Genomic DNA, 138,220 nt, shown 5'->3' on the forward strand with positions numbered 1-138,220 from the left:
AGCTCGGTAACTGAGTTCTATCCCGTGTGGATTCTCATGTGACTGTTTAAACTTTGTTTATAGCTAAATTTTTGTCCACAGTGTTCACAGGCAAAAGGTTTTTGACCTGTGTGGACTCTCATGTGAGTGTTTAAATGGGCCTTTTGACTAAATCTTTGTCCACAGAGCTGACAGGTAAAAGGTTTCTGTCCTGTGTGGACTCTCATGTGACTTTTCAAATTTGACTTGACATTAAACCTTTGTCCACAGAGCTCACAGGCAAAAGGTTTCTGTCCTGTGTGGACTCTCATGTGACTGTTTACTGTTGCCTTTTGGCTAAATCTTTGTCCACAGAGCTTACAAGCAAAAGGTTTCTGTCCTGTGTGGACTCTAATGTGTCGGTTTAAACTTGTCCTATGACTAAAGCTTTTTCCACAGAGCTCACAGACCAAAGGTTTCTGTCCTGTGTGCACTCTTGTGTGACTGTTTAAATGTGCCTTTTGACTAAATCTTTGTCCACATATTTCACAGGCAAAAGGTTTCTGTCCTGTGTGGACTCTCATGTGTCTGTTTAAATATGCCTTCTGCCTAAATCGTTGTCCACAGAACTGACACGTGAAAGGTTTTTCTCCCGTGTGGACTCTCACATGAATGTCTAAACTTGACTTACGGCTAAATTTTTGTCCACAGAGTTCACAGACAAAAGTTTTCTGTCCTGTGTGGACTCTCATGTGACTGTTTAAATTTTTCTTATGACTAAATATTTTTCCACAGTCATCACAACTAAATGACTTTGATTCTTTCTGAACTTTCCGGCATGAGTCCACATGTTGCTTCACTTTAACAAATTTCTTATCAACTAAACAGCCTGAAGACCTTCCTGCTAAATGACCTGTCACTTCTACATGTTTCTGCAGAGACGACTTGTGGAGAAACTCTTTACCACACTCAGGGCAGCTGAAGGATTTGTTGACAATCTTAACATCTGACTCATAAGACCTGCTCTCATTCCAGTCATTGTCTCCATCTCCAGTTTGAGGCCCAGAGTCTAGATTCACATCGTCATCAACTTCTTCATCATCTCCACCAACTTCAGTCACTGTAGAACTTAATGTCTGTTTGTGATGGTTCAGATCTGGGTTCCTGCTAGTTTCTGCTGTAATCTGGTTAGCTGAGCTGCTGGTTGGAATATCCCCGTCTTCCATTTGCCGCTGCTGACGAAGCGGTGAGGAAAAAGGGTTCTCTTCATCATCCTCACTCTTCGTAGAAATTGCTGTGAATGGAAACCTGGTGGGATCAATCTCATCTTTCAAATGAAGCTGTTCTCCTTCCAGACTGGTCCACATTTCCTCCTCTTCCTCCATTAGAAGGAGGTGTTCTGGATCCTTCTGGTCCACACCAGCACTATGGTCTTCGGGAGCTTCTTCTTTAACCAGCACCATCTGTTGAACATCTGTAGGGAAACCCAAAATCATATGATGTGAATTACTGACCACTAACTTTATATTCACACACATAATAATAAAATATTGTATTATTTCTTTAAGTTAGTGACATCAGAGCTGACCAAGAAAACAAATAAATTTTGAATTGAGTGACTTTTTCATGTGAGGTGAAAATGTGAGGTGGGCCCATGTATAGGGCTCCAGGTTGTCCCTGTGTTGTTTTGTGACCTGGTGTGTACCACACTCAACATGGACCAGAGAGAAAAGAGTTGTCTCAAGAGATGAGAAAGAAAATTATAAACAAGCATGTTGAAGGTAAAAGCTGTAACACAATTTCCAAGCAGCTAGATGTTCCAATTGAAAATTTTAAGATCCATGGGACTGTGGCACACCTCCCTCGACGTGGCTGCAAGAGGAAAATTGATGACAAATTAAAGAGACGGACAATCCGAATGGTAACAAATAGTGATGTGTCGGTCGCGAACGAACCGGCTCTAATAGCCGGCTCTTTGAAGTGAACGACGGGAGCCGGCTCGTCATTGGGAGCCGCCCCCTCCCCTCCCCCTCCCCTCTTGCTTTGGTGAAAGCTACAGGCGATTGGTCAACATCTGTAACTGCGTGTCCAGACTGTCCACACACAGAGCAGTAGGGGCGGGGAAGAGGGAGGATCAGACTCACAGCAGAGCACATGCGGGTGGAGGGAGACGAGACGGAATGAGGAGGAGGAAAAAGGCGCGCGCGAGAGAGAGAGAGAGAGAGACAGAGAGAGAGAGAGACAGAGAGACAGAGAGAGAGAGAGACAGAGAGACAGAGAGACAGAGAGAGAGAGAGAGAAAGAGAGAGAGAGAGAGAGAGAGCGACGAAGACGGTGAGAAAATGAGCGCCAGCAGTTGGAAAGTGGAGATTTCTTAAAGTGTTCAGTTATTAAATCCATATAAATGATAAATATTTGATATATTGCTTTTTTTTTTACATTAGTAAATCATTTAACATATAGTTTAGCATTATTTTGGTTATAAATGTACTCTACGCAACAGAAAATCTGAGGAGCCACTTGGGAGCCGAAAGAGCCGGCTCTTTTTGGTGAGCTGAGCCAAAAGAACAGGCTCTCTAAAAAGAGCCGGAATTCCCATCACTAGTAACAAAAGCGTCCAGAAAACCTTCTAAGGAGATTCAATATGAACTTCAAGCTCAAGAAACATCAGTGTCAGATCACACCACCCGTCGTTGTTTGTGCCAAAGTAGACTACGTGGGAGACAACCAAGGAGGACACCATTGTTGGAAACAAATCATAAAAAAAGCCAGATTGGAACTTGCCAAACTACGGTACATTTTGACAAGGCAGATAGCATGTCCTATGGACAAATTAGAAAAAAATGGTACTTTTTGCCAAGGTACATCAGCTCCATGTTCATAGATGAAAAAATGAAGCATATCAAGAAAAGAGCACGATCCCTACTGTGAAACATGGAGAAGGCTCTGTTATGGTATGGGACTGCTTTGCTACATGTGGCACAGGGTGTCTTGAATCTGTGCAGGGTACAATGAAATCTCAAGACTACCAAGGATTCTAGAGAGAAATGTGCTGGCCAGTTTCAAAAAGCAGGGTCTCAGTTGCAGGTCATGGGTCTTGCAACAGGACAGTGACCTAAAACACACAGCTGAAAGCAACCAAGAATGGCTAAGAAGAAAACATTGGACTATTCTATAGTGGCCTTCTATGAGCCCTGACCTCAATCTAATTGAGCATCTTTGGATAAAGCAGAAACATGCCATCTGGCATGCCAGAACGGTGGGGAAACGCGTTTCAACAACGGAACTGACCAGAATACTGACGTAACACGGGTGCACAAAAGTGTGGGTTTCAATCATCGACAGAAATACTGGACAATTCGTTTCCATAGGCTCCAATTATAAGTTTTTGTGCCAAAATGGGAGGTGGCCACCACCGCCATTTTGACAGTGTCACAGATTCTGTCAAACCCAGGCAATTCCAAAAAAGGGAAAAGAGGTGGGGCTGTAAGGCTGGGATCAACTGACAACACCCGTCGAACTGAAGCGATGTAGCTACAAGCTAACGCGGAGGTGGGAGATAAGCTAACGGAGGTAGCTACCTAGCTACAACCGGAGTTAACCGTGCACAACAGTCTGAGTCAGAGATACGCCGGGCTGACTGCTGGGTAAAACCGGGTGGAACACAGACGTCTCCCGAGAGCTCCACAAGCCAGCAGCCGCGCATCAGACAAGCGCCGTTGCAATCAGAGATGCGCCGAGCAGCCGCTGGGGAGAACCGGGTGGAAAACATGGGTTTCCATCCGAGAGCTCCACAAGCCGGCAGCCTGCGCAGCAGACAGGCGCCGGGGCGATCAGTGATGCGCCGAGCTGCCGCTGAGGGGAGGGGACCATACCGATAGTCGGAACCCAGCTCCACCAACATGTTATATTTCAACCCATTTTCTAAAGTGCAGCATTATGTTAAATGCACTGGGTTGTACCCTATTACATTTAAATGTCATGGTTAAACAGTACATGTTAAAATCTAAGCTCAGCTCGGCAGTGACCTAAAATACATAAATATAATTTTACTTACCGGAAAAAATGCAGTGGAGACTCCTTGGACGCTCTATTAGTGCAATTAATGCCACAGCAAGTCATTTTATTTGACAAACGTTACAACTAATGGTCTAAGTTGAGAGACTAAAAACCGCGGAACAGTTTTCAGGCTGAGGCCCTTCCCTGGAGCTAGCTCTGCGGTCACGTGGGTCTGGTGCTCATTAATTATTCAGAATTTTAGACTTTTAATACACTTAAACAGAAGAGTGACAAAAACATCACCCCCCTCAGAGTTGTCATGAGTGTAAACTAGATAATTTAAACAAAAAACATGTTTTGGTACCAGGCTGTAAACATGTTTATTTCTGTTTTGAAATTGGTATTTTTAACATGGGAGTCAATGAGGATTTGCTCGCTTCTGACACCAGCCCCTAGTGGATGAGGGTGGAACTGCAATTTATTTCATTTCCGTGTTGGCTTCATTTCCAGACCCGAATTATGGAGGCTTGGTTTCAATTAGCAACATAGAGAGGAGGGGAGAGGGAGAACACAGCGAGAGAAACACAGAGGGACCAGACCGATAGACATTTTTAGGCTGAACTTCAGCTTGTGTGGGTATTTAACCTCACTATTAAAAAAATCCCCCATAGGAGTGACGCCCATGTACGCAGGTGTGATTTCCCTATTATGTAATAAAACTGCATTTCTCAGAACAGAGAATTCCTCCTTCACCATTACAACATTGCTAATTTACATAGAAAGCAGCTCATCTCTGACTTTTTGGAATGCTGCATTTGACCAGACAAGCTGCTGCTATTCAACACCCAGGTGAACGTGGATCTACTGCCCCTTTAGTGTTTCACATGTTCGTGCATCACTGAAGTCTGTCTGCAGAGATCATCTGTGCAGTTAGATACTGGATTAGTAATGTGGAAGTTTGATGAGTTGATTTATTTAACACACACACACACACACACACACACACACACACACACACACACACACACACACACACACACACACACACACACACACACACACACACACACACACACACCTGTATCCATGCTGTCCAGATCCAGATGGTGACGTAAACACGATGAATCAGTCCCAGCTGATGGATGATCCTGAAGTGGGAGCAGGTTTTCTTTAGCCGTGTTTAGCTAACAGCTGCAATAGAAACAAAGCAGGAGAGCTGATTAAGATGCTGCTTCAGAACAACTCATGAGATTAAAGATCCAACGCTTTGGTTCTGATCAGCTGAGGACAGATCCAGTCTGGAAAAGAGGACCTTTGGTCACCAGAGTTCACGGAGTAGAGCTAACCGCTTTTTCCTCCAGAGTCACATTCAGATTCGGGGCTTTTCCGTCGGAGAGTGTGAGCAGGATGGATCAGAGAGCGAGCAGCGATCCTGCATCATGACCAACTCAGATGAGCGAGTCTGATAGAGGGAACCTCTTCAATCTGATGAAAGCAGCTAAACGAGCGCGTTTCTCAGAGAGGCCAAAGGAACAGCAGCAGACCCAGAGGACAGGAAGTCTAGAGAAAAGCTTTTCTGACCCATCACCTGCTTTTGGAGCTCCGATTGTCACGAAGACCGCAGAATATCTTCTCTGGTTCTGGAAAGAACTCGCACCAAGTTGTTGAGGAGAAGAAAGTTTCCACAGCCTGGTGAGAAGATTTCTGCAGCAGCAGTTAGTCGCTTTAGCTGATCAACTCTCCCAGAGACTGAAGTGAAGACATTTTTACTGCAGAGCCTCAAATATTCACCTCACACACCAGAACAACAACAAGCTAGCTCTGCTATCAGCTTCCGGTGTTTTTATTCCCCTGTTACTGGGTTTTAATAGCAACCAATGTAAACATATACTACCGCCACCCTCTGGACAGTGAGCAGCAACAAAGCGTTACGACCTGCGGTGGCGCCGCCATCTTGGATCGGTCGCGAGCCCCTTCTCTTTGACAGTCATTGAAGTGTCAGCATATTTAACCGACCTTGAATACTGAACCGGACACATGTTTTAGGGTTTTAATCAGTGGGTTTACTGTGGGTACATGTGTGACTCTTGTCCAGAGCTCAGTATTCAAAATTAAAGGGAAAAGGATCAATCACTAAAAATGACAGTCAAACAATGAGAATCAAAATAATTTTTAAAATGATCATACAACAGGTGTGTGATATTGATGGTGAGCATTTAAAAAACACAATAATATGCCTAACCCTGGCAGGATGGGCTGGGGTCTCCATGCTCTGGGTGGCAATTTGACAACAGAGGTGCCTATTGGGACCAGTGGGGGAGCTGGCTCCCTGGAGGGCTAGGCCAACCAGGCATTCCCCCCCCTCCTGCTCCCTCACATCACACAAACATGAACACAGGACCTTGGGGGTGGACAAGTCAGGGAGTGCGGGTATGGACCCCATTTCTGCATTCCTGTGGCAACCTGCCCCCCAATTTTATTTGCACCTTAAACATTTCCACCAACAACATTCCACGCAAACACACACTTAGGGCCTTGGGAGTGAGCACATTCAATGGCATTTGGCAGGGGGATTTCTCAGCCTCATCCCGAGTGCCGGTGCCCACTTCCAATTTTAAACTGCACTTAGACACTGAGAGCTGTGGGTGCAAGTGGGGTGGTGGCATCAGCTGGCATAGGCCAGACGATGCCCGCACTGCCCGCTCACCACAGCCATGGAATACACCTCATCAACACTCACTAACACCATTGGGCGGGCCGGGGGAGCCTGCTCATCAGCACCCCAGCAGAAAGGGTCGAACTCTGGGAACCGGTGATGGTTGTACCCCATGTGCAGCAGTACCGGGACCAGAGGGAATAGGGTTTGTATGGGGAGCATGAGTGGGTGTCCGGCGTGCATTTTTGTAAGTCTTTGGTTGTATGTGTATGTGTGAGCATGATGGAGGCAGTGTGTGACTGTGTTTGTGTATGACTGTATATGTCAGGTGGGGCCTTTGACTCCTCCCTTCTCTTGGGACTTCTTTTGGTGATATAGATCTTCGTCTCCCCTCCCCGTGCCACACCTGGTGTGGAGTGTGGTGCCTTGGTCTGCCTGAGTGTTCGTGGCTCCCGGGTCAGGGAGTTTAAGATTTTTAGCATCTGCCTGACCAATCCCGGTGGTTGCCTGGTGGGGTCTGGGTCCCTGGGCTCTGCTGGGTCCCCGGCGGGGGTGGTCGCCCCTGGGTCCTGGGCTCGGCCAGCTAGGGGGTGGGAGGCTGCGGGTGGGCCTGTGGGCTTGCCGCCGATATCTCCCGGGACTCTGCCGGCTGCTGGTTGTGACCCCCCCGGGGCGATCCTCTGCACCTCTCGAGGGGGGCGGGGGCTTTTCTGGTCGCAGTCTCCCTGGGGTTCCTGTGCTTTGGGGCAGCGCCTGGATCTCTGGGACTTGGAGCTCCCTCCATCTCCTGCACATCTTTAGAGGGCAGATCTGTGGTCCCTCACACTCTCTACTGGACGCTCCTATAGAGAAACCTTACATATACAAGCGCATGTACACACACAGGTGCTCACATGGTGCTCTCATAAGTATGGACTTGGGCATGTTCAACACAGGTCTTAAGACTATGATGGGCACTTAATGCAGCTTGATCTTGTTGTATTGTTGTTGTGTCCCTTTTTTTTCTTCTCTTTCTGCAGGTCTAGAAGCAGACTCTTGTTCGTTATTGTTTATTTTTGTGGGACTTTGTTTCTTCCTTTCTCTTTCACCTCTGTCTCCGTGTTGGGTCAGAATTACAAAGCATTCAACAACAATAACATTAAAGTTTTAAGTATCAGGCGTGACATTAAAAGCAGACGCTTTGATGCTCCACCTGAGAGTAAACCTGTAAGGCTTGTCACCAGCATTCAGACATCAATTCTGTTTGCTTCACAGCCAGACAGGACACGGTAAAACAAAAAAACACGATAATATATTAAAGAGAAGCAGAAAGTACTACTCAGTCATTTTATCAAAACTAAGAATACAATTTAATTCTTATAGAGAGTGATTGAAATAAATGATTGTTTGTGTAATTTATATTAATATAGTGTCAATAAAATAAAAAATAATAAACCATTCATCAGAACTGATTGCTTAGTGATTTTTTATTGGTTTGATTTATTTTTGTGTTTCCCCATTTTTTCTCTCTCTCTCTCTCTTTCTGCAGATCCAGAAGCACACATTGTGTTCACTTTTTGTGAACACCCCGCCCACCCATCTCTTCCTTTTCTCTCCCCTTTTCTTTTTCATTTACATCGTCGTTTGGATTAAAAACAACCAAAAGCTTCTCTAGTAAGTTTTTGAAATCAGGTGGGGCGTTATTGCCGAATCTAACAATCCACCTGTGAGAATAAATCTGTGAGGCTTGTCTTCAGTACTCAGACATCAGTTCTCATTGACTGGAGCTCCCCTTCTGCAGTTAGAGAGGTGACTTTGGCCATATTGTGCTGCCTGCTCTTCAGAACCACTGACTTAACCAGTAACATCACATCTGACGACCGTGGCATCCATCATGAGAGCTACACGCCAGTGTTTAGTCTGGTCTTCATCTTGTTCAGGCCAGGTTCATCATCCACCAATCACCAATCACAGCCTCCTGTAAAAGGATAGAAACATATTTAACATATCAGTAATTTCCAAATGTTCTATTGAACAAAATTAATACAAAATTAATTCAATAATTGATTCAGCTGTGGTTATGCTAGAGGACACATTGTGATGCCATCGTGATCCAGAGTGTGTAACATGCTTCAGCGTGACACTAAAGTCAAGCATGTGACTAAAAACATGAAATAATTATTCATGTTCGTAACCACATTTTGCTTTACTGATGATATCGGTAGCGGGTACGTTACAAACATCAAAGCATATTGATTAGAAAAAAAAACTTTTGACCACATCAACTCATAGTTGGAATGCCAAAGGCAAGAACTAAAGCTTGGTGTATGCTTGACGCATTTACTTTCCACATAGTGATGCGGCTCGCGGATGGAACGCGCTTCACAACTTGCAGCGTTTATGGTTCATGCGGCTTGTCTCTGCGGTGAGCCAATATTCTCCCAAACTGTAGGGGGCAGCATGGAGCTCTACAGCATGCATCCAACACTACACCATAGTAGAAGTAAAAGTTACTGTTGTTTACAACATGGCATTCCAGCATTTTTAACAGCGTCCTCGTCTTTTCCGACAGTGCGAGCTATTTCTCTCCAAGAATTATTAACAACATGTTGATCACGGTGATCTCTGAGAGCTGAATCATACAAATGTCTGTATTTACAAACTTCTGCCATACTAGTTCTTGCCATTCCGCCATGTTTATCGACGTCCGACCGTCAGCGTGGTTAGAAAATTTCCTAGGTGCGCGGTGCGGAAAGTTTGGACCGTGCACAGGCACGGTGGAGGGGCGTGGTTGTTAAAATGACGCAATTGTGCCGCACAGAGCCATGCGAACCTCGTAGGTGCGTCAAGCATAAACCTTCTGTTGTTCTTTACTCCACAGAACAATTTTACAGCATCGAAATTTTCAGTAAAATCCTTGACAAGTGGTTTGTCAAGACAACACACATGAATGTTCAAATCACCAGAAATGAAAACATGGTCATAATTAGGCAGGAAAACTGCCAAAACGTCAGCTAAGTCAGATTAAACTTAGCATTACACTTTGGAGGATGGTAAATGAGAATTCGTAGGATTCTAGAGGCCACACCAAAGTCAAATAGGCAAAACTGGAAGCTGTTGAAGAAAGCCAGAGGGCTGAGTTCTCTGAAATGAAGACAGCTCTAGATGACCAGCCCACCACCCTCACCTGAACGTCTTGGGACATTAACCCTCCCACTGTCTTTATGGGTGGCCCCACGAGGAAAGTTGACCATTGAGCAGGATTGATGGTTTATCCCTTGAGGTCCATGTGGCAGAGGTGAGGTGGTGCTCACTCCTCACCCCTGCCATGTGGACTGCCACCCAATGGATAAACCATCAGTCCTGCTCAATGGTCAACTTTCCTTGTGGGGCCACCCATAAAAACAGTGGGAGGGTTAAAGGGATAGTTTGCCACTTCTTCACGTTTTAAATCATTTTCTTGAGCCAGTATGTGCTAAAATGACCATTCACAGGGTTGATGAAAGGCCACACAGACCCTATCGCCTCCTGTGGCCAGAATGTTCAACTTACAACTTCAGAATGGGGAGCCGCTCTGTTGGGAGAGTCTGTTTCCAGCACCTTTCCTACATGTTTTAGATCACTAACACAGTTGTTTTGTTTATTTAGTGACAAATCTCTCCTAAGGAAGGCTGGGGAGACAGGTCAGCTGTTAGATTATGGTGTTAAAAAGACGAACGCACCACGGCTGAAAGCAAGCCATAACTGCCTAGAGTTCCCCTTAAAACAAATAGTCATTCAGTAATAATTCCAAAAGCACTCCTGTGGGCTTCCAGAGAACCCAACTTTCCACAAATAAAATTAAATTAAATTAAAATCAAGAAAAATGTTTTGTCCAAAATCTTTACAAGAAGCTTTTTCTGCTCCTAAACAAATATGCCGATATGGCCATAAGAGAAAATGAGATTTGGTCAATCAGATCTAATGGAAAATCCTAAAATGAAAACGTATTTTTGACTTGCTCTTTCAGGCTTTTAAAGCAACCGCTTCCAATTATTAAAATATTATAGGGAACATAACTGGTGTTAAGTTACTGTCTGGGGAAGTATATCACCAGGTTTATTTGGCAAACGCTGAACAGGTTGTTGCTGGTCATCTCGACTCTTGTCCAGCAGGTGGCGATAGTGCAACTTTATGTTTGTTTACAACCATTAAAATTTGAAGAAAAGGAAACCGGAAGCCGTTAGCAGAGTTAGCTTGTTGTTGTTTTGGTGTGTGATGTGAATATATGAGGCTCTGCAGTAAAAATATTTTCACTCTGAGAGACATGATCAGCTAAAGCCACTAACCGATATCTTCTCACCAGGCTGTGGAAACTTTCTTCTCCTCAACAACTTGGTGCGAGTTCTTTCCAGAAGCAGAGAAGATATTCTGTGGTCTTCGTGACAATCGGAGCTCCAAAAGCAGGTGATGGGTCAGAAAAGCTTTTCTCTAGACTTCCTGCCGTCTGGGTCTGCTGCTGTTCCTTTGGCCTCTCTGAGAAACGCGCTCGTTTAGCTGCTTTCATCAGATTGAAGAGGTTCCCTCTATCAGACTCGCTCATCTGAGTTGGTCATGATGCAGGATCGCTGCTCGCTCTCTGATCCATCCTGCTCACACTCTCCGACGGAAAAGCCCCGAATCTGAATGTGACTCTGGAGGAAAAAGCGGTTAGCTCTACTCCGTGAACTCTGGTGACCAAAGGTCCTCTTTTCCAGACTGGATCTGTCCTCAGCTGATCAGAACCAAAGCGTTGGATCTTTAATCTCATGAGTTGTTCTGAAGCAGCATCTTCATCAGCTCTCCTGCTTTGTTTCTATTGCAGCTGTTAGCTAAACACGGCTAAAGAAAACCTGCTCCCACTTCAGGATCATCCATCAGCTGGGACTGATTCATCGTGTTTACTTCACCATCTGGATCTGGACAGCATGGATACAGGTGTGTGTGTGTGTGTGTGTGTGTGTGTGTGTGTGTGTGTGTGTGTGTGTGTGTGTGTGTTTGTTGCACAAACACATGAAAACATCAACAACAGCTTCTCCTGAAACCATAAATCAACTCTATCTCTTCTTTAAGTCACAATTCACCAGTAAACACGTTCCTTCACTCCGCTTTTAATGCATTTATAGTCACCTATTGGAACAAATCCAGTGGGCATGGACATCCGTTTTTGTAAACAAGCATGGCTCATCGTCGTCGTCGTCTTCCTCCGCTTATTCGGGTCCGGGTCGCGGGGGCAGCATCCCAACTAGGGAGCTCCAGACCGTCCTCTCCCCGGCCACCTCCATCATTTCCTCCGGCAGGACCCCAAGGCGTTCCCGGACCAGATTGGAGATGTAACCTCTCCAACGTGTCCTGGGACGGATATCCTATCATACCAGCATGGCTGATAGGGGTCTTTTTTAAGAGTTTGAAAACACTAGTTTAGTCCTGTCAGCATTGAAGATGCTCCCCTGTCCTGCATGTTTTCTATGTCTCTGCTTCAAGCCCACCTGATTTATATATTTGCGTTGCCTTCTCAGGATGACATCAAGTGCTGCAGAAACCTGTTAATCGCTCATTCATTTAGACCAGGTGTGTGACAGCATGGAAACACCTAAAACTTGTAGGACGAGGGAGCCGAGGTCCAGGGTAAAGAAACACTGTGAAGGCAAAACCAGAGCAGGGCTGCAGCTGCTACTGAGAGAAGGCCTGAAGCCTCGTTCACACCAGATGCAGAATGAATGCGATCCAGTTTCACATGGATCAGAAATCACTGAATCCAGTGAGAGTGGTGCAGATTCAAATACAGAGCTCCAGAAAGTTTCCACATGGAGTATATTTTTTCTGGACCCGAGGATTGTTTAAGGTAAAGAATTCACATGAGAAGTTAGGTGTGGTTCAGTGTTAAAAGATATTTAATGAAATTATTTTCAGTTACTAATCAGTTGGACACTTTTAGGGATACGTCAATACTTGACTAAGGGGGGTACTTGTGGTACGAGAAAACGTCTCTGGGGGTCCAGCGCTCTAGTTTAAGTTTGGTTTTTACTGGGCTGTGTTTGTTTTGTCAGAGAAAACACAGAACCCCGTTAAGGGGGACAGCATAAAAAAAACTAACTTTTTCAACTGTCCTCACACATCCTCCATGTTGCCCCAGGTCCCCTAGGCACCTGGATTGCAACAGGCATTCTGTGTGAAATAAATGCTTTATATCAGTGTTAGGGATGCAACGATACCACATTTTCCAAACCGATACGATACCGATACTTGGATCTGAATACTCGCCGATACCGATACTTCTACCGCACAAAAACATGCAATGATATGGAATACAGATTTTATTTTCTTCTCTGCTTTCAACAGGAAAAGACTGTGAGGTAGATAAAAAGTAAATTATATGAATAGAAATCATCACAAAACTAAAATATTAGGTGAACAGAAATGGCAAGTTACAGTGAAGCCATTTTCAAGCAACTGCATTGATATCGGTTACTGGTATCGGTTAACTTTTACCGATACCAGTATCGTATCGGTATCTGCACCGATACCGAAACCCGTATCGGTATCCGTGCATCCCTAATCAGTGTGGGAATGTATGAGTGACAGGTGTGTTGTGATGCACCTTGCAGGGTCGTGGAACTGGATAAGGTCCTATATAAACAGAGATCTTAAACCAATGTTTGAGGTTATCAATAATACTACTGTTAATTATTATACGTGTGAATATGAAGTTACAGCGGTTGGTTATTTACATTGTGTTCTTGTGTTTCCTAAAGATGTTCAACAGATGGTGTTGGTTAAAGAAGAAGCTCATGAAGAACAGAGTGCTGGTGTGGACCAGAAGGACTCAGAACACCTCCATCTAATGAGAAAACAGGAGGGTCTCTGGACCAGTTTGGAGGAAGAACAGCTTTGTTTGAAAGAGGAGACTGATCCTGTCAGTTTTCCATTCACAGTAGTTTTTATAAAGGGTGAGGATGATGAAGAGAATCCTCTTCTCTCAGAGCTTCATCATCAGGAGCAAATGGAAAACGAAGATGTTCAAACCACCAGCTCAGCTGACCATATGACATCAGAAACTAGTGCAGGAGCACAAACTAACAGGAACCCAGATCTGAAACCTCATGAACAGACATCCAGTTCTTCAGAGGCTGAAGTTAATGGAGAGGAGGAAGTGAATTTAGACTCTGAGCTATCAGACTCTGGGCCTGAAATTGGAGATGGAGACAGTGACTGGAATGAGAACAGATCTTCTGAGTCAGGTGTTAAGATTATCAACAAATCTTTTAGCTGCCCTGAGTGTGGTAAACAGTTTTTCCACAAGTCGTCTCTCCAGAAACATATGAGGGTGACCGGTCATTCAGCAATAAGGTCTTCAGGATGTTTGGTCAGTAAGAAATGTGTAAGGGTAAAGAAACACGTGGACTCGAGCACAAAGGCCCACAAAGAACCAAAATCATTTAGTTGTGATGACTGTGGAAAGATGTTTAGCCATAAGACGGGATTAAACACTCACATGAGCGTCCACACAGGACAGAAACCTTTTACATGTCAGCACTGTGGTCAACAATTTAGGCAAAAGGCATATTTAAATAGTCACATGAGAGTCCACACAAAACAGAAACCTTTTACCTGTGAGTTCTGTGGACGAAGATTTAGTCATAAGGCAAGTTTAAACAGTCACATTAGGGTCCACACAGGACAGAAACCTTTTGCGTGTGAACTCTGTGGACAAAAATTTAGCCAAAATGCACATTTAAACTGTCACAAGAGAGTCCATACAGGACAGAAACCTTTGGTCTGTGAGCTCTGTGGAAAAAGTTTTAGTCATAGGACAAGTTTAAACAGACACATTAGAGTCCACACGGGGCAGAAGCCTTTTGCTTGTGAGCTCTGTGAACAAAGATTTAGCCAAAAAACGACGTTAAACGGTCACATGAGAGTCCATACAGGACAGAAGCCCTTTGCCTGTGAGCTCTGTGGACAAAGATTTAGTCATAAGTCAACATTAAACAGTCACATGAGACTCCACACAGGACAGAAGCCTTTTACCTGTCAGCTCTGTGGACAAAGGTTTAGCCAAAAGGCACATTTAACCAGTCACACAAGAATCCACACTGGGCAGAAACCTTTTGCCTGTGAACTCTGTGGTCGAAGATTTAGCCAAAAGTCGACATTAAACAGTCACATAAAAATCCACACAGGACACAAAGAACAAATTTAAAGAGCAAGTCACCCCCAAATCACAATTTCTTTTGGGTGATCTGTATACATGAGCATCTGTGCTGTGCTGTAAACATATGGTGTCATTATTTGGATTTCTAGTGCATCTTATTTAAAATATAAATATCCAGCCTAGAATTGCTAGTACAAGTCATTCTTCAGGTTAAATTTATTCACTACACTGAATTTAAACTGGCTATTGTTATTGGCAAATGGGTATCGTGTGACATTTCCAGTACCATAACATGTCATCAGCTCTTCCACTGTGTGGTGTAAAAGCAGAGGAGTCTTAGCTACTCTTCCATAGTGATTTCAGCATTGTTTATACTTCAACAGTGGAGGTGTGGCAACATGCAACATGTAACACCATTATCCATGGTCACAGGTGTTCTCTAACAGGTTCGTAAAGATGCGGTGGAGCCTAATTTTCTTCAACAGCACTGCCATCCCCCGTCAAAAGATAAAATAGCCCAATATATCTACCTGCGGACACAGAGCAGAATGAAGAATGTCTCACTGAAAATGTCTGACAAGTTTGGCATCAGTTCCTAGATATTAGTCTGTTCATAACCCTAGATCAGGTCAATATCTGGCCCACGAACAGCCCCTGTGAGCTAAGCTGTAAATGTCTGTGGTCAAAGCAGTGAGGGCTCTCGCTAGCTGTTTTTACAGGACCAGAGCGTTTGCAAAACGGGATTTGCCGCGGCTCCCTGGGGAGGATAAAGGTCGTTTATAAGATCAGGCGTGGCGGTAATGTGGTGCAATCATGGCAATTTTATAAAAGATTAGATGATGGCAGCATAAAGGCAGTATGGGGGCGGTCTCTGCTCTGCCGCAGACTTCCGCTTATCTTGGACATAACTTGCTTTTTATTGCGATTGAAGCCATGATCGTTACTTTTTTATAACAAGCAGCTCCTAAAGGTGTCTGTCCCCATCAGTCGCTGTGCCGTCTCTGGTGATCTGAGCTTCAGCTCTAACAGAGAGGCTCATGGAGCGCTGCAGCGCTTCAGTTTGCCATCTCAGCTGATTTTGTTCAAAAAGCAGACCTTATTGCCTGCGTTTACTTTCATTTTCAATAAATTTGCCAGCCGGAGCTCAGCAATAACTCCCCCACGTCATCATGACGTCTGCCTCTGTTGCGCCAGGGTGCATACCGACCATTACAGCAATATTACTACCAAGCGAGGCGGAATGAATGCCGCAAAATTCGCGCAACGCCATGCCGGCATGGCACGTTTATAGACATACCGTTGCGGTAATATTACGCCGATTTGCCGGCATGGTGTGTCTTGTAAAAGAGCTGGAGGCAGACTTAAATGCAGTGTGAACAAAAACCACAAAAAAGGAACCAACAGAGCATAGGAGTGTGATTATTATTTTTTAATTTTTTAATTTATGTATTTATTTCAGGCAATGGCACATTTAAGTAAACAAGGTAAATATAATCATGTTATACAAAGGAATAAACGTACATGGCCATATTATTCTGCCCGAAAGGGAGTGGGAAGAAGAGAACTTGTATAATCCCACCCCCAAATCCCCATACAGTCCCAAAACAAATGAGTTTTGCTATTACTTTAACTATTTCTTTTTACATTTTTATAGCATGATGGTGTTACCACAGGCAACAGGTAATTTACATTTTTACATTTTTACATTATACAATTTTACCGTTGACCACAATTCATATCAACAATGGTAAAAGACAAATACCAACAATTTTAACAGACAGTATAGAAACAATTGTAAGGAACCGAAAGCATGTGTTTATGCTTTGAGACAGAGTAAAATGACAGATTAATTTAAAGACCCTCATCTCTATATTTTGACCAGACCTGATGTTTATGTAACAATTTAAATTGATGGACAGTTTGACTTTGCTTTTTTTGTAAGTCCCGTTTGGTCCAGAGTTTCGCTCCACATACAGACACACAAAAACATTTCCGAGTGGTTTGGGCTCTCGGCAATGAAAAATATCCAAATCCTCTCAGGGTATAAACACGCTCTGGAGTTGTAAAAAAATCTTTGTAGGTTAGATGGTAGTAATTTATTGAATGCTTTATATAGAACTATTAATGTATTATATTTTACGAGATCAACAAATTTTAGCAGCTTTGACTGTGTAAATAAATTATGGGTATGTTCCAAAATACCAACCTTGTGGAGGATCCACACTGCTCTTTTCTGTACTATGATCAGGGGATGTAATGTGTATTACCCCACACTTCAACACAGTACGTAAGGTTTAAGTCAATTGTTTTCATTGGTCCAGTTATTTGATAACCTTTACTTCATTTGATATATTTTTCTGGTATTTGTGTTAGATTTTTCTCTAGTAAACAGAAATAATATCAAATAAAAAATGTCAGGAATATTCTGTTGTTGTTAATGTTGATGTTGTTCCTGAGAGATGAAACAGTCTCACTTTTTTTTTCCAGATAAAAATCTGAATAAATCCTTCTACAAATGGTGTTATCAGATTGCACTGTATCTCCAATCTACACCCTACACTGTAAAATCAGATAAGTTCAATTCACTTGAAAAAGCATGCAAACCATTGTACTTACAATTTTAATATGGCACCAGGCATACCAGGCCCTGTGATACAAGCTCTTATGCCTCTGAATGACTGGTGTCAGAGCTTGGTCCAAATTGCAGACGTTGTACCGGTCTGTTGTGGTGAAGAGAGCTGAGCAGGAATAGCCTGGCAAGCCAGACTAAATAAATGTACGCTCCATTGACGGCTCTCGGTTGTGGGGCGGGTTCTACCGTTGTCTTTCAAATGATCTCCGCATTCCACTGGACAATGAATGTGACATACGATCGTTTCACTCTGTTGCATCATCCCACCCACCAGGCACATAGAGTGCCCTGATTGGCCCACAAAGCGGATAAAGCTCTGTAATTTGTTCACTAAGCAGATAGAGCACTATGATTGGCCCACCATTATGGACCAATCACAGCTCTTTATGTTTGAAACCCCTCTAGAGAGCTGTGATTGGCTAGCCAGAGTCCTGATAGGAGATGTGGAGGTTCCAATGGAGCGTGCCTAGACCAAACTTTGCAAAGCAAGAATTTGGTCTAGTACACTAGGCTAGAGCAGGAAGACACAGCTATCGATTTACCGGTCATCTACATTCCAAACGCTATGGCCACGAGCTTGGGGTAGTGACTGAAAAAACAAGATCACGGATCCAAGCAGCCAAATTTAGTTTTCTCCACAGGGTGTCTGGGCTCTCCTGTAGAGATATGGTGAGAAGCTTGGTTATCCAGGTGGAGCTCGAAGTACATTCACTGCTCTTGGAAGAGCAGCGGACCTGGCTAATGGTACTTAGTTAGGATGCCTCTCTGGTGAGGTTTTCTGGGCCCATCTAACCGGGAGGAGACCTAACGAAAGACACAGGACACAGTGGAGGGACTATGTTTCTTGACAGGCCAGGGAACGCCTTGGGATTCCCCCAGAGGAGCTGGCCCAAGTGCTTAGGCTTAGCCAGAGCCAACCCAACAGAACCAGCTCTGAATGGTAAGCAGCCGTTAGCCATAGCATTAGATTAGCTACAGGGTTTGGCTCCACGGCCTTACAGAGCTGTTATCAATCATGTGTTAGAGGTTTATCTGCTTCAGCACACGTTATTTTAATCAGCAACAAATAGCTGAGCTGCTGAACAGCTAATCTAACATGTTAAAGCAGGAAAACCACTGAAACGCGTCGATAGCAGCTCTCCAGGACACGGCCACCTACCCTGGGCTAAAGTTACTATCTGCAGCAGAGATAGTTATAAAAGTACCCCACGGGAAAATTCTGTAATGTGTCCATTTATGTTACACAATCACAAACATCTACCTAAAATTGCCCTGATTTCATTATTTACTGATACCAGCTGCTCTCTTGGTCGTAGGTGATCCTCTGGTGTCTGCAGCTGGTCTCCTCTGCTGGTGTCGTCAGGATCAGGAGCTTCCAGAAGAATGTGCCTTTGAATGATTCCTTCCTCCACTAAACAAGTTATTTGTTATATTATTTAAATAAATCTCAATTTCTATATTTCCTGTTTTTGTTCATGTCCATAAATATTTAAACACACTTGAGTTTAAAACAAGCTTTAACATTGAGGTGTTAGTTTAATTCATCACAATAGAGCTAGTTAAACATGCAACAATGTGATAATTTAATTAATGTAATTTATAAATATCCATTAAAATATCAAAACTGGAATCAAAATGAGACATTTGGCAGCACCAAAAACTTGTCAAACACAATATTTATTATAATAATTGTAGGCAGACAGGAGACAGAACTGATGGAGGTTCTCAGTCATCGAAGGATGGCTGAAGGCTTTCCAGGAACAGGAGATGTGGTGTTGTCTCTTCTCTATTCTGCCAGATGAGCTGATAGGTTACAGGTGTGTGAGGACATCCTCATGCTGTCATAACCAGATGACAGGAGTTATCAGGTGATCAGCCAGGCTAATGATGAGATGCAGAAAGAAAACAAATCCAGGACAGTGTACAGTAATAACAATAATATGTGGTGTTGCTCACCTTATGTGCTCTTATAGAGTATTAACGTGTGCCTGCCTCATGGTGTAGAGTCCATATTTTGCTGAGTGTCCTGCTATAATGCAGGTTATTAGTTAAGTTACTTGTGATAGCAAAGAACAAAATATTTAATGTAAAAGTTATTTACCAGGTGAATCAGCTCACACGTCACCGCCAAGTGTCAGAGGACCAGAATCAGTCGCCTCCTTCATGATGTCATGATGTAATCTAGCTCCAAGCTCACAGCAGCAACACACGTGTAGCAATAAGCTATGAAATGAAAACATAGTTAATGTTAAAACTCAAAGGCTGTAATGAAGATTACATGATGATTAAAAACAACTCACCTTTACTACACCTGCAAGGCTTCATGTTAGTCTGGACCATTTGTAGCTGCAACAATCAGTCTGACAGCAGATTACTTGGGTTCATTTAGCCTGAAAAAATTAATATAACATCACAGTGTTGTGGGAGGTCGCTTCCAGAGATGATGACAAACATGTGGAAAGCAGAGCAAGGATGGAGCTACAGGTTTTTCTGTTAGATCAGGAGGCCCTCAGGTAAACCGGGATGTTAGGGTGAGTCTGCGAAGCTACTCCTCTCCAGTGGTGACCAGCCAGGCTGAGATGTAAGGAAAAAAACAGAATACAGAGTACAATTTTATTATTTATAATATTGTTTACCTAGAACAGTTCATATAGCTTGTCCTGTCATCCAGATGGAAGCTGCTCAGAAGCTCTCCACCACACCTGGGTCTGTTCAGGAGTGTAGAAGCTGCTCTGGGTGGAATTCCCATCACGGTCCCAGTGTCAGACACACTGCTGCTGGGAGGCTATGTGAAATATAAAGAAACAGCAAATATATTTGTAGTTGTTTTTAAGAGCAGCAACACACGTGTAACAATAAGCTAAAATAATTACATGTTAAAACTAGAAGGTAAAGAGAGACACATGGTTAAAAATAACTCACCTACAAGACTTCTAGCCTGTACCGGTGCAGGCGGAGGGCTGGTGGAGGACTACATCAGTCTGACAGCAGATTTATTGGGCAGATTTAGCCTAAAAATAATAATAACATCACCTTGTTGTGGGAGTTTAGTAACTTAGATTGTGTACAAAACAGTCTAATATATGTGCTTTATAACATGGCTGGTGAGTGATCGGACTGCTCTCAGAGCTAACTCAGGGTCCAGAATCAGACATGTTCTAATGAGAACCGGACTCAGCACCAGTTCAGAACCGGGTCAGCTTTTTAGCAGAAGGAGGAGCTACTCGTCAGTGTCCCTCCTGCTCTGCATCAGCGCTGATATTACTGGAACCAGTCTGTGACATTATAACATAACACTCGCTTCGAGCCTGTGGCAGTGTGGGCTGATTGTCTAAATTACGTGAACCACGTCTCTCTTACTTTGCATTTATAAATATAGCTGCAAAATTACAGGTAGGGAAAGATCTTTAGAAGCTATGAAAAGTAATTATTTAGCTTACTCACCTCAAATTGGGCCCAAAATCTCCGTTATGAGGAAGAAGTAGTTGACGGGATCCACTGGTGTCAAGCCAGCCTCCAGTTTATTGTCGCTTCCCCGTCTATTCAAGGTATTACGGGAAGGGATGTGGATACCGGATTTCAAAATAAAATTCAACTTCGAGTGAATTATCAGATATTTTAAGAACATAATAACAAATAATTTAGGCTTGTTCACTATTAGCTCCCTGTCAACATCAAGGCCATCTTATTTTAAATTTCAAAGTAAAAGCCCTTTGAAGTTTCATTTTTCAACTTCTCTTTCAATGACTTAAGAATGCTCGTAAAAGCAAAAGTCATATTTCCATAGAGTAGTTTCATTTTGTATCAACACTATCCAACCACAACAATTTGAAATTTCCCATATTTGACCGACTCTTTTAACAATTTCAAAAAGCTTTAAAATGGAAAATTGCTGTTTCCACAGGGCAATTCCACTTTAGATCAACAGTATACAACCCCACAGTGATACCATATCAATATCAAGTTATTCTGATGTTGCCTTCCAAAATAAAGGCCTTTTAAAATTGCCCATATACAACCAAACTTTCAGTGAATTCAAAATGCTCTAAAATGGAAAATTGCTGTTTCCACAGGGTAATTTCACTTTTGATCAACAGTATACAACCCCACAGTGATACCTTATCAATATCAAGTTGTTATGATGTTGCGTTTCAAAATAAAGGCCTTTTTAAATTGTCCATAATTGACCTACCTTTAATGATTTCAAAATGCTCTAAAATGGAAAGTTGCTGTTTCCACAGGGTAATGCCACTTTAGATCAACAGTATACAACCCCACAGTGATACCATATCAATATCAAGTTATTCTGATGTTGCCTTCCAAAATAAAGGCCTTTTAAAACTGCCCAAATACGACCAAACTTTCAGTGAATTCAAAATGCTCTAAAATGGAAAATTGCTGTTTCCACAGGGTAATTTCACTTTTGATCAACAGTATACAACCCCACAGTGATACCATATGAATATCAAGTCATTCTGATGTTGCGTTTCAAAATAAAGGCCTTTTAAAATTGCCCATAATTGACCTACCTTTAACGATTTCAAAATGCTCTAAAATGGAAAATTGCTGTTTCCACAGGGTAATGCCACTTTAGATCAACAGTATACAACCCCACAGTGATACCATATCAATATCAAGTTATTCCGATGTTGCCTTCCAAAATAAAGGCCTTTTAAAACTGCCCATATACGACCAAACTTTCAGTGAATTCAAAATGCTCTAAAATGGAAAATTGCTGTTTCCACAGGGTAATTTCACTTTTGATCAACAGTATACAACCCCACAGTGATACCATATGAATATCAAGTCATTCTGATGTTGCGTTTCAAAATAAAGGCCTTTTTAAATTGTCCATAATTGACCTACCTTTAATGATTTCAAAATGCTCTAAAATGGAAAGTTGCTGTTTCCACAGGGTAATGCTACTTTCGATCAACAGTATACAACCCCACAGTGATACCATATCAATATCAAGTTATTCTGATGTTGCCTTCCAAAATAAAGGCCTTTTAAAACTGCCCATATACGACCAAACTTTCAGTGAATTCAAAATGCTCTAAAATGGAAAATTGCTGTTTCCACAGGGTAATTTCACTTTTGATCAACAGTATACAACCCCACAGTGATACCATATGAATATCAAGTCATTCTGATGTTGCGTGTGTAGCAAAATTTCAACTTTGTCCGACACATCGGGCGGGCGGCACCGCCGCAGCCGTGGCGAGGACTCCCCCGCTGCCGCCGGCAACGCGTCGGTGTTTCCTTGTTTAATAAATCAAAACCTCAGAGTGCCTTAGATCACCGGATCTTCTTCATATTCTACAATTTATTTGATGCTGAAGAGCACCTGAGAGTGAGACATGTTTTTTTTTTTTCAAATATTCCCCATGGATGCACTCACTTCCACCTGTTTTTGATCATTTTATTCATGTTTTCATAGAACAGATTAAAAACAGATCAATAAAATAAAAAGTCCAGTAACATTAAAAATAATGAAAAGCATCACTGCACATGGCTGAGGAATATTGAATGTGAAAGTGGTGCTGTTCTTAATTCATGCATCAGAGGGTTAAGTTGCTTTGTGTGTGTGTGTGTGTGTGTGTGTGTGTGTGTGTGTGTGTGTGTGTGTGTGTGTGTGTGTGTTTATTTTCTCACAGAAGAAGAACCCAACACCAGCAGACTCAGTGCTCCAATCCAGCAGCCTGAAGAGACACCATCATCAGCTTCAACAGATGTCTGTGAACATGTAGGAGCTGCTGGCCCCATGGATCCTGCTGACTGGCCACAGCAGTTGAACAAAATGGAAAGTAGAACTTTCTTTACGATGACACTTTGATATTTGAGTTTTGCTTTTGATTGCACAGTTTAATGTTGCTTTTGATTTTGCATCCCCCCCCCCCCCCCAATGACATTTGCACAACATTTTGAGTTGTTGGTTATTGTAATATTCTCAGGTTACTTATCTTTCAAGCTCATATTTATTCTTCAGGCTGTTGACTTTAAAGAGTTGCTGTGTGAATATTTAAAATAAAAAATTGTAACTAAGGAATAACTGTGGAGTTGCTTTTTCCAATGTGCGGTGGGTGGGTGGACTTGGGTTTGGGTGAGAGGCGTGCGGGCACGGGGGGGGGGGGGGGCAAATGGGCACTCTCGCCTTGGGCACCAGATTACCTAGAGCCGGACCTGGGCAGCACACTTTTAAAATTATTGCTCACTATAGTGAATAGATGAATGTTCTGTTTTTCAGGGATTTTGAAATCAAGAATAAATTGAAAACTATTCTACTGCTTTTATTAAGTAATGAAATTTTTTGTGTGAAGAATCGTGATGCATTTCAGACTCAAATCGAATCGTTAGGCAGATAATCGGAATCGTATCGAATCGTGAGGTAGGTAGAGATGCACACCACTAACACACACACACACACACACACACATATATATATACAAAAAAAAAATATATATATATATATAGTCTGATCATCACAATAGGCAATTTACAAAAACAAAAATAAAAATGCACTGAATAAATTTTTTTTTTCTATTTGAAGGTCTTGCATCATTTCATTAGCCTCAAGTAAGAATCACCTGACACGTAACACATTTAAATCCTAGAAAATATTTTATTGGATTATAATCTTGGAGTTTTCTGCTGTAACATATTTTCACCTCCGTCTTTCATGTTTAGGCTAAATTTGATTTCCCATGTCTATAATCATCCCTCTCAACCCGTGTGCAATTCATGTCTCTAACGGACGTTTGAACGTCCCTCCCTGTCATTACATGTTGTATAAATGCCAGTTTCTTACTGAGGAAGCTCTGACTCAGCCTCACTGGTTGCTCCCTGGAAATGCGACTCCCATCCTGCCAACCACACGCAGCCTCCCACCCGTCTGTGTAATATAGACCCCCTATTTATAGAGCTGGCTAGGCTTGTAACCCTGTGGTCGTCACAAACTTTCCTTCAACAGCCACCAGCTGAAATCCACTGAGTGCACAGACACACACGCACACACAGGAGGAACAGGATGACCTTGCTCAAGTTGGGAAAAATTAAAAACTAAATTTGAGAGGCAAAGGAAACAAGAAGTCGCCAGACGAAAGGCTGTAGTGAGTTTGATGGTCTGCTAAGGGACTGCAGGACTTGATTGGCAGTGGGAGAACTTGTTCACCTGTCGGCACTGAGAGCTATTGTTGGAAGACTAATGACTGGACTCAGTGTTTGAAGGAAAACAATTTGGATTAGACCTTATTCAATGAGCTTTTGAAACACTGGACAACAAGGGTAAGAGCAAGCAAAGAAAAATCAAGACTTTTAAGGACATACACTAGATTAATTTAGAAAAACTCTCAAATTTGTTAACGGTCTCATGTGTCTGTTGAATAATTAATTTCACGGAAAAAATGAGGCTTCTTAAAACTAAATTATCTTCATGCATTTCTTTCATTTTGTTATGCTGCTTCAAAACTGTATAATTTTAAACCGATCTTTGGCACGCTCTAATTACAAAGCAAGCTTTGAAATTACAGGCACTTGTAACTTTGTACCATCTTCAACAGAGAGCCAAGAAAAGGGTGAGGTCCATGTGAAAGAAGAGAGTAGGCCACAAGAGCACCAGCACAAAGAATATCACAGAGGGGAGTATCAGCATCTGGGAAGCATCACCAACAATGGATTCCCATGGAGGACACTACCTCAACAAAGACGCCGTGCTATCACCTTTAGGTGTAGCAAGGATGTGCCAGCTAGTGCTAGGCTGCACTATAATTGCCTTGGTGGCCCACAGTGCAGATTACAGTGCAAATTATGGAACCTTCTGCATGTTTGTGTGGTGCTTCTGCTTTGCAGTCACACTGGTTGTGTTCACCTTGGACATCACACGGCTCCACTCTTGTATGCCTATTTCTTGGGATAACTTCACCGTGGCTTTTGCCATGCTGGCTACGCTCATGTACATCACTGCCTCTGTGGTCTACCCTGTTTACTTCCTCCAAACTGATGAGGAGGACTATGAAGTTCAAATTTATCGTATTGTTGTCACGGTCTTTTCCAGCATCTGTGTTTTCCCATATGGAGTGGAGGTATTCCTAACAAGAGCAAAACCAGGAACTGTGGTGGGCTACATGGCTACCGTATCTGGTCTACTCAAGGTGGTCCAGAGTTTTGTGGCCTGCATCATTTTTGGGGCTCTAGATAATGACAGTGAATATACCCAGCATGTTGCCTTGCAGTACTGCATTGTGGTGTACAGCTTGTGTTTCTCCATCACTGTGATTGTTGTTGTACTAACCGTGTCCGGTAGAACCTCTGCACTGAGGTTCCCATTCGACCGGTTTGTGGTTGTCTACACCTTCTTTGCTGTGATCCTGTACCTAAGTACAGCGCTGGTCTGGCCCATCTTCAGCTTTGACAAGAAATATGGCACCACCACTCGACCTGAGGATTGTCCCCGCGGACAATGTCCTTGGGACAGTAAACTGGTTGTGGCAGTCTTCACAAACGTCAACCTGGTGTTGTATTTTATTGATGTTGTTTACTCCCAGAGGATTCGCTTTGTTTCAAACTCTGCTGTTTGAAAAGTTTTACTGCAGTTTGTTTTAGAGAAAATGTATCATTTGAAGGACTTATTACTTTTGATTTGTAATGTAATATTGTAATATGTAATATGATTTTTTTTATTTGTATGTTCAAAGAGTAGCTAGAATCTAAACCGTTTTCCTTGATGTTGTCGAATAAAGACAGCTTGGGTGGCCAAACATAGCAAACAAAAAAGTCTAAGCCTTGTGTGACCTACTTTTTAAGTAAATTAGAAAGTTGAAAAAGAGCAAGACAAACACTCCTGGGATGTTTCTCAGTGCCAAGGAATCTTGCCTTGATGTCTTGGCCCCGCCCCGGTTGCCTAGGAGATACGTCATCAGGAACTGCCAAGACGTGTTCCAATGTTCATGTTCTACCGAGGCGTGTGTTCTCCGTTTGTTAGCCGTTTAGCTAGCTGAGCGAGGATACACGGGAGGTGTCTTATAGCCTAGCCTTGGTCAAAAATTACCCAAAAGGACGGCGGATCAGAAGCCGGCAGCTACTTCGGGGGCAATTTTCAAGTTTAAAAGTAAGTCAGCTAATTTAAAATGTTTTTTTTTTAGATCTAAAGAAGTTATCTATGGTTGGTTAGTTGCTTGGTGTTTAGCGGGTAGTAACTCACTTACATATATAATTTAACAAACATATATTTAAAAAATAAAATGTCCGTTATATATTTATATTGAAACTAATACGTATAAAATATAATGTTATCTCCCGTGTCACGTGACGTTACGTGACCGCCGTGGAAGCTGCGGTCACGTGATGCAAGTCTGTTCCTTCCGTTTAGAGGTCCCCAAGATGGCGGCGCTGTGAACGGTCTTTACAGAACTCGCTCCGTCTTAAAATTCCTTTATAAGCAGCAAAACGAACCCTAAGGTGCAAACTTCTAGCTGAATGTGATGGAAAAAAACCTGAGCTCAAATAAGAGAACTCTTATTACTCCTACTTCCTCCCCGTCAAAACCTGGTAAGAAAAGAGTGATGGAAACTGACACGGCGGAAAGCATTATTAAGACGCTCAAGATGGCTATCGAAGAGCAAGGAGCTAACATCAAGAAGAGTATTAGCGACCTGAAGGTTACTGTTAACTTTATCTCAGAAGATCTCAGAGAGCTAAAAGGAAAAGTGTCTCATACTGAAGTAAAAGTGGATAAAGCAGAAGAGAAAATTCAAACACTGGAAAACAAAGTGCTGGAGTTGTCTCGGTATAAACGAAGATGGAACCTGCGACTTCACGGTCTACCTGAAGAAGAAGGAGAAGATGTACGCAGTAAGGTTATTGAAATCTGCCAAAACATGGATCCTGGCCACCGAGATAAGTTCCCGGAGGTACTCGATTCAGTCCACAGAATCGGCCGACGACGTGAGTCCTCTTCTGCACCACTGCATCGCGCCATAATCCTGCAATTTACTATGAGACACTTTCGAGACATCATCTGGAAGGCGGCGAAGCGATCTGACTACCTGAAGACAAGGAAGCTCCATTTCAAAGAAGATCTCTCTCCCGAGGACCGAGAGAGGCGCAACCAACTATGGCCACAGGTGGAGAAAGCACGTAAGGAAGGGAAAATTGCCTACTTCGTGGGAGCCCGTGCTTTCGTGAACAGAAAATAAATTCACTGAAATCTCTTCCAGCCCAGTTGTGGATATACCTCAAGGTCTCGTTCCCCTATTGTTCTGAAGACTTATAGGATGCTGTTGCTGCTAAATTGTTTTGTGAAGCACTTTTTTAGACAGATTAGTTCTGCTCTCTCTGAAGCTTACACACTCTTCTCAGGGTAAAATCTTTATTTACTTTTCAAAATTTCATCTTTATCTTTTATTTCTTTTAATGCTCGAGGACTAAGAGACAATACCAAAAGGAAAGCTCTGTTTTTATATGCTAAAAGTTTGAATACTGACTTTTGTTTCTTACAAGAATCTCATTCTGAACCTAAGGACGCTAACTTCTGGAAATCTCAATGGGGTGAAGATTTATGGATGTCTCATGGCACAAATCATTCAGCGGGAACTCTGATCTTAAAACATAAATTTAATGGAAAAATTATATCGTCAGAAACTGATCCAAACGGACATTTTATTTTGCTGGTTGTTTTTTTAATGATCAGACCCTCTTATTGGGTAACATTTACGGCTATAATAACAAACAGGAGAATATTGACCTAATACTTGTTATAAATGAAAAAATTGAGTCTTTAATAAGTAAATTTGCTAATCTAAAGATTGTATTAGGAGGAGACTGGAATCATTCACTCAATGACATGATAGACAGATGGCCAAGTAAAAGTCAGGAGAGTAGTCATTACATGTTGGATTTTATAAATGAAAGAGACCAAATTGATATCTGGAGAATCAAAAATCCAACAATTAAGGAATTTTCATGGAAAAATAGATCTGGCTCCTTACAGTCTCGTATTGATTATTGGCTAATTTCTGATCCTTTAATCCGAATATGTTTCTACATCAAAAATGTTGCCAACACCCTTGACGGATCATAAAACAATTTTTCTGGAGATATGTTTGTGTGCTAGAAAACCATCTAAAAGAGTGAATTCATATTGGAAATTAAATAATTCTCTTCTACTGAATGATTCTTTGGTAAAGGAAATTAAAACAAAAATAGATGAGTTTTGGAACAAGGCATGTGTTGAAAATACTTTTTGTAAAAATTGGGAGCTTATGAAATTTGAATTGAGGTCCCTTTTAATGAAAAGGGGAGCTGAAACAGTTAAAAATAAAAAAAAAGAAGTGTCAGAAATAATTTCTGAAATTATTACCTTGTCTAGATCACCTGATAATTTATCGGAAGATAACCGGAACAGACTTCAAATTCTTCAATTAAAATTAGATAATATATATATTTACAAGGCAAAAGGTGCCTTTGTGCGGTCAAGAAGGAAATGGCTTGAAGAGGGAGAACAAAACTCTAGCTATTTTTTCAAATTAGAAAAACACCATAATGCTCTTGCCAGCATGACTAAACTTCGTACAGACGGGATCATCACACAAGACCCTCAAGTGATTTCCAAGACTTGTGAACTTTTCTATAAACATTTATATAAATCTAATCTTTCTACAGAAGCCATGGAAATTTTTTTTAACTCCTTAAGTAATATTAAGACTATTAGTGACAATAATAAAGCCATTTGTGATTCCCCCATCACAATACTAGACATTGAAGAGGCTATTAATAAAATGAAGCGTAATAAGAGTCCAGGGAATGACGGTTTGACTTCGGAATTTTACAAATTATTTTCAAAGGATCTGTCGTGCTTTTTACATAAAGTATATATTGAAAGCATTGATAATAACAAGCTGCCTCCTTCTTTGACTCAGGGGCTAATTACTTTGATTCCAAAACCTCAAAAAGACATCCTTTCGATAGAAAATTGGAGACCTATTTCACTGCTGAATAACGATTATAAAATAATTGCTATGTGTTTGGCTAAAAAGTTAAAATGTGCACTGAATGATATCATTGATGAAACACAGTCTGGTTTCATGACTGGTAAACACATAACTAACAATATAAGACTGGTAATTGATATTTTAGATTATTCAGATTTAATCACGGATAATAGTTTCATTCTTTTTTTGGATTTCTATAAAGCTTTCGACTCCATTGAACATGAATTCATGTTCAGAGCACTTGACATTTTCGGTTTTGGAAATATCTTTAAGGAATCAATTCAAACTCTATATGCAGATGCAAATAGCTCAATCAAACTCCCATTTGGTACAACGAAAAGATTTGATATCAACCGTGGGATCTGGCAAGGCTGTCCACTTTCCGCATTTCTCTTCCTTCTTCCTATGCAGTTACTTTCTATTCACTTTAAAAATAGCAGTGTGGTGGGTCTCTCTATTGCTGGCAGAGTACTATCTATTACTCAACTAGCGGATGACACAACACTTTTTTAAAAAGATAAATATCAAGTTGATGAAGCTCTCAAAGTTGTCAATAATTTCTCAATAGCCTCTGGTCTTAAACTCAACATTCCAAAATGTGAACTTCTCCCTGTTAAATTCTGCACGGATACTATTATATCAGGTGTCCCTGTTAAAAATAAGGTTAGATATCTTGGTATTATCATTCAAAAAGACCAAGATGCCAGATTATCTGAAAATGTTGACCCTCTTATAACTGCAATACAACATAAATTTAATCTTTGGCTTCAGAGAGATTTATCCATTACCGGAAGATCCTTGGTAGCCAAAGTTGAAGGCCTCTCCCGACTTATTTATGCAGCTATGGCACTTGATGTTTCGAAAGAACTATGCACAGAAATTGATAAAATATTATTTAACTTCATTTGGAAAAAGAGAATACATTATATTAAAAAAAATGTAATGATAAACAAATTGTGTTTTGGCGGTCTAAACTCTTTAGATTTCACCTCCTTAAACGTGTCTTTTAAAATCAAATGGATCAAACTCTTTTTAAAAAATCCCAGTTCAATTTGGAACGTTGTTACCAACCACATCTTTAACTCATTTGGAGGACTGCACTTTCTGCTAAGATGCGATTACAATATCTCTAAATTACCGATTAAACTCTCCAACTTTCATAGTCAACTCTTATCATCTTGGTTAATGATATACTCTCACAACTTTTCTCCCCATAAATATTTCATTTGGAACAATCAGGATATTAAATTTAAGAATAAATCATTATATATTCAAAAATGGGTTAATAGAAATATTTTACTTGTAAGTCAATTACTGAACGATGATGGTCAATTATTTTCCTATAAGGAATTTTTGTTTGTTTATGATTTTCCTGTCACTCCAAGAGAATACGCTGTAGTTTTTGATGCAATACCAGATGGAGTGAGAAGGTTATTGGTGTCTGCTCCTAAGGGTAGAAATTGTATTATTCCAGAACTAAATCCCGGTAGCATATTCATCGGGTAACATATGTCCTTTATTGAGTGATAAAGCCACAAATCAATGTATTAGACAAATCATTCAAAGAGATATTGTTTCCAAACCTGCAGCTGTATTTTACTGGAACAATATTTACAATGATAGACTGGAAAAACACTTGGATTCTACCAAGAAAATTTATTATAACTAATAAGATAAGAGAGGTTTCTTTTAAGTTGATCCACAGATGTTATCCGGTAAAGACATATCTGGTTAAACATAAGAAAAATATTGATACTCTTTGTACTTTTTGCGGCAATGCAGAGGAAACAATATGTCATTTATTTTGGGATTGCACTTATACACATGTATTTTGGATTGATCTAAATAATTTTATAAACACCAAAATTGATCCCTCTTGTAAACTGAAGTTTCACCATATTCTATTTGGCCTCTCACATACTGATAAAATTATTTCAGGAAAAATATATATTATTAATCTTCTGATCATTTTTGCCAAATTTCACATACATTGTACAAAATTCTCTCAACAGCGTCCAAACATATTTGCTTTTACAGCCCTGTTTTCCAATTATCTGAAGAATCTTAATAACAGAATGTATAATTTCACTTGATTCACTTGTTTATTTGTACCTTGAGCATTTTATTTTGTTTATTTATTTATTTTCAATTTTTTTCCCAGTTATTTTGTTAATCTGTTTTCTCCTAAAATATACCTTTTTGTTTAAGTATACTTGTAGTTGTATACATAACTTGTTCAACTTGTTATTACAAGATGTGGAATGTTTTTACCCTTTCTATATTCTACAATACCATGTATGTTTGTTATTCAAATGTCTAAAAAAAAAAAAAAGTCTGTTCCGTTTAACCTTTTTCTTTGACCAAGGAACGACAGCGTCCTCGTAAGCAAGGTGCCTGGCCTCGCAAGACATCGCCTGGCAAGGCCAGGCACCTTGACATTGAGAAACACCCAGTCTCCAAGGGCGTCAGTTTGTTTTCAGAATTGCTGGGGACGATAACCATACACTTGAGTGGGGTTTAAAAATTGCTGGGGACAATAAAGTAGGCTAGCACAGGGGTCGGCGGCTCTGTAGCCGCATGCGGCTCTTCCATCCATCTGATGCGGCTCTCTGTGCTTATAAAATAATGAATATTTAAATAAAAAGCTTAATATTTTACTGCATTAATTTTACATCTGTATGCTAATTCCAAATGTAAAGATTGTCTGCGTAAACCTGAACAGGTCAACCTGGTCTTACTGTGAGACCGGGTTGACGCGTCACGCTTGTGCGTAATCATATGCGCTTCCTGAGCTGGAGGATGTCAGATTCTGGGATTCTCCTCAGACGGCTCCTGGATGCGTCGCCACATTGGAGACAGGAACAAGCGTTATTCAGCCAAAGTTTCATAATCAGGGAACATTTTCTAAGTGACAAATCTCTCTGAGAGACCGGGTTTGGAAAACTCTCGCTTCAGTGGGAGGAACCTTCCCGCATGCGCTCTGGTTCTGAGAGCCTGGATTTGTATTCTGAACAGTCTAAACATGTTTTTAAAAGAAACGTATGACAAAAGTGGCACCTGCTCAGTAAAACCACCAACAGGGTGAAAAATATCTAAATATTGTATAGGCAGAGACGGGCTACAACTTCTGGATCATCTTTATATAAATCGTTTTATGATTATCTTCTTATGAAAGATAACTTTGACGTACACGAGCGACCAGGCGCGTTGCAAGATTTTCAAAAGTGTGGGGGATGTTGTCTGTGCCTAAAATAATTTGATGTTATTCATCTTGTTAGTTTAATTTCCATAATAGCGGAGCAGGTGCGAATTTTAGACGCGTCACGCACGTCTCCGTTTTAAACATGTTTAAACTGTTCAGAATACAAATCCAGGCTCTGTCTCGTTAGACTGGTGTAACTAAAGTTTGTACTGAATGAAACTTTATATTAAACCATGCTGAAAAGAAAAGGATCCGATTAAATCGTTTCCCCTCATTTACAGTCGGTACAGGGCAGTGCGCGTGGCTCTGGGGTTCATCAAGTTTAGTTGTTTCTCTTTGCAACAATCTTCACAAGAAGGCAAAACAGTTAAATGGCAGGTTACAGATATTTCCATTTGACTGTATTTTGATGGATAAACTCAAGGATGCTGGCTGTTTTGAAAGAATTACCCCGACGCACACTGATGCGCATGATGAGCTTGGAAAAATGTTCTTTTTATGAAATTATTAAACTTTGGCTGAACAGCGCTTGTTCCCGTCTCTAATATGGAGACGCATGACGCATCCAGTCTGAGGCAGAACAGCCTCTTCAGCTCAGAGAGCACCTGTAGAGACATTTGATCACGCACAAAGTTTATGTGGATCAAAAGCGGTCGGGCCACGGCAGGTGAAACGTTCCTAGCCTACATGAAGTGAGTCTGTTTAATTGTAACATTAATATGTTACTGGACACGCTGGTCTGGTTGGTTAGACCAGTGTTTGAAGTGGAAAACACACACACACACACACACACACACACACCAATTAAAATAATGCTGATGGACTAGAAGACAGGTGATGGTTTTATTTAAATGATGATCAGGCTGTTGTAAAATGTCATCTCCATCCACATCCAGACACAATTATCCTCTATTCTATTTGCTCTGCTCTTCTCTGGGCTGATGTAGCTGACGGTGCGCGCGCGCCTAACGGCTGTGGTGCACATTTTACGCATTTGGAGAGATGGGCTGGATGCTTTGCGTTTACTGGAAGATGGTCCACTTAACGCACGGGTGTAGACTACATATTAATGACAAATGAATGAAAATTAAATTGGGAGTTTTTACTTCATATTTTAGAAATAAAAATGACGGGGGAACACATTTATGACGTCTTTTTAAACGAAATTTTCTAGCACGTCCTGCCTGCTTCACTAAGTCACTGCTTATTAAGGTCCGTCCAGAATTACCGTGGCCCACCCAAAAATGAAAACCTGGCGCCGCGCCTGTTATAAACCTCTGCAAATTGTTGTTCTTCACGTTATCAAACTCAGACTTTGTACAGCTAATGTCAAGATGTAAAATTATGAATTCAGTCGAGCTCTTCCGTCCCTCCCTCTCCTGCTCTCCTGGAAACCCGACATTGGCTGTCAGAAGCGGAGGTGAAGAGGGAGATGAGGCAAACAGAGTGAGTGCGACATAAAGAAACCAGACTGGCGTGGAGGTGAGCAAAACAGCTGGAAAGGTGTGGGTGTTGAATCCCCCACGGGTGCGACGCCCATGCGAGCGACCGGTACCTGTTGCTGTCACCTGGTTGTGAGCAGCTCTCTGCTGTCTGAGGGTAGGCCCCGCCCACAACGCCGCGGCTGCTGCGGTGTTTTCTTTACTGTGGGAAACGGGTAATAATGGCTCTTTGATGGGAACAGGTTGCCGACCCCTGGTATAAGATCTGAGCTGGTAAAACAAAAATCCTCATCAGCAGGCTTTTTTAAAGTGGGGGGGACACAGCTGCCAATCACAATTTTTGCCGGGGACATGTCCCCGGCGTCCCCGGTTAAAATGACGCCTATGCCAGTCTCTCCAGCGTTTCCTGGGCCTTCCTTTAGGTCTTCTCCCGGTTAAACAAAGCTAATGCAGCAGATAGGTGCAGGAGACTATTTCTGATTATAATCAGGTACTCTGAGTTTTTCATGCAGGCAAACGTGAAAATAATCATTAAAAAATGTTTTTTTCAGTGAACCACACCTTTAAAGGAGACATCTGATCTCAGGCTGTGCAATCTGTTTTCTACTTCTGTGAATTGGACGAAAAGTCCAGAATAAAGATTTTTTGCCACACTAAACCTGTTTTACATAAATGACGTCTAAAATTTCAGATTGTATTCAAGAGGCCATTTCCACACTTTACATTCCATCCATAGACTTGTGGCAAAGAACAAGTTAGACCGCAAATCAGGAGTAGAGCTACAATAGTCATCAGCTAACCTAGCATACATAAGTGCTCTTACAGCAAACCAGGGTATCTAGTGGTGATGGTGGTCAGACTGCCCCAGGGCAGCTGTGGCTACATGGTAGTTTACCATCACCGACTGTGTGAATGTGAGTGCGTGAACAATGAAAAGTGCTGGATGAATAGAATCTTTTATTAAAGAGAGAACTTGGGCTCCAGCTGCTTTTAAACACGACCTTGATGCATCGGGCAGAAACAAATACAAAATACAATTCATTTTCTTCGCGTGAAGTCTTACATTATTTATTTCCTATGAGCAACAAAGTATCTGAAGAAACATAAATGTATCAAATAAATACATGAAACTAAATTATAAGCAGTTCCTGATACAGAAACTCAGTTTGATGACATCTCAAACCTGTGTGGGTTCTGCTGTGGCAACAAGTCCAAGGAAAGAGACACGTGAACGAACCCAATACCAATCTTTGTCAAGAGGTTGTCTCCAACAGCAAGGCAGAGATTCCACAGCTATGTGAGGCATTTTTGGGGTTCCCATCAATGCCAGAGCTGCTGCTCCTGAACCTGCTGCTGGTCTTCCTGATGCAGACACAATGGCATTGTTGGAAGACTGGCCAGAAACAGCTTCTTTGCCTGACACCCAGCCTAACTTGGGCAGCGCCCCAAGGCAGCAAGAACAGGACCAGTTTCACCCTCTCAGTGGTCCCAATAGAGACAATGGGACATCCATTCTTTGTGACCTCATATCTTTTTTTGGAGGCCAAAGCACATGACCAGTGTTGACCGACTGAGGTACACATTAAGTCAGCGCTATTCAATTCTGGGCCTCGAGAGCCGGTATCCAGTACGTTTTCGTTTTAATCCTGCTTCAACACACCTGATTTCCATCAGCAGGTGATTAACAGGCATCTGCAGAGCCTGATGAGCGGCGGCACAGGTGACTCAACCGCTGAATCTACTGTGTTGGACCAGAGAAACCAGTAAAACGTGCTGGATGCCGGCCCTCGAGGCCCGAACTTGAATAATCTTGCAAAAAATAAATGTATCTGAACAATTCAAAAGTCTGTGTTGTTTTTGTTGGATTTTGGTGTTTTAACATTAAATGAGGATACTTTTTAAGTGTCTGGGTGCTCTAATGATCATCTCTTTTATGGTATTTACACAAAAATGCTGACATTTATGCAGGTTTCTAATGTTTTGAGTCTATAAACAGAACCAAAGGCTATGTAGTACAGTATAAGCAGAACTTACGACTGTGACCATGTTTGAACAGGTGACTAACGGGAGTGTGAATCTGGTCACAGGAGCACAACGTGCAAGAGCACAGGTCCAAAGCTAGCTCCTATGTTAGATCGCCACCAGCTGGTTGCCCCTTTTTCAAACCTAAAAACCTTTTTTTAAAAAAATCATGTTTCATCACAGATTAACCTACTGATTTTTTCCAATAGGGTAAGGACAATATATCATGATGCAACGTGTGTTCATGAAGGAACCTTTTGTGATGTGGACGGATGGTCTCCAATTAGAAGAGGATTTCTGATCATGAAAAGATGTCCGATACGTCAAGAACAGGTCAGTTCCAATGAATAAATGATTAGTTTAGATTTTATCTAAATATAAGCAGAAAACTGACACGCGATGACGGTAATTTTTTATTTGTAAAAAAAAAAACAGAGATGGGGACTTGTGGCATCAACAAGTCAACTCCATGCCGTGTTTGTCTTCAGTTCAGCAACTAAACCAGGTGATTTCAGCCCCAGTGAACCTGGTTAAGTTGCTGAGCAGAACAATATCACAGCATGGAGTTGACTTGTTGGTGCCACAATTCCCATCTCTAGTCAAAAGAAACAGGAGATTACAATAACTCGGTTTGAATAATGTCCTCTGTAGCTTTTGGTTTGCATACGGGTGCCCCCTAGTGGCGAATACATGCTACTGGATGATACGACTTTTATTCCAAACCTTATCGGTCTGTGTGGTTGGTGATAAAGTTATTTATTAAGGACAGATCATATCAGTGACTTTATTTTTTTAATATCAATGATAATTGCAGTAGAAAAATAATGTCCAACACGAGCCAGTGCAACAATCAGTACTATAGATTAGGGAATTTAGGTGAAATGAAGCAGAAAATAGCATCTAGGATGAACTGGTGCTGTCTGTATGGCCAGAACTGCCAACCTTGTCAAAAAATATGAGTATCAAATATGCGGCTTTTTTTTTTTTTTGCAGGCTTTTGCAACTCTCTTGCTTTCCACGCTGTAATTTCCCCACTCCCAGGCTAGAAACATCTTGAATAAATGCATTGTGTATTTTCATTTTAAACAGTAAAACTCAAAAGTTGAACTTGCCTTCCTTACATAAAATGTGTGTTTATACAAGCTGATAGCCACAAGTAGTTGACAAGTTTGGTCAGGCTGAATTTTTTCAATACAAAATTAATTTAAAAAAATTAATATTTTATATTGCAACTGGTGGTTCTGTTTTCAAGAGTGTAATATTAAATTGGCTTTAAGCACATAAGCATACACCACCGGGGCTAATTTATACATTGCCTGCAGCTCCCTGGTGGCTCATGTCCACATCACAATTGCAGATTAAGCTAAGCGCGTGGTGAGGTAGTTTCAAACCAAAACGTGCTGGATACCGGCCCTCGAGGCCCAGAATTGTATAGTCCTGGTTTAGAGGGTCGCAAGCATAGCAACAATTTTTAAATTAGATTTTTTTTTCTCACTAATTTGGCTAAATCTTTTATTTATTCATCCTTCCTGTTTTACTTTTTTCATTTATTGTTGTTTGTTTTATACAAAACTGAATTGGACGCCTTTCTAGTTTCTAATGTGGAAAGGTTAATTCCAACAAAGGTTTCCACTTCCTGCATCTTTAACCTGAATGACATATTGTGTTGTAAAGCGCCTTGAGGCGTTCCAGGACTCTAGAAGGCGCTATATCAAATACAGGCCATTTACCTCTGTTCTAAATGACTTGAATGTCTGTCTGGCAGGCCAGGCTAGGAAACATCCTCAGGAAGTGGAAACATTTGTTGGAATTGCCCTCTCTGACTCTGAAACTAAAATAGGAAACCAACTTCAGCTTCATCTACATCTTTTTTTGCTTTTTGTAATAGTTTAATAAATAAATGTTCACATCGACAAGCCGTCTCTAAGGTGATCCATAAGTAAATGGCCTGTATTTGGCATAGCGCCTTCTAGAGTCCCGGAACCCCTCAAGGCGCTTTACAACACAACCAGTCATTCACCCATTCACACACACATTCACACACCGGTGGGGATGAGCTACAGTGTAGCCACAGCTGCCCTGGGGCGCACTGACAGAGGCGAGGCTGCCGAGCACTGGCGCCACCGGTCCCTCCGACCACCACCAGCAGGCAACGTGGGTTAAGTGTCCTGCCCAAGGACACAACGACAGCGACAGACTGAGCAGGACTCGAACCTGCAACCTTCCGATTACGGGGCGAGCACTTAACTCCTGTGCCACCATCACCCCACAAGCAGGGTTGGTACACATAACTTCAACAACTGAATTGGCTCCAGTATCAAGTGTTGATTTGCACGAACACGCAGGGAGGCTGCAGTTCTGTTGTGTGTGAGCAGAGCGCACCACGGGACTGAGCTTGTAGTGAGCGCGAGCGTTTTTGCCGTTTGCTCACTGTGGAGCGGTAGGAGAAACGTGCTTCAACAACAGAACCGACCAGAATACTGACGTAAAATCAGTGTAAAAATGTGCTCACATACAGAGTGAAAATAAGGCACTTCATAGCTACTCACCCACCAGGAGGGCAGCTTTGCTCTGCAAAAAAAACACCTCAGACAGATAAGCAACAGACTTCACACGACACAACATAGATACACCAATAGAAAGGCGGGGGGGGGGGGGGGGGGGGGGGGCTGGGATCCTGTTTCCCCAGCGAGAGTAGCCATGTACAGTGCTCTGCCACTGTAGCCACAGCATCTGTCTGCATTCCTTTGCGGGGGTTTGTTGTTAGCATCTCGAGGCTGCTCTGGCGAGATGACATCCATTTTGCGCACTAATACCGGTATCGCAGCTAGAACATTGTCCAGCTTACGATTCACCTCGGGTAACGTCCCAGTCTGTGAGGTCTCCACACGAACGGTGCTTTCCTTGGGTGCGGGTCGCCCTCCTATCGCTCCCGTCTTCCCAAATTTCCAGAAAACCAGATATCCTTCCACTCCAATCAGAAGAAATCCAGTGATCATCAGGCCAAATATCCACACGTCTTCGACGTCCTCATTGGACAGCTGGGAGAGGCATGCGATCTTCCACTCCCTCCAGGAATCCAGCAAATACCCCGCTGTGTGTGTCCACTGCGGGCATGAGGGAACCCCCTGCTCCGTTCTTTGTTGAAACAATCTTATCAATTGCGTTGAATGACCAATTCCTCAAATCCATAGTTAAAAATAGGGTTTTTCAGAAGAAATGCAGAGAAGCGCTCTGTGGGCAGACAGGACAAAGAGCCTTGGGAAAAAAAGATAAGGGAGCAAAAAGAGAAGCGTCTGTACTCTGCGAGTGCCAGGAAGAGAAAGGCACCATCCAGAATGATAATGAATTGTGCATGCAGGAAGCCTCCGCGGGCTGATTCAATCCCCCAGTTGGAGGCTCCTCCTGATGATTGGTGTGCTTTTGAGCCAGCCAATTAGTCAGCAGTAGGTGTGTCGGCCCAGTTTGGCTCCAGGCAGACCTCCTCGAGAAGAGTGCTGAAAAGATGTCAGATACTCCCAACCCGTTCCAGGCGGATTGGAGCTGCTGCTAGTGTGTAATGGCCATAAACTTACCCTTCCGGGTTCGATCCGTGCCAGCCCAGATGTGAACGTGGCTATGGACAGTAAAATCTTTGCTGGTAAAGAAGTTGTAATATCTGCACGCTAATTTAGTGGTATTCAGCGTTCTTTGCCTTGATTTTGTCGTAGTTCCTAAGCCTGCTTAAAAGGTGTAAAAGCATGATTGCTCCCATTTTTTCCTAAAGATGCTCTTGTGGTAAATCAGCAGCATTTACGGTCACATTTGTCATTGTTAGTGCCAATCGGTGTATTTATACAATGTAAATGTTTAATGTTATCATCGTTTCCAAAATAACCTTAAAGCTGGTCACTCATGTTAATGTCCACACCAACATTAACTATTACAGTAATACTGAATTCTGCAGAAGAGGAAACTCAACCGTGCAAGGCGTTTAATTGAAAAAGGCAAAGAAATGCAGTAACAGATGACAAAGACCGATGAAAAGTCAAAGTGAAATTTCTTTATTGGTTTCCTTTGGGAGAAATTTGCATTAGACAGCACCACCATACATCACTCATTCAAAACATAAAAAAAAAAATAGTTGACAATAAAAAACATTAAAAACATAATGTCTGGGCATGTTTTTTTGTGTAATAATGGCTTTCACTGATAATGGGACGATTAAATGTATTGGGTATACTTTATACATACATACATACATACACACATAACTTTACCTATGTATGTATCTATCTACATCTATATATATCTATATATACATACACACACATATCTCTTGCAGAGCCAAGTACCACCAGTCATGACTTAAGAGACGAGCACACTGTAGTACAACAGCATTATGACTTAATTTACCGCAACAAACCGATGATGCCAGAAATCTATCTTCAATTCGTTGTTATCGGTCCAAAATTTCAGGTGACTGATACAAATCCAGACGTCCATAAATATTAACCTGAAAATCTGGTGGGTGTGTCAATTTTTTTTTAAATGGCGCCCCTTAGTATCATTAAAACTGCCAGCCCCAAGCCATGCTTTGACTTAGGGTTGTGAAATATGGTACACTTATGTAAAGTCTGAGGACCTACAAAAAAAAAGTTTCTTGGACACATGTTCTATGTCCTACAGGAAGTCTGCCATTTTAATCTAAGTACACCATTTTGTGTTTTTTTGCACACGTTAAAGGTACGCTAACCCCCCACACACTTCACCTATCGCCTTCTAACTTCTGTCATACTGGAAAAAACTGAACCGACAGATTTTTCTAAAGTCTAATGGTGTGGGTGTGGCTAAGCCTCAAACACTGACCTCTCGCCACACTGTGCTTTACAGCCAAAGCTCCTAATTTGACCTCTTTCATCTAATCGACACAAATCTCTGGCAAATAGCAGTAGACATGTTGGGGTCACTTGGGGTCCCACATTGGCAGGGGCACTTTAGGGAAATGGCAAAATTTGACATCCCACCATGGAATTACGTTTGCCCGCCATTCCATCAATTCTGATGTTATTGGTATAAAATTACAAGTGATTGATACAAATCCAATCCTTAATAGAAATTAACCATAAAATCTGGTGGTCGTGGCTTATTTTCTGCAATAGTGCCCCCTAGGTCCATTAAAAATGTCAGCCCCGTGCCATGCTTTGACTGAGGATTGCGAAATTTGGTAAATTTATTTATGGTCTCAGAACCTACAAAAAAGTATTTTGGAGCCATGCTACATACTCCACAGGAAGTCAGCCATTTTGGGTTTTTTGCACATGTTAAGGTACGCCAACCTTACCTAGCCCTTTTCACCTGTCATCTTGGAATTTCTGTTATATACTCTTAAGACAAAGTATATTAAAAAAAAACTTAAGACAAGGTGGAAAAAACTGAACCTATAGATTCTACAAAAGTTTGACAGTATGGACGTAGCTTATCATCAAGTATTGACCTGTCACCATTAAATTCCTTGGTTTTATTACTTTCACATGCATGATCAGACCAATCTCAAACTTTATGGGTGATTTCGACCCAATTTGTTTGGCTTATTCAAAGATGGGTTTAACCCACCAGTGTGGGCAACAGTGGGCACCCACCCAAAATGAGAAATTTTTTCTAATTTTTTTTGTACACACTTTCTATGGCAGAGCCAGTAGTTTTGATGTAAAATTTGTGGGGATGCCCGTTGCAGTTCAAGTTGTATTTGTGAAAAAAAAAGAGAAAAAAAAGGGGGTAACAAATCTTACGGCGAAGAACGAGCCTGCCAGATGGCAGGTCCCTTTATGAAAAGTATTAATTTTTCCACACCTGTCACGATTTATAAGCTGTGGTTGTAATTACTATAATTACTAATCGGACATCACCACAGAATAACCTGTCCTCCAGCAAAGCTGCTACTTACCACATGGCAAGATTTATGGTGGTTCTTTTCTCCTGAAGGAAGTTTACAAAGTTTGCTGATCTTAGAGTAAGTTATCCATATCTGTTTTCTGTGTCTGGCTTGATGACGTCAATTTGATGAGGTGCATTAGTAGTCATGGACATATTTTCGCACACCTAAAATAGTTTTAGTCGCTGTTAAAAAAAAAACTTGGCATCAGAAAGCGAGTTTCAAATTCAGACATTATTTGTAAAGAAAATGATGCAAAACTAACGGAATTAGAAAAATTGTTTTTATAGCCCCGTTGACTTGCATTCATTTTTTCTTTCTTCCAGGGACTTATGGCCTGCAAGGAGATGGGTGACTTAGGCTTCCTATTGACCCTTTGCACGTGATGTCACGCCACTCATGTGACCACCCCCTTCGACATGATAGACAGCACAAAGACCGTTTACACCCGTAGAAACTCCAGTGAAGGTAGTCAAAACAAGCCAGTTTGTAGCCTTTTATCACTTTTATTTAGTTGATTTGACAATAAAATGGTTTTAGCTTGCTGCGTGGTCGGCTGCACTAACAGACAAGGACGTAAACTCAACTCTTTTTTTCTTTTTAATAACTGATGGAGACTGAGGACGGAGATAAACTGCAGCGATCAATCAAGCGGACTAGCAGGCGTCAGATTTAGAGCAAACATGTTTTTAACGGGTAAGATTAACGTTAATTTATTTCACGAGGAAGACGGGGATAAATGTGATGTGTTTATACTAGTTATTGATAATCCTGATGGGTGGGCATTTCACCACGGAGGCTGCGTGCCGTCCACTGTTGTGTAAAGCGAGACAATTATTAACAATATTAAAGCTCAGATGTATGACTACGTGTGTTAAAATTACGTTATTTATTTATATGAGCATCACCATTCAGAGATCTTCTTATTCCGGTGTGAGAGCAGCAGCTGAACTCGGTACCACCACCAGCAACAGAAGCTGGTAGGGATCCAGACTTTTTAAAAATCAGCTTTGGTGTAAAGTGAAACGCTGTTTACAACAAAGTTATAAATCCAGAGGGGTGAATTTAGGCAAACTCAGCAACATGTTATCGGTAAACAGCTGCAGAGAGAACGTAAGCTAACGTTGGTAAGCTAGTTAGCATACCGCTAGATGCACTACTTCTTCTGATAACTGAACTGGGCATGAACTAGTTGAAGGAATTCTGGAGGAGTTTTGTTTTTGTTTTGATCGCAAAAACAATTTCAGGCTCTACTTTTTCCTTTGTTTAGTAATCGTGTTGCTCACTGTTTACATGCTTTTGCCGTCCACCACGGTGGACCCACGTGATTAGGTGACGTCGGTGCAAAGGGTCAATAGATCAGAAATGGAAAAGCCTTTTCATATGTGTTGTGTTTTAAAATGAGAAGCCACGTGATTCCTTTTAGAAAAACATTTGCCACAAATTCCACATGAATAGGGTTTCACACCTGTGTGAGTACTCATGTGGAGAGTCAACTCATCACTCCTAGAACAACCTTTACTACAAATTCTACATGTATATGGTTTCTCACCTGTGTGAAGTCTCGTGTGAGTTCTCAAGGAACCTTTAAGACTGAAACGTTTACCACACGTTTTACATGTAAATGGTTTCTCACCTGTGTGAGTTCTCATGTGTGTAGTCCGAGAATAACTCTTAGAGAAACACTTACCACAAATTTCACATGCAAATGGCTTCAAGCCTGTGTGAACTCTAATGTGAGTGTTCAAGGCACCTTTCTCAGAGAAACATTTACCACATGTTTCACATGTAAATGGTCGCTCATCTGTGTGAGTTTTTATGTGTCTAGTCAAGTGTTTCTTCGTAGGGCAACATATGCCACAAGTCCCACATGTAAATGGGTTTTCACCTGTGTGAACTCTCATATGAGCAATCAAGTAACATCTTTGAGAGAAAGATTTACTACAAACTTCACATGTGAATGGCTTTTCACCTGTGTGAGTTCTCATGTGGCAAGCCAGTTTACTACCAACAGAGAAATATTTACCACAAATTTTACATGCATGTGGTTTCTCACCTGAATGAACTGTCTTGTGTTTAATCAAGCCACCTTGCAAAGAGAAACCTTTACCACAAGTTTCACACGTAAATGGTTTCTCACTTGTGTGCAATTTCATGTGAGTATTCAAGGTCCCTCTCAAAGAGAAACATTTACCGCAAGTTTCACATGTAAATGGTTTCTCACCCGTGTGACTTCTCATGTGATTAGTCAAGATATACTTCGTATAGAAACATTTACTGCAAGTTTCACATGTAAACGGTTTCTCATGTGTGTGAGTTCTCATGTGCATAGTCAAGTGACTACTCATATAGAAACACTTACCACAAGTTCCACATGTAAATGGCTTCTCACCCGTGTGAGTTCGCCTGTGTTTAGTCAAGTCAATATTCCTATAGAAGCATTTACCACAAATTTTACATTTAAATGGTTTCTCACCTGTGTGAGTTTTCATGTGTGTGGATAAGTGGTTTCTAATACGATAACATTTACCACAAATCCTACATGAAAATGGTTTCTCACCTGTGTGAATTCTCATGTGTGAAGTCAAACTATCACTCCTAGAGAAACATTTATCACAAACTCTACACGTAAATGGTTTCTCACCTGTGTGAACTCTGATGTGAATAATCAAGGTACCCCTCAAAGAGAAACATTTGCCACAATATTTACATTTAAACGGTTTCTCGCCTGTGTGACTTCGTGTGTGATTAGTCAAGTGGTAATTTGTAGAGAAACTTTTCCCACAAGTTTCACATATAAATGGTTTCTCACCTGTGTGACATCTCATGTGAAGAGTTAAAAGACCATTGTGACTGAAAGATTTTTCACAGATTCCACATAAAACTTGGCTGTTGCCTCTGTGAGCCTTCTTTTGCTTTTTTGGTTTATGGGTCTCTACACTGTTTCTTTGATCTTTGGTTTGTTGATGACTTTCATTTTTTGTTAAATCTTCATTGCCGTTTTCATTCTTGCATATATCTTGATCTTGGTTTTCAGCTTCAGTAGAACGCGGACACAAGGGTTGGTTCCAGTGTGATTCCTGTTCAATGCAATCAGTTTCTTCAGAAGGAGAAGTCACCATGAAGGTTACATTTTCCTGTGTCGGAAGGAACTGCCCTTCATGCTGACCGATACGGAGTTCTTCCTGTCTTTTTTTGATCAATGGAGGTTCAGGTTCCGGCTGACATGAACTGGAGATCCTCTCCTGGTTATAGAGCTTCTGGTCAGGCAAAACCTTCTCCTTTTCACAGACATAATGCTGTGGAGGTTCTGGACAGGCTGAAAGATGAAAGAAAATGTTGATTATTGCATTAATATAAAGTGCACAATTTATTTTTATCATCCGATTTATCTAAATGTGTAGAAACCCTCCGATAAGTTTTTGTTTGCAGAAGAGAACCTGAGACAAAGGAACAAGTTTACAAAGAGCTTAATGGTCAAATTTAACCTTTTCATACATTATCAAAGTCTCAATGCAGATTTTTTTTTAGGGATCCAAGCTGACAGGCAGGAAACCCTACTGTTTTTGCACATATATTTCTATTTTTCTCTGTTATTATTCTATGCTATTTTCTAATTGGGCGCAAGAACCAGGAAAGGTCAGGAAAATTTTAACTGGGAAGTCTGATAGCAAATCTCAAATGCGGCTTGACGATAAAAAAAAAATGCATACTCCATAACGCCTAGGTGGCACTATTGCAAAGGTTAATTGGTTTTTGCTTATAACTCCCAAACCATAGTCTGACATACAAAAACTTTTGTGTCGCTTGATCAGTGGATTATTTAACAGCTTTTTTTTTAGATCGGCCATGCTCACTTCTGCCTAACTAGATGATTTTCTATGTTGCAAAAAGATTGCATCTTCTTTACTAGTCCTTCTATAATACAACCCAATTGGTTTGAAACTATGCATATCTGATTCACAGACTGTGAAAATGAAACTTGATAGAAAATTTTCGAAATTGTGCTAGCTAAACAACATGCAACACCTTAGCACTATTCTCGCTCATGACCTAAATGTCTGTTCCTCCAACATACATAGAGTACATGACAAAACTTTACATTCTTATATATTTTGAGATGTAAGACATAACTATTGACTTTTGTTCAGATTCACCAATAGAGGTACCAATGCATCAGAAAATGTATATCTGCATCATTGATTGATGGATTTTTACAAAACCTTGAAGTGCAGATTTACACCCTATTGCCAAAGTTTGTAAGTAATTTTCTTTAAGTGTGGCTTTAATAAGGCTTTTAGGCCACACACAAAGTTTTTTTTTTATCTTTGATACATGAATGAAATCTTCAACCATGATTTTTTAACACTTTTTTCACTCATCTTTAGATGTGAATGAAACAAATTTAAACCAATATTTTTTGTAACATTTAATAATTTACAAATAATTTATTACACGTCCACCTCAGTGGACAGTAGGGCTGCTCAATTAATCGAATTTTAATCACGATTACGATCTGGGCTTTCAACAATCATTAAAAATGACTGAGCCGATTATTAGCACCTCCCTCGTGCTTTACCCTCGCGTGGCAAATCGAGCGCACCTATCTGCATTTCGAACATGTGACGCGTCACATCAAGAGTAAAGCTAGTAAAGCGTCACCTCAGAGGAACTAAGCAGACGTTTTTTGGAGAGGAGAGGATAATGGCTGCTATAGAAAAGAATTCCATTGGTTGAAAAGCGAGGTAAAACTACTTCAGTGGTGTGGAAATATTACGGGTTCGCAGAGTCAGACGTGAATCAAGTCGATATAGTGTGTAAACTTTGCTACGGTGTTGTAGCTGCACCACAGGGCAACACTACCAATTTATTTAATAATTTGAGGACCGCTCACAAAGTAACATACGATGAAACAATGAAGGAGCATAGAGGAAAAACCCTCAACAACACCGGCTTCATCCTCACAGACCTCCATTCACGCTACCCTGTACAACGTGACTAAATATCCCACCAGCTCCCAGAGACACAAGGAGATAACAAACGCGGTAACGTTTTTCCTCGCCAAAGACCAATGCTCAGTCAACACAGTGAACAACCCCGCATTTAAGAAGCTAATCAACACTTTGGACAAACGGTATAACTTGCCATCTCATCACTATTTTAGTCGAGTGGTGATTCCCACTTTATATCATGAGTGTCATGATGGTGTCACAAAGGACGTGTCGGGAGGACGCGCTGGGGTACCCTGATCGTCATATTTTGACGCTTGGTCACACGTGTCATTTTGACGCTTTGGGTGTGAGAATGTGTTGGTTTACAAGGCAACACCAATTCAATAGAGAAATTAATTAACTAATTCAGCATAGCTTTGGACAATTTTTTTTAAAACCATGCTAATTAGTAAAAAAATTTTTCAAAGCTGAAACCTACTTTAGTTAACAGGCAACAAAGTGATAGTTGACAAATTTCATTGTGGTTTTAGAATTTTTTGCAGTAAAAAAAATAATACACATTCAAAATTATTTTTAAGGGAACAAAGCTTTTAGTATAACTTCTAAACCTTTTGTGATTTTTCAAAGCTTTTCATACCAATGATGCTTTAAGTCTACTCGGGAGTATACTTCAATTTTTAGCTTGACCCAACTAGGGCAGAAACGATTCCTCGAGTACCTCGAATAATTTGAGTACAAAAAAGCCTCGAGTCAAATTCTCTGCCTCGAGGATTCGTTTAATTCATATTTAATTAATTCATGGCTTTGAAATCGCCCGGGGTCATGTTTCACCCGGACCGAAATAAGTGACGCACATGGCCACTGGGCTGAATGTACACGCGAGTAGCGAACGTAACTTAACTTTCTCTTAAGCCACGGCGGACAACGTGGACCCCGGTGGAGTTCTAAAAAGACACAAAATGTCAAAGGTGTGGGACCATTTTTCACGTCGTAAGGCGGAAAACGTAGTCCAGTATAAATACTGTAAAATGGATTTAGCCTACCACAACACCACATCCTCCGTGCTGCAGCACCTGTAAATGTCACTTCTGCAAGCGGACTCGGAGCCTCTACAAGATAATGCTTTTTAGCCTGTTTTTCTATATATTCTGCAGACACTGCGACTTTTTTGTTTGTAGCACTTCAGTTTTAGCTCACACCGTACATCTGGTAGCAACACGTCGAACTTAAAATGTGCTAAAAAATAGCAGTTTTACACAACACGTCGGACTTTTTATTGTGTTGTTATTGATATTTGTTGTCCCTCGGGGTTTCTGCAGGAGGACACGGGTATTTATGAGTGGCGGAGGAAAACGAAAGAAAGTAAATAAATGTTTTGTGATCAGTATAATTTGACAAAACCACGGCAAACATGCTTTCGACAATCCTTGTTATTGGGTGAGAAAAAAGTGTAGAAATTAAAACGGACGTGTGTTAATAGGGAAACAGCCGGCGAGCTGTTTGCGCCGTGAGCGGTTCTGGTTCTGTTTGGGCTGCAGCCGCTCGCAGCGCTACTTCAACAGTTATCCTCTGGCTTGCAGGTTAGCAGATTCTCGCACGAGGGGAAAATCGGCTCAGGTTGCATACTTATTTTTTGCACAGGCATTTGTTTACTGTGAAGTAAAGTTGAAGTGCTGAAGTTTTGAAAACTAATTTTGAATAAAACTTGAAGAATAACTGGCAATTGCTTGCTCATTTTAAGAGGTCTTTCATAATTATAACATGCTATTTGATATAATGGTTTACAAACACAAAAGGGTAATTTATTAGAGTACTCGATTAATCGAAAAAAAGATTCGATAGAGTACTCGATTACAAAAATATTCGATAGCTGCAGCCCTAGACCCAACTATAGGGGGTGTTATATACTGGAAAAATTTATACTGTCAAAATCGCTTCATGGAATTGCATGAAATTTGGTTCATGTATTCAAGACACAGCCCTGGGACGATGCATTCAATAAGTTAATTAACAGAAAAGTGGGCGTGGTTTACACATGTTTACATTTTCAAAATATTTTTTGTTTACTGAAATTCGCTAAATGAATTTAGATTTTACTTTTTGTGGTTCTTTTTTCCGCCATTATTATGTTTATTTTCTCTGTCAAAGTCAATAATATATGCAAACATTATATCAATGATTATAATCAGTCTATATGTCTCTTATCATATCTCTTGAGCAATTTTCTATTGTCCTTTCCTGGTTAGAGATACAAGTGTCCCATTTCTAATTTCAATTCATCCCATTGTCTCCGTTCAAGAGTAGTTAAGAAGGCGTTTTATTATTTTCTCTTAAACCTTTTACCTCCCCACCAGTCTGACCAATAGTATTACGTTAAATAGAAATCCTAGTAGTAACATGAAAAATTAACATTAACAGTAAATAAATAAATTTAATGTTCACCAAATATGACATATCCATTACCACTTATGATGATAAATTATTAACCAACTCTAAAAAGGGCTCCTAGACTTCCTTATACAAGTCTATTCATCTGCTTATTTTACTTAATCTTTTGTATTAAGTGGTCTGTCATGGCCAACAACAATATATTATTATACAGCAACAATATCATTTATCCATGTCCAAATAATATTCTTACAGATGAAATTTGAAAAGATATAACTGCACTAGTAGGAATTTAGCATCTTAATTCATCAAGGCGTCTCCATCCTTCAGTGCTAACCCTGACCAGCTGTCAACAGTTAAACCTTTTTGTCTTTTTGCAGAAACTCAAAAAAGGTTGTCAGACAAATATGATTAAAAGTGTAGTTCACAAAAAAGGATTTTTAATGATTATTTCTGATAATCAGTCACTGAGTTTTTCATGCAGGCTGAACATGAAAATAGTCTCCTACATCTGCATTAGCTTCTGATAGAAAATAAGATGGTAAAATTCAAGGATTAGAAATTCCTGACAAATCTACGTCACTCAACATTCATGGACTCACCCATCTTGACTCACGACGGGGAAGGACGTTGCTGTTTTACCATCCAGGAAACAGCAGAAAACATCTCGACTAGTAGGAGCTAATTGTTAGCATTAGCTACTCCACCACACAGCAGAATTCCTCCAGGTTTTTGTTATTTGTGGAGATAAAACATCGACGTTGCAAATCAGTAGTAGAGTGAATTTTTCTAAGTAAAATCTCTGAAAAGGAACAATAGATAATTCAGGGGTTTAAAACCCTGAATTGTTATGCTATGTCTTTTATCAATAAATTATAGAATGCGATTGTGATTTATATGTTAAAACAAATGTGAAATCAATTTATGCAAAATAATCGTGGTACGTGAAACTTCAGACTATAATCGTACCACCAAAATTTATAATCATTGCAACCCTAAACATTACTGAGTCATAAATTCATGGAATTTCAGAATCCGTTGGAATTACGTTGATTGTGCAAACGGTCAAAGAGTTATGGTTGTTTAAATTATGGAAGCCATGTTGTGTTGGCGCTGACACAACCGCAGTATGAAGGTTTAGATACAAAAACGGTGACGTGGCTCGGCCGACTTGGGGGTGGGAGGCTGCGGGCGGGCCTGTGGGCTTACCGCTGATATCCCCCGGGACTCTGCCGGCTGCTGGTTGTGGCCCCCCTTTGCGCCTCTTAGGGGGGGCACGGGCTTTAAGCTTGGTTTATGCTTGACGCATTCACTTTCCGCGCGGTGATGCGGCTCACGGCTGGAACGCGCTTCACAACTCGCAGCGTTTATGGTTTGTGCGGCTCGTCTCTGCGGTGAGCCAATATTCTCCCAAACTGTAGGGGGCAGCATGGAGCTCTGGCATACATCCAACACTACACCATAGTAGAAGTAGAAATCACTGTTTACAACATGGTATTTCAGCATTTTTAACAGCGTTCTCGTCTTTTCCGACAGTGCGAGCTATTTCTCTCCAAGAATTATTAACAACATGTTGATCACGGTGATCTCTGAGAGCTGAATCATACAAATGTCTGTATTTACGAACCTCTGCCGTGCCGGTCCGCCATGTTTTTCCGCGTCCGACCGTCCGCGTGGTTAGAAATTTTCCGAGGTGCGCGTTGCGGAAATCTTGGGCCGTGCGGAGACGCGGTGGAGGGGCGTGGTTGTTAAAATGACGCAAAATGACGCAACTTTTCCGCGCGGAGCCGTGCGGACGCGTCAAGCATAAACCAACCTTAACTGGTTGCAGTCTCCCTGAGGTCTCTGTGCTCTGGGACAGCTCCTGAATCTCTGGGACTTGGAGCCCCCCACCCCACCCCCACCCACCCACATCTTTTTTTTGGGGGGGGGGGGGGGGGGGCAGACCTGTGGCCCCTCACACTCTCTATTGGACGCTCCTATAGTGAAACCTTACATAAACAAGCTCGTGCACACACAGGTGCTCACATGGTGCTCTCATAAGTATGAACTTGGGCACGTTCAACACGTCTTAAGGCTGTGGTTGGCACTAAATGCACTGTGATTTATTATCCTGTGATTGTTCAGTAAAACAATGTTGATTTTATATTTCCTCATCAGGTTGACACAGTGATTGTTTGCTCCTGTTGTATTATTGTGTGTTGTTGTTTTTTTCCTCCTTCTGCAGATCTAGAAGCAGACTCTTGTTCATCATTGTTTTTTTCTTAGTTTTTTTTTTTTAAGAGCCAGGGTTTCCATCACTAACACACACAAACACAGAAAACACACACCTGATGACGCTGCAGGGGAGGCATCCCTGACCTCAGCCTCAGGAAACACTGAAGAAACCCGTTGCTCACTGCTTGGTTCTGGTCCATCGTGGTTTCTTTCCTCATCAATAGGAGTTGAAAAGGAGGCAACATTCTCCAGCTTCACTACAAACTGCTCTTCATCCTGACTGATGCAAAGCTCCTCTTGTTCTATAAACGGCAAATGTTCTGGGTTATCCTGCTCCACTTTAATCTGCTGAGGTTCTGGTACCTCATGTAAAGGTTCAGCTTGTTCCTGGTCCAAACTGGAGGTCCTCTCCTGGTTCCAGAGCTGCTGGTCAGTCAGAACTTCCTCATCTTTCTTGATGTAATGCAGTGGGAGTTCTGGACAAACAGACCATACAGACACTGACTAATGTGGCGATAGTGTCAGCCTTTGTTTACAAGCATTTGTTTTTCAGGAGAAAGTGCAGTACGGTTGGGCAACACTATTTTCTTTTTCCTTTTTGGGAATTTTTTGCACGTTGTTTTTTTGTTTATTACATATTTAATATTCTTTAATTTTTTGTATTTTATTTAATTAAAAACAAAGATTTTTTACACTACTACTACTATGGTAAAATGAGGATGGCTCTTTTAGCTCTTTACTTGTAACTTTAAAGAATGTTTATGCATGTTTCTTAACTCATTCACAGCCATTGATGACTAAAGTCGTCATTTTAGATCCAACCGTTCACTGCCAATGACGACTAAAGTCGTCATTTGCATTTTTTTTACTGTTTGAGCATCAGAACGAGCCCCCGCGCTGAGAGAACAAACATCTCAGCCCTGAAGCCGATCTTCATCCGCATACGTCACACGGTCAGGAAGCAGACCATCCATGTGTTAGGAGATCGTTTTGGGCCGTTCCTGTAAAAAAAAAGTGAGGCGCGAACCGGAAAAGCGTCTGCCGATCACAATTCAACAACGGATTATGAAAGATTGGATAACGCTCGAAACACGCGGATTCTTCCTGATGTAAGAGGTGAGTCTCCGCTTTGTTTTGGTTGTTTTGGCATCGACATCATGCTAGCGCGCAACGTTCTTTGACTCTTAAAAAAACTGTAAAAACGGTGAGAAACGCTGGCAGCGAATGAGTTAATATGTTTGAAAGCTATTCTTGTTTTTAGTTTTTGTCTTTTTAACGTTGTCTACAAATCACTAAAGTAAAAGGAAACGGAGCAAATCTATTTCTCTAAATAGGGAAATACCAACAATTTATTGAAGCACCTTGTTTTTCATGGCATCAGATTATTCTACACTGATGGCATCTGTTAAACATAAAAAACAATTTTGATTTGAAAAACTGTAATTTGATCTGTGAAAATAATTTATTTTCTTTCACAAATATTGGAATGAAACTGTTTAAATGTACAAAATCTTGTAATTTGTCCTGCCCGGCCAGGCAGCCGAGTGCTCAGCACCCATAAACCTCTGTGGCTTGAATCAGTCCCGTCAAAAAGCTTCAGAAAAGCACACAGATCCACCCAGACTGTCCTGAGATCGAGTCCTCAGTACCACCACGAGTCCCGCTGGTGTTTCATACCTGTTCTGGCTGAGTTGACCTCCAGCAGTCTGCGTTGGCGATCGATCTCTTTCTCGTATCGGGCGATGGTTTTTTCAAACTCTGAGAATATGTCTGCAGCAGCAGCAGCTAGTCGCTCGCTGATCAACTCTCTCAGAGACTGGCCTGAAGACAAGAGTATACAACTTCAGAATCACACACAATCAGTAACATAACACAGATGGTGAAGAGTAGGGCTGTCCTGTTCTGATATTGATATCGGCCCAAAAGCATTGTATCGGGTTGTAGCGGGTGGATTACAGCATTCTTAAAGTAAGCAGGGACCTGACTAGGGCTGCGAATATAGAATATTTTTGTAATCGAGTACTCTATCGAATCTTTTATCGATTAATCGAGTACTCTAATAAATTACTCTTTTGCGTTTTAAACCATTATATCAAATAGCATGTTATAAAATATGAAAGACCTCTTCAAATAAGCACGCAATTGCCAGTTATTCTTCAAGTTTTATTCAAAATTAGTTTTCAAAACTTCAGCACTTCAACTTTACTTCACAGTAAACAAATGCGAGCGGCTGCGGCCCAAACAGCACCAGAACCGCTCACGGCGCATGTGCAAACATGGCTCGCCAGCTGTTTACCTATTAACACACGTTCGTTTTAATTTCTACTTTTTTCTCTCACACTAACAAGGATTGTCGAGAAAGCATGTTTGCCGTGATTATGTCAAATTATACTGATCACAAAACATTTATTTACTTTCTTTCATTTTCCTCCGCCACTCATAAATACCCGTGTCCTCCTGCAGCAATCCCGAGGGACAACAGGCATCAATAACACAGTAAAAAGTCTGACGTGTTGTAAAAACTGCTATTTTTTAGCACATTTTAAGTCTGACGTGTTGCTACCAGACGTACGGTGTGAGCTGAAACCAAGTGCTACAAACGAAAAAGTCACAGTGTCCGCAGAATATATAGAAATACAGGCTAAAATGCATTATCTTGTAGAGGCTCCGAGTCCGCTTGCAGAAGTGACGTTTACATGTGGATGTTTCCTGGTCAGGTGCTGCAGCATGGAGGATGTGGTGTTGTGGTAGGCTAAATCCATTTTACAGTATTTATACTGGACTACGTTTTCCGCCTTACGACGTGAAAAATGGTCCCACACCTTTGGCATTTTGTGTCTTTTTCGCACTCCACCGGGGTCCACGTTGTCCGCCATGGCTTAAGAGAAAGTTAAGTTGCGTTCGCTACTCGCGTGTACATTCAGTGCAGTGTGTATGTGCGTCACTTATTTCGGTCCGGGTGAAACAGGACCCCGGGCGATTGCAAAGCCATGAATTAATTAAATATGAATTAAACGAATCCTCGAGGCAGAGAATTTGACTCGAGGATTTTTTGTACTCGAATTATTCGAGGTACTCGAGGAATCGTTTCAGCCCTAGACCTGACCAGAGAAGCATTAATTATAGAGAGCACGCTGGGACCGATGGACTGAAAAGCACTTTTAAACAAAGATGAGGGTAAGATGTGGAGGTGGCATGCAGAGGTCTTCATAGAGTTAACTAGTTTGGTTAACAGGCAGAGAAACAGGAGCAAAGCTACCTAGGATGATTGGCCTGGTAGGAGTCGGGAGAGGCAGCGATAAGGCTGAAGGAGAGATGCTAGATCTAACCTTATTGACTCAAAGAAAGACAGAAAGTTCTCACAGTCTGTAACAGAGTGGATGGAGGCTGTAGGAGTGACAGGAGAGACGATGCTGCTGATGGTGTTAAACAGCACCTTGGGGTTCACCAGGTTGGAGAAATAGGAAACCCTTGCAAATAGGGCTGCAACAACGAATCGATAAATTCGATGAAAATCGATTACTAAAAGCGTTGGCAACGAATTGCGTCATCGATTCGTTGTGTTGCGCAACTCTTCCAAAAGCCCCCCACCCCCCCGGCCGCCGTTGCGCACAGACCGGAAGCAAGTCAGATCAGCGCGAGGGAGAGCCGGCAGGTGTTCGGAAGAGGTACATGGCAGAAGCAGCCAGACCCAAAAAAGTAAAAACTTCTAAAGTTTGGGAGCATTTTCAGTTAAATCAGGCGAAGACATTCGTTACCTGCAATGTTTGTAGGTCAGACTTAGCATGGCACGGGAGTACTTCAGTGATTATGCGAATCATCAGCGAGGAAGGAGAGAGCTCTGTGTCCGGGTAAGTTAAAAACTTTTCAAAAGTGATTCACCCAAGCCCCGGATTATTACACAGGCTAGACATGCCCTAAGCTCGTAAAAAAAGTTTATAAAATCGTAAGCGCGACGCTATTAGATAAACGCGGGGGGGGGGGGGGGGGGGGACTCGCGCTGCTGCGAACCGGTTCCGCCGTCACATTCCCGCAGAAACTGGTTGATCACACCGGGGCCAGACTACTAGCGTGTGGTTTTACAACCACAATGTCCTCGGAAGCGAAAACGCTTTTAAAAGGGAGGGAGGAGTCCTAACTGTTGCTGCAGGCGTGTTGTGTGAGAGTGCAGTTATATACTGGTTAATATATTTTTGGGTTCAGTTGCTTTCATGTGGCCTAATGTGAGTCTATTTGGGATCATTGGAATGATCAGCAGCATTTCTTGATGTGACTTTATGGCAGTTGCCCAGGGCATCATCGCAAGGAGGATGGCATTCATTTACTTTTGGTTTATTTGGTATTTTTTCAGTCATTTTTGGAAATAGTGATTAATTTTGATTAATTCACAGCCTATGTTTAATTACATTTAAAAATTTGTTGTTTGACATCCCCAATTATAATAAATGTCTACAGATGAGATCAAACAAAACAGATGAGAGTTCCCCTTAAAGAGCAAGTCACCCCCAAATAAACTTTTTTTTTGCTGATAAACTAAATAAATGAGTGTCTAATCGTGCTGCAGACACGTGTCGTCAATAATTTGGCACTTCAGTGCATCTTAGTTAAAATTTAAATATTCTGCCTAAAACTGTCAGTGCTGTGCCGTTGTCAGGTAAAAACTCTGCACTGTATTTTAATTTAAATCTGCCACCGCTTTTGGCTAAGAAGTATGCTATGATGTAAACTGGTACATTATGATGTCACAATGCTGTCGTGAGCCTGAGTGTGTGTATATTTGTTAGTGGCTCCGCCCTCTCGGTCTGCCAGGCAACAGCATGTGTTGCATTTTTCAAACATGAAGTGGGAGTGGAGTTAGACTCTGGTAGGGGTTGACTTGCTCTTTAAGCTGTTTAACTTGGACCAAGCATTTTAGGTCACAGATAGGTGTAGCTTAGGGTCTCTGTCTATACACCTTATAAGACAATTTAGGTGATGGCATGTTGTTTTTCTGCTATTGAACTGTTTTCTAATAATGTTGTGTTTAATAAAGTGAAGGAAGGAGAGAAATAACGTTTCCCTAGCAGTTTTTAACAATGTCCCCATGTAATCCGATTAATCGTGTCGAGACCCCATCCGATTCATCGATTATCCAAATAATCGTTTGTTGCAGCCCTACTTGCAAACAAGCATAGCAACTTCTGATCAATCCATATCAATTTCTGATTTAAAGTAATGTAGGGCTGCAAGCAGCCGTACTGACAGACCGCATTCTAAATATGCCGGTTACAGACATGCACCCGCTGAGCATGGTGGAGGATGTTGGCTTCAAAGCGATGATTGCTGCTTTCCAGCCGATTTATGCTCTTCCATCTCGGACCTTCTTCACAAAGCGGTTGGAAGAAAAAATATGAAGACCTCAAAAACAAGATGAAGAAAGCCCTGCAAGAGACTGACACCATAGCACTTACTACTGATATCTGGACACGTGTGGCAACAGAGGCCTACATGGGGGTAACGTGCCACTACCTAGAAAACTGGAAAATTGTGTCTCAGTAGCTGCGTTTACATGAACCTAATTTCCTCAATCCAATTGAAATCTTGGTTGATCGGAATTTCCGAATCTGTTCACATGGACACTGAAATGATCCGATCATGCCGTGCCTACAAATGCACCAAGCATTTAATCCGATTAAATAGGTTGAGCATGCGCAGAGTTGCCTTTCCCGAAAGAAAATTGTAAACAAACGCCATGAAACGAAATGAAAAATGTAAAAACAGAAAAAACTATTCTTCCTGCTTTCCTGATCCATTTACTCAATTTAATATTTTTATTTAGCTCATAGAAGGTACGTTTTCTTCAGTGAATAACTGCAGATCTATGCTTTGCTGCATTTTATTGTTGATTAAAATAAGGGAGGGTTATGTCTCTGCCTCTTGATCCGCGGGTCTGAAGTGACAGCTTTGCCGTTGCGCTGCGGCACAGAGCGGGGGTGGGGTAGACTAATGTTTTATTACTGAGCTCTGTTGTGGCTTATTATTAATAAAGTGACAATCAGCTGAAACTGTTGAGAAAAATCTGTTCAAACAAAATAACAAGATGTTCAGAAAGTTTAGAAGCCTGTGTTAATCATTAACGAACCGCATCTCAGGTCATCTGCGTTTACGTGCTTTTAACACGGACTTTACTGTCGTCCAGAGTATTTAACCGAGGACGTTTTCCTACCCAACATCAGCCTCCTATCAGGTCTGTAAAACCCAAATTATCCTGTGTTCTTTACAAGCGCGTCTCCATCACCTGCTGCGTTCAAAGCTGAAACGGGGATCCGTGCGCTGCAACCCCCGCAATAAACCTGCAGGGTTTCCCTTACATAGGCGTAGCCGTGGCGGGCCGCCACGGCTGAAATCCCACCGCCACGCCTACAACATCCCAAGTTTTATTGATGTTTTTTTTTTTTGCGCCGTTTCCCGAAGAAGCAGCGGGAACTACTGTGTTGTTGCTTGTGATCACAGCCGGCAGGTAGCAAGGAGGAGGAGGCACGGCAGGGTGGTTACAGCTATGAGCGTACGGATAAAGCATTTTTGACGAATACGAGCATGAAACGAGTGTAAAACTTGGAAATATCTGTAATCGTGCTGAATGAAATCCTCATTGGGTAACTGACTGTCTTCAAGCTCTGTGATTGGCCAGTCAGATAGAGCGCCCGCCCCTCCCTACACGCAAAACTGCAGCCGGGAGCTCCGTCAGCTCGGTCCAGGCATCAACGCACACACACAGACAGACAGTAAGCCGGGCGCGCACTGTGCGACTTTTTCACTTTTTTGAGCAGATTTTCCACTCGTGCGAGAATCCACAAGATCGGGGCGAGTTTTGCGCTGAGCGTCGTGTAGTGTACAGGGGGTTACGAGAGGCGATTAACACCACGTGACCAGCTACCGATCAGCAATCGTGAGCTCGCACGGACTTCCGGAGTGTTTAATATTTATCTCGTTCCTCATGAGGGTTGAAGCGGCGCAGCGAGCGGCAGCGACCCAAAAAGTATCAGAACCGCTCACGGCGCATTCGCAATCCTGCATCAACTCCGTTCACCCGCTATTTCCCTAATAACACACGTTGTTTGTTTTTATTTCTACACGTTTTTTTACTCACAAAGATTGTCAAGAAAGCGTGTTTGTCGTGTTCGTGTCAAATTAAACCGATCACAAAACACAGATTTACTTTCTTTATTTCGTTTCCTCATCCAACCCCCATAAATCCCTGTGTGTCCTCCTGCAGCTCTCCCGAAGGACAACAGGCAAAACAAGACAAAAAAGACAGACGTGTTGTGTAAAAACTGCTATTTTTAGCATATTTTAGGTCAGACGTGTTGCTGCCAGACGTACAGTGAGCACATGACTCGTGAGATCTACCCTGCGCTGAAGTCGTACAGTTTGAGCTGAAGCTGTGTTACGAGTGAAAAAGTCGCACAGTGTCCGCCCAGCTTATTATAATGTTCACTGTAATGCATCTTGATGTTCTTAACAAATAAATCAAATCAAAAATATTGGTCAATAATGCCAAATATGTAAATTTGTGTATCAGTCATTTTTATACTGGCTTAAAAATACTTCATTAAGTCTACTAAGCAGGGGTGTAGAACGTGTTTATTAGGGCCAGCCCAGTAATGGTCTTGGACCAAAATAAAGGGGGCAGAAAGTCAAATAAAGGGGGCAAAAGAAGATGTTTTTCCAGACGCCAAGAAAAATTAAATGCCAAATCCACCCTGCAAAGTGTGTCACTGAGAGTTTAAAACAGAAATTATTCTTGTGCAAATATTGGTGTATTCACCTTTAATACTAGTTATTACAATGCAGCAGTCGCTGGATTGGTGCAGTTCAAAGTGGAGTGCATCAAGTCCCCCCCCCCCCCCCCGCCAACACCACCACCACAGCTGGAAAAATTCCTAGGGGAAAAACTGAACCTGCGTACTTCCAGTACAGATCTGAACATGTTTGTCGAATGATTTGTGCAATAATCAGATTTTTATTTTACTTCCACAAAATGCAAGTTCTGAATTAAATATTACTGAAACGGGGAGAAATTTTGACAAGTCTCTAAATAAAGCCAAAATTTTCTAGTGCAGAGTGGAGACAGCCCATAGAAGCACTGATTCGATCTCATTTCAGATAAAAATAGAACAGGTCAGATGCACCTAATAAATAAAATTACTAACATAAACTCAGGAATCTGTTTCTTTGCTTCACTGTTCTGGTGCTGAGAATATCACTAATGCGGATCAAAGGAGATACACAGATGAATGCACCTCTTATTTATTATTTGGAGACTACATTTACTGCAGAGGCAGAGATTTTTTCTATTGATACACGGAATTTACAGAATCATTTTAAATGTTAATAGGGGAAGACTGCAGGAGGGAGCTGTAAAATACAGGGGGTCCCCAGCAAAAACAAGAAACTACGAGTCTGATGAAACCTGCTGGTTTTCCCGCTTCAGAAGAAGCGTCCAACTTGTTTTTATGCTTTCTCCGAGACATGTCACGTCGCTAAGTTGTTAGCGCGCAGCGCTATCACGTCAATAGTGCAACGTAGCCTGCTGGAGGTTTTAAGGGTTCAGATGAAACACCCGACCTCTCACGCTGCTCTCAAATCGATCTTAAGTTGTTGCTGTTGCGCTCACACCGTAATACAGTATTAGATGCGGATAAAGTCAGACACAAAAAAAAAAAAATAAATTTTACATGAATAAGTGATGCTTATCCTGGTGGGGGGAGGAAAACCTGTCAAGATCGTCAACACTTATCTTAATGCTATTGAAACATGTAAACCAAAAAGCATTATATCCACTGCTACCTTTCTAATTTTAAACTCAGTAACTTATGCTGTAACTTCACCTTGCCCTCCCTGCTCCTTGCTGCCCACCGGCTGTGATCACAAGCGACAATATAGTAGTTCCCGCTGCTTCTTCGGGAAACAGCCCAAAAAAAAAAAACTTTGGATCTTGTAGGCGTGGCGGTAGGATTTCAGCCGTGGTGGGCTGCCACGGCTACGCCTATGTCAGGGAAACCCTGAAAATGATATATGTACATAACTACTCACCACACTCTATAATCATGATTTGGAACAATCAATTTATATTGCACCGAAACAAATCACTATTCTATAAAGATTGGTTAGATAACAATATATGGTCTATTATACACTTAATGGATGTAGATGGTCAGCTCTTGAATTATGACAATTTCTGCAGAAGATACAATTTTAAAGCTTCTGAGCTTGACTTTAACAGGTTACATAATGCACTTCCAAAACAATTTATCATCCAAGCCCGAGAATATCTAAAACATCAATGTTCTATTCCAACCCTTCCTATCTTATCTATTAAAGGTCTTCTGTTAAATGACAGAAAATGCAACAATCTTACAATAAGATCAGCCTTAAATGAATCTCTTTTTCCTGGAAAAACAAACAAAAACAACATAATTTACAAATTTGATATAATGTCTGTTGAGAAAATAAGAACTATCTACGTAAAATTACCTATACCACCAAAAGCTAAAGAAACCCACTTTAAAATAATGAATGCAATCTATCCTTCAAAAGAATTGTAAAGAGCTCGTTTTAATATCGATAGCAACAACTGCTCTTTTTGCGAAAATCTCATGGAAACTATAGATCATATATTTTACGAATGTAAGAAAACACAATTGTTCTGGAAAAAACTAGAGGTATGGATCAAAACTAAAACACCACTCCCAGTTCACATCACTAAAGATATGATCATATTTGGAATTCTATTCAATAATAAAGATAAAGAACTCTGCTATAATATCATCCTCTGTTTAGCCAAATTTTTTATCCATAAAAAACAAATTTAGCAATCATCCCGTCTTCAATGTTTTTTTAATAGAATTTCAATTATATTTAAAATCCCTGAAACACCTCAACAAATATCGCGAAAATCTATATAACATGTTAGCTGAACTTCCAAAGTGATTTCCTAATTCTATGATATATGCTGTACCCTCATTGAAAGCTGCACTCTACTTGTTCTTAATGTTCTTTTGTCTCATGTTGTTGTCTTTTTAATGGATATTTACAAATGTTATATTAACTGCTCCTTTTGAATTTAAGTTTTGGACTTAACATTGTCAAGGTGCCATGTTTGTTTGTAAATTTACTAAATAATTTTAAAAAATAAAAATAAATTTGATCGTTTTTCCGGGGACCCGTGAGCCGACCGGAAAGGGAGGAGACTTACGGCACGTGTACTGTACGTGTGAAGAAGCTATTCTGCAGAGCTAGCCTTTTGTCTGCACAGTAAACAAAAGTGCAACCACGTGTGATTGAGTCTGGTACTATTTACATCACATCTTAGTAATAGCATTTCCTAAGATAAGTCCCAACTCACCGTTTCCCGACGTGCAACTTGAAACTGGAGACGGACCCGCAGAATCCACGACACTCTCACGGACGCTGCTGGCGGGCCTTTTACCATAAATGGCGTCCATTTCTTTGAACCATTTCCACCGTCGCTTATCTACCCCTCTCCGACCGTTGTGGACTGCGACCGCCCTGTACTCACACTTTAACTTCTTAAGTTTATCGCGACATTGTTTGGAGCTTCGGGTAAAGCCATGCGTGGCCATGGCTTCAGCGAGCTCTAGAAATATTTTCTCGTTCCTCGCCGCGCCGTCCAGTTCGCCCTGTATTCTTTCCTCCGCCACCAAAGAAAGGAAGGTTTTCACCTCTCCGTTGCTCCATGGCATATTAGGTCTGGAATTACTATGAGAAGACATCTCTTCTTCTTCTTTAGGGCTTTATGGTGGTAGGCAAACAACGCTGAGGTACATTACCGCCCTTCCATTACTTCTCTCCTCCGTGACTAAACACTAGAAATGAACGACAAGAAAAGAAGAGCCCAGTCTCCTCCTCTTCCGGTCGGCTCCCGCCCGAAAAAAGGCACACGTCAATGTCGTCGCCATATTGGGTGGGTCTATAAAACAAGTCAGGAACTTGGCTTTGTTATAAGCATCTCAGTTACAGAAAGATTAAGTGAGGCAGTTTCAGAAACAAAAAAGAGCAAAAGACCGATATGAAATGTGCAAGGCATATTTAAACAACAGGGACTCTGCAATATTTTGGTAAATTATGACAGTTTTCTTATTCATTCTAGAGATGCATTTAAGAAATTTAAAATATTATGTGAAGCAGTTAAAACAGGTGTAATATTCTTCACTTTGCAATTATGAATAAAATATTTACACAAACACCTTAACAGATATTTGTAAAACTATGCTCTTTTGTTTCTGCTTCAGATGAGCAAAAAAAAAAAAAAAAAAAAAAAAAAACACAAGACCCAAGAAGACCTGGCTGCAGCAAAATGGTGACTTGAGCTCACCTCCAGTCGCCATTGCCTTACCAGAACTGCTTGTTTGAACCCAGAAGTCACGTGACCTAAAGTCACGTTATCTTTTTTCCACAATTTATTTATTCAAAGTCACAAAAAATGTATACAAACATATTCTAAAAACGGAAAGAGCTTCAAATTCAAGTTAATGTTTGCAAATGCTTAATTTTTACAGATGATGATTGTTTCTTTTACTTTACAAAAACCCTTTTAAACACTGATGTAATGACCGTCAAAAATAGCAATAAACAGATGGTTGGGATGTTTATAGTAAGTTGATAATTATGGCGGAATAAAAATGGTCAATGTTTTAGACAAGAGTAGATGTGGTTGATTGTTCTAACATGAACACGAAAAACTAAAATTAATTTCACATTCATTTGTTTTAAAACATCCAAGATGTAAAACGGTACAATCCTAGTTTACCTGCTACTGGTACCAGTATGTTAGTTATGGCAACGTAGAGCTATTTGTACAATATATTAAGCAATTTTGATAAATATGTTGTACAATGTCAAAAATAATATTGTTAGAACATTAAAACAGTTAACAGTGCTGTAATAATAGGTATATTTGTCTCTTTCTATAAACTTGTTTCCTTCATTTTATTCTACTTTTATTGCAGGTCATATTATAACCTGTTTAAGTTTTTTAAGTCAAATTACGATCTTATCCTTTCTTTCTGTGTCTTGAGGTGAGTAAGTCCTGTATACAGAGGGGTGGTTCCTGGGAGTGGGCCAGCTAGAGATCATGACCAGGGTTTAAAAGGAAGACGGAGACACCAGCACAATGCCAGATGATTACTCGCCTTGGGCAGGTTTCGCCAGCTTAGACCCTTTGAACTTGGGAGTTTTGAATATTGCTATAAAACCACATTTTCCCTGCTGTGTTTTGTGTTCAGACCTGCCGTCTCCTCTACTACAGAAAACCAACCTCATCAACACCTCCACACCAGACTCCCACAGGACCCCCCTGAACCACGTATCCGTCTTCTCCTTGACCGACCCACTCACGCCTCACCTCTCTCGTCTTGGACTTACTCCCTCTGCCTTCAACCCTCCCCTGAGTCTCCCAGCTGCTCGCCACAATGAGACCGCACCACCTCCTCACTTCCTCTTCCCCTGTCCGCAAACCGCTCCCTAACCCTTTCTCCTGTCTTGCAGTCTCTGATCCAGACTTCAGCTTGCTCACCGCAGTCTGTGGTGCCCCCTGAGTTTACCATTGTTTCTAATAAATATTTGTTTTTTATGGACAGAATTTCTAGACGCAGCCGTGGTGTGGAGTGTGTCGAGTTTGGTGGCAGGAGAATCTCGTCTCTGCTTTTTGCGGATGATGTGGTCCTCCTAGCTTCATCCAGCTCTGACCTTCAGCTCTTGCTGGGTAGGTTCGTGGCCGAATGTGAAGCAGCTGGGATGAGGATCAGCACCTCCAAATCTGAGACCATGGTTCTCGACCGGAAAAGGGTGGCTTGCCACCTCCGGGTCGGGGGAGAGGTCCTACCTCAAGTGGAGGAGTTTAAGTATCTCGGGGTCTTGTTCACGAGTGAGGGTAGGAGGGATCGGGAGATCGACAGGCGGATTGGTTCGGCGTCTGCAGTGATGCGGACGCTGAGCCGATCTGTCGTGGGGAAGAGGGAGCTGAGCCAGAAAGCCAGGCTCTCGATTTACCGGTCGATCTACGTCCCAATCCTCACCTATGGTCATGAGCTTTGGGTAATGACCGAAAGAACGAGATCGCGGATACAAGCGGCCGAAATGAGTTTCCTCCGTAGGGTGGCCAGGCTCAGCCTTAGAGATAGGGTGAGGAGCTCGGACATTCGGGAGGGACTCGGAGTAGAACCGCTGCTCCTCCGGATCGAAAGGAGCCAGTTGAGGTGGTTTGGGCATCTGGTCAGGATGCCTCCTGGACGCCTCCCCGGGGAGGTGTTTCGGGCATGTCCTGCCGGCAGAAGGCCCCCGGGTCGACCCAGGACACGTTGGAGAGGTTACATCTCCAATCTGGTCCGGGAACGCCTTGGGGTCCTGCCGGAGGAGCTGGTGGACAAGGCCGGGGAGAGGACGGCCTGGAGCTCCCTAATTGGGATGCTGCCCCCGCGACCCGGACCCGGATAAGCGGAGGAAGACGAAGACGAAGACGAAATGTCCCTTATATATAAAAAATACTTTAAAGCCTAATTTATAAAAGACCACAAGTGGATTTATTCTATGAAAATCAAACAGTAATGACATTCAATAAACATCTTTATTGTAAAGTTCAAATTCAAGTGTTTACAGTCTTTCAGTATGTTTACAATGTAACCTAGTTAAAATGGGAGAGATGGTGGCACAGGAGTCAAAGTGCTTGCTCCGTAGGTTCGAGCCTCGCTCAGTTTGTCACTGTCGTTGTGTCCTTGGGCAAGACACTTAACCCCCCTTGCCTGCTGGTGGTGGTCGAAGGGACCGATGGCGCCAGTGCTCGGTAGTCTCGCCTCTGTCAGTGTGCTCCAGTGCAGGTGTGGCTACATCATAGCTCATACCCACCAGTGTGTGAATGTGTGTGTGAATGGGTGAATGACTGAATGTGTTGTAAAGTGCCTTGGGGGGTTCCAGGACTCTAGAAGGTGCCATATCAAATACAGGCCATTCAAAATGTAACAAACTGATTATCCAAACAATGCTGTAATCAGAGTGTAACGTACAAAAGGGTCAATTTTCACCATCTACATTGACCATGGTATGACCTTTCATCTACAGGCATAAACCCACTATCTATCCGGCCTCTAAATCCAGAAGGTTCTGCTCAGTGCTTGTTTACATACAAGAAGACATCACATTCAGACAGACACTCTCTCCCAAGGTCTGTTGCAGGAGCCTGGCTGCTGTAGCCTAGTGAACTAGACCAAATTCTTGCTTTGCAAAGTTTGGTCTAGGCACGCTCCACTGGAACCTCTGCAGCCCCTAACAGTATTCTGGCTGGCCAATCACAGCTCTCTAGAGGGGTTCCAAACACATAAAGAGCTGTGATTGGTCCATAATGGTGGGCCAATCATAGTGCTCTATCTGCCTAGTGAACAAATCACAGAGATTTATCCGCTTTGTGGGCCAATCAGGGCACTCCATATGCCTGGTGGGTGGGATGATGCAACAGAGTGAAACAAGATGGCGACAGCTCGTTTGAAATGGCTTTTACATCAATTTTAGACTATTAGAACTTGGGCTCCATTAGAATCAGGAGCAGATAGAAGAAGAAGAAGAAGAAGAAGAAGAAGAAGAAGAAGAAGAAGAAAAAAAATCATTTCTATAGTACCTCTAAAGATAAAAAATCACAAGGCGCTTCACAAAAACAAACAAAAAAGTAAAAATATAAAAAAGGCATTTAGAACCTGTTTAAAATATATTTAAAATGAGCAAAATAGGCAATTGGGGTTTAAAATAGGGATGCACTGATACCGATACTGGTATTGGTGCCGATACCAATACCAGTATCGGAATCGGTAAAACTTAACCGATACCAGGAACCGATACCAATGCAGTTGTTTGAAAATGGCTTCACTGTAACTTGTCATTTATGTTCACCTACTATTTTAGTTTTGTGATGATTTCCATTCATATCTTTTACTTTTTACCTTCCTCACAGTCTTTTCCTGTTGAAAGCAGAGAAGAAAATAAAATCTGTATTCCAAATCACTGCATTTTTTTGTGTGGTGGAAGTATCGGTATCGGTAATCGGCATCGGCGAGTACCCAGATCCAAGTATCGGTATCGTATCGGTTTGGAAAAAAGAGGTATCGGTGCATCCCCAATTTAAAAGAAAAAATGTTAAGAAAGAGAGAGAGTGAATAGGAAAGAGGGAAATCAGTGGATCCTGAGGAAGGTGGAATAGGTGGGAGAGCAGAATAAAGAGAGAGAGGTGAAGAAGGTCATACAAAAGCCAGCTTGAACAAGTGAGTCTTCAGCTGCTTTTTAAAGGAGTCCACTGAGTCCACTGATCTCAGGCTCAGGGGGAGAGAGGTCCAGAGTCTGGGGGCCACAGCAGCAGATGATCTGTCACCTTTGACCTTTAGCCTGGTGCTGCACAACCAGTAGGCTTTGATCACTGGACCTCAGGGACCTGCTGGGGGTGTAGGGACTAAGAAGATCACCAATGTAAGATGGTGCTTGTCCATGTAAGGCCCTATAGACCAGAACCAGGATCTTGAAATGAACCCTGAAGTTGACTGGCAGCCAATGAAGCTGGAGGAGAAGCGGGGTGATGTGGGTGTGTTTGGAGGACTTGGTCAGAAGCCGAGCACAGGCATTCTGAACCACCTGTAGACGGTTCAGGGAGGTTCTGCTCAGACACGTGAAAAAAGAGTTACAGTAGTCTAAGCGTGAGGAGATGAAGGTGTGCATAACTGTCTCAAGTTCAGAGAACTTGCAGGGGGGCGGAGAGAAAATGGAGAAAAAAAAGAACACAATTAATAAGCAAGTATACACTGACCTATTAAAGTCATACAACAAAGCAGTTAGAAATTCCAGAAAAAACTACTTTTCTAAAATCATTACAGAACACAAAAAATAACCCTAAAATACTATTTTGTTCAATTGCTAATATTTTTAATAGAGACACTAATTCTTTCCAGAAAACCCCCTCAGATGCTCTTTGTGAGGAGTATGCAGCCCACTTCAGAGGGAAGGTACTGTAGCGTCCAGAAATGGTCAGTTTTTCATCTACATTTGATCTCTTCAGTATCCGGTCTACATTTGTTGCCTTTAATCTGCTGGATCTTGCTATTCTATCAGCTGGAGTCCAGGGGTCTCATTTATCAAACATTGTGTACAGAGGCGGTTTTACCATTAGGCATAGGTAGGCGGCCGCCTGGGGCCCCCTTGTGTTGGGGGGCCCCTAGCCCTGACCGCCGGCACCCCTCTGTTAATGCCACAATACTCTTATTACCAACCTGTGGCCGCAGACGGGATTGGACATGCTTCTCATTACCATAATTCCTGAACCGTTCAAGAGATCATTAAAATTCCAAAAGTGCTGAAAAGATTAAAAATGGGGCTTTTCGTGCATATACAATACATTACGGTAGCCACCGGGATTCTCTGTCTTGAGCGCAACGAATCACAACACAGATTCAGAGACGTGCTGAGTTTGTCATCCAAAATGCTCCGTTTTATAACTTTTGAACGGCTGATCAGATACAAAAAATTCCAACGGTTCCTAAAAGTACATAAAAGTAGCTTTCCAACGATCTATAGCATGAAGCAATCAGAGTTATGGAAAATATCACTACGGGGGGAAATCCTGCTGTACAGCCTGATTGAAATGGAGCGCAGCGCCGCGGTGAAAGCGGATAACGGAACGGGGAAGCTAATTAGCATAAAAAGCCGGCATGAAATTATGGAAATGCCTCAAAGAAAATCAACACGATCTATTAAGTGTCCCAGAAGGCTTATATCTGAAGACAGTGACCACGAAGAAGGACAGATCTCCAGTGAACCAGGATATGAATGTTTGTTCAGTCTTTATTTTTAATTTTTTTATTTGAACAACCCTCAACTATTTGCTAATTGTAAGAGTCAGCTTCATTCCAGCATTTTTTATCTTTTTACAATAAATATATTTGCTAAAACAAAAGTTTTTGGTATAGCAGTGCACGGTGTGCAAGAGAAGCACCCCATGGCAGTGTGAGGTGCGCAGGACTCTGCCTGCAGCTGGAGAGAAACTGCTTCAAGGTCTACCACATCAAATAAAAATGTCTGAAAGTTTACAAAAATAAATGGTCTTAAAAACTGCTAAAAAAGATACCAAGGTTCAAACTTTTTTAAGAATAGATGCATTTCAGTTCAAAGTTTAAATGGTTCATTCCAAATTGTTCGCCCAATCATTTTGAAGTTCCTGTTCAGTAGTAAGTGTAAAAAAAAATCAAATCCGTTTTTTGCTTTTTTCACTTTTAAGCTGATTTTTTAAAGGCTTTAATAGAAATAAATTCTAAATTCAAACCATACACTAAAAGCTGAGGTTGTTCTGAAAAAAGAAGAGTTACACACACTTTGTACTTTTTATTACAATTTTACAGCTATAAGATAAAAAAATGCCAGGCGGCCCTGTTATAATTATGGTCATAAGAGGGTTATTAAGTCGGCGACGCACAAACAGGAATTGATTGTAGTCATTCCACTCCAATCCAGTTGGTGGCGGTAATGCACCAAATTGTTGTTTGCCAAGTGCCATAAGACCACAAATAAGAAGAAGACGAGAGGAGGGAGCGTTCGTAACAAACTCAAAGCGATAGTTAAAACATGAAGCATGAAATGGAGTTATCCTAGTAGCTCCAATAAGAGAAAGAAGCAGCTTGCTTCATAAAAGCTTTTATTTTCACTTCTGAAAGTGACGTCGTTTTTCTATGTAAACATCAAAAGGAAGCAGGAAGGAAAGACAATGGAAAATGTTTCAAGGGAGGAAAACCTAGACCAAAATGGAAAATAGAAAAAAATAACTAAGGCTAAAGCACAGGAGCACTGACAGGAAGAAGAAAGCAGAGCAAATATTGAAAGCGCTCAAAGGGAGAGAAAGACAGGAAAAAAGAGGAGGACTAATAAAAAGTGAAAATAACTCATGTCAGAAGAGGGGAAAGTTTCGCAAATCCAGTTAAAGGTAAGACTGTCGAAAATTTAGTGTAAAGGGCCCCATGTCTGTGTTCGCCTTGGGCCCCCAAATTGCTAAATCCGCCCCTGATTGTGTAGAATCCTTTTAGTAATTACTAAAACCGTACTTAAGCTCAGCAAAAAAAAAAAAAGTACTTACGCCAAGTAGGTTGATGATCTATCAAACATGGAGGACGCACAGCTGCACGCAATCTCCGCTTCATAAATCGGAGACTAACGAGAATGTTTCTCAGCTGCATTTTGGTCACATCCCGCCCTCACCACGCCCACTTACTGCCATAAATGGTCAATGCAAAGTGCCTTGTGGATCTCATGCATATACATAAGCCGGCTGTTGCAGCACTCCGCCAATGACGATGGCAACCGTCAAGGCAGATCAAGGAAGCGTAATTTCACAGAAGCAGAAGTTGAGGTACCTGTGGGTGAGGTGAAAAAATGAAAGGAAGTGCTTTTGAAAACCAAATAAGAGAAAATCCACGGAGTGGCACTGCGTTGCTGAAGCTGTCAATGTTGTGAGTTCTTCAGCAAGATCTGTGGCGGATATAAAAAAAATGGTCCAATCAGGATTTGATCCCCAGACTCCCAGGTGAAAGTCACGCGCGCTAACCAGTCAGCCAAACAGAGATCTCCCTTGTCCATGTAGCCAGGGCGCATGATCAACCAGGTCACAGTGACAGGACACACACTGTCACAGACGCATGACGTTCTGTCTCAATCTGTCCCCCTGCTGATATTCTGCATTCCATATTCTGCGCTTCAGGCTGTGTGTGTGTGTGTGTGAGAGAGAGTGTGCGCGCATGTGTGCGTGTGGGGGGGTCTTGTTCTGTGTGAAAACGAAGCAGTACAAGTGATAATGCTGCAGGATTTCATAATTTTATCCTTCTCAGCAGCAGCACTGCAGGTGCTCTCCATGTCCAACATGTGCGTAAGCCAGGTCCATCTTCTCCATCAGCTCCGCAAGGAACAGACACGCACGGACTGACGGAAGCATTTTGTTCTCATACTTCTCCGTCTCCTGGAGTGTGTTGCAAAGCAATTGCCCGGCAGGACAACAGAGGGCGTAGCGCTGTTCTGTGGTATCCTGTCATGTATCGGTCCAAGATCGTGTGTTTATATTGGTTTTTTTTTTTGTGTATATAAGATACTTTTTAACACGGACATATTTGTCTCTCATTCTCCTCCACCTCTTCATGCGCTCCCCACCTCTAAACCCACGTTTCGTCATTTCCGTCCACAAATAAAACGCTTGCTGCACATCTTTTCACTCCTCCAGTCACGGGGGAATTAAACATTCATATTTTTAGAGTTTTATCGCGAGGTATTCTGCAAGCTTCTCCGTGTCTGCCGCTAGTTATCCTCTGCTCTCTTTATGTTTTTGAGGGCGCAATGGTGGCGCTGTAAACAACAGCGGAGTCCTGACCAGTCACAAGCTTGCGTTGTCCGTCTCGACTGACGGATGTTTAGAAAAGAGAGCTCGACTCCGTCCGTCCTTGCAGAGCTCTCCGGCAGGCACGCAAGGACGTTGCGTGTCTCTGCACTGACGCAGACGGAGAACCATGAATCAGGCTTTAGTCAACTTAAAGTTGTGCACATTTTTCCACTAAATTTTTTTTCATAAATCCCAAAGTTTGCGTGGAAAGTTGCTTACGCAGTTTTCTGACCCCGTTTTGTGTGTAAGCTTGATAAATGAGGCCCCTGGCCTCTGCAGCTTTGCACACAGTGTTTCCGTTTCAAGGACTCTCTTAAAGCTTCCCTCTTATCTCAGACTGCTGTGCTTCTCAGAACAAGGGATGAACTTTCATGATTAAATCATATAATGAAATGAACAATATGGTTAAATGAAATGTTTTGATTAATCTGTGCGTAGATTAATAAGTGTGGCAAGGTGGAGAAACGAGGGCCCGGGCGGGATTTAATCCCCAGACTACCGGGTGAGAGTCATACGCTCTACATCCCCTTGGCCAAGTAGCCAGGGCGCATGATCTATCGGGACATTGTGACAGAACGCTCACACTGTCACATAAGGATTAAATAAAATATATGACCTATATAATCAGCGTACGTGACTGGACAAGCACACACTCACCATATCCCCATGATGCAAGTTAAAGTTAACGTCATAGCACATAGATATTTTCTGATCCACAAATCAGAGCTCCTGTATCTGGAAAGGTGTGGTTCTGAGGTTTGTTTGTTAATACCTCTTAACATGGCACGTCCTGGTTGGCCATGAAATCATAATATGGGAATATTAAAACAGAATCACTTGCTGAGTGATTCAGTTACTTTGAGCAGAACTCCGGACCGGCCAGCCGGGGCAAAACTCTTTGAATCGTCAAAGTTTTCGACAAGCCAAAAGATGCCTGCAGCGACACAGAAACGTGCTCCTTCAGCTACTCAGAAACAGCTGTTCTAGACGCCAACTAGTTCCAACCTGTTGTGCTTGGTGACATCTCTGGACTGGAGTAGTTGGTGCTGCGGTTAATTTACTGAAGCTCAGTGCCCAGAGGTCACCTGACCTTCCTGACCTCCGGATCCGCGAAGAGGGTCTCCAAAAAGGGTGAGGCAGACACAGGCTGTGTCTCAATTCAGGGTCTGCATCCTTCGAAGGACCCAGCCCACTCGGCCGACGTGGGCTGCGTCCTCCGTCGGCCGGGTAGACCGGATGTTAACGGCTGTGAATTTGGACAGGCCTAGCCTTCATGAACTCCCTCGGCGAACGTTCCGTCGCCTAGCAACCGTGGAACCGCTGGGCAGAAGGGAGAAGGAACTTTAAACGATGGAGCTCGACGTTTTATTTAGCTTTTTAACCCCCAGAAACCCAAATTTAGAAAACAACTGCAAAATATTTTTTTTAACCTTTCACATGTTCTAGGAGGCCAGATAAACGGGCCTATTTACACATTTTAACAGCCAATAGTGTTGCAGAACTGAACAATAGGACCTATTAGCAATGTAAATGTGGTTTTAAAAGAAAAAAAAAAGGGGAAGGTTTATTCTTGTAGACTTAAATCTGATGTTGTAATATTACAACCGTGGGTCTCTGGGGGTTAATCATTTCCTTGACTGTTGGAGAGCTAATTCAGAGAAAATACTTTAGACTAGCTGAGCCTGAGCAAAGATGTGATAATAGTTTTTAATAATTTCTAAGGGTCTTAATTTGACCAAAACCGATTTATCACCTTTTAAGACTTTTCAAGACCCAGCGGATACCTTCTAGTAAACAATTCTCATTTGTAAACAAAAATAAAATTCAAGAGTTTAATGCAGAACTGATTTTATTTAGATATTTCTTTTACATGTACATGTTTAATCTTTATTAACCATTTTTTTCTAGCAAAGTAAAAAGCTGTCAAAGTTCTTCCTTCTCTCCTGGGCTCCTGCTGCTCTGCAGCCTCATGTCCTCCCAGATCAGCTCCAGAAGCTCATCGCTGGCACCTTCCCCTGGATGCCCATTTTCTCCAGAATAGTCTTAACAAACATGTAAGAAAAGAAACAGGAAGAGAAAAGAGGACAACGGGTTATTCCTTTCATGTTTTCGCAGAAAAAAAATAAACTCAAACGAGTTTTTAAAATATGAGATGTTATTGTACCTCCATGCCACAGCCGCCGAATACTTTGCTCCGGTGATCATGTGGTCCATCTCCGTCCTAAGCTTAATAAATTCTCTGGTTTTCTCTTTTGTTCCTAAAATACAAACTTCTATTAAAATCAGGGGGAAACGTAGCGGGAGAAGTACGACACCGAGCGCGGCCGAACATACGAGCCGAGACCGCAATACAAGCACTTTTACTGTAACATTTCTAACTAAAATAACGTTCATGTATCACAAAAAGTCCTTAAACTGACAGTTTTCAAGTTTATACTTACATTTATATGCACAATCCTCTTCGACAGCTCCCGCTTCACTGTCCGCCATTGTTTTTAAGTTTTTCTGCCGGCCGGCCCGCAAGGCATCTTGGGAAATGCTACCTATTGAAGGATACACCGGACCCATCCTTCATTCAGGCGAAAAGAAGGCCGCATTCGTCGACCGCATTTGAAGGAGTCTTCGAATTGGGACAGGCCGAGTCGCGGCGCTGTGACGTAACCGGCCGACGAATCCGGCCGAGGTAGGATGCAGACCCTGAATTGAGACACAGCCACAGCATGACTGCGTCTGATGTGGTTTTGACAAGAAACAAATTTGTTAGCTTATAGCAGACCAACTTCACTCCCACGCAGAACTCAGTTTCATCAGATACGAGAGATCTGATAACATCACACATCATCACACCTCACAATCCATCCGCTTAGAATCATCCATCGCATGAAGTTTTTTCCTAGTTGTCGTGTTTTTAATTTGTTTAGAAAATGAATTTCTTACTTTTTATAAACTTGACTCTGTCTGAATTAATACGAAGTGTGTTATGATCACTGAAAAAGCAAAGAATCCTAATTCTTCCGATTAAACATTCAAAGACCAATCAGGTTGATACCCTATATCTATATAGAATATCACATCTTATTGATCATAAGGTAATATCGTTTAAGCTTAAAAGCAACGATATTATACCCTCATTACAGTAGACACCATCCGATGTAACAATTTGTCCTCTCAAAGTAGTACGAATTTTGATAAATCTGAGAATGTGCGTCTACCTGAGGAAACGCTGGACAGTTTTCTCCTCAGTGAGGCCCACCACGTGTCTTGGACCCTATCCCCACAAGGTTTTTTAAAACAATTTTATGAGTCTTTTAGGAAATAACTTTTAGTTATGATGAACTGCTCGCTTCAGACAGCAGTCTTTCCTGCTGCCTTTAACGGTGGTGAGGCCCCTGCTGAAGAAGTGCTATTTAGATTTTAATGATTTAAACAACTTCCGACCAGCTCACCACCAGGTGATCAGTTGACAGCTCCGCTCCTCTTTACGTGTCCAAAACGTATGGTCTCAGGTCAGATGATACAACTATAGAAGTCAATCTTTGGTATGTTCTTACTATTTTCTAATTCCATATTTGGTTCTTTTTTTAAAACACAGGAAAAGTTTCTTTACCTTGCTGACAGTGTCGTTTGCCAAATGCAAAACATCCTCAGAGCTGACGCTTATGGTGGCGCCACTTCCTACTCCGTTTATCCGCGGGCAGCGGAGGATGTTGTCGCCCTCCGCTGCCCGCTCTCCCTTCTCCGATGATGCAGTCCCATGCACGATGTAATGTGTAGACCCCATCGTCTCTGTTCATAGACCCGCAGCCACATCTCCTTATCTCTATAGCTTCTTTTATCCATTTTTTGTATACCAAAGATGTTTAAAGAAAAATACGCACAAGGAACAAAGGACATCCGCCGTTTGGAACGTTTACATCAAAAACGTGCACGTGTAATGAACCACTTTCTCACCAATTTAAGATGCCGGGATGAAAACATCTCGCCAATAGAGCGCAAAAACATCCTCTGCTGCCCGCGGATAAACAGAGTAGGAAGTGATGCCACCATCAGCGTCAGCTCTGAGGATGTTTTGCAGTTTGCAAACGAAACTGTCAGCAAGGTAAAGAGAAACCTTTCCTGTGTTTTAAAAAATAACCAAAAATGTAATTACAAAGTCAATCATTGACAAAGATTTCCCTCTTTTCTATTCATTTTCTCTCTTTTACGCGTTGTCGTTTTCAATAAGGAAAAAATTCACACACTTCTATCTGCAAAAAATGCTTATTTAATGATCAAGCTTTTCATCAGAGAATTTTATTAGGAGTGATTCAAGTTCATACAAACAATGCTTGGTTCATAAGACTTAGGCCCTGTCCACACGTAGCCGGGTATCTGCCAAAACGTAGATATTTTTCTACGTTTTGGCCTGTCATCCACACGAAAACTGAGTTTTTTCACACGAAAACTGATCTTTTTAAAAACTCCGGCCAAAGTGAAGATCTGCGTTTTCTCCGTTTTGGGTGTCTGCGTGTGGACAGACAAAACCGGTGTTTTAAGGTCCGCAACGTCACTTTCCGCGACAAAAAAATGCTGACATCACGTGTGCAACCTGTGTTTACACTAGAGCTGTGCTCTGTCACTACCCGATCCATCAACTGTCCAAGCGCTTTTTGCTTGTTTGTTTTTGCAAGCGGAATTACTGCTCCTTGCGTAAGACCACAGACAAAGGACGAGGTTAAGAACGGGGGACGTACTGCCGCCTACAGGTCTGGCATGTCCTTAACAACGTATTTATCCGGGTACGTGTGGACAGAGTTTTTTTTTTTAAACGAGGTGGTGTGGATGCAAGTTTTTGGAGGGGCGGATATTCGTTTTAAAAAAAAAACGGCTATGTGTGGACTAGGCCTTAGTTGATTTCAAACACCTGAGATGGTAACACAGGGCATCATAGGAAATGAAGTCCCAGAATCATTGAACACGTAATAATATTAAAAGGCAGTCCATTTCATAGTAACCACATAGAAATTTCTTATACAAACATTGCAGACACCAGGCTGCAGAGCCAACAAGGTAGAAATACATCATAGAACAAATAATACATATTTCATTAAAAATGCAGACATCTCAAATGAATTTAGTCCTAATGATTGGATTGGAATTTGGGTGTAGATCCAAAAAAGTTCCCATTGGCAAAGTATTTTGTCTACGTCACCTTCTCTATGTAGTGTGATCTGTTCAATCCCCTAAAATCTCAGTGAAGAGCCAGTACATGTGGTCATTGAAATGACATGCTACAGGGTGAATAGGATATTTTTGTCTAATTGAACTCTTATGTTCATTGATTGTTTTACCGGCCGTGTTGATTAACCAACATAGAATTTGTCACAAAGGCATTTTAACAGATATGAAACGTTTTTTGAGTTGCAAGTATTTATACCTTTTATAGAAAAGTATACAACTCAAAAATGTTTTATATAGTGAGGGACACAGACATACTATATAAACTATATAAAAGATTGTTTGCTTTCTATATTACTGTCACACAAAACCCAAAATAACTTTTGCCACAGTTAAAAAAAAGCAGCTCTTTCTTTGCATCAGGTGACTTGTCAAGTGTGACATAATTTGTGAAATCTACAGTAGGGCAAAAAAGTACTTAGTCAGCCACCGATTATGCAAGTTCTCCCACTTAAAATGATGACAGAGGTCAGTAATTTACATCATAGGTAGACTTCAACTGTGAGAGACAGAATGTGAAAAAAAATCCATGAATTCACATGGCAGGATTTTTAAAGAATTTATTTGTAAATCAGGGTGGAAAATAAGTATTTGGTCAATAACAAAAATTCAACTCAATACTTTGTAACATAACCTTTGTTGGCAATAACAGAGGTCAAACGATTACTATAGGTCTTTACCAGGTTTGCACACACAGTAGCTGGTATTTTGGCCCATTCCTCCATGCAGATCTTCTCGAGAGCAGTGATGTTTTGGGGCTGTCGCCGAGCAACATGGACTTTCAACTCCCTCCACAGATTTTCTATGGGGTTGAGGTCTGGAGACTGGCTAGGCCACTCCAGGACTTTCAAATGCTTCTTACGGAGCCACTCCTTTGTTGCCCGGGCGGTGTGTTTGGGATCATTGTCGTGTTGGAAGACCCAGCCACGTTTCATCTTCAAAGCTCTCACTGATGGAAGGAGGTTTTGGCTCAGAATCTCACGATACATGGCCCCATTCATTCTGTCCTTAACACGGATCAGTCGTCCTGTCCCCTTAGCAGAAAAACAGCCCCAAAGCATGATGTTCCCACCCCCATGCTTCACAGTAGGTATGGTGTTCTTGGGATGCAACTCAGTATTCTTCTTCCTCCAAACACGACGAGTTGAGCTTATACCAAAAAGTTCTACTTTGGTTTCATCTGACCACATGACATTCTCCCAATCCTCTGCTGTATCATCCATGTGCTCTCTGGCAAACTTCAGTTGGGCCTGGACATGCACTGGCTTCAGCAGCAGAACACGTCTGACACTGCAGGATTTGATTCCCTGCCGTTGTAGTGTTACGGATGGTGACCTTTGTTACTATGGTCCCAGCTCTCTGCAGGTCATTCACCAGGTCCCCCCGTGTGGTTCTGGGGTTCTTGCTCACAGTTCTCATGATCATTTTGACCGCACGGGATGAGCTCTTGCGTTGAGCCCCAGATCGAGGGAGATTATCAGTGGTCTTGTATGTCTTCCATTTTCTGATAATTGCTCCCACAGTTGATTTTTTCACACCAAGCTGCTTGCCTATTGTATTCACTCTTCCCAGTCTGATGCAGGTCTACAATTCTTTTCCTGGTGTCCTTCGAAAGCTTTTTGGTCTTGGCCATAGTGGAGTTTGGAGTCTGACTGTTTGAGGCTGTGGACAGGTGTCTTTTATACAGATAATGAGTTCAAACAGGTGCCATTAATACAGGTAACGAGTGGAGGACAGAAAAGCTTCTTAAAGAAGACGTTACAGGTCTGTGGGAGCCATAGATTTTCCTTGTTTGAAGTGACCAAATACTTATTTTCCACCCTGATTTACAAATAAATTCTTTAAAAATCCTGCCATGTGAATTCATGTTTTTTTTCTTCACATTCTGTCTCTCACAGTTGAAGTGTACCTATGATGTAAATTACTGACCTCTGTCATCATTTTAAGTGGGAGAACTTGCACAATCGGTGGCTGACTAAATACTTTTTTGCCCCACTGTAAGTTGCTTCACACACTTGATTAGAAAATTGCTTTTATAGCCTCATGAACTTGCAATTAGTTTTTTGTTCTTCCTGGGACTTCCGGTCTGCAAGTAGATGGGCATGACTTACCCCTGCTTTCCACAGGAGCCATCAGCAGCACGTTACTGCAGCAGCACGTCTTGCTTGCGTAAACTGCTGATTGGCCCTTCCCACGAGACGCGAAGCAGCAGGGGAGCAGCTGTCACAACAACAAGCAGGAGAAAACTACAACATGGCTCCAAAAGGTTTGTGTTTCATGTTCTGTCTGTTTTATAATCGCCAATACGGACCTGAAAAACAAAGGAGACCGCTAGCTAGGTGATAACTTCTCATGGGGCCGCACATTTAGTAACTTTTTAAAAAAAAGTAAAGCAACCGGAAGGCAGTACGTTTCTTTATTCTGAAAATCTCGAGAGCTTCTCTCCAATTCCGCGTCCAATTTCCTGTCTTTCGTTCCCCAAAAATGTCGAACTTGACCCGTTTCAGAGGCGTCGCGCGTAGAAAATAAAACTGGTGCGTAAAGGCCGCGACATGCTGCTCCTGAGACGCGGCCGACTCGCGCTGCTGACGGCTCCAGTGGAAAAGGTTCTGTTGACCACAGCGGTTCCTATCAACAGCTATGACGTGCTGCTGCAGTAACGTGCTGCTGACGGCTCCTGTGGAAAGCAGGGGTGAGGCTCCTTATTGTAAATGCAAAGGCCTTCTCACCTGTGTTGAGTTTTAATGTGAGCAGTCACACCATTCTTTCTAAAGAAACATTTGCCACAGACTCCACATGAATAGGGTTTTTCACCTGTGTGAGTACTCATGTGGTAAGTTAAATCATCACTTCTAGAGTAACATTTACTACAAATTTTACATGTATATGGTTTCTCACCTGTGTGAAGTCTCACGTGAGTTCTCCAGGAACTTTTAAAAGTGAAACATCTACCACAAGTGTTGCATGTAAATGGTTTCTCACCTGTGTGAGTTCTCATGTGTGTAGTCCGAGAATAACTCTTAGAGAAACATTTACCACAAATTTCACATGCAAATGGTTTCTCGCCTGTGTGAACTCTAATGTGAGTGTTCAAGGCACCTTTCTCAGAGAAACATTTCCCACACGTTTCGCATGTAAATGGTCTCTCACCAGTGTGCGTTCTCATGTGTGTAGTCAAGTGTTTCTTGTTAGAGCAACACTTGCCACAAGTCCCACATGTTAATGTGTGTGGTTTTTCACCTGTATGAATTCTCATGTGAGAAATCACGTAACATCTCTGAGAGAAACATTTACCACAAGTTTCACATTTAAATGGCTTCTCACCTGTGTGAGTTCTCATGTGGTAAGTCAATTTACTTCTAACAGGGAAACCTTTACCACAAATTTTACATGTAAATGGTTTTTCACCTGTGTGAGTTCTCATGTGTGAAGTCAAAATATATCGTATACGAAAAGATTTACCACAAAACCTACATTTGTGTGGTTTCTCACCTGTGTGAATTGTCTTGTGCTTAATCAAGCCACCTCTAAAAGAGAAACATTTACCACAAGTTTCACATGTAAACGGTTTCTCACTTGTGTGAACAATCATGTGGGAAGTTAAGGTACATTTCTTAGCGAAACATTTACCGCAAGTTTCACACGTAAATGGTTTCTCACCTGTGTGACTTCTCATGTGAGTGGTCAAACAATATTTCGTGTAGAAACTTTTACCGCAAAATTCACATGTAAATGGTTTCTCATTTGAGTGAGTCCTCATGTGTACAGTCAAGTGACTACTCATTAAGAAACACTTACCACAAGTTCCACATTTAAATGGTTTTTCACCTGTGTGACTTCTCTTGTGTTTAGTCAAGTCGACATTCCTGTAGAAGCATTTACCACATATTTTACACTGAAATGGTTTCTCACCTGTGTGAGTTTTCATGTGTGTGGACAAGTGGTTTTTAATATTGTAACATTTACCACAAATCCTACATGAAAATGGTTTCTCACCTGTGTGAGATCTCATGTGTGAAGTCAAACCACAACTCCTAGCGAAACATTTACCACAAACTCTACACGTAAATGGTTTCTCACCTGTGTGAATTCTCATGTGAACAGTCAAGGTACCCCTCAAAGAGAAACATTTATCACAAATTTTACATTTAAATGGTTTTTCACCTGTGTGACTTCTTATGTGATTGGTCAAGATATAATTCGTGTAGAAACATTTTCCGCAAATTTCACATGTAAATGGTTTCTCACCTGTGTGACATCGCATGTGAAGAGTTAAAAGACCATTGTGACTGAAAGATTTTTCACAGACTTTACATGAAAATGGGCTCTTTCCTCTGTAAGCACCGTTTTGTTGTTTTGGTTGATGACTTTTGTTTTTTGTCAAATCTTCATTGCCGTTTTCATTTTTGCATCCATCCTGATCTTGGTTCTCAGCTCCAGTAGAATACTGACATGTAGGTTGGTTCCCATATGGTTCTGGTTCAATGCAATCCATTTCTTCAGATGGAGAAGTCAACATGAAAGTTACATTTTCCCGTCTCAGAAGAAACTGCCCTTCATGCTGACTGACACAGTGTTCCTGTTTATTTTCGATCAATGGAGGTTCAGGTTCCTTCTGGTCTGTACTGGAGATCCTCTCCTGGTTAGAGAGCTTCTGGTCAATCAGAACCTTCTCCTTTCCACAGACATGATGCTGTGAAGGTTCTGCACAGGCTAAAAGATTAAAGAAAATGTTGATTATTGCAACAATAAAAAGTGCACAATTTATTTTTATCATCCGATTTATCTAAATAAGTAGGAACCCTCAGATTAGTTTTTAGTTGCAGAAGAGAACCCGAGACAGAGGAATAAGTCTACAAAGAGCGTAACGGTCGCATTTAATCCTTACATTCATGAATTATGAAAGCCTCAATCAAGATTTTTAGGGTTCCAATCTGACAGACAGGGAACCCTGTTGTTTTTGTACAAAATTTTCATTATTAGTGTTGCAAGCCAGAAGAGCAGGGAACCTTACTGTTTTTGCATGGATCTTTCATTATTAGGATTCCAAATAGACAGGTAGGGAACCTTATTTTTGCATGAATTTATTATTATTGTTATTTATTAGGGTTTCAAGACTGAAGTGCGGGGAACCCTATTGTTTTTGTACAGATTTATTATTATTATTATTCTCCTGCTATTTCTAGTTGGGTGCAAGAACCAGGGAATGCCAGGAAAAATTTAACTGGGCAATCTGAAAGAAAATACTGACCGCTACTCCATACTCCATAATACTAGAGGTGTGAATCTTCACTTGTCTCCCGATTCGATTCGATTACGATTATTGGGTCAACGATTCAATTCGATTCGATATCCCGATGCATCACGATGCATCACGATTATTTCATATTGATTTGTTTTCATCGATAAATAGAAGATGTCAGATAACTGCTTTTTATTTTTTTTTTATATCTAAAACATAACTGACACAACCTGCCATCCCTCAAAAGCTCTCCATTCACAGCAGGTTAGGACAAAACATTTTAAACATTTAAGAAGATTTAACAAAGTAAAACATCTGTTTCCTGGTTCAACACCACGCCTCAGGCTGAGAAAAACACGCTTTGCAAAAACTCACAAAATCTAAAAAGTACTGAAAACCTACAGGACACATAATGTAATAATAAAATCCATAATGTGTTCATATATGAGTGTTTAATGTCTCTGAGCAGCTCTAGAGTCAAATATTTATGCCACAGTTCAAGGATGTCAGAAATAACACCAAATGAAATGTTTGACTTAGTTTGTTATTTTATTTGAACCCAGTGGTTCGTTTCTGAAATGTTGGAGAATGAATCAAGTTCTGTTTGATGCAGAAAATAATAAAACATAAAACAAATTCTACACTTCCAATAATATTTAAGATGTGTGTTTTATTCTTTCTGATAATAACACCAGCAGAAGGCTGTGGGCTGGATTAGGATTAAATTACCCAGCTGATGGATCTCCTTCACTAACCAGCTAACTACAAACCTTTCCACTAACCTGTCCTGTGGGACCCTCACCCTCATGTCCATGCTGTCTCTGGAGGAGCAGATAGGAGACAGACCTCCTGTAACTTAAAATGAACCAAAGCTTCCTCCCAGTTTCTCTTTAAGATGAGTTTAACATCAGTTTATCTTCATGAAACAAAAGAATAAAGTGGAACAAGAACTTCTATTTCTCTCTCCTTTTAACTTCTCCGTGTCCCTAAATAAGAGACAGACGATCACGCTGCAGCCGCCGTCACTGACCCCGCCCCCTCCCCAAGACCGGCTCTCCCTACATTACAACAAGCAGTCTGACTGAGCGCTTCCAGGAGAAATAATAATTAAATTATGAAAATAACGCGTGTTTGGAGGAGCGTCCTCCGATCGTCTCTCTGAGCAGACAGTGTCTCTCTCTCTCTCTCTCTGTCGCTGATCGAGCGAGCGGAGCGCGCCGCACGACAACCGCTCAATTAACATAATTCACGGCCCAAATCCAACAGAACCAGTCGGGCTGATTCGGTTCCGGTTTGGTCTCGGGTGACAACTCTAGCGCTCAGCCCTGCAGTACCACATTAAGGCGGAGGTAAATGTGGAGGACGCTCACTCTGACAGATTTGGATCTGCGCTGGTGCCGCCATTAAAAAAAACAAAACTACATTCCACTATAATCGATTATGGCGTACTCTTCTACGATGCAGAATCGTTTATGTCCGCATCCCGATGCATCAATTATTTGATTATTTTCCTCAGCTCTACATAATACCTAGGTGGCACTGCTGCAAAGGTTAACGTGTTTTAGCTTATAACTTCCAAACCCTATGCCTGACATACAAAACCTTCTGTTTCCCTTGACCATTGGCTGATTTAACAGCGTTTTAAGATTAACCACACCAAGTTTCACCTGACAATATTTTTCCCTATGTTGCAAATGTAGTGTACCAAAAGGACAAGTATTTCATCAAAAGTGACCAGAACTTACAGGTCAATTTGACACTGCAGGACAAAAATGACTTCAAAAGTCCATATGATCATATTTTGTTGAATGAACAATATGTTTAAACCCATAGTGTTTGATAAATGTGTCCTATACTTGACATTGTGGTTTAAAATGTATATTTTTCCTGTAAACATTATTTCAGAGCTTAAATTACACCAGCTAAGTATTAGTTTATTTCATGTTAAATCTATCCACATTTTCACACTAGGGATGCAACAACAATGTTGGCTAAGCTTGTCGTCATCGATTGGTTGTGTTGTGCATCCTTTATGTAGCAGTCAATGCGCGCAGCTTATCTGATGCGTCAGCAGAGCCGACCGAGGCAGATCAGAACGGGAGACACATCTGTTGCACATGTAGTTATTGTCTAAGGAAGATGCCTTTTACTGGCACGCAATGTGCTTATCTAGGTGCTGTGGAGGAAAACTGAGAAACCAGCAAAGACACAGGGGCAGAAACAGTCCAAAGTTTGGTATCATAAGCACTACGACTGCAGCTATCGAATATTTTTGAAATGGAGTACTCTGTCATATCTTTTATCGATTAATCGAGTACTCTAATAAATTACCCTTTTGTGTTTGTTAACCATTATATGAAATAGCATGTTATGAAATATGAAAGACCTCTTAAAATGAGCAAGCAATTGAAAGTTATTCTTCCAAGTTTTATTCAAAATTACTTTTCAAAACTTAAACTTTACTTAAAAGTGAAAAAATGCTTGTGCATAGGGCTGCTCAATTAATCGAATTTTAATCACGATTACGATCGGAGTTTTGAACGATTATAAAAACAAAACAAGCCGATTATTTGCTCCTCCCACTTGCGCTGCCCCGAGTTGCAAATGAAGCGCTCCTCCACAGTGTTGCCAACTTGGCGACTTTGACGCTATTTCTAGCAGCTTCTCAGACCCCCTTCTTGACTTTTTAAATCTTAAAAGTACCTAGCGAACACCTCAGAAACATCTCTGGTAACCCTTAGCTACTTTCTGGATAACTGTCGTCGACATTTCCTGCAGGTTAGCTAAACACTCCGCCTGCGCTCCGGACCGTTCTTCAGGACATTAGGAAAGGGAATGATGCAGTGATGTGTCAGTCGCGAAAGAACCAGCTCTCGGAGCCGGCTCCCTGTTGGATTAACCAGAGTGAGTGACGCACACCGTACCTGCGGTCTCCTGAGCCGCTAAAAACGGCTAATGTGCATGTGCGGCGTGCTAAACACACGTGCAGCTTGCCCTGATTGCTGTGAGACCGGGTTGGGGGTGGGGGGTGCAGCTGTGGTTGGGACAATTATTACATTCACTGATGGACCTGTAAATAAATAGTTTATAAATAAGGCAGAAATAACTTCCTCACGCTGATAACTAATAACTAATCTCTCTGAGGACACAGCGCTAGTGCACGCTCCTACAGCACCTTGACACGACTCAATAAATAATCAGGACAAAAATAAATAAGAAACAAGATGATCACTAAAAGAACTCCTGATTCCCAGTATAAAAAGACCAATATACTTATAGCTCATAGTCTATGACCCAAGGGCTATAGACCTTGGTTTAACTCATTTAAGTCTAACCAGTACAGACCCAAATACCAACATCTTGCAAATACTGGCAGCAAGAATGATACAGTGGCATTTATAACAAATAAAGGCAAATAAATTGATGTTCACAAAATATTGCATAACATTTATTGAGTCGTGTCAAGGTGCTGTAGGAGAGTACACTAGCACCGTGTCCTCAGAGAGATTAGTTATTAGTTATCAGCGTGAGGAACTTATTTCTACCTTATTTATAAACTATTTATTTACAAGTCCATCAGTTAATGTAATAATTGTCCCAACCACAGCTGCACCCCCACCCCCAACCCCGGTCTCACAGCAATCAGGGGCAAGCTGCACGCGTGTTTAGCACGCCGCACGCACACATTTAGCCGTTTTTAGTGGCTCAGGAGCCCGCAGGTACGGTGTGTGTCACTCACTCTGGTTACTCCAACAAGGAGCCGGCTCCAAGAGCTGTTTCATAGCGACCGACACGTCACTACATCATTCCCTTTCCTAATGTCCTGAAGAACGGTCCGGAGCGCAGGCGGAGTGTTTAGCTAACCTGCAGGAAATGTCGACGACAGTTATCCAGAAAGTAGCTAAGGGTCACCAGAGATGTTTCTGAGGTGTTCGCTAGGTACTTTTAAGATTTAAAAAGTCAAGAAGGGGGTCTGAAAAGTTGTTGGAAATAGTGTCAAAGTCGCAAAGTTGGCAACACTGAGGAGCGCTTCATTTGTTACTCGGGGCAGCACAAGTGGGAGGAGCAAATAATCGGCTTGTTTTGTTTTTATAATCGTTCAAAACTCAGATCGTAATCATGATTAAAATTCGATTAATTGAGCAGCCTTATTTTATAGTAGTGCAAAGATTGTTGCCTTTTACAAAGGGGAGCCAAGTAGGGCTGCAACAAACGATTATTTGGATAATCGATTAATCGGATGGGGTCTCGACACGATTAATCGATTAATCGGATTACATGGGGAAATTTTTAAAAACTGCTAGGGAAACGTTATTTCTCTCCTTCCTTCACTTTATTTAACACAACATTATTAGAAAACAGTTCAATAGCAGAAAAACAACATGCCATCACCTAAATTGTCTTATAAGGTGTATAGACAGAGACCCTAAGCTACACCTATCTGTGACCTAAAATGCTTGGTCCAAGTTAAATAGCTTAAGGGCAATTCTCATCTGTTTTGTTTGATCTCATCTGCTGACATTTATTTTAAATGTAATTAAACATAGGCTGTGAATTAATCAAAATTGATCACTATTTCCAAAAATGACTGAAAAAATACCAAATAAAACAAAAGTAAATGAATGCCATCCTCCTTGCGATGATGCCCTGGGCAACTGCCATAAAGTCACATCAAGAAATGCTGCTGATCATTCCAATGATCCCAAATAGACTCACATTAGGCCACATGAAAGCAACTGAACCCAAAAATATATTAACCAGTATATAACTGCACTCTCACACAACACGCCTGCAGCAACAGTTAGGACTCCTCCCTCCCTTTTAAAAGCGTTTTTGCTTCTGAGGACATTGTGGTTGTAAAACCACATGCTAGTAGTCTGGCCCCGGTGTGATCAACCAGTTTCTGCGGGAATGTGACGGCGGAACCAGGGCCAGATTAACACTTTGTTGTACCCTGTTCAACAATATTCAAGGGCTCCATCATCACGACCCAAGGATCACCATAATGTGGTCACATACAGAATATTTTACTGTAATATGCAGTAAATATACTCAATACTTGAAATGCCTGACAACATGTAACCCGCCCAGAGTAACCTTTGACCCACCCTCGTGTGGACTGACCAATGAGGAGAGGGTCTTAACTTGAGGCCCTCTCTTCATTGGTCAGTCTGCATGAGACTGACTCTCAACTTACGTTCAGTCGTAGGCAGCGAAGCGTCTCTGTGCAGTGCAAAAGCCCAGGTGGACAGTTTGTTTAATATAGGGTGACCATATTTCCATTTCCAAACAAGAGGACAGGGGATCTGTGCCTATGACGTCACACTATGGCAACGCCACACAAACCATGTTGGGACCCATTTTTTGTAAGAACTAAATTAATATCAGATTCTGCCAATAAAAGGGCTCTAAAACAATTCATATGTAAATATTTTGCATATTTAATGCAAAATCTAATTTTTCTGCTTTAGTGCTGCAACAAGGTTTTATTAATAATAAATTATTATACCTTTTGTTTTACTACAGCATCGGTAAGCTTCCTGTGCACAGATTATTAAGGATGCTTGTTTCAGCTGTGAGATTAGACGATACGATCAATGAAAAAATAAGTTGTCACACACTCCATGGAAACTTTCAGAGAATCCACAAATAGTGGCTTTCAAATGGTTTTGTTACTTTTTGCAAGTTTATAAAAGCAGCAGATGAGACAGCATGTCTGATAATTTAGTTTTTCATCTGATAATATTAGAACATGTCAGTAATGTCTGAGGGGCTTTTATAAACACTGTATAACTAACACTACTGGAGAGGGCATGAATTACACAGAGGCTTCTGGGGAGCCCAGTTATTGGGGGGGGGGGGGGGGGGGGGGGGGCATTTTGCCTTGGCCCCCAAAATGTCTTGAAACGGCCCTGGGTTTGTGACTGAGTTTTGAAGGTGATCTGAATTGTATCAGATGTATAAATATTACATGTGTAGAACTTATTGTTTTTTACTGGTAAAAACGTGTCGTGGAGATAAATCTACCTACATTTTACTTTTCAACACTTTGTTTTGTTTTCTTGTTTTTAGTGAACTATTTTCCTGTCCTGTCTGTCTCTCATCTTCCTGCATCTCCTCTTAATTCTCCAGAAAATCTGTTGCCTGGATTCTTACCTTTTCACCTCATCGGTTACTTTTGAGCAGATCAAAGGGATCTCCTGACCGAAAAGCGCAGAGCGCGTTTTCGATGCTGCGTGAGGTGACATCACCACAGCACAGGTGATGAGCTCCGCAGTAGCGAGCTTCAGGCACAGATAAGACAGAAAATAGAGAACATGTGCGGACATGAACGATCGTGTGCTAATTATAGTTTTTTGGTTGCGCCACTTTGAGAATGGACCGTGCGCTGGAAGCAGCTGCCTGGATCGCTGTGCAGCAATGCGGAACCGGTTCGCAGCAGCGCAAGTCTGCCGGCTCTCCCTCGCGCTGATCTGCGGCTCTCCCTCGCGCTGATCTGCCGGCTCTCCCTCGCGCTGATCTGCGGCTCTCCCTCGCGCTGATCTGCCGGTACCGGCTCTCCCTCGCGCTGATCTGCCGGTACCGGCTCTCCCTCGCGCTGATCTGCGGCTCTCCCTCGCGCTGATCTGCGGCTCTCCCTCGCGCTGATCTGACTTGCTCTGGTCTGCGCGCAACGGCGGGCGGGAAGGGGGGGGGCGCTTTTGGAAGAGTTGTGCGACACAACGAATCGATGACGCAATTCGTTGCCAACGCTTTTAGTAATCGATTTTCATCGAATTTATCGATTCGTTGTTGCAGCCCTAGAGCCAAGTCTCCTCTCTTTCCGGTCAGCTCACGGGTCCCCGGAAGAACGAAAAAATTAATGCAAGTCAACGGGGCCAAAAACTTTCTAATCTGCTTTGCCTTACGCCCCGGATCGCACATATGTTGTACTGCAATTTAGATGAAAAGTAATGATGTGTTTTTCGACCACACCAGTTGTATTTAAATAATAAACATTTTATACTATGTTATTGTAGATTTAGTAATTCATTTTATGCACAGCTTTGTGTATTTTCTAGTGATGAATAGAGGTGTGAATCTTCACTTGTCTCCCGATTCGATTCCATTACGATTATTGGGTCAACGATTCAATTCGATTCGATATCCCGATGCATCACGATTATTTCATATTGATTTGTTTTCATCGATAAATAGAAGATGTCAGATAATTGCTTTTTTTTTTTTTTTATCAAAAATGTAATTGACACAACCTGCCAGCCCTCAAAAGCTCTCCATTCACAGCAGGTTAGGACAAAACATTTTAAACATTTAAGAAGATTTAACAAGGTAAAACATCTGTTTCCTGGTTCAACACCACGCCTCAGGCTGAGAAAACACGCTTTACAAAATCTCACAAAATCTAAAAAGGTACTGAAAACCCACAGGACACAACATAATGTAATAATCAGATACAATAATGTGTTCATATATGAGTGTTTAATGTCTCTGAGCAGCTCTAGAGTCAAATATTTATGCCACAGTTGAAGGGTGTCAGAAATAACACCAAATGAAATGTTTCACTTAGTTTGTTTTTTATTTGAACCCAGTGGTTCGTTTCTGAAATGTTGGAGAATGAATCAAGTTCTGTTTGATGCAGAAAACAATAAAACATAAAACAAATTCTACACTTCCAATATTATTTAAGATGTGTGTTTTATTCTTTCTGGTAACACCAGCAGAAGGCTGTGGGCTAGATTAGGATTAAATTACCCAGCTGATGGATCTCCTTCACTAACCAGCTAACTACAAACCTTTCCACTAACCTGTCCCTTGTCACCCTCACCATGTAACCCTCATGTCCATGCTGTCTCTGGAGGAGCAGATAGGAGACACTCCTGTAACTTAAAATGAACCAAAGCTTCCTCCCAGTTTTTTAAAATAGAATTTAACATCAGTTTATCATCATGAAACAAAAGAATAAAGTGGAACAAGAACTTTCTTCTATTTCTCTCTCCTTTTAATTTCTCCGTGTCCCTAAATAAAAGAGACAGACGATCACGCTGCAGCCGCCGTCACTGACCCCGCCCCCTCCCCAAGACCGGATCTCCCTACATTACAACAAGCAGTCTGACTGAGGTTTCCAGGAGAAATAATAATTAAATTATGAAAATAACGCGTGTTTGGAGCATCGGTTTGGAGGAGCGTCCTCCGATCCTCTCGAGCAGTCTCCCCCCCCCCAGCGCGCCGCGTGACAACCCGCTCAATTAACATAATTCACGGCCCAAATCCAACAGAACCGGTCGGGCTGATTCAGTTCCAGTTCGGTCTCAGGTGACAACTCCAGCGCTCAGCCCTGCAGTACCACATTAAGGCGGAGGTAAATGTGGAGGACGCTCACTCTGACAGACTTGGATGCAGCGCTGGTACTGCCGTTAAAAAAACAAAACTACATTCTACTGTAATCGATTATGGCGTACTGTTCTACGATGCAGAATCGTTTATGTCCGCATCCCGATACATCGATTATTTGATTATTTTCCTCAGCTCTAGTGATGAATTAATTTAAGAAACAAATACTGTGAGAAGCCGTAAGAGCTGGTTAAGACAGACACACACACACACCTGTTGATGCTGCAGGGGAGGCATCTCTGACCTCAGCCTCAGGAAACACTGAAGAAACCCGTTGCTCACTGCTTGGTTCTGGTCCATCGTAGTTTCTTTCCTCATCAATAGGAGTTGAAAAGGAGGTAACATTCTCCAGCTTCACTACAAACTGCTCTTCATGCTGACTGATGCAAAGCTCCTCTTGTTCTATAATCGGCAAATGTTCTGGGTTATCCTGCTCCACTTTAATCTGCTGAGGTTCTGGTACCTCATGTAAAGGTTCAGCTTGTTCCTGGTCCAAACTGGAGGTCCTCTCCTGGTTCCAGAGCTGCTGGTCAGTCAGAACTTCCTCATCTTTCTCGATGCAATGCAGTGGGAGTTCTGGACAAACAGACCATACAGACACTGACTAATGTGGCAATAGGAAAAAAACGTCACCTGAACCATCTGATGCATCTAAAGATGTTCAGGACAATAATGAACGCTTAACAATGGCGGTTTTACAGTGCAGTGCTCCTGTAGAACCGGACCGTTACATTTGGCACTGCCTCGGAGACGGGAACTAATGCGCCAGAGAAATTTCAATTCACACGAAGCCTTTAGATTGTTGCACACTCACTGTCCTGTTTGAATACAAAGACTTTTGAATACAAAGTGGAGAAAAGAGAAAGCAACAAACCACCACAAACAGCTGTGGATGACTAAGGGCGAAAATGCAAGATAATGAAGGTAAGCAGCACAGTTTATTTTCCTGATGTAAATGTTTTGATCATTAGATGTCCTTAACTTTAACGGAATTGTGCACTTAACTTTTTAATTACATTGAAATCTGGCTCCATAATTTTAATATGTGCATTACTTATTCTTCCCAGGGTTAGTGACTGATAAATTTGTGACAGTGAGACGTGTCCCTTCCCACATTTGTCCCCTCCCAGTCAAGATGCTTTTGAAGTTGTCTCTTGTTCATGAGTAGCTTGAAACAAGGAATGCCAAAGCTGAAACCCATGTCTTGCATATGTCTGTGCATGGTGGTTGACTTCAGCTGCAGTCTGCCCTTTGTTAATTCCCCCCTACATTTTGTAATGAGTTTCGTTTCACGATCCTGTCCAGGATGCAGTTTTGTACACTTTTTCCTACCACATATTGTCCTTCCCTTCACCTCTCTATACATGTGCATGGAAAGTGCTATATACAGACAGCCTCTTTAGCAATGACCTTCATGTCTTACCGTTCTCCTTGCAAGGTGTTAACGGTTGTCTATTGGAATCCTCCCTATGACTGTGTACACTACAGAAGTCGATTGAAGGACCATTTAAAAGTCTTTCGCACATGTTTTGAGTGTGGAACCAGGGGTCTTCGATACTGAACCTTTTCACAAAATTCTAGTATTCTGAGATCCTGACTTGTGGATTTTCATTAATTGTCAGCTATAATCATCAAAATTTAAGAACTTAACCTTTGAAATATATCATTCTGTTTGTAAATAATTAATCAGATATACAAGTTTTACTATTTTACGAAATTACTGAAATAAATATGTCATGATTATCTAATTTTATGGCACTTAAAGATGCTTGAGCCACCTCAACTGGTTCCTGTCAATATTGAGGACCAGCGGATGTACTCCGAGCGGCTCCCAGATGACAGAGCTTCTCACCCTATGTCTAAGAGAGAGCCCAGCTACTAGGGCTTAACGATCTCTCACTTTTGGACCAAAATTGCAATTTTAAACTTTGGCTGAACGATTCTGGAAAGTAAACAAATTACAATTTTTTTTTCAATTTTGCAATTTAATTCACAATTATTTTCTCAAGGGGCTTTTCTCATTTTTCAACTAACAGAAGCAAATAAATAAATAAATAAATAAAAAACTATGTAACTTGTACGAAATATAAACAAGCTAATGTATCTACACATCATATCAATAAGTTTATTTGTCTACATATGTATTAGGGCTGTAGCGAAGCCTCGACGACGTCGACGGCTCGATTCTAGAAATTTGTCGACGTCAGATCCGGAAGTCGACGCACCGCGCCCACTTGTTGCATCCCCAGGAGTTTGGAAATAGAAGAGGAATCTGCATGTTTTTCCTCTAGTTCGCCCTCTTCTCCGCCTTCACCAACATCTCCGCCAAATTCCGAAGACCCGGAACAATGTCCGTCCACTACTAGATTCTTTTCCTGTTTTGCCCGCCTTCGTCTCCCGGCAACGGACAACAACTTCCGGGGTCAGATGCGCTGCTCCGTCTCTACCGCAGATGTAGGACATCACCGGGAGCGTTTCTCGCTTCATTAAGGAGCATCTTTCAGACATGAGGAGAGCAGTTTTGGTGGTGGCAGTCTCTTCTCCGTGCTGGTCTGTTTGCTGCTGGGTGTTTTTGGTTTATTTAAACTTGGTAACTTGAACTTAACGTTGGTAAAGCTACTGTTAGCATCTTCGCTAACAGCTTCTTGCGTTTGGATAAGCTGTTACGTTTTGGTTTAGAGTTCATCTTTTTTGTGGTGCAGATCTCCCTTTTATTACATTTAGAGTGTTGTAGGGTTTTCGGTTTAGTTTAAAATATCACCTTGAGTTTGGTTTAACCACCCAGTTTAGAGTTTGGACTTTTGGAGATCCTTATTTTGGTCCAGAACCCTGTAATCTTTGCCCAGTGGGACATCCCTAGTTATTTGTACTTTGTTTTAATTCCCCACAGGCAGAATTAGTTTTATTATTCCCAACCTGTGGATGGAAAGATTTATGTTTTTTTGTAGTTGTAAATAAACCTGATCATCATTTTAACTTTTAAATCCCGTTATTGTCCCTTCCTTTTTGCACACGAGCCAAACTCCCCAGGAAGAGTCGTAACACCACTCGCCTCACGCACATAAGTGACCAAAACAAAGCAGCATGGAGACACTCCGTCTCCAACCACCTCTCAGGCAGCAGCCTGCACTCCCAAGTTCTACACGTCACCAGAACATAACCAACCAACACAATAAAAGCAGTGTTATACAAAATGGAAGGCCTGTAGTGTTTATTCTATTTTATGGGCTGCATGGTGGCGCAGTGGTTAGCACTGTTGCCTCGCAGCACGAAGGTTGCAGGTTCAAAACTCGGCTGCGGCCTTTCTGCGTGGATTTGCGTGTTCTCCCCATGCATGCGCGGGTTTCCTCCGGGTACTCCGGTTTCCCCCACAGATCACAACATGCCCTATAGGTTAACTGTTGTACGTCGCTTTGGATAAAAGCGTCTGCCAAATGAATAAATGAATAAAATGAATGAATATTCTCTTATAGTAAGAATTTATCAATTTTTTTGAGGAATTTATTTGAGATTTTCTGGTTTTTGTTAATTCTGCAATAGAAAAATAATCATTAGACTAATTTTCTAAATAGTCATTAGAATAGTCGACTATTCGATCAAATAATCGTCAGAATAATCGTTTTAAAAATAATCGTTTACCCCCAGCCCTAATATGTATAATCACTCACAAGTAAAGAAAAATGTTGTACTTGAAGATGCTATGCTTTGAAGCCAGGAGCACATCCCTTGAAGGAGCATAGGTATTAGCATCAACTGTGAACATTTATTTGCAGAAAAGAGATGTCACATTTATTGTTTTACTGTGTTTGTTTTAATAAATCACAGTGCATTTAGTGCCAACCACAACCTTAAGACATGTGTTGAATGTGCCCAAATTTATACTTATGAGAGCACCATGTGAGCACCTGTGTGTGTACCCTTGCATGTATATGTAAGGTTTCTCTATAGGAGCGTTCAATAGAGTGTGAGCGGCCACAGATCTCCCCCCAAAGACGTGTAGATGGAATGAGCTCCAAGTCTCAGAGATCCTGGAGTTGCCACAGAGTGCAGGGACCCCAGAGAGACTGCAACCAGAAAAGCCCCTGCCCGCCTCGAGAGGTGCAGAGGATTGCCCCGGGGGGCCACAACCAGCATAGTCTATCCCGGGGGATATCAGCGGCAAGCCCACAGGCTCGCCTGCAGCCTCCCACCCCCTAGCCGGCCGAGCGCGGAACCCAGCGACCCGGGACCCAGGGGTGACCAGCCCCTCCGGGGACCCAACACAGCCCGGGGACTCAGATCCCACCAGGCAGCCACCGGGATTGATCAGGCAGACTACAAAAATCTTAAACCCCCTGACCCGAGAGCTGGGAACACTCAGGCAGACCAAGGCACCACGCTCCATACCAAGTGTGGCAGGGGGAGGGGAGGAGAAGATGTATAGCAGCAAAAGAAGACCCAGGAGAGGGGAGGAGTCAAAGGCCCCACCTGACATAAAGTCATACACAAACACAGTGACACACTCCCTCCCTCATGTTCACAGATACTCCTACAACCTAAGACTTACAAAAATGCACACCAGACACCCACTCATGCCCCCCATACACACCCTATTCACTCTGGTCCCGGTACTGCTGCACAAGGGGTACAACCATCACCGGTTCCCAGAGTTCGCCCTTTCTGCTGGGGTGCTGATGAGCAGGCTCCCCCACCCAACGCTGGGCAAAGCAACCCACCACCCCAGGCCCCAGCCAGATCCCCCTCCTAGCCTCCAGCCCCGGGAAGCCAAGCGACAACAGAGGTGTGCTAAGACCTCTAGTCTCCCTCCGCCTGCTCAAATACTGTGTTGGTGTGTGTTGATGAGGTGTATTCGTGGCTGTTGTGAGCGGGCAGTGCAGGCATTGTCTGGCCTACGCCAGCTGATTCCACCACAAAACCTCTCTTACCCCACTTGTGCTCTGTGTCTAAGTGCAGTTTCAAATTGGAAGTGGGCACCGGCACTTGGGATGAGGTTGAAAGATCCCCTTGCCAAATGCTGTTGAATGTGCTCACTCCCAAGGCCCTCAGTGTGTGTTTGTGTGGAATGACGTTGGTGGAAGTGTTTAATGTGCAAATAAAATTGGGGGGCAGGCTGCCACAGGAATGCGGAAATGGGGTCCATACCCACACCCCCTGACTTGTCCACCCCCCAAGGTCCTGTGTGCATGTTTGTGTGATGATGTGAGAACAGGAGGAGAAAAATGTGTGGGGATGGGGACGAATGGCTGACTGGCCCAAGCCCTCCAGGGAGCCAGCTCCTCCACTGGCTCCAATAGGCACCTCCGTTGCCAAAATGCCACCCAGGGCATGGAGATCCCAGCCCATCCTGCCAGGGCCCAAAGCAGCAGCATTGCAGAGCTCCACGGAGTCAGAGGAAACCAACGCAGCCCCATCCCAGCAGAATATCTACTCCCATCCCTGCATTTGCACAGCTTCCAGAATATATAAGACATAGCACATCCAGGTAAGGTTGTGTCCTCCCCCTCCGGAACATCTCCCACCCCGATGATTGGACAGCAGAGGAGCCAAGGTCTACCTGAGGACCCTGAGCCTGGGCCAGGCAATGCCACATGTTCCCGCCTTCTTCCCGCAGCATACGTCAGGACCCGACCCCCAAGGCCCTGCCCAGATCCCCACACGGGGTTGGCCACCCCCACACCCCCAGACCCCCACCCAGACCTACTCAGGAGCAATGCAGCCGCCAGGCTTATTGAAGTCTTTTGTGTTTAGAGTTTTTGACATCTTGTCCATGCAGAGCTTCCGTAGTTCAATTACATCCATAGCTGCTAGCCAAAACTCATGGTTTCCTAGCTTTACTAAAATATCTGTATGTACTTACTTGATTTATGGCAAGTTTTACTTACAAGACTCCAAATGTAATCATTTGGCATGTTCCTTATTCGGAATTTGTAAGAATGTAATCGGCGATATTAGCATTAGCATTGTGCTAACCATTCACTGCCAGTCAAATCCCAGCCGCTGCGATTAGAAAATCTTTTTTGTCACATGGCAATTTAATTGCATATGCAATTAATTGTTCAGCCCTATTTTAAATGGGATTATGTGATCGTCAAAGCTGTGGTTTTTTTTCCAGCGCTCTTGACTGATCCAGGATCTGTATTGTCAACTTTTTATACATTCGGGGTTACACGGCAGCAACCAGCTTTAGGTACTGGAGGCAAGCCGAATTATTTATCTGACAGAGCTGCACATTTTGGTTATTTTCCCTGTTTTGTTTTTCAATACATAGCACTGCTAGAGGTGATAATATTGGCCATAATAGAGATATGGAGAGAGAGCGAGATATATAGATGATTTCCTCCTAAATTCTGGTTTATAGTCGTTTATTCAATCGTGAATTGAACTGAATGTGTAATTTCTCCTAGAAAAATCGCAATTCAATTGTTTCCTAAAATTGTTCAGCCCTACCAGCCACCCTGTGGAGAAAACTAATTTTGGCTGCTTTTATCCGCGATCCAATTCTTTTGGTCACTACCCAAAGCTTGTGACCATAGATGAGGGTAACAAGAGGGCAACAAGATGACTTTACATCGATGTAACTCGGCCAGCAGCTATGATGGCGACTAGCTTGCTCCGTCTCTAAGCAATCATTACATGTATTCTTACAAGTTTGCTCAATCGGAAAACCTCTTGGTCAATGTTCTGCCCTAAACTTTGCATTTGGCTTCATGGTTTTTAATTACCGTATTTTTACAACCATAGGGCGCACAGTGTTATAGGGCACAGCTTCAGTTACTAGAGGTGTGAATCTTCACTTGTCTCCCGATTCGATTCGATTACGATTATTGGGTCAACGATTCAATTCGATTCGATATCCCGATGCATCACGATTATTTCATATTGATTTGTTTTCATCGATAAATAGAAGATGTCAGATAACTGCTTTTTATTTTTTTTTATATCTAAAACGTAATTGACACAACCTGCCATCCCTCAAAAGCTCTCCATTCACAACAGGTTAGGACAAAACATTTTAAACATTTAAGAAGATTTAACAAAGTAAAACATCTGTTTCCTGGTTCAACACCACGCCTCAGGCTGAGAAAACACGCTTTGCAAAAACTCACAAAATCTAAAAAGTACTGAAAACCTACAGGACACATAATGTAATAATAAATACATAATGGGTTCATATGAGTGTTTAATGTCTCTGAGCAGCTCTAGAGTCAGATATTTATGCCACAGTTGAAGGGTGTCAGAAAAAACAACAAATGAAATGTTTGACTTAGTTTATTTTATTTGAACCCAGTGGTTCGTTTCTGAAATGTTGGAGAATGAATCAAGTTCTGTTTGATGCAGAAAATAATAAAACATAAAACAAATTCTACACTTCCAATAATATTTAAGATGTGTGTTTTATTCTTTCTGATAATAACACCAGCAGAAGGCTGTGGGCTGGATTAGGATTAAATTACCCAGCTGATGGATCTCCTTCACTAACCAGCTAACTACCAACCTTTCCACTAACCTGTCCTGTGGGACCCTCACCCTCATGTCCATGCTGTCTCTGGAGGAGCAGATAGGAGACAGACCTCCTGTAACTTAAAATGAACCAAAGCTTCCTCCCAGTTTCTCTTTAAGATGAGTTTAACATCAGTTTATCATCATGAAACAAAAGAATAAAGTGGAACAAGAACTTCTATTTCTCTCTCCTTTTAACTTCTCCGTGTCCCTAAATAAAAGAGACAGACGATCACGCTGCAGCCGCTGTCACTGACCCCGCCCCCTCCCCAAGACCGGCTCTCCCTACATTACAACAAGCAGTCTGACTGAGCGCTTCCAGGAGAAATAATAATTAAATTATGAAAATAACGCGTGTTTGGAGGAGCGTCCTCCGATCGTCTCTCTGAGCAGACAGTGTCTCTCTCTCTCTCTCTCTGTCGCTGATCGAGCGAGCGGAGCGCGCCGCACGACAACCGCTCAATTAACATAATTCACGGCCCAAATCCAACAGAACCGGTCGGGCTGATTCGGTTCCGGTTTGGTCTCGGGTGACAACTCTAGCGCTCAGCCCTGCAGTACCACATTAAGGCGGAGGTAAATGTGGAGGACGCTCACTCTGACAGATTTGGATCTGCGCTGGAGCCGCCATTAAAAAAACAAAACTACATTCCACTATAATCGATTATGGCGTACTCTTCTACGATGCAGAATCGTTTATGTCCGCATCCCGATGCATCAATTATTTGATTATTTTCCTCAGCTCTATCAGTTACGGGTGTCTTTTTGGTATTTAACACATACAAAAGGCACACCGGGTTATAGGGCGTGGGCACGGTAAAACGTACCGGTAAAACATATTCACCATTACTTCAACCAAGAAATAAGATGCATGGATTTGATGAAACCACACTGTCTCATGCAGTCCTATATGTGCAACACACACACACAGGTCATGACTAATTTAACTACACTGAACTGCTTTAGTAATAATTTAATCTCTTATTCTGGAGTAAAATAAAGAAACAAGCTAAATGATCACATATCTGTGGCATCAAGGAGCAACTTGAGTTCAAACACAGGGATGGAGCACAATGTTTACACCTGAACAGTATCAGGATGTTTAACTCACAGAGGCCTGCAGGTCTTCTGTTTTATGAGCAGAGCGCTGAGAATCCGCTTGTTATGAGCGCTGAACGTTATTTTGCCGCTGCCGTTCGGAGCAACAGGGAAACACATTTCAAACACGGAACCGAATCCGGCTACCGAACCGAGCAGAATTCTGATGACGTCACACCGGTGCGCAAAAGGTGCGGGTTCCAACCCACAGGAGAGGAGGTAAACAGCGAGTGGATCACAGGGACTGAACTGATGTTTTTGAGCTAAACTGCGGTAAAAATGGTTGTTAGTCCTCATTATCAAGTGTACCCCCACACACACACGGTTTAGACGTGGCGCTCATGCAGGTGTCTCTTTCTGTTCCAACGCTGCTACACGTAATATTTTATTTATTAAGCCTACAATTTATTTTTACTCAGTGACGGATATGATTTAAAATATAGAGAATTACAATTCTTTTTAAAAAACGTACTCAAGTAAAAGTACAGCTTTTAAAAACAACTTAAAAAGTATAAATACACAAAAAAGCTACTCAATTACAGTAACGTGAGTAAATGTAATTTGTTACTTTCCACCTCTAGCGTTTACTGTGAAAGATGTAACGTTCCTCTTTGTCTCTCTGCAAAAAAGAACTGCTACAGACTTTTGCACATGAATCAGTAACTTTGGGATGTAAATAACAGTGAATGGTTGTAAATAACTCTAAACAGTGTGGACTGAGAGGTGAGTAGGTCATTTAGCATTGTTTGTTGTTGCACATATTTACAATTTGTTTTCATCTGGTTCATTTGTTTGGCCGCTCCTCCTTTTGTTGCTTTGTGTTCAAATGTTAATATTTATAAAAATGAAAAATACTCAATAAACAGAGTTTAATAAATAAAAAATTCTGGTTCATTTGAATTCAACATTTAGTTGCGTCAATGTTATTGAAAAAGGACAAATATGAATATAAATAGGGTGAAAAAAATTTACATTTCCAAAAATACATAAAAAATGTTGCATTTCATTGTATTAAATCCCTTTAGTCACATATTAATCAAAAATAAATTATTCTTCTAGTTAAAAGTAATTTGGCACACAATCAGCCTCGTCGAAAAGCAAACAGATCCACCCAGACTGTCCCGAGTCCTCAGAACCACCACGAGTCCCGCTGGTGTTTCATACCTGTTCTGGCTGAGTTGACCTCCAGCAGTCTGCGTTGGCGATCGATCTCTTTCTCGTATCGGGCGATGGTTTTTTCAAACTCTGAGAATATGTCTGCAGCAGCAGCAGCTAGTCGCTCGCTGATCAACTCTCTCAGAGACTGGCCTGAAGACAAGAGTATACAACTTCAGAATCACACACAATCAGTAACATAACACAGATGGTGAAGAGTAGGGCTGCACGATTTTGACCAAAATAATAATCACGATTAGGGCTGAAACGATTCCTCGAGTACCTCGAATAATTCGAGTACAAAAAAGCCTCGAATCAAATTCTCTGCCTCGAAGCTTCGTCTAATTCATGTTTAATTAATTCATGGCTTTGCAATCGCCCGGGGTCATGTTTCACCCGGACCGAAATAAGTGACGCACATACACACTGCACTGAATGCACACGCGAGTAGCAAACGCAACTTAACTTTCTCTTAAGCCATGGCGGACAACGTGGACCCCGGCGGAGTGCGAAAAAGACACAAAATGCCAAAGGTGTGGGACCATTTTTCACGTCGTAAGGCGGAAAACGTAGTCCAGTGTAAATACTGTAAAATGGATTTAGCCTACCACAACACCACATCCTCCATGCTGCAGCACCTGACCAGGAAACATCCACATGTAAACGTCACTTCTGCAAGCGGACTCGGAGCCTCTGCAAATTATGCATTTTAGCCTTTCTATATATTCTGCGGGCACTCTGCGACTTTTTCATTTGTAGCACTTAGTTTCAGCTCACACCGTACGTCTGGCAGCAACACGTAGGACTTATAATGTGCTAAAAATAGCAGTTTTTACAACACGTCAGACTTTTTACTGTGTTATTGATGCCTGTTGTCCCTCGGGATTGCTGCAGGAGGACACAGGTATTTATGAGTGGTGGAGGAAAACGAAAGAAAGTAAATAAATGTTGTGTGATCAGTATAATTTGACATAACCACGGCAAACATGCTTTCAACAATCCTTGTTAGTGTGAGACAAAAAAAGTGTAGAAATTAAAACGAACGTGTGTTAATAGGTAAACAGCTGGCGAGCCATGTTTGCACATGCGCCGTGAGCGGTTCTGGTGCTGTTTGGGCCGCAGCCGCTCGCATTTGTTTACTGTGAAGTAAAGCTTAAGTGCTGAAGTTTTGAAAACTAATTTTGAATAAAACTTGAAGAATAACTGGCAATTGCTTTCTCATTTCAAGTGGTCTTTCATATTTTATAACATGCTGTTTGATATAATGGTTTACAAATGCAAAAGAGTAATTTATTAAATGGCCTGTATTTGACACAGCGCCTTCTAGAGTCCTGGAACCCCCCAAGGCGCTTTACAACGCAATCAGTCATTCACCCATTCACACACTGGTGGGGATGAGCTACAATGTAGCCACAGCTGCCCTGGGGCGCACTGACAGAGGCGAGGCTGCCGAGCACTGGCGCCGCCGGTCCCTCCGACCACCACCAGCAGGCAAGGTGGGTTAAGTGTCTTGCCCAAGGACACAACGACAGCGACAGACTGAGCGGGACTCGAACCAGCAACCTTCCGATTTCGGGGCGAGCACTTAACTCCTGTGCCACCGTCGCCCGTATTAGAGTACTCAATTAATCGATAAAAGATTCGATAGAGTACTCGATTACAAAAATATTTGATAGCTGCAGCCCTAGTCACGATCATTCACCCTATCTGGTAAAATATGTCTTTTTATAACACCAATTACAAATAATGTTGCAACGTTTTTCTATGAACAATGAAATTTTAGACGAGACAAGTAATGAAAGAAAAACTCATACTTACTTATATTTCAAAGTGCTAACTGAATAACAAAGTGCAACTTAGCAGAATCACAGCTTGCACAGGAAAGGCCTTCTGTGAACAGCAAAAGCTGAGGAAATTAGGCTTACAGGTTCTAGGTAAGAAAAACCAGCCTGTCAACATTATCTGGCTTGAGATGAGCGAAGGCAGGTCACTACCCCAGTGCTAAAGACTCTCTCCCATGGGGTACTCGTTGCAGGAATGCACAAATACTTTTGAGCCAGCTTTGAGAGACGTGGGTAGAGTCTTTGATGTTCCTTCCACCAGTCCAGTGGGTCCCCCTTCACTGTCAAGGTTGGCACACTGTAGGCAAGACTGGAGCTCAGAGGCAACAGCCTGTTGCTCCTGGTAAGGAGAGGGTCTTGGTGTTGTTGCCCCAGTGACCTTGAAGAAGCTCCCCAAGGTCTTCTCTTTTTTTTTTATGTACTGGGTGCATCTCACCCTTCACGAGGAAGACAGGGACATGTGTTTACTAGTTATTGATAATCCTGATGAATGGGTATTTCACCACGGAGGCTGCGCTCCGTCCACTGTAGTGGACCTTTAAAGCGCCCGAGCGCCAATGGCGCTAAATTTTCTCGTTGGGCGGTAAATACCTGGCGACTTACTGCCCGGGTGGCGCCAAAGCCTTGTTTGTCATTTACACACCGGCTTTCACCTACACCATGGCCGCGCCCTGTAGGAAGCTGCCGTTTTCGTTTCACGCGCGTGAACCTGCACGCCTCTAGCCACGTACTGCACTTGTACGACTCGTGCACGTACTGCACAATTCTAGTTCTAGTCACGTGAACTATAAGTTCACTACTAAAGACGAAGTGGAACCACGCTAGAAACACACAAGCACACAGGAAGATGGCGCCACCACAGGGATGGGATTTCTTGATGAAATCTCCGGCAAAACGCTTTAAAACTGGTGAGGAGAAGCGAGACAGTTCGAAACGGTATGAAGCAGAGAAGCGTGTGCGTAGGTGGAATGATTCTTGGAGGTTCAAAGTCGATGGGAGGCGCAGAGAATGGCCGTGTTCGAGTTGAGCAGCGCCTCGCCTGGAAAACAGACGAGAGCAGACGGAAGCAGCAGGGGGAGTGGCTGAAAGCCGGCGTTTAAGTCGGACAGATCTCCCTACATGTGTAGCTCGGGGGTGACGATGGCTGAAGATATCGTGTTAGCGTTCACACTTGTTTAATTATTTATTTTAATTCTGGTGCCTGTTAGCAGCTGAAACACATCCTCACGTGCTTGTGGATATCATATATTGTATATGAAGACATGACTGTAATAATAAGTAAAGGTCAGCAGCTGTAGGTTCAGTGTGCTCATAGGAAACGTGACGAAAGAACACAAAACACATTTCTCTTTATGGCCTATATAGTTGTCATCATCAACATAACATGATTTACAGAATACATGTGACCAACTAACATTTCATGTTCTACCACCGGATGTTTGGATCAAAATATGAACCAATCAGATCTTAGATCAGATGAGAGCCAGGCGTTTCCCGTCATCTAGGTTTTGCAGCCGGTGGAGAGCAACTGCAGCGCCTTGCTCCAAAATCTGCGGCCGCCTTGATCTCACGAGGTTATCGTTGCCTACGTGTGCATGACGTCAGAGCAAGTCGACGGCAAGTCGGACACAAATCTAACGGGCATGCACTGCTCGCCGATCACCGCTGGTCTAATCTGTGCAGAACTGGCTCATCTCGAACACAGCCAATGGCTCGAGTACAGCAAAGCGGAGTTGGTGATGTACTGCGTTGTATGCCGGAAGTATGCGATGACAGTTTTGTTGAGGGAACAAACAAATTCAAACTTGGAATACGTTATTATGTTTGTGAATGTGTACAAAATAAAGGTTTATTACATTTAAAACGGTTCAGTTGTTATTTTGACTCGTTTTGGCAGCTGACCAGCGGGGCCGGTAGATTATTGGCGGGGCCGGTAAATATTCAGAGTTACCGGCCCGGCTGGCCGGTTGGTTTTGAAGTTAATGTCCACCCCTGAGTGTAAAGCCAGACAATTAACAATATTAAAGCTCCGATGTATGATTACGTGTGTTAAAATTACGTTATTTATTTATATGAGCGTCGGCGTTCAGAGATCTTCTCATTCCGGTGTGAGAGCAGCAGCTGAACCCGGTAACACCACCAGCAACAGAAGCTGGCAGGGATCCAGACCTTTTAACAATCAGCTTTGGTGTAAAGTGAAACGCTGTTCATAACATAAAGTTATAAATCCAGCGGGGTGAATTTAGGCAAAGTCAGCAACATGTTTACATCGGTGAACAGCTGCAGAGAGAACATAAGCTAACGTTGGTAAGCTAGTTAGCGTACCGCTCTCTATGAGCCCCCGCTAGATGCGCTTCTTCTGATAACTGAACTGGACATGAAGTAGTTGAAGGAATGCTGGAGGAGTTTTGTTTTTGTTTTGATCGCAAAAAATATTTCAGGCTCTACTTTTCCCTTTGTTTAGTAATCGTGTCGCTCACTGTTTACATGCTAATGCCGTCCAGCATGGTGAACCCACGTGATTAGGTGACGTCGGTGCAAAGGCTCAATACCCCCAGGAACTTTAACTCATTCACTGCCACTGACGACTAAAGTCGTCATTTTAAATCTAACCGTTCACCGGCATTTTTTTTACTGCATGGGCATCGGAACGAGCCCCCGCACAGTGAGAACAAACATCACCGCTCTAAAGCCGATCTTCATCCGCATACGTCACACGATCAGGAAGCAGTAAATCCACGTGTTAGGAGATCGTTTTGGGCCGCTGCTGTGAAAAAAAGTGAGGCGCGAACTGGAAAAGCTTCTGCCGATCACAATTCAACATCGAATTATGAAAGAACTGATTCTTCCTGATGAAAGAGGTGAGTCTACTCTTTGTTTTGGTTGATTTGACGTCGACATCATCCTAGTGCGCAATGTTCTGTGACTCTTAAACAGTAAAAATGTGGAGAAACGTTGACAACGAATGGCTTTACCGATCAGGAAACGGATGGCAGCAAATGAGTTAATGCTGTTTAAAAAACTGATAATTTACCACCTACTCAATTTACACTATCAGGTCCAACTGAATCAGCAGTGGGGAAAGTCTGCTTTTTACACGGACGTGGTAACAGCAATAAACAAATAGGCTGTTTGTTTCAAAAAGCTACAGTATGGAGGACTCCCCATAAATATTCGTTAATAAATAAGGTAAAAGAAGTGTCATTTAAAATCCTTCATGAAATTTACTAGAGCTGAAACGATTCCTCGGGTACCTCGAATAATTCGAGTACAAAAAATCCTCGAGTCAAATTCTCTGCCTCGAGGATTCGTTTAATTCATATTTAATTAATTCATGGCTTTGCAATCGCCCGGGGTCATGTTTCACCCGGACCGAAATAAGTGACGCACATGCCCACTGCACTGAATGCACACGCGAGTAGCGAATATAACTTAACTTTCTCTTAACAACGTGGTCCCCGGTGGAGTGCGAAAAAGACAGAAAAAGTCAAAGTTGTGGGACCATTTTTCACGTCGTAAGGTGGAAAACGTAGTCCAGTATAAATACTGTAAAATGGATTTAACCTACCACAACACCACATCCTCCGTGCTGCAGCACCTGTAAATGTCACTTCTGCAAGCGGACTCGGAGCCTCTACAAGATAATGCTTTTTAGCCTGTTTTTCTATATATTCTGCAGACACTGCGACTTTTTCGTTTGTAGCACTTCAGTTTCAGCTCACACCGTACATCTGGTAGCAACACGTCGGACTTAAAATGTGCTAAAAATAGCAGTTTTTACACAATATGTCGGACTTTCTATTGTGTTATTGATGTCTGTTGTCCCTCGGGGTTTCTGCAGGAGGACACGGGTATTTATGAGTGGCGGAGGAAAACGAAAGAAAGTAAATACATGTTTTGTGATCAGTATAATTTGACAAAACCACAGCAAACATGCTTTTGGCAATCCTTGTTAGTGTGAGAAAAAAAGTGTGGAAATTAAAACGGACGTGTGTTAATAGGGAAACAGCCGGCGAGCTGTTTGCGCCGTGAGCGGTTCTGGTTCTGTTTGGGCCGCAGCCGCTCGCAGCGTTATCCTCCTAGTTTTTGTCTGGCTTGCAGGCTAGCAGATTCTCACACGAGGGGAAAATCAGCTCAGGTTGTTTACTTATTTTTTGCACAGGCATTTGTTTACTGTGAAGTAAAGTTGAAGTGCTGAAGTTATGCAAACTAATTTTGAATAAAACTTGAAGAATAACTGGCAATTGCTTGCTCATTTTAAGAAGTCTTTCATAACATGCTATTTGATATCAAATCACTTTTATTGTCACGTCACATGTGCAGGTACACTGGTACAGTACATGCGAGTGAAATTCTTGTGTGCGAGCTTCACAGCAACTGAGTTGTGCAAAAATACAGTAATGTAAAAACAAGTAAAATATAAAAATGGCTAATCTAAGTATACAAATGAATAAAGTAAACAATAAGATAAGAGATATAAAATGTACGGAGGTTGGTATGTGCAAAACAGTGGCATTAATGTACAGTATGGAGTGTGTAATGTTGGAACTTGGTGGAACTCGCGACGAGGCAGCCATACTCGACGCCATCTTGGCTCATTAATATATGATATAATGGTTTACAAACACAAAAGGGTAATTTATTAGAGTACTCGATTAATCGAAAAAAAGATTCGATAGAGTACTCGATTACAAAAATATTTGATAGCTGCAGCCCTAAAATTTACCCTGCAAAGCACTACATGGTGAAGTTTAAAAGACATATTAATGTTAAATGCGGTTTTTGTGGAGGTCATCCAGAAACTGTTACATGTTTTGGCACTGCTCTTTCACACAAAGGTTTAGGAAGGAGTTTATTATTCAGCATATTTTTAAGGATTTCTCTTTAAGCAGGCAAAATGTGTCATTTTGTTTTTTTTACCCCCCCCCCCCCCCTCCAAAAAAAAGTATGATAAGTCTTTTTTATAATAAACTTTTTACTTCTCTTGGCTAAATTCCACATTCATAAATGTAAATTAGCTAATAAGATGCCATTATTTTTCGTATTTTCTTAAATATGTAGAACTATATATAAATCTAATTTCTCAATCTGCTAACAAAAAGGCTCTCAAAACAATTGATGCTTGTAGATTTTACATATATTTGTATAATTAATCCCCCTGGCTGAATGTTCTGTTAAATGTATTCATCTGTATGTACGCTTCTTGTGTTCTCTTGATGTATACTTGCAATTTGTTAAATAAAGCTAAAATAAAAGATATAAAAAAAAGCTAGTCTGCAGAGCTAGCCTTTTGTCTGCACAGTAAGCAAAAAGCGCAACCACGTGTGATTGAGTCTGGTACTATTTACATCACGTTCTAGTAATATCATGATAAGTCCCAACTCACCGATTCCCGACGTGAAACTGGAAACTGGAGATGGACCCGCAGAATCCACGACACTCTCACGGACGCTGCTCGCGGGCCTTTTACCATAAATGGCGTCCATTTCTGGAAACCATTTCCACCGTCGCTTATCTACCCCTTTCAGACCGTTGTGGAGTACAACCGCCCTATACTCAATCTTTAACTTTTTAAGTTTTTCGCGACACTGTTTGGAGCTTCGGTTAAAGCCATGCGTGGCCATGGCTTCTGCGAGCTCTAGAAATATTTTCTCGTTCCTCACGGCGCCATCCAGCTCGCGCTGGATTCTTTCCTCCGCCACCAAAGAAAGGAAGGTTTTCACCTCTCCGTTGCTCCATGGCGAATTTGTTCTGGAATCTCTACGAGAAGGCATCTCTTCTTCTTCTCTAGGGCTTTGTGGTGGTAGGCAAACAACGCTGAGGTGCATTACTTGACTTCCATTATTTCTCTTCTCTTCCGTGATTTAACAAGAAGACACGAGGAAAAGAAGAGCCCAGTCTCCTCCTCTTCCGGCCGGCTCATCATTCCCCGGAAATGAGAAAATTTGCATGCAAGCCTCGGCGCCATATTGGGCAGGTTTTTTTTTTTTTTTTTTTTATCAAATAACATTTACAAAACAAGCCAGGAACTTGACATTGTTATAACAATTCATGTACAGAAAGATTAAGTGAATAATTTCCACAAAAAAAAGACTGATATGAAATGTGCAAGGCCTATTTAAAACAACAGGGATTCTGCAACCTTTTGGTAAATTATGGCAGTTTTCTTATTCATTCTATAGATGCATTTAGGACATTTAAAATGTTACGTCAAGTAGTTCAAAAACAGAAAGAAAAAAGCTTGGTGTAGTATTCTTCTATTTACAATTACGAATAAAATATTTACACAAATTAATTAGAAGGTTGACAGTGTCAGAAATATCAGAGTTCAGATTGTCCATGTAATAAAGATCATCTTTGGATGTAAAGGAAGATACATTAGAGATTTTGGGTGAGCTCCAACCATGAATGTCAGAGGATAAGACCTTAACAGATATTTGTAAAACTATGCTTTGTTTCTGCTTCAGAGGAGCAAAAAAACCAGGGTCAGTCTCAAACTTAAATCTTTGATGTAAAAAAAATCTCCAACAGGGTAATCACTGGGTATAATTTTAGAATGTGTTTCTTTGAATTTGGGTGCTAGTGGGTTCTTCACATTAATGGAAAAGGGTTTTTATTTTTTATGTGTTTTTTTTTTCAGGACTTCAAGGTTGAAGTGATCAGTTTATGATTACATTTTGTAGTGTGTAATAAAATGTTATCAGTTGTTAGCGAGGGCACGCAATTTTGGATTATTGGATATTGCATGGTGTTTTATAGAAGAAGAAGAAAATATCATTTCTATAGCGCCTCTCAAGATAAAAATCACGAGGCGCTTCACAAAAACAAAAAATGTAAATGTATAAAAAGCATTTAGAAAATGTTTTAAAATATATTTAAAATGAGAAAAAATAGACAATTGGGATTTAAAAGAAAAAATGTTAAGAAAGAGAGAGTGAATAGGAAAGAGGGAAATCAGTGGATCCTGAGGAAGGTGGAATAGGTGGGGAGAGCAGAATAAAGAGAGAGTGGTGAAGAAGGTCATACAAAAGCCAGCTTGAACAAGTGAGTCTTCAGCTGCTTTTTGAAGGAGACCACTGGGTCCACTGATCTCAGGCTCAGGGGGAGAGAGGTCCAGAGTCGGGGGGCCACAGCAGCAAATGATCTGTCACCTTTGGTTTTTAGCCTGGTGCTGCACAACCAGTAGGCTTTGGTCACTGGACCTCAGGGACCTGCTGGGGGTGTAGGGACTAAGAAGATCACCAATGTAAGATGGTGCTTGTCCATGTAAGGCCCAACAGACCAGAACCAGGATCTTGAAATGAACCCTGAAGTTGACTGGCAGCCAGTGAAGCTGGAGGAGAAGCGGGGTGATGTGGGTGTGTTTGGAGGACTTGGTCAGAAGCCGAGCACAGGCGTTCTGAACCACCTGTAGACGGTTCAGGGAGGTTCTGCTCAGACACGTGAAAAGAGAGCTACAGTAGTCTAAGCGTGAGGAGATGAAGGTGTGGAGAACTGTCTCAAGTTCAGAGCGGGACAGAATGGGACTCAGCTTAGCAACGTTCCTAAGATGGGAGAAGGAAGAGCGAACAAGAGAACTGACATGAGAGTCCAGGGTGAGAGCTGGGTCAAAGGTCACGCCAAGATTCCTGACGGAAGGTTTGGTGTGGGAAGCAAGCTGACCAAGAGTGTCTCTGACTTTGGGAACCAGCTTGTCTGGGGCACAGATGAGGATCTCAGTCTTATCTTCATTCAGCTGAAGAAAGCTCCCACCATCCAGGTTTTGATAGAGTCTAAGCAGGTGTGTAACGGCAAAGTGATCGGAGGGATCATCAACGTGGATGTTAAAGTCACCAACAATCACCAGTCTGGACAGCTTCACAGTGGAGGATAGAAAGGATAGAAAGTCACTAAACTCCTGAAGGAAAGAACTGTTTGGACCAGGTGGACGATAAACCACAGCACAGTAGAACGGGTCCTTACGCCCGACTTTAATCAGCTGCAGTTCAAAGGAAGCAAAGTGACCAGAGGTTGTAGAGCTACATGGAAGATGGTCTCTGAAAACAACAGCTAGGCCTCCACCACGACCAGAACCCCGGGGCTGGCTAAGAAAAGAATAACCACTCGGGCAAAGTCCAATCAGACCAGAATAATCAGATGTTTGCTGCCAAACTTCAGTCACTACTTCCAGGGAACACTGTTGGAACACCTTATTTAATTTATTTGATTATAGGTTAGGTCTTGTCTATCCTGTTACCTATTTAATATTACCTTATTGTTAGGGATGTTTTTGTTGTGCATCTGCACTTTATGTTGTCAATGTCTACGCATGGGACAGTGTGAAACGTCATTTCAATTCCTTTGTATGACAAGCACATTTGAAGAAATTGACAAATAAAGTTTTCTATTCTATTCTATTCTATTCTATCTTCCTCTTGCCACAAAGTTCAACACAGAACTCCTCGTAGTCTTCCTGCAAACTAAAAGTGAACAGGAACGGTTCCCTCACATGTTTAAGCTCCTCATCATCGTCATCCAGGCCGTCACACGTGCAACATCTGTACCGCCCTCTAGGAAACTTCCTTGTCCATGGTGATGACCTGGGGAAGGGAAAGTTTTCCTCTGAAGGATCTGGTGCCACACCACCTTGCTGCCTCAAAGGCGTCCTTCAGCAGAGAATTCTCCTAATCAAAAGTAAACACAATAAATATTAAAATACAAGTTGGAGAAGGCAGAAACGGTGAAATTAGAAAAGCCCACAGCAGGTAACATACGTTCTGGACTGTTCTCAGCCTCCACTAGAAAGGAAACAGATTGTGCTTCTTAAAGGCACATAAACAATACAAAATGTAAAAAAGGCCACTAGCTTATTTTAAGCATACTGGTTTAATGTAAATGGAGTAATGACAGCAAAACCCGCTTTGTCACATCCCTTTTCTACAACCTTGGGGGTTGTGTCAAATCAAATCAAATCACTTTTATTGTCACGCCACATGTGCAGGTACACTGGTACAGTACATGCGAGTGAAATTCTTGTGTGCGAGCTTCACAGCAACAGAGTTGTGCAAAAATACAGTAACGTAAAAACAAGCAAAATATAAAAATGGCTAATCTAAGTAATAATATGTATAAGTTGTAATGTATATACATTGCTAAATGTTTATGCAAGTATATATATATTTTTTATTTTTATTTTTTTAATATATTGTTCTACGTGTGTGCGTGTGAGTGTGTTTGTGTGTGTATAGTGTGTATATATGTGTTTTACAAATGAATAAAGTAAACAATAAAATAAGAGATATAAATATACAGAGGCTGGTGTGTGCAAAACCGTGGCATTAATGTATGGAGTGTGTAATGTTGGAGTTTCAGTAGTGAGGGTGAGGTGTCTGCGCCGTGTTCAGCAGTCTGATGGCCTGATGGAAAAAGCTGTCTCTCAGTCTGCTGGTTCTGGACCGGATGCTGCAGAACCTCCTTCCTGATGGAAGTAGTCTGAATAGTTTATGGCTGGGGTGACTTGAGTCCTCGATGATCCTCCCCGCTTTCCTCAGGCACCGCTTCCTGTAGATGTCCTGGAGGGAGGGAAGCTCACCTCCAATAATCCTTTCTGCACACCGCACTACTCTCTGGAGAGCTTTGCGGTTGTAAGCGGTGCTGTTGCCATACCAGGCGGAGATGCATCCAGTGAGGATGCTCTCAATGGCACAGCGATAGAAGGTCCTGAGGATGCGGTGGCTCATGCCAAATCTTTTCAGTCTCCTGAGAAAGAAGAGGCGCTGCTGTGCCTTCTTCACTGTATTGTTCGTGTGCACTGACCACGTAAGATCCTCAGTCAGATGGACTCCAAGGAAACGGAAGCTGTTCACCCTCTCCACAGCGTCGCTGTTGATGGTGATGGGGGTGTGTATTCCTCTGCTCCTCCGGAAGTCCACTATCATCTCCTTTGTCTTTGTGACGTTGAGGGTGAGACGGTTGTCCTGACACCAGTGGGTCAGGGCGCTGATCTCCTCCCTGTAGGCCGTCTCATCGTCGTCGGTGATGAGACCCACCATTGTGGTGTCGTCCGCAAACTTCACAATGATGTTGGAGTTTCTCGTGGCCGTGCAGTCGTGGGTGTAGAGTGAGTACAGGAGAGGGCTCAGCGCACACCCCTGTGGAGCACCAGTGTTCAGTGTGATGGGGGATGAGGTGGTGCTGCCCAGTCTGACCACCTGGCGTCTGTCAGACAGAAAGTTAAGGATCCAGCTGCAGAGGGAGCTGCTCAGTCCTAGATCCTGCAGTTTCCTGTCCAGCTTCGAGGGAACTGTTAAGGCTGTTGCTGTTTGCCTCAGAAATCTGACACTGCAGAGTACAATCAGTGCTTCCTCCACCTCCTACCTGCACAGCTGCACTCACTTGGGCTGATCACCTCCTGAGCAGCATAAAAGGGAGAGCTGCCAGGAGGATAGGAAAGACTGGATCTGTGCCAGTTCTCTCATGTGCTCCATTTGTTTGTGTTTTAATGGCTTTTAAATGGGGTTTTAGTTCTTTAAGCTTAGTGAAGCTTAAGAGCTTTTAGAGGTTTTTAACAGACGAGGGACCAGAGTGCTGGTTACCTCTTGGCTCCCAAACTTGTGTTTAAGTCAGTGGACTTTGTTTTGTGAATGTTTGGGAGCATTCGATGTCTGTTTTAAACGTAAACCCTTGGCCATTTTAACAATGTGTTTAAGTACTTTTAGATTTGGAGCTTTTTGTCATTTTAAAATCCTTTTAATAAATCAATGTTTACAATTTCCACAACTGAAGCACATGCCTCTGTGTTACTCCCCGTCCTTCTCCATATCCACCAATAGAGGACGTAACACAATGGGGGCTCGTCCGGGAACCTCAACCATCCCATGAAGGACTTTTAATGGCATGTGCTTTTTGCAAACAGGCTTTATTCATAGGATTTTAAGATGTGTGGTCAGCTGTGTCCTCTCAGGTATTGTGAGTATGTCCTTTTTGTTTTATTCTGTTGTGCTTGTTAAAATACTAAAGTGAACAGAGTGAATTCCCTATAGGCTGTAGGAGCGCACCCTCTTTAGGATGCGTTCTGGTTTTTGTTTTTCTAGAGTTGGGGTTATGGAGGTTAGTGTTGGTGATTCAATTCACCATCTCGGGAGCACCCCAGGAAGGGCTGTGGCTAACCCCCTCCCTTTGCTGGTTTGAATGTGCCTCGGCACATGTGCTTAATCGGCCCATCTCTACGCCCCATGAAGACTAGGGTGGAGATCAGCTAGGACTCCTTCAATTAGCTAGAGGGAATTCTTGTTGGACAAAAGACCTGGGAGTGTTTGTGATAAAAGCCATGGAGGACAAAGGTGAAAGAAAAAAAATTGTGGTTGAACGTGTTTTCATTTTTTTTTCTTGAATGGTGTTGAATGCTGAGCTGTAATCTACAAACAGCATTCTCACATACGTGTCCCTCTTTTCTGGGTGTGACAGGGCAGCATGGAGTGTCAGGGCTATGGCATCATCAGTGGACCTGTTGTGGCGGTATGCAAACTGTAGAGGGTCCAGTGAATCGGGCAGTGCAGAGCAGATGAAGCCCCTGACCAACTTCTCGAAGCATTTGCTCACGATGGGGTCAGGGCTACAGGTCGCCAGTCATTCAATGTGGAGATGGTGGAGGATTTGGGTACAGGGACAATGGTGGCCATTTTGAAGCAGGCTGGGACTACAGACAGAGAGAGGGAAAGGTTGAAGATGTGTGTAAACACTCCAGCCAGCTGAGCCGCACATGACCTGAGGACGTGGCCGGGAATCCCGTCCGGGCCAGTTGCTTTGCGTGCAAAAGGTCACTAGCTTATTTTAAGCATACTGGTTTAATGTAAACGGAGTAATGACAGCAAAACCCGCTTTGTCACATCCCATTTCTACAACCTTGGGGGTTGTGTGTAATAATACTGGTTTGAATATGCTTCACAGACAGATTCTGAAAGCCTGAACCTTTTAGGAGGGACCACTTCCAGATCATGAAATAAGTGAAGGGATTATGCTTTAGTCTGCCAGCAAAAGTTTGACTACAAGATTAATTAATCCAATTACCTCCCACCTGTTTTCCTTTTTGCTCCCTCTGTCTTTATCTTTCCTGCAATCTGTCTTCCTCAGACCTTGGTGAGGCCATGACATGTTGTTTTTTTAACAGTGATTAAACCCTTTTTTTAAGTATCTGATAGAAAAAGTGTGATCATGGAAGGCACTTACGGCATGGGGACGTTTTGCAGGAGAACAAGACACCACCGTCTCCTAATTTGCTGCATGTTTTCCTTTGAAAAAGGAAATGCAGGTAGATTCCGATATGTGTTGAAGAATAAAACGTTGTGTTCTAAGTGTAATGTGTCACAATTTTCACATACCTCTCTGAAGTCACAGTTGGCCCCCATTACTTCAGTGTGTACTGTTAAGTCAAGCGGTACTGGTTAATTTACTAATGTCATTAATAATCCCCTAGAATACAATTTTCAGATACAAATATTGTGTTTTTAATGTACCAAGCAAACATTTTACACACTAAAAAGGTCCAGGTTAATAACATTTTCGCCACAACATTTATGCTTTGTATCATTAAAACTGAATGAAAATCCATGCCTACCTCCATTCTGCGTGCTACTTCTCTCTGTCACAGTCACACACCCTCCTCAGCGGTTTCAGTTTCAGTGGTTTCAGTGAGCGGGGTCAAACGTTTAACCGATAGATTTTTATATTAAATTTTGTTTTGTTTAATTATATTTATATTTCAATTATCATGCCAAACCATATGTGTTTTTATTTATCACGTTCCTCTGTAGAAATGAGTGCACTGGGCCCAAGTGGGCGAAGAAGACCTATCTAAAATGGCGGCCGGCCTCTACATCGTTTTTTTTTTACATGGCGGCCGCGAGGTCACGTTGCGCCCCGCCCTCCGTAATGTGTTCTAAGTGTAATGTGTCACAATTTTCACATACCTCTCTGAGGTCACAATTGGCCCCCATTACTACAGTGTGTACTGTAAGTCAAGAGGTTAGTAATGTCATTAATATTCCCCCAGAATACAATTTTCAGATACAAATATTGTGTTTTTTAATGTACCAAGCAAACATTTTACACACTAAAAAGGTCCAGGTTAATAACATTTTCGCCACAACATTTATGCTTTGTATCATTAAAACTGAATGAAAATCCATGCTTACCTCCATTCTGCGTGCTACTTCTCTCTGTCACAGTCACACACCCTCCTCAGCAGCTTCAGTTTCAGTGGTTTCAGTGAGCGGGGTCAAATGTTTAACCGATAGATTTTTATATTTAATTTTATTTTGTTTAATTATGTTTATATTTCAATTATCATGCCAAACCATATGTGTTTTTAGTTAGCACGTTCATCTGTAGAAATGAGTAAACTGGGCCCAAGTGGGCGTAGAAGACCTATCTAAAATGGCGGCCGGCCTCTACATCGGTTTTTTCAACATGGCGCCCGCGAGGTCACTTTGCGCCCCGCCCTGCATGCTACAGTGAGGGGCTACTCGTTCATTCAGACTCTATTCCAGCAGGTGTCGCTAGTGCATATTTACGTTGGTTTCAAACATTTAAAAACTGAAGAAGAAGAAAGCTGGTAGCAGAGCTAGCTTGTTGTTGTTCTGGTGCGTGAGGTGAATATTTGAGGCTCTGCAGTAAAAATGTCTTCACTTCAGTCTCTGGGAGAGTTGATCAGCTAAAGCGACTAACTGCTGCTGCAGAAATCTTCTCACCAGGCTGTGGAAACTTTCTTCTCCTCAACAACTTGGTGCGAGTTCTTTCCAGAACCAGAGAAGATATTCTGCGGTCTTCGTGACAATCGGAGCTCCAAAAGCAGGTGATGGGTCAGAAAAGCTTTTCTCTAGACTTCCTGTCCTCTGGGTCTGCTGCTGTTCCTTTGGCCTCTCTGAGAAACGCGCTCGTTTAGCTGCTTTTATCAGATTGAAGAGGTTCCCTCTATCAGACTCGCTCATCTGAGTTGGTCATGATGCAGGATCGCTGCTCGCTCTCTGATCCATCCTGCTCACACTCTCCGACGGAAAAGCCCCAAATCTGAATGTGGCTCTGGAGGAAAAAGCGGTTAGCTCTACTCCGTGAACTCTGGTGACCAAAGGTCCTCTTTTCCAGACTGGATCTGTCCTCAGCTGATCAGAACCAAAGCGTTGGATCTTTAATCTCGAGTTGTTCTGAAGCAGCATCTTAATCAGCTCTCCTGCTTTGTTTCTATTGCAGCTGTTAGCTAAACACGGCTAAAGAAAACCTGCTACCACTTCAGGATCATCCATCAGCTGGGACTGATTCATCGTGTTTACGTCACCATCTGGATCTGGACAGCATGGATACAGGTGTGTGTGGGTGTGGGTGGGTGGGGGTGCTGTAGGAAGAACGTGATGCATTGCGCTGACACCACTACTGTTTATTATTATATGTGAATAAATAGTTACAGCAGATACATTACATCATGTGGTACTGTGATTCCTATAGATGTTCAACCAATGGCGCTGGTTAAAGAAGAGGCACCTCAGGAACAGAGTACGGGTGTGAACCAGCAAGACCCAGAATACTTCCATATAAAGGAGGAAGAGGAGGAACCCTGGACCAGTTTGGACGGAGAACAGCTCCATTTGAAAGAGGAGAATGATGCTGTCGAGTTTCCCTTCACAATAGTTTGTATAAAGAGTGAGGATGATGAAGAGAACACTGTTTTATCACATTTTCAGCAGCAAATGGAAGACAGAGACGTTCCAACCAGCAGCTCGGCTGACCAGATGACAGTGAGTGGTGGAGGAGCAGAAACTAGCAGGAACCCAGATCTAAGCCATCATGAACAGTCAGATTCTTCAGAGACTGAAATTAGTGGAGACGAGGAGAAGGTTGATGATGATGTGAATCTAGACTCTGAGCCTGAAACGGGAGATGATAACAGTGACTGGAACGAGAACAAGTCTTCTGATTCAGTTAAGACTGTCAACAAGTCCTTTAGCTTTCCTGAATGTGTTAGAGTGAAGCAACATGTAGACACAGACAGGAAATTCCAGAAAGAACCAAAATCTTTTAGTTGTGATGACTCTGGAAAAATATTTAGCCATGAGACAAGTTTAAACAGTCACATGAGAATCCACACTGGACAGAAAGCTTTTGCATGTGAGCTCTGTGGACAAAGATTTAGCCGAAAGTCACACTTAAACAGTCACATTAGACTCCACACAGGACAGAAACATTTTGCCTGTGAACTGTGTGGACAAAGATTTAGCCGAAAGACAACATTAAACACTCACATGAGAGTCCACACAGGCCAGAAAGCTTTTGCCTGTGAGCTCTGTGGACGAAGATTTAGCCGAAAGTCACACTTAAACAGTCACATTAGAGTCCACACAGGACAGAAACCTTTTGCCTGTGAGTTCTGTGGACAAAGATTTGTCCAAATTGCACATTTAAAAAGTCACATTAGAGTCCACACAGGACAGAAACCTTTTGCCTGTGAGCTATGTGGACAAAGATTTGTCCAAAAGGGAAATTTAGACATTCACATGAGAGTCCACACAGGACAGAAGCCTTTTGTATGTGAGCTCTGTGAACAAAGATTTAGTCATAAGACAAGTTTAAATAGACACATGAGGGTCCACAAAGGACATAAACCTTTTGCCTGTGAAATATGTGGTCAGAAGTTTAGCCAAAAGGAACATTTGAACAGTCACATGAGTGTCCACACAGGGCGGAAACCTTTTGACTGTGGACTTTGTGGACAAAGATTTAGCCAAAAGACTACATTAAACAGTCATATGAGTGTCCACACAGGACAGAAGCCTTTTGACTGTGGACTTTGTGGACTAAGATTTGGCTATAAGAAAACTTTAAACAGGCACATGAGAATCCACACTGGACACAAAGAACTCATTTAAAATGGTCAATAACTTGTTTTTGTATAGCACATTCTAGGGTTTTACATCCCCCTAAAGGCTGATTCATGCTTCTCCGTCAGCTCCGCAAGGGACAGTCGCGCACGGATTGACGGAGACCCTTTGCTCTCATACTTCTCCGTCCCCTGGGGAGTGTTGCAAAGCAATTCTCCGGCAGGACAACAGAGGGCGTAGCGCTGTTCTGTGGTATCCTGTCATGTATCCGGTCCAAGTTAGTGTGTTTATATATATATATATATATATATTTTTTTTATATAAGAGAATTTTTAACACGGACAAATTTGTCTAATTCTCCACCTCTTCATGCGCTCGCCACCTCTAAACCCACGTTTCCTGTCATTTCCGTCCACAAATAAAAATTTTTGCTGCACATCTTTTCACTCCCCCTGTCACGGGGAATTAAACGTTCATGTTTTAGAGTTTTTCGCGAGGTTCTCATCAAGCTTCTCCGTGTCTGCCGCTAGTTATCCTCGGCTCTCTTTATGTTTTTGAGGGCGCAATGGCGGCGGTGTAAACGACAGCGGTGCCCTGACCAATCACAAGCTTGTGTTCTCCGTCTCGTTCGACGGACGTTTAAAAAGATGGGCTCGACTCCGTACGTACTTGCGTGCCTGCCGGAAACCTACACAAGGACGGATAATGGCGTTGCGTGTCTCCGCGCTGACGCAGACGTAGAATCATGAATCAGCCTAAAGGGCTTCACAACAGATACAGTGATTCACCCATGCACACACACAATCACATGCTGATGGTGATGAGCTACATTGCAGCAACAGCTGCCCTTGGGCGCACTGAAAGAAGCAAGACTTACGATCACTAGCGCCACTGGCCTCTCTGACTCAATCCAGCTGTCATGGAGGGTTTTAATGTCTTGCCTAAGGACTTTACCACTGCGGCAGACTAAAGCTTGGTTCATGCTTGACGCATCCACTTTCCGCTTGGTGATGCGGCTCGTGGATGGAACGCGCTTCACAACTTGCAGCGTTTATGGTTCATGCGGCTCGTCTCTGTGGTGAGCCAATATTCTCCCAAACTGTAGGGGGCAGCATGGAGCTCTATGGCATGCATCCAACACTATACCATAGTAGAAGTAAAAATTACTGTTGTTTACAACATGGCATTCCAGCATTTTTTAACAGCGTCCTCGTCTTTTCCGACAGTGCGAGCTATTTCTCTCCAAGAATTATTAACAACATGTTGATCACGGTGATCTCTGAGAGCTGAATCATACAAATGTCTGTATTTACGAACCTCTGCCATACTAGTTCTTGCCAGTCCGCCATGTTTTTCCGCGTCCGACCGTCCACATGGTTAGAAAATTTCCTAAGTGCGCGGTGCGGAATGTTTGGGCCGTGCGGAGGCGCGGTGGAGGGGCGTGGTTGTTAAAATGACGCAACTTTTCCGCGCGGAGCCGTGCGAACCTCGCAGACGCGTCAAGCATAAACCAACCTTAATGTCCTATTTAATCTCTGCACTAAGTTGAATTTAAATCAGCCATTGCCAAAGAAATATTCTGTGGCTCAGCGACTCCCCTGTAGTCCGTTAGAATTGAAAAAGAAAGTGTTGACTGCTTGGTACCAGTTCCTTTATATCAGTCTTCAACCCTGGCAGGTGCTCCTTACCCCTGATCAGGTCTGCATCTGGCCCACTTTCAACTTCTTCCTGGCCAATGAGCTACATAACGTGTTCCCTAAGCTCTAGATTTTTGACTAAATTCCGGTTTCCAATGAGAGGTGGTGCTGTATTGTGTGCTTTGCTCATAATTTCACAATGATTAGCTTCAGTCGGAGCTGCTGTCCTTACATTTCACTTACGGAGTGTTGCAGCAGAGAGTTTAGCATGGCACATATCCTCTGCTGTTAAAAGGGTTTGTGTCGTGTAGAAATATTTACCTTACCAGTGGTTGGTACTTTGTGAGCTGTATAAATATAAGTACAGTTTCAGTTGTTTAGCTGGTGGTTCCAGGATTGACCCCAGCTAGGGTGACCAGATGTCCCACTTTGTGCGGGACATTCCAGCTTTTCCAATACTATTAACATGTCCTACAAACTCAGACAGTGTCCTGTTCTTAACAGATGCCTATTCTGTGTTTAAAGCTGAACATGTAAACTGATTGTATGGCGAAAGCAATCAGGGCTGTCAAAAAAAACTAGAAGGCTGCACTTCAGTGCAGGTTCAGACTGCAAACACTGAGCACAATACTGAAAACACTGTAGTGATGGCACACTAGGAGACTGTTGCTGTTTTGTCCTGTCCTGTCTTTTCATAGCCTGGCCAGCCAGCCCCATGCTTCCGTATGGGAAGCATTGGGTTTAGGAACTCTCCTATTCAAATAACTCCACCCCCTGAGAATTCTAACCGAGCCAATCAGCGCTTAGCAGCGTACGTCACACACTGCAACGCTGATTTTCCGCATAAAGTTCACTGCAGCTCTTTCCTCTGTTCTAAATGACTTGAATGTCCTTAAAACCACAAGAAGAAGCGCTAAAAGCCTTTCTTCTAAAAAAAAAAAATGGTTGCGCCATCGCCAGACATAATTTTTGACTATAGCTAAAAAACTACAGCACGGTACAGTCTTATTTTTCTGATTGGTTATTTTTGAGCTGCCTAGTCCCGCCCCTTAAGTGCCTCTCTGCCTGTGGGTAACCAGACTAGTTCTCTGTGCAGGCCTGGCTAGTCTTGTCTCGCCTTTGGTTGTTTTGGCTGTGCTGTCTAGGTTGTTCGTGGCCCGTCTTGCTGGATCAGCATGTGGTTGACTCCACAGTGAAAGAATCAGAGGCCAAGTGTTCGCCCTCATAGGGTTCAGGCTTGGTGTCAGCTGTTTGTTTTTGTTGTTTTAGTGGTATATTACAAATTTGACTGCATTTAGTAGTTTTTGATTTTCCTTTGATTTGTACTTTTGTTTCTATGATTGCATGCCTTTTTTTTTTTTTTTTTTTTTTTTTTTTTTTGGTGTTTAGTCAAGTTAGGTCAACAGCTGACTCCCCAGGTCCAGTGCTGGCTGACCATGCATGTGCTCCGAGTCCTGCGTATTTTAAGTAGCATTTAGTTTGAAAAACTTTGGTAATAAAAATTTTCAATTTTAATACAAGTCTATCAGTTGTCCAGTGCATCCTTGAACCTATCAGGCCGCCCACTGAAGTTTTGTTGGGGAATTCAAATTTTCCTCTAGCGATATTTCATCCTTTGTGCTTACCATAGTTACATGAAAGATGGTCTTTAAAAAACAACTGCTAGCCCAAAACCGATCCTGGTTCTACTTATATTAAATTATCTATGTCGACTCTCCGGGATAATTTTGAGCTGAGAGGCGCCGAGCTCTGATCGTTGACACGCTCCAGACAGCATCTGTTTTACCTTTAGTGAACTTTGGTTTGACATCAGTATTTGCGTTCCAGGAAAGTTTGCTTTACAAATTAAGCACTGGTTCCCTCTATTGGACTCGGTCATCTGAGTTCATGGACGTAATTTTCACTTTAGAAGTGGGGGGGGGGGGGGGGGGGGACACGGGTGGGTATCTTTACAGTATGTTCTAATGGGAAACCGGCTTCAACACAAACAGTTGTTTTCCGCTTGGTCCCAGAGCTCAACCAGTGTCAATTTAATATAGCGTAATATTGTTTTTGGATGGCAAAAATTGCAGGGGTCAAAACTTGACTTTGGAAAAAGTGTGTGTGTGTGTGGGGGGGTGGACAACATGCTTGAAATTAAAATGAGCTTTTAACAGTGAGGTGCTAGTTTAATTCATCACAATAGAGCTAGTTAAACATGCAACAATGTGATAATTCAATTAATGTAATTTATAAATATCCATTAAAATATCAAAACTGGAATCAAAATGAGATATTTGGCAGCACAAAAAACTTCTCAAACACACTATTTATTATAATAATTGTAGGCAGACAGGAGACAGAGCTGGTGGAGGTTCTTAGTCATCGAAGGATGGCTGAAGACTTTCCAGGAACAGGAGATGTGGTGTTGTCTCTTCTCTATTCTGCCAGATGAGCTGATAGGTTACAGGTGTGTGAGGACATCCTCATGCTGTCATAACCAGATGACATGAGTTATCAGGTGATCAGCCAGGCTAATGATTAGGTGCAGAAAGAAAACAAATCCAGGACAGTGTACATTAATAATAATAATCTGTGGTGCTGCTCACCTTATGTGCTCTTATAAAGTATTAACGTGTGCCTGCCTCATGCAAGTGGTGCTCGCTGCAGAACCACAAAGGCGGAACTGCACCAGAAGGTGGAGCTGCACCAGATTCAGCCCCGCCCATTCCATCAGAGTCAGTCCAATTCCTTCCAGTTGTCAGACTTGATAGCATTCTGGAACCAAAGAGGGTGTTATAGCTAAAAAATGCAAGATTGAGGACGGAGTTGAGAAGTTAACTGAGCAGTTTTTGTAAAGGTTCCATATAATTAAAAATCTAACTCTTGGAACTTTTAATCATGTTATATTGTCATTTCCTCATAAGAAACACGCCAAAGCCATTTTTGGCCTCATTCATGCATTTTCCTCCCATCTCAGCTTCTCTTTGGCCTCCTCCCCCGAAGCGGGTCTGGTCTTGGTTTTCAAATCTGGATATTCTGTGAATTTTCTGACAAATTATTTCTGAAATGACTTCTACTGAGACACCGCCAAGAAATTATACATCCCATCTCCAAAGACACACTGGATAGCACAATTACATGTAACGTCATTTAACTATTATCAGATGTGGTGGTGTAGTGGTTATGGAGTCAGGTTGAGATGCAGTTTTGCGCAGGTTCGCCTCCCAGTAGCGGAAGTATTGGTAGTTTCACAACCCCTTTTCTTCATTTCTAGCTACACTTGCCAGTACTATGTTTACAACAATTTACTGGTATACCGTTTAACATATAATGACTAATGTGATTTATTTATTTATTCATTTATTTAGCCAGTGTGAGTCCATTTTTGAGCAGAGTTTCAACTAAAATGCTGTTTAGGAACGACGAAATTCAAAGAACTTTTAGAGACATAAATATTTTGCTGAAAATAAACATTACAACTAAAATATAAACAAATTAAATGTTTCAGCTGGCTAAATAGATTACTGCCGACCCCACCGAGAATCGAATCAGCATCAGCTGAGGGGAAAGCAAAATCTAACGCACACTATCTTGCCACCGGACTACCAGAACCCATTTGATAGATGTTGTGTGACAGTTTTGTTAGAGCAGCAGTGGGCAGATATTCACTAGAAAAACCTTTTCATTTCGAGATATATTCAGGCTTTTTCATGTAGCAAGTTATATTTATCTTGTTTAATTGGAGCATACAACATAGCATTAACGACTGTAAACTAGTAACAGCCGTAATTCATGTGGGTCAGGTTAGTTTGCGATAAAGTTGAAAAACAAAAACGGAAGTCAATGGGCTAGGCTGAGTTTGCCTGAATGGGCGGGGCTGACTCTGGTGCAGCTCTGCCTTTTTGGTTCTGCAGCGAGCACCCTCTCGCCTCATGGTGTAGAGTCCATATTTTGCTGAGTGTCCAGCAATAATGCAGGTTATTAGTTAGTTTACTTTTGATAGCAAAGAACAAAATATTTAATGTAAAAGTTATTTTCCAGGTGAATCAGCTCACACGTCACCACCAAGTGTCACAGGGCCAGAATCAGTAGCCTCCTTCATGATGTATTCACATACTTATTTAATTGTTAATATCTTAAAAATTCTGAAATGTTTTAATTTTTTTACCTTGAACAGTTCACTGAGCTTGCACTGTCACTGAGGTGGAAGCTGTAATCAACAGCAGACACCTCACATCTTGGTCTTTTCAGGGGTGTGGACGCTGCTCTGGGACTTTCTGGAAGATGAATTTCCATCATGGTCCCTGTGTCACAAGACACACAGCGGCTGTGAACTCCATTCTGGCTGGCTATGTAAAAAACAAATAAGCAGCACATTTATAAATGTTTAAAAGAGCATACAATCACGTGTAACAATAATCTGTAAAACAAATAATAACTAGAAGGTGATAATAAAATGTTTACATAGACGATTATTAAAAATAATTCACCTTTGCTATGGGTAAGGCTTCACGTCAGCCTGGACAAGTGCATTCTTGCAGACGACAAAATCAGTCTGACAGCCAGTGTCTTGGGCAGATTTAGCCTGAAAAAAAAAATAGAAGCACGTTGTTGTTGGTTATAAAGTCAGATAAAATACAAAAGAAACTGTCCTATATAGGCGCTTTATAACATTCATAGTGTGTTGTCGTTATTATAACGTAAAAATCAGTCACATATGATGTGAAGAGAGCCTGAAATGCGACCTCCTGCACAGAATTCCTCACGGAACCGGTGTCGGTACAAGATCTGCTCGGGTGCAAAATTGGCTCGGGGTCCTTCGACTGCCGATGACGTCAAAGTACGGCAAACCCACTCAGACAAAATACACTACACATCTATACTGTTGGAAAGAGTTTAGCAGTTTCGTTATTAAAATAATCTTTCTTAAGACGTAAGTTTGTGTTTATAATGGTATTTCTAAAATAAAACACTATTTTATTCATAATGTTGAACTCCTCTTTGAGCACATCCCTTGAAGAATCATAGGTATTAGCAACACCTGTGAAATTGAATTTGCAGGAAAGAAGTGTGTCCCGTGTTTTGAAGTATTTTGTGTTTAGAGTTTTTGATGCCTGTCCATGCGTAGTTCAGTTACGCTCATAGCTGCTAGCCAAAACTCTGGAGTTAAAAGTTTTCTGGCTTTACTAAAATACCTGTCTGTACTTATTTGATTGATGGTAGTTTTACTTTCTATTAGACTCCAAATGTAATCATTTGGCACGTTTCTAATTCATAATTTGTAATAAAGTAATCAGCGATATTAGCATTAGCATTTCTATGGGTTTTTCCATGTATATTAGCATTGCGCTAACCACTTGCTGCCAAATTGCAGCCTTTGCGATTAGAAAATCTCCTTTTGTCACATCGCAATTTAATTGCACATGCAGTTAATCGTTCAGCCCTAATATACATGCAGCTCTATGCTAAAAGTGTATTTTCAAAGAGGTAATGATGGATTTCTTTGTAAAAGTTGTCCATCTTTCCAACAGAAAGATTCGCCTGGATCAACGTAACGTGATAACAACGTAACGTGATTACGTAATTCCGTAAGGTTCATGTTCAGCCAATCAACTACTTAGACGTCATCGGCAGTCGACGGACCCGAGCCAATTTTGCACCCGAGCAGATCTTGTACCGACACCGGGTCACAAGCTGGATTTCACGCTGTAATGCTGTCTGTCAACTAGTGCTGCTTCAGTTAGAGCCACTGTTGCAGAAAAAACGACTGAATAGCTAAAGGAAGTGAACCACGTCTCTCAAACTTTGCATTTATGTAGGAAATTGTCTTTAGAAGATGTTAAAACTTTTATTTAGCTTACTCACCTCAGACTGGAGCCCGCCTTGGTGGGGGAGCAGAGTCGGTGGGCAGCATCTAAATCGCGGAAGAGCCACGGTGGGCAAAGCCTCCCTCTTCAAACGGAGACGTGCAGAATCGCGGGTAAACTGCTGGTTGCAAACTACAGCACCAGGCGGGAGCTGACTGTTTTCCAGACACCGATTGCGCGCAACCACTGGCTCCTAAGTCCAGCAGAAAGGAGTACAACTCCACAGAGCCACCGCAACCATATTACACTACACCTTCTCACCATACTAACAAGATATGGAGCACTAAACCTGACCTATTTTCCTAATTACACTAACAGCCAAACACTAACTATACTACAATATCCAACAGCCAAGCTAACACTAAATAAGTATGTATAACACCAAAAGCTATGCTAAAGATTAGGATATGCTAATGCTATATGCTAATGCTGAACTACCGCTAACCTCCTACACTCGCTTGCAAGTCCAACTTCCAACTCGCCACAAGGCGTGGCCGAGACGCTCGATGCTTTTAAAACTTTGACACAGAGCTGCTACGTAGTACTCTACTGGTTTACGTAGTATCTTACTCTTTAGCCTTTGGCTAAAATTTATTCAAAATGACTCAAATTCTATGTTTTAAGCTGAAGGTGGCGCTATACTGTGGTATTTAGGCAGAATTTTTAACTTTTAAAGAAAATGCACCAAAATGCTAAAATAATGAATACACACATTTAAAACACTATTAGACACACATTTATACAGCTCATCAGCAAAAAAAAAAAGTTAATTTAGACGTTACTTGCTCTTTAAGAAAACCGTTAAATTGCATTGTTTATGTGCTACCTGGGCACTCTAAATATTTATTTAAAATTAAATCAAAGGAAATTGTAATGGTATCGAATGCTTATTAATTACTATTTAAAAAATGAAAGTGATGGGGAAAAAGGTCGATCATTTTTTTAACCCTGTCTGTTTATATATGTATATATATATGTGTGTGTGTGTGTATATATATATATATATATATATATATATATATATATATATATATATATATATATATATATACATGTGATATATATATATATATATACACACACACACACATATATATATATATGTATATATATATATATATGTGTGTGTGTGTATATATATATATATATATATATATATATATATATATATATATATATATATATATATATCATATATATATACATATATACATGTGATATATATACACACATATATATATGTACATATATATATATATATATATATATATATATATATATATATATATATATATATATATATGTATCGCTGCTGTAAACAGGAAGTAGCACGCAGCTTCCTTTTATTTGCCAAACTCTATGAAGTTAGCTAGTAACGGACAAATGCACCATAGTGTGACGATAACGGAGTTACTGTATTTAAAAACTAACGCATATGAGTATTAGTTACTGACAAATGTGACAGAGTAACAGTAACGCGTTATTAGTAACACGTTACTGCACAACACTGCTTCTCAGAAAGATCAATGTTGAAAAGCCTTTGTTTTAGAATACAAAAAATAATTTTAGGCCAATCTCTATGCTCCCTTTCCTCTCCAATGTGTTGGACAAGGTTTTTTTTATTCAATTGACTGCTTTCCTTGATGGTAACCCTATTTTTTAGGTATTCCAAGCCGGTTTTAAGTCCCGTCACTGTACTGAGAAGGCACTGATAAAGGTTTTTAATGACATCTTGTTGGCTACGGATTTTGGTGAAACTGTATTTTTATTGCTGTTGGTCAAATGTAAGAAGTGTTCCAATGTTCATGCTCTATCGAGGCGTCTGTTATCTGTTTGTTAGCCGTTTAGCTAGCTGAGCAAGGATACGCGGGAGGTGTCTTGTAGCCTAGCCTTGGTCAAAATTTCCCAGAATACACTGCGGTATTTTCAAAAGGATGGCTGATCAGAAGTGGGCAGCTGCTTCATGGGCAAATTTCAAGTTTAAATGTAAGTCAACTAATCGTAGCTATCGGGCTGATATCTGAAATGTTTTTTTATATCCAAAAAAGTTATCTATGGTTGGTTAGTTGCTTAGTAGTTGCAGCTTTGGTGGCTAGCAGGTAGTAACTCGCTTATATGTTTAACCAATTTATACACAATTTAAAAAGTAAAAGACTCATTATTTGTTAATATTGAAACTTATACGTGTAAGATAAGTCGTCTCTTGTGTCACGTGACGTTACGTGACCGCCGCAGTCATGTGATGCAAGTCTGTCCTCTTCATGGTTGTGCCCGGCCAACAGGCGCTCACCAGTGTGCTCCTCCTCAAGGCCTGGCTCCAGAGGGGGCCCCAGTGACCCATGTCTGGGAGAGGGACGACTGTTTCCATATATATCTTTCTTCGTAAGAGGTCTGTGGGCTGCTCTTTGTCTGCTCCCTCACCTAGGACCTGCTTGCCATGGGTGACTACCAGAGGCAGAAAACCTCAGACAACTTAGCTCCTAGGATCAACGGGACACTCAACCCCCCCCCCCCAACATGGTAAGGTGATAACCGGGTGGAGCTCCACAAGCCGGCAGCCGCACAGCAGACAGAAGCCGTGGCGATCAGAGATGCGCCGAGCTGTGGGGAGGGGAGAACCGGGTGGAAAACAGAGGTCTCCTGAGAGCTCCACAAGCCGATAGTCGGAACCCAGCTCCACCAACATGTTATATTTCAACCCAACTGCAGCATTATGTTAAATGCACTGGGTCTTACCCTATTACATTTAAATGTCATGGTTAAACAGTACATGTTAAAATCTAAGCTCAGCTAGGCAGTGACCTAAAATACATAAATATAATTTTACTTACTGAAAAAAATGAAGTGGAGACTCCTTGGACGCTCTATTAGTGCAATTAATGCCACAGCAAGTCATTTTGTCCAACATTTGCACAAATAATATCCAAAAAGATCACACAAACGGCACAACTAATGGTCTAAGAGACTGAAACTGATGGAACAGTTTTCAGGTGAGGCTGAGGCTCAGACTGAGGCCTTTACTCGGAGCTAGCTCTGTGGTCACGTGGGTCTGATGCTCATAGTTATTCAGAATTTTAGGCTTTTAATACACTTAAACAGAAGAGTGGAAAAAAAATTCACCCCCCTCAGAGTTGTCATGAGTGTAAACTATATCATTTAAACAAAAAACATGTTTTGGTACCAGGCTGTAAACAGGTTTATTTCTGCTGTGAAATTGGTATTTTTAACATGGGAGTCAATGAGGATTTGCTCGCTTCTGACACCAGCCCCTAGTGGATGAGAGTGGAAATGCAATTTCTTTGACTTCCGCATTGGCCTCAATTTCTGTCCCGCATTGTGGGGGCTTGGTGACAACCCATTTCTACAGAATAAAAAATATAAATTTGTGAGTGTTTCTTTTAGAACATTCATACATGTGTTGGTGAATGTATTACTGATCAAAATACACATGTGAGATTTCCTAGTAGTCACATAAGAGCCTGGTTTACATTTGCTAATGAGAAAACCAATCAGAACACACGAGCTGCAGCTGTGAAACCTGCAGGGTGAGGGCTTTTAAACCTCACTGTTGGTGTGCTTTTCATTTTCAAGCCAGAATCATGGGAGATCTTTGGATTTTGCTTGTTTGTGTGGTGACTGTGTGGCTCAACAAAGGTATCTCTTCATACTTTGTGTTGATCGATTAGAGTGGAGTGATGAGAAATGGAGTGCAATTAAATGCAGAGCGGTGATCTTTAAGCAGTGTTTTGTCTTGAAGTTGTTCCTGTTTTGTTGAACTTGGCATTCATAAACTGAGACACATTAAATGTTTTTATTTTAGGATGTTGTTTACCAGTTGAGGAACCAAATGATAGAGCTGAGCAACATGAAAAGCAGGATGGTAAGATTTGAGTTCCCTTTAGAACCTGTGTTTCCCATCCCTGGTCCTCAAGGCACACTGTCCTGCATGTTTTCCATGTTGCTCTTTGAAATATCAGTGTGTACCTGCTGCCATGCACACTTGAATTAAATTAGTTCTTAATAGACCTCTGCAGCACCTGATCTGTGCTGAAATGGAGACCTTCAGGTCAGTGTGTCCTGAAGACCAGGGTTTGGGTAAACTACTGACTTGAGCAACTAATATTTAAAGGATCTTGTTTTTACAGCTTTGTCACCAAATGAACTTGAAGATTTCTTTGTTCTGCATTCAGTGGATTCCCCTCCAAGGCCACATTTAAACAAAGGTAAGCAGACTTCCAACATTGTAGGGAGCTGTAATCTTCAGTAAGTGTTTAAGGATGTAGGAAGCCTAATGATGCCTATGTTATTGTAAGTACACTTGTCTAGAATGGAGCTGGTGAATAATGGCCTAGGAATGTTCAGCAACGATGGCGGCAGCGGCGACGATGGCAACGTCTTTGAATCAGGTGATGACGCACCCGGCGCCGACGATGGTGTCACCCGGGAACGACGATGGCGGATAGGCGTCTAGCAGCAACTCCCCCAGCTATGACTGCAGCTTTTTGTTAAATAAAATCTTACTGCTTACGTTTGTGTGTTCATACTTTAACCTGATTTTTGGTGCAAGTTTACCTTACCAAAACTTTAAATTCTGGGTTCAAAACATCCACCATGTAGGAAGTAGAGGAAAGTTGGTATTCATTAGACTAAGGCCCTGTACACACGAAGCCGGGGATCTGCCAAAACGTAGATATTTTTCTACGTCCATGCTTTCGTTCTTTTTTTAAACACAGAAACAGTTTTGTTTACCTGTTTGTAGCTACGGTTTCGCCGACAGCTGCCGGCTTCTTCAGGCTGACGCTGATGGTCTATCAGCGTCAGCCTGAAGAAGCCGGCAGCTGTCGGCGAAACCGTAGCTACAAACAGGTAAACAAAACTGTTTCTGTGTTTAAAAAAAGAACGAAAGCATGGATTTACAAAGACACAGCAAGAACACACCTAAGATATTTTTCTACGTTTTGGCCTGTCATCCACACAAACGGATCTTAAACTCCGGCCAAAGTGAAGATCTGCGTTTTCTCCGTTTTGGGTGTCTGCGTGTGGACAGACAACCGGAGTTTTAAGGTCCGCAACGTCACTTTACACGACAAAATAATGCTGACATCACGTGTGCGACCTGTGTTTACACTAGCCGGCATCATGGATGCCCTCAGAGCTGCGCTCTTTCACTACCCGATCCATCAATTGTCCAAGCGCTTTTTGCTTTGTTTTTGCAAGCACAATTACTGCTCGGTGCGGAAGACCACAGACGAAGGACAAGGTTAACAAAGGGGGAAGTACTGCCGCCTACAGGTCTGGCATGTCCTTAACAACGTATTTATCCGGGTACGTGTGGACAGTTTGTTTTAAAAACACGATGGTGTGGATATTCGTTTTTAAAACCCCCGGCTACTTCTGTTACCAGGTCGATAACAAAAGCTCGACTTGATACCATTAAAGCTGACACATTGGGTCCAATCTGAGAGATATACAGGTGCTGGCCAGTAAATTAGAATATCATCAAAAGGTTGAAAATATTTCAGTAATTCCATTCAAAACGTGAAACTTGTACATTATATTCATGCAATGCACACAGACCAATGTATTTCCAATGTTCATTACATTTAAATTTGATATTCATAAGTGACAACTAATGAAAACTCCAAATTTGGTATCTCAAAAAATTAGAATATTCTGAAAAGGCTGAATATAGAAGACACCTGCTGCCACTCTAATCAGCTGATTTACTCAAAACACCTGCAAAGGCCTTTAAAAGGTCCCTCAGTCTTGTTTTGAAGGCACCACAATCATGGGGAAGACTTCTGACTTAACAGCTGTCCAAAAGACAATCATTGACACCTTGCACAAGGAGGGCAAGACACAAGGTGATTGCTAAAGAAGCTGGCTGTTCGCAGAGCTCTGTGTCCAAGCACATTAACAGACAGGCGAAGGGACGGAAAAAATGTGGTAGAAAAAAGTGTACAAGCTCTAGGGATAACCGCACCCTGCAGAGAATTGTGACGACAAACCCATTCAAAAATGTGGGGGAGATCCACAAAGAGTGGACTGCAGCTGGAGTCAGCGCTTCAAGAACCACCACGAGGAGACTCATGAAAGACATGGGATTCAGGTGTCGCATTCCGTGTGTCAAGCCACTCTTGAACAAGAAACAGCGCAAGAAGCGTCTCGCCTGGGCCAAGGACAAAAAGGACTGGACTGATGCTGAGTGGTCCAAAGTTATGTTTTCTGATGAAAGCAAGTTCTGCATTTCCTTTGGAAATCAAGGACCCAGAGTCTGGAGGAAGAGCGGAGAAGCACAGAATCCACGTTGCATGAGGTCCAGTGTAAAGTTTCCACCGTCAGTGATGGTGTGGGGTGCCATGTCATCTGCCGGTGTTGGCCCACTCTGTTTCCTGAGGTCCAGGGTCAATGCAGCCGTCTACCAGGAAGTTTTAGAGCACTTCATGCTTCCTGCTGCTGACCAACTTTATGGGGATGCAGACTTCACCTTTCAACAGGACTTGGCACCTGCACACAGTGCCAAAACCACCAGCACCTGGTTCAAGGACCATGGTATCCCTGTCCTTGATTGGCCAGCAAACTCGCCTGACCTTAACCCCATAGAAAATCTATGGGGTATTGTGAAGCGGAGGATGCAATACGCTAGACCCAACAATGCAGAGGAGCTGAAGACGACTATCAGAGCAACCTGGGCTCTCATAACACCTGAGCAGTGCCACAGACTGATCGAGTCCATGCCACGCCGCATTACTGCAGTTATTGAGGCAAAAGGAGCCCCGACTAAGTATTGAGTGCTATACATGCACATTCTTTTCATGTTCATTCTTTTCAGTTGGCCAACATTAGAGAAACAAACATTTTTTCATCGGCCTTTAGAATATTCTAATTTTCTGAGATACCAGATTTGATGTTTTCATTGGTTGTCACCTATAAATATCAAAATTAAACGTAATAAACATCGGAAATACATTGGTCTGTGTGCATTGCATGAATATAATGTACAAGTTTCATGTTTTGAATGGAATTACTGAAATATTTTCAACCTTTTGATGATATTCTAATTTACTGGCCAGCACCTGTATTTCAAACCAACCAACTGCCTTCTCAGCAGTGTTGTGCTAGTTACTGAAAAAAGTAAGTAGTTACAGTTACTAATTAATTCAAAAATTAACTTAGTTACTTTACTGACTACTCACATCAAAAAGAAATGAGTTAAAAGTAACTTTTTAGTTACTTATTTAAAATATATTCTTAAAAATGCTGTACAAAATGTAATCTTGAGATTTAAAGAGCAAGCCACCCCCCAAATCAACATTTTTTGCTGATAAATTATATAAGAGTGTCTATTCGTGCAGTAGACATGTGTAGTCAATAATTTGGCACTTTAGAACATATTAGTTAAGATTAAAATTTTCTGCCTAAAACTGTTATTGTTGCGCCCTCTTCAGGTAAAAACTCTGCACTGCATTTGAATTTAAACCTGACATCGTCAATTGTAAGAGGTACCCTAAGGCTTAGCTGGTACCATATGATGTCACAAATTTGTTGTGAGCCTATATGCGTGTGTATTTGTTAGTGGCTCTGCCCTCTCGTCTGCCAAGCAACAGCATTTGTTGCATTTTTCAAACACGAAGTGGGACTGGAGTAGGGTTGGGTACCGAATTCGGTACTTTTTAAGGTACCGACCGACTTCCACAGTACCGACCGAGCACCGATTCACTTCATTTGAAACGGTGCCTCGTTTTGGTACCCGTCCTTCACATCGAGCACTTGCCTAGACAGCTGCGCAAGAGCGTTATGTCGTCGGTCGCTGCGAGCGAGTTGTAAACAGAGCAGCATGGTAGAAAGAACAAACGCTAAAGCTTGGGTCCACTTCACTAAATGTGATGGGTAACTGGGTGATGATGAAACCAGCGACAACGATCTAAGTGAGACATCCTCATCTTAATCTGCTCTGGTAGGTAACGTTAGTTTGATTTGTTAACTTCCGTTTCACTAATGGTGCGTTCGCTTTCTCCTCGGAACTCCGAAATTCCGACTAGAAGAACATGAACGCGCTCTAAAGTTTGGCTTCACTTTACTAAATGCAACGGGTGATTGGGTGAAGATGAAACCAGTGACAACGATTTAAGTGTGAGGCATCATCGTTTTAATCTATTCCAGCAGCTAAATAAACAGTTTAAGATAACGTTAGCTTTATATGTTAGCTTCATATGCCACCATTGTTATCATCTAATGGTGCGTTCACTTTCTCCTCGGAAATTCTAACTTCCCAGTAGGAAAAATCAATTGAAAAAGGACGGTAAAAGGAATGAAGATACACAGTAAATTTAGTTCACAGTAAAGATGTTTGCTTCAGTTTAATTATCAACTTATAAAACTGCAAGGACGATGTTAAAATACAAACAGTTGAATGTTATTTATCGTGATATTTATCAAATATGGTTATATATTGAGAAAAATATATATTTAATTAAAAAAGAGAATTAAAATATTAAACACTCAAAAGTATCGAAAATTGGTACCGTTAAGTACCGGTATCGATTCCTAGGTACCGGGAATTAGTACTGGATCGATTCAAATGTGAAAGGTACCCATCCCTAGACTGGAGTAGGGGGTGACTTGCTCTTTAAGAGTTAAGAAGCTGGACTTCAAGAAAAAAGCACAGTTGCTTTAATTTTAAATTTCAAGATCTTCATGTCCTAGGTGACTGAGAATTTACATTAACGTACAAAATATAATTCAAACTCAAACACAATGTAATTTAATCAAGTCAGGCCAGTGAATGATTTCAAATATAAATAAATAAAAAAAATAACACCTGGTAAAAAATTAAATCTATGAGCAATGCTCAACTTCAATGCCAGTAACTTAAAGTAGGCTGGATGTATTTGGTAAAGTGCAAATAATAAAGTGGTTTCAGGACCATACAACTGCCGAAGTGTACTATTTCCATAGAACATTCTTGAAAAATATTTCAAACCTTTTCTGAGCAACACCATGCATTCATATGAAATAAGTGTTCTGAAATTTAACAAATGTCACAGTGACTACTTAACTAACACGTAAGTGTTACACAAGTTTGTTTGTTTTTTATTTTTTATTTTGCAGTAAATGCAGACCTTGAAAAGAAATGACTTAAGTTTGACCTTATTTGAAAGTTAAACTCATTCTAATTTTCTTAAAGAACATGTATGTCCACTAATGCAAGCATCTGGCTGTATGCCATACATGCTACTTGAAAAATGTACAGGTCTCATACAAAATGGAATGAAGACACTTTGAGAACATATCAGTAGGTGAACAAAATGGAAATATCCCTCAATGTCTCTTTGAAGATCGGAATTGTCCTAATATCTGAACACTCACAGATATTTAGCCACTTGAGGAAAATGAACTTTCCAATTGAACAAATATTAAACTGTGAAAAACCATAAGGAAATTATGTGAGAGTTGCGTGCCAGCAACTTGTTTAAACTAAACTGTATTATTTCAAGTGCAAAAATTAAACTGGTTTCAACATGAAGTAACCGTTGTATATGATCTCTGTTATAAAATATCCAAAGATTCAAATGAATGTTTGAGTTTAGGTTTACAGGGGCGTGTCCAGGGAGTGGCCCGGGGTAGCACATGCCACCCTTGGAATCTGATTGGCCACCCCAGGTGTCACCACACAGAATTCCCTTTAAATAGGATTTTCATAGTCCACAAAAGGATTGAGGTAAAACAAAAAAGCGTAACCACTGGTGCCACATTTGCACAAAGTGTTGCCTCACCTGGGCCACCCCATTTTAAAAGATCTGGACACGCCACTGGAGGTTTAGCCTTCAAACCAGTGGTTGTAACACATGAGAAGAAGCCTCTCAAATCGTTGGACTGACAGTTTGTTTCTCTTTGGAGACTGCACTAGACTTCCCAAGCTAAAAAGTCTCTCGACTGGTGCACTGGAAGGAGTGGCTGCATTTTTCTTCAGAAAAATGCCCTTTATTGTAGGAAATTGTTTGAGAATCTCCATACATGTTTCGGTTGTTCTCAAGTACGTCAATACCTCAGTTTCAACAGTGCTGAAAGCATCATCATCATCATCATCATCTTCAAAGCAGAAAAAGTCCTGCACATTGGAGGAGCTTGAGTCTGGTGTTGTTGGAGTCACTGGCATCTTGGCCGCTTGCTGCACAGGACCAGGTTGAGGGATGAGCTTGTGGCACTCTTTTATCAGCATTCCCTTGACCATCTCTTTCTTCTCCTGGTCTTTTAAATTAGAAATTAGTGTTTCTTTTAGAACATTCATACATGTGTTGGTGAATGTATTACTGATCAAAATGCACATGTGAGATGTCTTACTAGTAGTCACATAAGAGCCTGGTTTAAGTTTGCTAATGAGAAAACCAATCAGAACACACGAGCTGCAGCTGTGAAACCTGCAGGGTGAGGGCTTTTAATCCTCACTGTTGGTGTGCTTTTCATTTACAAGTCAGAATCATGGGAGATCTTTGGATTTTGCTTGTTTGTGTGGTGACTGTGTGGCTCAACAAAGGTATCTCTTCATACTTTGTGTTGATAGATTAGTGGAGTGATTAGAAATGGAGTGCAATTAAATGCAGAGCGGTGATCTTTAAGCAGTGTTTTGTCTTGAAGTTGTTCCTGATTTGTTAAATTTGGCATTCATAAACTGAGACACATTAAATGTTTTTATTTTAGGATGTTGTTTACCAGCTGAGGAACCAAATGACAGAGCTGAGCAACATGAAAACCAGGATGGTAAGATGAGTTCCCCTTAGAACCTGTGTTTCCCAACCCTGGTCCTCAAGGCACACTGTCCTGCATGTTTTCCATGTTGCCCTTTGAAATATCAGTGTGTACCTGCTGCCATGCACACTTGAATTAAATGAGTTCTTAATAGACCTCTGCAGCACCTGAGCTGTGCTGAAATGAAGACCTTCAGGTCAGTGTGTCCTGAAGACCAGGGTTTGGGGAAACTACTGACTTAAGCAACTAATATTTAAAGGATCTTGTTTTTACAGCTTTGTCACCAAATGAACTTGAAGATTTCTTTGTTCTGCATTCAGTGGATTCCCCTCCAAGGCCACATTTAAACAAAGGTAAGCAGACTTCCAACATTGTAGGGAGCTGTAATCTTCAGTAAGTGTTTAAGGATGTAGGAAGCCTAATGATGCCTATGTTGTCATTGTAAGTACACTTGTCTAGAATGGAGCTGGTGAATAATGGCCTAGGAATGTTCAGCAACGATGGCGGCAGCGGCGACGATGGCGACATCACTATGTCAAGTGGTGACGCACCCAGCACAGACGATGGTGGCACCCGGGAACGACTATGGCGGATAAGCGTCTAGCAGCAACTCCCCCAGCTATGACTGCAGCTTGTTAAATAAAATCTTACTGCTTCCGTTTGTGTGTTCATACTTTAACCTGATGTTTTTTTGGTGCAAGTTTACCTTACCAAAACTTTAAATTCTGGGTTCAAAACATCCACCATGTAGGAAGTAGAGGTAAGTTGGTATTCATGAGACTAAGAACTGACTTGAGCAATTGCTGACTTGTGTATTTACAAGAAAAGGTGACACCCCCCCCCCCCACACACACACACACACACACACACTCTCTAAAAACAAGTGGCAAAATTGTGTCCATTAATCTTTAAATGTTTCGACATGCAGGGGGAAAGAAAACAAAACGTGCTTTACTATAAGGGCTTAAAAAAAATTAACAAACTGTCTTTATAAGGAAACTTGAACCGGCACCGAAAAATCTCAAAGCTCCAGAAAAACTTTTAGCTGTGACTGTAGTATAAAAGTGTAAAAATGTGTTAAATGATGATCGTTCTGGCGAAACTGATGCTATGTAGAATGCTTTGTATCTGGTTTCATTTACATTTTGGCCAGTTGGTTGTTCATTCAGGTGGCATACATGGTTGCAGAGTGTTGCAAAAGTTGATCCATCCAAGTACAAGTTACTACCCAAATTAGTAAATGCAGTCAGATACTCTTTTTTTTTTCACAAGCAAGAGAAATATCTTTCTTTTGCCCTTCCCATAGAAAGCACTTGAGTCACAACCTGAAAAGGTATTACTCTCACTAAGCGCAGAACACAGGCTGTTGCCAAGAGTTGAGACCTTAGCGATGTCAATGGTTCTACTTCTGTTACCAACTCCTGTGAAGAAATATAAGCTACGTGGTAACTCTCTCTGTAGACTTACAGCTATCACTCCCACGTCCGTATCAGGACTCTCAAAGATCACTGTGTTGTGCTCCTGTGCAGCATGTCAAACTTTCTACAGTAGTCAGATACAGTCAAATACTTAAATTGCTTGATGAAATGCATCAAGGGAAATTATGAATACAAATGCAATAACAGAAACGGCAACAACAATCATTTTAATACAAAACTTACAGATGTGGATCTAGACAGGAAGATGGTGTACTGTCTAGCAGCATTTGTGGTACCGAACCTGCAGAGACACACAATCTTTGTCTTTGATGTGTAACAGAATGCTTTCATCTCGCTTGATCTCAGCAGCTTTCAGCAACTGGCCTTCAATTTATAAATAAAAAGTCAGTTAGTGCAGGAAAATGATGAGTGCCACTATGTTCTCACATTTACATTTCTCTGTGTGTGAGAGTGAGTTACCTACCAGCAGAAGATGTTTCAGCCAGAACCAAATGTGGTCTCTGGCGTTTTCCACGAACAATTACGTACTTCTCAACTTTTTTGTAGATTATGCACAGGGCTGGAAGCACAGGACCAGCAGTAGCAATTGGCAGACCTGATCTCCCCCTGAGTTTTTTTTTTCTTTGGAGTTTCTTTCGTGCTGCTGGGTACACCCTGCAGCACATCCACGTGTTTCTCTGTTTTCTGATGTCATCATCTCCTCACCTGCAATACGTTTCCCAGCTTGCTCCATGCATCTCTTATCAATAAAACGTCTGTAGCAGGTGGGATGAAAGGCAGCATTGTCTGGAATATTCCGAAATTCCGTATCACGGTAACGGTGATACACTTCTGCTAACGCTCGACTCTCACCATGCAATCAAAGCCACATTGTGATGGATTCTCTGTAACTATTCCATCGTGTAAATGTAAAATCCCGTACCTGCTCATGCTTCACGGATGCAATATGCATGTAGGTTCAAAACGGTCACGTGACAGTCGCTTCACTACTTTCTAATTCCGCTCCAAACAAAGTAGTTCCGAATTAAAACAACGATCGTAATAAACAGGGAAACATTGGCCAGGAGGAGCCACAATAGGCACAGAGACCCTCGCGCCACCGTCGCTGTCTCTCCTCTGGAGAAAGGTGGCCTAATTGCATGGGCTCATCAGTAGAAGCGGGTCCGGGAGCAGGCGTGGGGGAACGAGGAAGAGGTCCAGGTGCCCTGGATGAGCGAGTGAAGGGCTTGGGCCGAACCAGAACCTGCTGATCGATGCGCAGCGCCAGATCGACCACTTCATCCAGG

The 138,220-nt window shown here is 41.9% G+C and overlaps 5 protein-coding genes and 1 long non-coding RNA gene across 12 annotated transcripts in view; 3 read left to right on the forward strand and 3 right to left on the reverse strand.

The window, feature by feature from the left end:
* The window catches only part of LOC107380975 (gastrula zinc finger protein XlCGF57.1), a 6,952-nt gene extending 953 nt beyond the window's left edge, over positions 1-5,999 (reverse strand). The window contains exons 1-3 of one of the 2 annotated variants that reach the window (XM_054743238.2): positions 5,546-5,999; positions 5,036-5,148; positions 1-1,432 (exon numbers count right to left, since the gene is read on the reverse strand). The exon at positions 1-1,432 is cut by the window's left edge and continues 953 nt beyond it. In XM_054743238.2, coding sequence (XP_054599213.2) covers positions 18-1,432; positions 5,036-5,045 — 1,425 coding nt within the window. In that variant the 5' untranslated portion in view covers positions 5,046-5,148; positions 5,546-5,999 and the 3' untranslated portion in view covers positions 1-17. Of the gene's footprint in view, positions 1,433-5,035; positions 5,149-5,279 lie in introns of both variants that reach the window. The other variant, XM_054743240.2, reaches the window with a different exon arrangement.
* A 4,787-nt stretch (positions 6,000-10,786) lies between these two features.
* On the forward strand, positions 10,787-14,946 carry LOC107381127 (gastrula zinc finger protein XlCGF57.1). 2 transcript variants are annotated; one of them, XM_070544248.1, is made up of 3 exons: positions 10,787-11,280; positions 11,436-11,548; positions 13,366-14,946. In XM_070544248.1, exons 2-3 carry the CDS (start codon positions 11,539-11,541, stop codon positions 14,811-14,813), a joined length of 1,458 nt encoding a protein of 485 aa, XP_070400349.1. In that variant the 5' UTR covers positions 10,787-11,280; positions 11,436-11,538; the 3' UTR covers positions 14,814-14,946. The 2 variants fall into 2 exon arrangements, with proteins under 2 accessions (XP_070400349.1, XP_054599211.2); XM_054743236.2 differs by having other exon boundaries at positions 10,787-11,038.
* A 4,112-nt stretch (positions 14,947-19,058) lies between these two features.
* On the reverse strand, positions 19,059-20,950 carry LOC107380980 (uncharacterized). Of its 3 annotated transcripts, XR_011516253.1 has the most exons (8): positions 20,842-20,950; positions 20,320-20,408; positions 20,100-20,182; positions 19,880-19,971; positions 19,698-19,787; positions 19,499-19,620; positions 19,354-19,426; positions 19,059-19,235 (listed from the first exon to the last, which is right to left on the reverse strand). It is a non-coding gene; the product is annotated as an uncharacterized lncRNA (long non-coding RNA). The 3 variants fall into 3 exon arrangements; XR_008563751.2 differs by having other exon boundaries at positions 19,698-19,971; XR_008563750.2 differs by having other exon boundaries at positions 19,059-19,278; positions 19,698-19,971.
* Positions 20,951-24,347: 3,397 nt separating this feature from the next.
* On the forward strand, positions 24,348-26,157 carry LOC107380977 (myeloid-associated differentiation marker-like protein 2). The gene is made up of 2 exons (XM_015952415.3): positions 24,348-24,681; positions 24,957-26,157. The coding sequence occupies exon 2, from the start codon at positions 25,068-25,070 to the stop codon at positions 25,971-25,973; it is 906 nt and encodes a 301-aa protein (XP_015807901.1). The 5' UTR covers positions 24,348-24,681; positions 24,957-25,067; the 3' UTR covers positions 25,974-26,157.
* A 13,915-nt stretch (positions 26,158-40,072) lies between these two features.
* Positions 40,073-107,379, reverse strand: LOC107395602 (zinc finger protein 665). Of its 3 annotated transcripts, XM_070544224.1 has the most exons (6): positions 106,799-107,379; positions 99,581-99,724; positions 90,032-90,394; positions 53,199-53,342; positions 51,635-51,997; positions 40,073-45,283 (listed from the first exon to the last, which is right to left on the reverse strand). In XM_070544224.1, the coding sequence occupies exons 1-6, from the start codon at positions 107,238-107,240 to the stop codon at positions 43,344-43,346; spliced, it is 3,396 nt and encodes a 1,131-aa protein (XP_070400325.1). In that variant the 5' UTR covers positions 107,241-107,379; the 3' UTR covers positions 40,073-43,343. The 3 variants fall into 3 exon arrangements, with proteins under 3 accessions (XP_070400325.1, XP_054599193.2, XP_070400326.1); XM_054743218.2 differs by lacking the exons at positions 90,032-90,394; positions 99,581-99,724; positions 106,799-107,379 and adding an exon at positions 61,909-62,426; XM_070544225.1 differs by lacking the exons at positions 40,073-45,283; positions 51,635-51,997; positions 53,199-53,342 and adding an exon at positions 77,318-80,898.
* Positions 107,380-112,239: 4,860 nt separating this feature from the next.
* Positions 112,240-120,741, forward strand: LOC129161882 (zinc finger protein OZF). The gene is made up of 3 exons (XM_054738418.2): positions 112,240-115,243; positions 115,639-115,751; positions 115,891-120,741. Exons 2-3 carry the CDS (start codon positions 115,742-115,744, stop codon positions 117,306-117,308), a joined length of 1,428 nt encoding a protein of 475 aa, XP_054594393.2. The 5' UTR covers positions 112,240-115,243; positions 115,639-115,741; the 3' UTR covers positions 117,309-120,741.
* The last annotated feature ends 17,479 nt before the right edge of the window (positions 120,742-138,220 follow it).

Source organism: Nothobranchius furzeri, chromosome 14 (assembly GCF_043380555.1).
Source record: "Nothobranchius furzeri strain GRZ-AD chromosome 14, NfurGRZ-RIMD1, whole genome shotgun sequence".
Lineage (NCBI taxonomy): Eukaryota > Metazoa > Chordata > Actinopteri > Cyprinodontiformes > Nothobranchiidae > Nothobranchius > Nothobranchius furzeri.

Coding starts and splice junctions, on each gene's coding strand:
- LOC107380977 (XM_015952415.3), top strand. CDS start 25,068: ATGGATTCCCATGGAGGACACTACCTCAACAAAGACGCCGTGCTATCA.
- LOC107395602 (XM_070544224.1), bottom strand. CDS start 107,240: ATGCACCTCAGCGTTGTTTGCCTACCACCACAAAGCCCTAGAGAAGAA. Junction 53,343..90,031: donor CTCCCCTGCAGCATCAACAG/GTGTGTGTGTGT, acceptor TCTTGTCTTCAG/GCCAGTCTCTGAGAGAGTTG. Junction 51,998..53,198: donor GGTCAACTCAGCCAGAACAG/GTATGAAACACC, acceptor CTGTTTGTCCAG/AACTCCCACTGCATTACATC.